The sequence below is a fragment of the Myotis nattereri genome, assembly GCF_964212035.1.
Source record: "Myotis nattereri genome assembly, chromosome: 11".
Taxonomy (NCBI): Eukaryota; Metazoa; Chordata; class Mammalia; order Chiroptera; family Vespertilionidae; genus Myotis; species Myotis nattereri.
Window position 1 is genome coordinate 32,601,497 of NC_138086.1, and position 142,181 is coordinate 32,743,677.

General features: G+C 46.3%; 6 protein-coding genes and 1 pseudogene across 9 annotated transcripts; 5 read left to right on the forward strand and 2 right to left on the reverse strand.

Moving 5' to 3' along the window:
* Window positions 1-3,181: 3,181 nt before the first annotated feature.
* CLCN1 (chloride voltage-gated channel 1) lies at window positions 3,182-30,741 on the forward strand (the record flags this gene model as incomplete). The annotated part of the gene is made up of 23 exons (XM_081102496.1): window positions 3,182-3,493; window positions 5,014-5,134; window positions 5,527-5,658; window positions 6,214-6,342; window positions 6,595-6,728; window positions 8,116-8,193; window positions 9,236-9,314; window positions 14,828-14,953; window positions 15,260-15,344; window positions 15,562-15,663; window positions 15,976-16,060; window positions 16,311-16,460; window positions 21,043-21,112; window positions 21,286-21,396; window positions 22,838-23,051; window positions 23,293-23,426; window positions 25,332-25,576; window positions 25,879-25,990; window positions 26,263-26,342; window positions 26,548-26,586; window positions 29,475-29,579; window positions 29,669-29,755; window positions 30,370-30,741. 23 exons carry the CDS (start codon window positions 3,182-3,184, stop codon window positions 30,739-30,741), a joined length of 3,102 nt encoding a protein of 1,033 aa, XP_080958622.1.
* FAM131B (family with sequence similarity 131 member B) lies at window positions 27,368-40,974 on the reverse strand. Of its 2 annotated transcripts, XM_081102502.1 has the most exons (8): window positions 40,841-40,950; window positions 38,278-38,387; window positions 37,901-37,936; window positions 37,521-37,614; window positions 37,031-37,228; window positions 35,407-35,550; window positions 34,788-35,194; window positions 27,368-28,634 (listed from the first exon to the last, which is right to left on the reverse strand). In XM_081102502.1, the coding sequence occupies exons 1-8, from the start codon at window positions 40,866-40,868 to the stop codon at window positions 28,584-28,586; spliced, it is 1,068 nt and encodes a 355-aa protein (XP_080958628.1). In that variant the 5' UTR covers window positions 40,869-40,950; the 3' UTR covers window positions 27,368-28,583. The 2 variants fall into 2 exon arrangements, with proteins under 2 accessions (XP_080958628.1, XP_080958627.1); XM_081102501.1 differs by lacking the exon at window positions 27,368-28,634 and having other exon boundaries at window positions 31,743-35,194; window positions 40,841-40,974.
* A 15,757-nt stretch (window positions 40,975-56,731) lies between these two features.
* Window positions 56,732-65,288, forward strand: ZYX (zyxin). Of its 2 annotated transcripts, XM_081102498.1 has the most exons (10): window positions 56,737-57,343; window positions 57,775-57,974; window positions 58,123-58,215; window positions 58,314-58,389; window positions 58,735-58,838; window positions 62,241-62,361; window positions 62,492-62,661; window positions 62,794-62,972; window positions 64,042-64,162; window positions 64,675-65,288. In XM_081102498.1, the coding sequence occupies exons 1-10, from the start codon at window positions 57,136-57,138 to the stop codon at window positions 64,777-64,779; spliced, it is 1,377 nt and encodes a 458-aa protein (XP_080958624.1). In that variant the 5' UTR covers window positions 56,737-57,135; the 3' UTR covers window positions 64,780-65,288. The 2 variants fall into 2 exon arrangements, with proteins under 2 accessions (XP_080958623.1, XP_080958624.1); XM_081102497.1 differs by having other exon boundaries at window positions 56,732-57,343; window positions 58,314-58,838.
* Window positions 65,289-65,358: 70 nt separating this feature from the next.
* EPHA1 (EPH receptor A1) lies at window positions 65,359-80,793 on the reverse strand (the record flags this gene model as incomplete). Its single annotated transcript, XM_081102665.1, has 18 exons — window positions 65,359-65,697; window positions 65,779-65,934; window positions 67,348-67,541; window positions 67,803-67,952; window positions 68,127-68,333; window positions 68,455-68,516; window positions 68,685-68,870; window positions 69,703-69,840; window positions 70,694-70,752; window positions 70,972-71,068; window positions 71,704-71,854; window positions 72,069-72,196; window positions 72,329-72,673; window positions 72,954-73,109; window positions 73,333-73,723; window positions 74,525-74,803; window positions 79,689-79,753; window positions 80,709-80,793. The coding sequence occupies 18 exons, from the start codon at window positions 80,791-80,793 to the stop codon at window positions 65,619-65,621; spliced, it is 2,928 nt and encodes a 975-aa protein (XP_080958791.1). The 3' UTR covers window positions 65,359-65,618.
* Window positions 80,794-107,923: 27,130 nt separating this feature from the next.
* TAS2R60 (taste 2 receptor member 60) lies at window positions 107,924-108,770 on the forward strand (the record flags this gene model as incomplete). The annotated part of the gene is given in 10 exon segments (XM_081101986.1): window positions 107,924-108,049; window positions 108,053-108,068; window positions 108,071-108,093; window positions 108,097-108,120; window positions 108,122-108,305; window positions 108,308-108,480; window positions 108,484-108,511; window positions 108,514-108,717; window positions 108,720-108,736; window positions 108,738-108,770. Coding segments are annotated over 10 exon segments (828 nt in total).
* A 9,650-nt stretch (window positions 108,771-118,420) lies between these two features.
* LOC308527159 (large ribosomal subunit protein uL6-like) lies at window positions 118,421-118,909 on the forward strand (annotated as a pseudogene). The gene has a single exon. The product of its transcript is annotated as a large ribosomal subunit protein uL6-like (transcript).
* A 17,919-nt stretch (window positions 118,910-136,828) lies between these two features.
* TAS2R41 (taste 2 receptor member 41) lies at window positions 136,829-137,755 on the forward strand (the record flags this gene model as incomplete). Its single annotated transcript, XM_081102510.1, has 1 exon — window positions 136,829-137,755. The coding sequence occupies one exon, from the start codon at window positions 136,829-136,831 to the stop codon at window positions 137,753-137,755; it is 927 nt and encodes a 308-aa protein (XP_080958636.1).
* Between the last annotated feature and the right edge of the window lie 4,426 nt (window positions 137,756-142,181).

Sequence of the window (142,181 nt, forward strand, 5' to 3'; positions counted from 1 at the left end):
TTATACAAAACAAGTAATGGAACCTGAAGGGCATGGGCTTGGAATCAAGTAGATTTGAATGCTGGCTCAGTCTTTTAAGATACTAGAGACCTTGGCTAAGGTGCCTAATCTCACAGAACGTCAGTCTCCCATATCTAAAAATAAGAAAAATTATTTCTACCTTCAAAGGTCTCTTTGAGGATTAAATGTGATGATGTAGGGAAAATTGCATGGTGTTAATGCATTAACTCTCACAAAATAAAGCTTCAGTTTAATGAGAGTTCACATTCAGTGCTTACTAGGGAGCAAACACTATGGTAGCTTTTTTTTTTTTTTTTTAATCCTCACCCATGGATATGTTTTAATTGATTTTAGAGAGAGAGAGTGAAACATTGATGTGAGAGAGAAACATCAATTGGTTGCCTCCCATAGGCACCCTGTCCAGGGACCAAACCTGGAATGTAGGTATGTGCCCTGACAAGGAATTGAACCCCCAACCTTTTGGTGCGTGGGATGATGCTCCAACCAACTGAGCCACCATAGCAGGGCCACAATGGTAACTTTTGCATGCATTCTTTTATCTCCCTATAAGTCACTGCCTTTCTGAGGACACTGAAGCTAGCATGTGAAATATTGTCACCGTGTGTGCACCTTAACTAACAATATTGCATCTGTGACTGTTTTCCTAGCATGAGATTTCCTCACTGTGGGGAGCTCTAGATTTTTTCTCACCTGAGACTAATGACGACGTTATCGTTCCATCTCGGCCCTAGTTAGGTAGAGGACAGGGGGAAAGTGTATCATACTTGAAAAACCAGAAGAGGGAGGAAGAGATCTGTCCAGTGCTATCTGGAGGGCCTCGTGGAGTGCTAGGGAAGGAACCAAGGATTTTTAAAGAGTCTGGGAGGCAAAGTCCAATGATTACAGGAGAAATTACTGCCATTTGGTCACTTCTGACAACCTTCCTTCAAATAGCAATTCCTTAAACCTATAGGTTTTAATCTTTTAGTATCACGGACCTTAAGAAAATCTATTTAAAACCTCAGAAGAATATATATCTTACACAGTATACATACCTTTTTTTAAATAAAATTTTTAAATGTTTTTATTGATTTTAGAGAGAGAAGAAGGGAGAGAAAGAGAGGGATGGGAACACTGATGAGAGAGAAACATCAACATGCCCCTGCACGCCCCGCTGGGGATGGAGCCTCAAACCAGGCATGTGCCCTGACCAGGAATCAAACCAGGGACTCCTAGTGATGGGTTGATGCTCAACCACTGAGCAATACTGGCTGGGCCAGTATACATACACTAGAGAACACTTGCATGCTTATGAATTTGTTTCCAAATTAAGAGCTTTTCACAGAACTCTCTAGAAGTCCATCTCTGGCCGTCCAAATAAGAACCTAAGCACTGTACCCATGAGGAGGTCGGGTGGGGGATGGGTATAGTCTACATTTTATTCTCTTGCAGGTGATAACCCATGAGACCTTAACTATTTATAACCTCAAACTCAAGGAATTTCTCTCACATTCTGCACTGGCAGCTGTAGATTTCCTTGGCCCTCCTCATTTCAGAATCCGGGTTTCAACATTGCAGCAGGTGCTTCTGCTTGGCTTGGTCAAGTGTGAGGGCTTCCCCAGTCCCACCAATCTCTGCCTCCAAATCTCAGAGTCCATAACCAGACCTTGACTTTCTCCGGAATAGTGAAGAAATAGGAATTGTCTTAGATATTTGTTTCTTGGGATTATCAAGATCCTACAGAAACTGGCTACCTTCAGGAGAGCCATACTCCACAGGTTTTTTTTTTTTACTTGGGCACTGTATTTTCTTTAAGACAGTATTCCTTTCATCTCACACCAACCCCTTAGAACTCCTTCCTTATTTTCTGATGTGGAGATGGTGGGTATCACAGACCCTTCAGTCCCTCAAATGGACACATGTTTACCTTTGTGGGTGGGTAGATTATTCGCCTTCGAGCTTGGAGGATTTGTTAGAAAAGGTACATTTGATGGTATCCATCGTCCCACATGGCTTGGACAGATCCATTTAGCCTAGATCCAAATTTACTTGTAGACTGGATGTTTAGTGTCCCTCCCTATCATGCCTGAACTTGGACTGTCCTGGCACAGGCCTCACTTGGTGATGGATCCTAAACTACACATTGACTCATGTTTGCAACTTTTCTTCTATAGTAAGGAGTTCACAGGAGAAAGAATGTCCTAGGAAAATTGGTTAAAAAAAGAGAGAGAGAGAAAGAAAGAAAAAGAAAAAAGAGTGATGCCAGATAGAATAATTTGTCCTTGGCCAAAAATGATTTATTGACCTGAAAAAGGGAAGAATAGCAGAGTACTTCCCCATCATCATTCATATTTGTGGGTTCTCATGAGAAATACTCCCTTCCCTCCTCTGCATCCCCCTGCCCCTGGCCCACTTCCCCCTGTTATCTAACCCACTGGGTAGACAGGCGGGCACCGCTCAGTCCACACGGAAGCTGAGTCCCTCCCCATAAATTCATGATGCTTGTGCACTGACACTTCTCAGTCTGGGAAGTGGTAGAAATGCCAGAAGTCAAGGCTATCACTCTGCTTCCCACAGCGTCCCACACCCAGTGGGTGACAGATAAGGTGGGGTCAAGGGATGGCACCAAAGCATTATTAGCAGCCCCTGGCAGACAGAAAGGCAAACCAGGAGGAGAAAACTGAACACTGATGGTTTGGGAGAGGTGGTCTGACAGATGAGAACTAAACCTTGGGAAGACACAGAACAGGGAACAACTCAGCAGGGAAAGATGGGAGAGAAGCATCAGTTACTCCCCCAGGTGAGTTACTCTCCAGTGTTTCCAGACCTTGAAATCACTCCGTCCATGTCCAGCACCGCAGCCTGGTCTTCCACATGCTGGGGAACAGAGGGGCGGCACTGGTTGGTGTAGGTTTATCACGCTCTGGACGCACACAGGTTGGAGAGCATGCTGAGCAGTTTTTCATCCTGGTCTGGGCGATATTTATAGAGGGACCAGTGGCTTGGGGCTGGCAGCCTCCTGGTGGCTAAGGAGGAGGACAGTGCTGCTGCCCTGCTGAGGGAATTCCCTGCGGGGCTGTCCCTCAGGTTCTCACCCCAGCCCCTCCCCCACACTGCTCTCACACCTGCTTCGACCCCAAGCAGATCAGATGTGGCAGTGGGGGGGTCATGTGATGGAGAGATGGCTATATATAGCTGGGGGTGGGCATGCTGCCCCAGACGCCTTGGGGACAGGCAAGAGGACAGGCTTAAGGAGCTGTACTGGGGGTTGGACAGGGGCAAGCAGGCCAAGGCCTGGCGGGGGGGAGGGAGCATGAAGCCATCTGAGTCCCCGCGGCGTGGGCGCGAACAAAGCTGGTGGGGTAGTGCCCCCCAGTACCAGTACATGCCCTTCGAACACTGCACCAGCTACGGACTGCCCTCGGAGAATGGGGGCCTTCAGCACAGGCCCCGGAGGGATGCAGGCTCCCGTCCCAACGCCCACCCCACACAGGTAAAGCCCTGAGGGGAGGGGTGGTGGGTTGGAGGAGCTGGCGGTGTGATGGACTGAGGGAAATTAGGGGTTGGGTGAAAAGAAAGAGCAGTGTTATTTTTTTTTAACTTAAAAAGTACATGGCAGTGTATTCAAAATATGACAATCCTGCCGAGGGCTGGACCTAGCTCAGTAGACACAAGTCCTTTTATATGACCTTTCCCAGCAATCTCATGAATCCTATGGGACGGCAAAGCCACACATGCATGAGGAGATCATGCTTACATAAGCTACATGAGTGACTGGCTGAGGAGTCCATGCCACTGCGTGTGTGAGCTCCCTCATACCCTCACCCACATGCAGTATTCTCCCCCACCCCCCCAAAACACACACACACACACACACACAGGCATTCTTGCTAACCAAGCCTAGATGCCACCCCCCTTTCAGATTGGACGCCTCCCTTCCCTCCCCAGCCCTGCTCTGCTATGGTACTTAGTCCTGAACCAGCCAGCACTGACCTGGCTCCTTCAGTGTTCCCCAGTTCTGGTCTAGAGCACCCCTCTTCCTCATCTCCACCAGCCTGGGACCCAAGGGAATGAGACAGCCTGTGGAAGGGCCTGTACTGAGCACCATTGGTAGGTAGTGTCTTCTTGCTGTGTCCTGGATGGGGTGTGGACAGAAACACTACCTCCCTCATCACTAACCTCATTCCAGAAGACGGAACAGCCATGAGCCTGTACCTGCCCACTACTCCAGCTCCCACTCTACTGCTCATATTGTGAAATCAGATCTCTTCCACTCAGGCTCTCCCAGAACCAGCAACATGGCCTGGCCTGACCCTGGCCCCAGAGGAGGGAGTTAGTGCAGTGGGGCAGGCCAGGCTACCTGGGGATGAGAGTGGAGGGCTACCAAATCCGAGGGGGGCCCCTCTGTCCTCTTCACATTTTGGGGGAGCATCTAATTACCCTGCTCTGACAGGAAGTGAATTGACTTGCCTTCTCAATACTCGTTCCTGTTGGTGCACACGAGTCCAGGGAGTGAGGGATGGGCTTTATCTTATCTTGGCCAGCATCTCAGAGGCCTCCAGTATGGCTAGACACACCAAGGCACAGTGCAGCCAAGAGTCACCTTCTGGTCTGTCCTCATCCCATCATGTCAGGATTCCAGGAGAGAAGTCAGGGTAGGAGGGGTCTGGAGATATTAGAGAGACAGGCTGAGATACACTAAGCAGAGTGACACAGAAAACTTTTCATTGACACAGATGCACAGTTCTAACTCTACTTAGAGTAGAAATTGGCCTCCTTGATGAAGGTTGCCATGGACCAAGATGAGTACAGATGGAGAGGGACATGTATGAATGGAGAGTGGGGAGCTGAGGGCAGGAGGACCACAAAGTGGCGCTGCCTGAGGCCCTCAACACCCAGGATTTTAAAAGATTGTCTGTTTGTTTGTGTATTTCTGTGGGTCTATGTGCTTCCCTCTGTCTATTCCTTTTGACTTTTCTGCAAGACAGGCATTCCCATTCTCCCTCTGTCCAGATTTATGGCCATCACAAGGAGCAATTCTCAGACAAGGAGCAGGGCATGGGGATGCCCAGGAAGATGGGCTCCAGTGCCACCATGGACAGCACAGATGAGGACCACTATTCCAAATGCCAAGGTGATGGGGACTGCAGAATAAAGTGATCTGGGATAGAGGAGGGGCAGGGCTTAGGAGAATAACTTGGACATCCTATTACATAATCCCTCCCTCCCACTCCCCACAGACACCCCAGAGCCCTCCTCCCAGTATTAAGGAGAGGCAGCTCTCCCCACTTCTTTCTCACTTGCCTTGTTCCCCTCTTTCCCTCCTGCTCAGCCCCGAGAAATGAGTTTTAGAAAGAAATTCAAGAATCCAGTAGGGAACTGAACTTTAGTGCCTTTGGAAGGGGCCAGGCAGCACCTGGCAGAGAAATGAAGAATGAGACGTGAGACGAGACATCCGCTCCAGCCCTCAGTCATAGGCCTGAGCAGTGACTGGTTACCGCTCTCCTTTACCCCTTTCTCTTATAGATTGTACCTACCGCCTGGGACGTGTGGTGAGAAGGAAGTTAGGGGAAGACTGGATCTTTCTGGTGCTTCTGGGGCTGCTTATGGCTCTGGTCAGCTGGAGCATGGATTATGTTAGTGCCAAAACCCTCCAGGGTAGGTTTCACCTGGCCCTGTCCCCTCGGCCTCTCCCCATAACCTGACTGTGTCTAGAGTTTCTACTGAGGATAAGCTGGGTGTGTTTTGGGAGGGAGACACTGCACAGAGGAGATCAGGCCCAGACCAAACCTAGATCTATGTCTCCTGTCCCTGCCACCTGCCACCAGCCAAGCTATGGATGTCCCTCTAATACTCACCCCGGTTTTCCCAGGACTTTCTCTGGTTTGAGCACCAAACATCCTACGATCCAGGAGCATCTCAGTTCCTGGCAAACCGGGGTGGCTGGGCTGCAGGCCCAGCTCCAGTGTGGTGTGTAGCAAGGGCTCCACCTCCTACTAGTGGTGGGAACTGGAAGGAACAGGGCATCTCCAGCAACTCAGGTCTCCCACGCACACATCCAATGAGAATAGTACCATCTTGCGAGATTTTGTGGGATAGTCTTGGTGGGATGATTCTCCTAGCACGCTGACCTGTGTGGCAGAGGGTGGGGTGGGGTGGGGGGGCGGTGTCCTCCCATCCACGCAGGACTGAGCCCAGCGTGTGTCTCCACAGTCTACAAGTGGACCTACTCCCAGGTGCAGCCCAGCCTTCCTCTGCAGTTCCTGGTGTGGGTGTCCTTCCCACTTATCCTCATCCTCTTCAGCGCCCACTTCTGCCACCTCATCTCTCCCCAGGCTGTTGGTGAGAACTCCCCCTTGGACCCTCCCACGTCAGGTCATCAGTATAATCGCATTGTCCTTCCTGTTGACCCTTCCACCCCTCTCCCTCCCTCACCCAGCCCTATTGACAGCCCTTGCCCCTGCTTTGTCACTGTCCTCCCCAGCACAGCCCTGGCCCTTCCCCACCCCCATCTCCATGTCCACTGTCTGGATGTTCATCTCCCTTTGAACCTCCAACTTGAACCTGCACACAATCATTTTGCAACCCTTTTAGGCTCTGGGATCCCTGAGATGAAGACAATACTTCGTGGGGTTATCCTGAAGGAATATCTCACCCTCAAGGCCTTCGTGGCCAAGGTTGTGGCCCTGACTGCAGGGCTGGGCAGTGGCATTCCTGTGGGGAAGGAGGTAGGTGGCAGTCCCTGAGGTGTGAGCTGGGCAGATGGTGGCTCTGGGAACAGACATGAGCATGGGCATGAGGACAAGTGTCAGAGCCAAGGGAGCAAGGGGAACAGGGGGGAAGAGGAGGGAATCATGGGAAGGCTCTCCTCCTGGGGCAGAATAACAGAAGCATCAGAGCTGGAAGGGCCTCAGAGCAGTCTCCCAACCTGGGCTCTGTTGACATTTGGGGCTGGATAATATTGGTCCTGGGGGGTCATCCTAGGCATGATAGGATGTTCAGCAGCATCCATGGCCTCTACTCCCTCGATGCCAATAGCACCCCAAGTTGTGACAACCAGAATGTCTCCAGACATGGTCAAATGTTCCCTTGGGGGGGGGGGGGTCTTCCCCAGTTGCAGACCTCTGCCTTAGAGACACTCCAGACCCATGCCCTTGTTTTAATATGCAAAAACTGAGAGCTAGAGAGAAGCTATGCTTTCTTCAAGGTTATGCTCCTGGGCGTTCTTGTCCTGCTACAGTCCATAACCTACACCACAGCCAGAGTCATATTTTCAAAGTGGAATCAGGAATGTCTGACCTCTGCTCAAGAACTTCCAGTGCCTTTCCATTCTTAAAATAAAACCCAAAGTTCTCACTGGGCCTCGAAGGCCCGTGGTGACCCGGCCCCTTGCTGTCCCTCTTCGGTCCTCCCAGGCTGCTCCTCACGTACTGTTTTTGGGTAACAATGCCGTCTTCCTGTCCTTCAACCTTGTAAGCTTGTTCCCCTCTCAGGGCTCCTGTGCTTGCTGTGCCCTCAGCCTGGAACACTCTTCCTTCTGGCGCCCACGTGACGCACACCCTCATTTCAATAAGGCACTACTCATTGGTGACCATCCCTGAGCACCTTCTCTAGACACCCCCCCATCACACCTCATCTGTCCCATCTATCTCTGTCCCCTTGCCCTCCCTCGATTTCTTCCTAGACCTTAGAACAGCGGTTCTCAACCTGTGGGTCGCGACCCCTTTGGTGGTCGAACTACCCTTTCACAGGGGTCGCCTAAGACCATCCTACATATCAGATATTTACATCACTATTCATATCAGTAGCAACATTACAGTTATGAAGTAGCAACGAAAATAATTTTATGGTTGGCTCACAACATGAGGAACTGTATTTAAAGGGCCAGAAGGTTGAGAGCCACTGCCTTAGAAGTTTCTGCTTTAATAAAATGCTGGTGTATCATCTCCCTTCCTCTCTGGGATGAAGCTCCATGAGGGCAGAACTTCTGTGTTACTCACGTCTGTTTTCAGCAGATAGTACGGTGCCTGGAGCAATAAATGTTCGTGCGTGGAATGACACAGAGCCTCCCACCTGGATCCCTGCTCCTAACCCCTCCCCTCGTCTCTCTCCCAGGGCCCTTTTGTTCACATTGCCAGCATCTGTGCCGCTGTCCTCAGCAAGTTTATGTCTGTGTTCTCTGGGGTGTATGAGGTAAGGTGGAGAAAGTCAAATGAAGTGGGGCTGTGTGTGTTCAGGGTGTCAGGAGGGCTGCCTTTGCTCCGGGCTGGCCTGGATGCTAAAACAGGGCATGGCGCTAATCCATGCTCCCCTGTTCTCCACACACACATATGCCGCCTGCCCTCGCCACCCGACGCCTCTGTTCAGCCTGTGTCTGTCCAGTAATGTCCCCTCCTTCTTGCTCTGCACCCCTGCATTGGAGCCTGCACACGGCTCGCTCCTCTGTTAACCTGCCAGTCCACACCCCTGCCCCATGTCGGTTCCCCTCCCTGATTCCCTCCTGTGCTACCCTGTCCCTTCCTCATTCCTGGTTCCCCACCCCATCCTCTGACACTGCCCCCTTACCTCAGCCCTCTGCCCTCCTTGTCCCGCGTGCTTCTCTGTTGCAGACCGTGCCTGGGCAGCTTGACCTCGTGGTGTCGGCCTGCGCAGTGGGCGTGGGATGCTGCTTTGCAGCCCCTGTCGGAGGCAAGTCCCACTTCCTCCCACCCATTTCCTGAGCATGACTTGGAAGGGGGGTCTGGGTGGCTGCCACAGCTTTGGGGTGGAAGGGGGTGCTCACTGAAGGGACTGGTGGGTGGGCCTTCAGCCCCTGGTCTTCAGACACCCACACTTTTCTACCAAAGAACTGCATGTTCTTTTGAGGCCGACGGCTGTTTCCTGCAGGCTGGATTGGTAGTGCTGTTTGTCTGAAGTCCTTTCCCTCTCTCTTGCTACTGACACTCCTCTCCCTGACTGTCCCCACCTCCTGCCTCACTCTGGTGATCATTTATTGGCTTGCCTGCCCACCATACATTGAACTAACTTTTATTTCATTTTCTATGTTTGGCCTTGCACTGGGAGGTCACGTCCTGTCTTGGCTTGGGAATTGCAGGGGCAATGGGACCACTATGATTCCCTGTGACTTAAGCCTTTCCTTTTGCCTTATTCCTCACCCTTGTTTGTTCTCCTTTCTTCTCTCTGCCCCTCTTTCTCACCCCTCCCTTTTCTCTCTTGGTCTGTCTCTCCCTAGTAGCAGCCATACTATTATACTGATATGCTGACGGTGGGCTGTGCTGTGGGAGTCGGCTGTTGCTTTGGGACCCCACTTGGAGGCAAGTGATTTACCCCTCCTACACCAGTCCACTTGCCTGACTTTGCCCCCCAAGCAGCTGTCAGCATCCCCAAGTATGAGTATTGCCAGTTAAAACCAGGGTATAACAAAAGCAGCTAACTTTCAGTGAGCATTTACTGCGTGCAGGCAACATTCTAAGCACTTTACATGTATTCCTGCCAAAAGCTGCACGCGACTGAGATTAGAAAGGAGAGAACAGGTTACTTTCCTTGTCCTGGATGACTAACAAGCAGACATGGTCAGAGAAAGCAGTTGTATGTGTTTATTTACTCATCCATGTTCTTTGTAACCAGACCCACAGAACAGGGATTATTTCAACCAGTCATTGGATTCATCAAATGACAGAAAGAACACCAAGTTGACAATTGGAGAAACAAAATTACAGGAATAGCATATGCTCCCTAAATGCACCAGCTGTTAGAGGTATCTTCTCAATTATGAGAATGTGATCAGTCCTTTTGTGGAGGAGGTAGCTAAAGTGGCTTGGCCTGAGGATGATATATGGATAAGCGCTCAGAGTTAATGAAAACGTATCATGTTTCCTTGTCCTGACACTGTGCCAGTGTGCGCCGCGCCGCGTAAGGAGGTGAGGTCAGCAAATGCTGCAGCTGGCAACCCGCTTGCCCTTCTGTTGTCAGCTCTTGACATTAGAGCCACTGGTCCCCATCCATGAAGGGTAGTGTGCTGGAATTTCTACACACGTTGAATTTCACACTTAATGTTTATAACCACTTTCACTTTTTTTTTCTTTTTTTAAATTTTTTTTCTTTTTGGGGTGGTGGTGGTGGGTGGTGGGTGGTGGTGGGTGGTGGCGGGGGGGCGGCACTTTCACTTTTATTTACTCTCTCACCTCACAAATCCAAAAGATCTAAGGAACGTTTTTAGACAGGTAAAACCATTTTTTAAATTAGATTCTTTTAAAGTGAAAAGAACCTGAATTTTCTGCATAAAATTGGAATTTCTGGGATGAAGGAGGAAAGTTTGTCTTGGCCTTGTGTAGAGTATGGGAAAGACCATAGGAAAGTTACAGATAAAACATGGTGCTGAAGCCCGCAGAAACAAACAAAATGTGGCTCTTGACACAAGAAAATGTTAAGCATTGAAAAGTGAAGATGCCGTTTTTTTTGTTTGTTTTTTTTTTTAGTTAAATTGATTGGGGTGACATTGGTCAACATGAACATATAGGTTTCAGGTGTGGGTTTCTATGTTATAAGATCTGTATATATTGCACTGTCTGCCCACCACCCAAAGTCAAATCTTCTTTTGTCACCACATATTGAGACCTCCTTCACCCCCTACCCCTTCCCTCTGGCAACCACCCCACTGCTGTGTGTTAATGAGTCTCAGTTTTATATCCCACATATGAGTGAAATCATATGGTTCTTAGCTTTTTCAGACTGATTTATTTCACTTAGCATAATGTTCTCAGGATCTATACATGTCGTTGCAAATGGCAATATTTCGTCCTTTCTTATGGCTGAGTAGAATTCCATTGTGTATATGCACCACATCATCTTTATCCAGTCCTCTATTGTGGGACACTTTGGTTGTTTCCATGTCTTGGCCACTATAAATAATGCTGCCATGAACATAGGGGTGCATATATCTTTATGAATACACTAGTGGCCCTACACATGAATCTGTGTGCGAGTAGCTCCCTGCTGCACCGCCCCACCCACCGCTGCTCATAGCTCTCTCTGCTACACATAGCTTGCTGCCCACCCTCCTGTAGCTCTCCGCTGCTTGTAGCTCACTGCTCTGCCCTCCTGCTGTTCGGTCATTCTGTGACGGCATAACGGACCAATTTGCATATTACCCTATTATAAGTACAGATTATTTTGAGGTTTTGAATATATACCCAGGAGAGGAATTGCTGGGTCGTATGATAGCTCTATTCTCAATTTTTTTAAAAAATATATATTTTATTGATTTTTTACAGAGAGGAAAAGAGAGGGATAGAGAGTTAGAAACATCGATGAGAGAGAAACATCCATCAGCTGCCTCCTGCACAACCCCTACTGGGGATGTGCCCGCAACCAAGGTACATGCCCTTGACTGTAATCGAACCTGAGACCTTTCAGTCTGCAGGCCGACGCTCTATCCACTGAGCCAAATGGGTCAGGGCTCTATTCTCAATTTTTTGAGGAATCGCCAGACTGCTTTTCATAGTGGTTGTACCAGTCTACATTCCCACCAGCAGTGGATGAGGGTTCCCTTTTTTCCACGATCTCTCCAACACTTGTTATTTCTTGTTTTGTTGAAAATGGCCACTCTAACAGGTGTAAGGTGGTATCTCATTGCAGTTTTGATTTGCATTTCCCTAATTGTCAGTGATATTGAACATCTTTTCAAATATCCATTGGCTGTTTATGTCGTCTTGGAAGAGGTGTATTTTCAGGTTCTCTGCCCACTTTTTGATTGGGTTGTTTGTTTGGTATTGAATTTTATGAGTTCTTTATATATTTTGGAAATTTAACCTTTGTTGGAACTACTGTTTGCAAATATCTCCCATCTGGTTGGCTGCCTTTTTGTTTTGTTATCAGTTTCTTTTTCTGTGCAGAGCTTTTTAGTTTTATATAGTCCGATGCATTTATTTTTGCCTTTACTTTCCTTGCCTTTGGGGTCAAGTTCATAAAATATTCTCTATTACCAAGGTCCATAAGATTGGTACCTATATTTTCTTCTATGTAACTTATTGTTTCGGCTCTTATATTTAGGTCTTTGATCCATTTTGAATTATTTTTTGTACATGGGGACAAACTGTAACCCAGTTTCGTTCATTTGCAAGTGGCTTTCCAGTTTTCCCAGCACCATGAAGATGTCATTTTTAGAATGTTTGTACTAAGTGGCAAATATTACATGGACTTGCAGGTAACATTACTTGACTGGTTTCATTTTATGAACATAGACTAACTCTGAAAGAAAAAAATACTATTAAGATCATTTATTCACTATTTAGTCAACTGTTAATTCCTTGCAGGCTTATACTGATGAAAGAAATAGACTTCAGCATCCTACCAAAATGACAAACACATTTTTGCTTCTGTTACATGTGCTCTGTGCTGCCCTCTGGGCTCTGGGCTGGACCCTGTGCTCTCAAGGAGTTCACCTTGAAAGGGTAGACAGGCAGGCAAGGAGACCATCACTCACAGAAGTGTCTCCTTGGCAGCCTGGGCAAGTGCAATGGGAACCTTCTGCTAAGCTGCCTGGGTGGGGGTTGGGGGCTTGTCAATTGAACTTTATAAGCGATGATGCTTGATCTGACACTTAGGGAAGACAGCCAGAACAGGGTATTCTGGGCAGAAGAAACAACATTAAAACTCTGGAGGCTATAATGACAGTCAAAGAATATTGCAGGTAAATGGGGGCTAACTCATGAAGGTCCCCATAAGCCTTGCACAAGAAAGTTGATTTTATTTATTCTCTAGGCTAGAATTTGCCCAAATATGTTTTCACAGAGCACAGTATTCATGGTGTTAATAGATGGAATGTGTAAAAGGGATTCTGAGGTCAAATAAGTTGGAAAATCCTGTGTTTTTTAAACTGGAAAAGTTACCAGAATGTTTGATATGCTGACATGTAGTGTAAATATACAAAATGTGGCTCAAGTTCAGCATTTCCCACAGAATCCTTTTTTTTTTTAATTTACTTTTTAAAAACTTTTTAATTTATTTTTTAATATTTTTTATTGATTTCAGAGAGGGAGAGAGAGATAGAAACATCAGTGATGGGAGAGAATCATTGATCAGCTGCCTCCTGCACTCCCCCACTGGGGATTGAGCCCACAACCCAGGCAAGTGCCCTGATAGGGAATCGAACTGTGACCTCCTGGTTCATAGGTTGACACTCAACCACTGAGCCACGCCAGCTGGGCAGTACACTCTTGTTGAATAAAATAACATATGACTATTTTTACTTGCCCCCCCTCTACTCCCACCTGGCAACCCCACAGAATCCATTTTGCAAGTACCTTCTCAAGGGCCTCATAGCATCTCATGGACCTGACTTTGGTAAATGCTGTCACAGCGAAGGGGAGCCCTTGAAGAATTTTGAACAAGGAAGTGCCATGGCCAGCTTTATAGGGTGATCCAATCCCATTGACAGGAGTGTGCAGGATAGAGCTTGCTTGTGGATTAACAGGTTTAATCCAAGATGAACAAGAAGACTACTGTCATTGTCATGATGCCAGATGACAAGAGACTGAACTAGCCAGAGGCAGAAGAGACAGAGATGAGGATGATATATATGGGCAATAGAAAGTAAAACTGATGCAACCTGGTGATTGATTTTATGTGAGGATGTGCAGAATAAGACAGAAGGAGGAATCTAGGCTAACTCTCACATTTATAGTAAGGATATTTGGGTGGTTAGTGGTAGTAACCAAGCTAGGGAATATATGAAGTAAACAGGTGTGGGGAGTTGATAATTTTCACTTTGCATATGTGGAATATAAAGTTCCTGTGGCATATCCAAGTGATATCAAATGGGCAACTGGGTTGGTAAGTCTGAAGTTCACGAACTGGGGCTAAAACCATAGTTTTGTTAATCAGTAGCTTATAGGTACTGGTTGAATCTATGGGCATAAATGAACTTGAGAGACAAAGTGCATCTCTGAGTAACAAGAATAGGAGACCAAGGCCAAGGCCTTGGGTGGGACAGAGGCAAGGGAGGCAGAGGAGAAACAAGAAGAGCATCCAGGGTGGGAGAAGAGAGCGATGTTACAGAACTGAAGAGATCAGAGCACTTCCAGAGGCTGTTTGTGTTTTTACTGCCTTGTTTCCTAGCACATTTTCTGTTTGGCTCAGGCTAATATTAAAATTAGTTCTCATTCCTGAGTATAAAGTGACAGACGGTTAGAGGAAGTGTCCCAGAACCTCATTGTGGGAAAGAAAATCTAGCCTAGAATTTCAATAAATGGTTGTAAAATATTCATAAGTTGGATAGTTTATACCCAGGCAAATCAAAGCTGGCTGTGGTTCTGTTACTGGTAAAGAAGAGAGACTTTCTCCACCTGATTCTTTACTGTGTCGAATCCTCCTTTTAGGGATAGAAGGTGCAGGGGCAGAAGGGTGGTTGGCAAAGCTCTGTCTGCCCCAGATTCCCCATTCCCTCACTCAGTTTTCTGAAATTCCACCCATCCTATTCTCTTCTGTTCTCTTTCTTCCTTCCTTCTCTCTCATGACTTTTCTGCAGAAAATTTTTAGTGACTTTAAATCCTTGTGGATATCTGACTTCGTGAATCTCACCCAACCCTACTTTCTAAGGGATGGAGAGAGCATGACCACCTGATCCTCATCTGTTGTCCTCTCTGTATCTTGTTGAACCACATCCCTGGCCTACACAATGCTGCTACCATGACTAGGTATATGGTTTAGAGCATGGACTCCAAGAGAAAAGGATTAAGCACAGACTCCAACAGGTCTACAGGGTGGGAGTGTGGGAAGGAGCCTTTCACACTTGCCTGCACCTGACCCTACATTCGTGCCCCTACAGGAGTGTTGTTCAGCATTGAGGTCACTTCTACCTACTTTGCTGTGCACAACTACTGGCGAGGGTTCTTTGCAGCCACGTTCAGTGCCTTTGTTTTCCGTGTGCTGGCCGTGTGGAACAAGGATGCTGGTAATGGGGCCCTGGGGTGGAGGCACCTGAACAGGGAGGCTTGTAATGGGGCACGGAGGGAAGCTCCATGAGGCAGTGCAGAAAAGGAATGGATGACTTTATTTGGGAAGTGGGACCAAGACCCAAGGATATAGGACAAGGAATAATGGAGTACTGGTTGTGCATAGAAAAAAGAAATTAAGTAGAAGAGTAAATGTTGGGCTTGGAGGAAGAAGGAGTTGATCCTTAAAGCTGATGACTTCTGGTTCCCTCTCAGTGGGTTTTTGTGACACTCCCACCATAATCCTTGGCCTTTCCATCCTTTAGATACCATCACTGCTCTCTTCAGAACAAATTTCCGAATGGATTTCCCCTTTGACCTGCAGGAGCTGCCAGCTTTTGCCGTCATTGGGTCAGTGGGGTCACCTCCTCAGGAAGTGGCGAGATGGGGGTGGGTGTATCTTAGGATTAGAAGGGACCCAAGCTGGGAAGAAGGTGGGGCTCACATAGGAGAAGCATAAATTGTTGGGGAGAGGTGGGTAGAAAGGGAAGGCAGATGCCTGGTATTTGTTCCCCATGGGTAGGTCTTAGGGATGGGGACTTCATTTCTGTATAATTTACACCCTCAGGATTTGCTGTGGGTTCCTGGGAGCTGTATTTGTGTATTTGCATCGCCAAGTCATGCTCGGTGTCCGAAAGCACAAGGCCCTCAGCCAGTTTCTTGCTAAGCAGTGAGTCACTGCCCTTACTCAGTCCTTCCCACTTACTTTCTGGTTTCTCCATGAGTTCCTCTTTGTAAATCTATGTGGAAGGTGTTAATGCCTTTCGGTGCCTGGTGATAAAATGCAGAAGCCCTGATACCATATAAAGGAGGTGAGTGGTGTGGTGTCCCCTTTAAAAATGGTATTTTGGTGGAAAGATACTCTGTTTAAAGAACTGAGACTACAGGAGACCACAGAAAACTTCAGCTTCCCAGAATTCAGTGTGGCATCCACTATGAGTTGACTAAATTCAGGGGACCATGCATTCTATTTCTTTTTCAGCCGCCTGCTGTACCCTGGAATTGTCACCTTTGTCATCGCCTCGTGCACGTTTCCACCAGGAATGGGTCAATTCATGGCTGGAGAGGTCAGCCGCAAGGGAGTCTGAGGGTGGAGTCAGGTCACTGAGCTTATGATAGGGACTAAGCCAGGACTGGGCCACACGGAAAAAGGGAAACAATACAGATGTCCCTCAGGCTTTTGGCCAAGTATAAAATCTATCCATGAGAGAAGAGCAGAAGGGACCCTTGAAAAGTAAGACTGGAAGTCAGTTCTCTAAAAAGAGGAAGGACTGAGCATCCCTGAAGAACTACCCCCTTTTGTTCCCCCTTTTACAGTTGATGCCTCGTGAAGCAATCAGTACCCTGTTTGACAACAACACGTGGGCAAAACACCTGGGTGACCCTGAAAGCCTGGGCCGGTCAGCTGTGTGGATCCACCCACAGGTCAACGTTGTCATCATTGTTTTCCTCTTCTTTATCATGAAGGTACCTCTCCCTACACTCCTGACTCCCTAAGCTTCTGTTTGTTTTCAACCTAGGAATCCGGGGTTTGCATAGGGTAAGAAAGGGTGAAACTGCATCTGGTGTTCATCCAACTTAAAAAGAATTAGCTTGGAAACCATAGCACAAGTTGCTCATTTTTGTAGGTGAACCTAGAACAATGATCTAGGTTAATTGTTCCATTCATGTCAACTTAGTGATATTACCATAATTATTATAACCTTTCCAAATGTTCCACTCACTAAATTATTAAGACATCACAGCAGCCAAATAAACAAGGGCAAGATAGAGTTCAGCAAAATAGATAACTGTGTAAAAAGCTCATGTAAATGAACCAAAGCCCCCCACATATTAGAAAATTAGGCACTTCATTCTCCTTGTATCCGATTCTCCATTTCTAGCTGATTTACATATCCATTTCCCCCAGTCTAGTGGGTAATCTGTTTTCTAGACTTGCAAAGGAGATAAAATATTTCAATCAATTTTATTAGTGACTATAAACAATTTTTATAAATGTTATTATTCCCTGTTAGGTAGTGAGGCCATGAGGGTTTTGCCATTCTCAAACCACTTTCTTCTAACTCCAGTTAGGAAACAAAAGCCGATCTCTTTTTATGTCAATTCTTTTTCATATCTGCATGTCAAGTATGATGTCAAGTATAAATATATAGACTTCTCAATTATTACCTATACAAAGATATTTTAATTTCCACCCCTGGTTGTCACATCTGTTACTATTGCTGATTGCATTTGTTTTCTTTTTTGATGATTGCCTTATTACTAATAGTAAGTCTTGCGTGAATAATCCAACATTTTCCTCTGTGTATTAGGGCTCTCATTTAAAAGTCTGTCCACACTGAAGTTTCATGCTTTTGAATACCCTGCTATTAACTTATTCATGATACTTTTTTTTTAAATTTTTTTTTTTTTTAATATATTTTATTGATTTTTCACAGAGAGGAAGGGAGAGAGATAGAGAGAGTTAGAAACATCGATGAGAGAGAAACATCGATCAGCTGCCTCTTGCACATCCCCCATCGGGGATGTGCCCGCAACCCAGGTACATGCCCTTGACCGGAATCGAACCTGGGACCCCTCAGTCCGCAGGCCGACGCTCTATCCACTGAGCCAAACCGGTTTCGGCTATGATACTTTTTATGAATCTGTATTTCACCAGAATATGAGTCACTAAATAACTTTTATATTGTAATAGCTATAGTGGGTTCACTTACTCATTTATTCAATAAATGTTATATACCTTCTATGTGCCAAGTACTTGATTGCTGATCTTTGGCAAATCTTATGTTTGAAAAAATGTTTTTTTAGTTTTTTCTTTTTGTTGCTGCTCATTTAATGCACTTGTCGATGATTTAGAGATATCAGGCACTTTGACACACCAGGTTCCAACTTTGTAACTTGCATTCCCAGGATTTGCTGTGGGTTTCTAGAAGCTGTAATTGTGTATGTTTTTCCCTATTTCACTCCACATGGGTTAACTGGATCTATAGCTTCCACATTTTGCATACCTGCTTTATTAAATTTTTGTTTCTTCCTTCAAAATATTTGATATTTTTATCATAAAGAAGTTCAAAGTATCTTGTTAAGGATTTTTTTTGGGGGGGGGGGGTTGGGAGGGGCTTTCTTTATAGACTTCATCTTCTCTAATTTATAAATCTCAACTTCCTGTAATTGTTGTTGAGTATACAAACCCATCAGCTGTAACCAAGTCTAAGTTTTGATGGCATTTCAGAATTTATTATTCAATGATGATAATTGTGATTTCTGGTATTCCTCTAGACTGAACTATATGGTAAAGTTGGGGACATATGTACTTTTAAAGTGTCAAGCTTTTGAAATATTTTAGAGAAACAAAATAACGTATATTTTTCAGCATTTCCCCCACACCTCACCTCACCTCCCAGGATTCCCATGTATATATCTGGAAACCTACCACTTTACCGATTAAAATTTATTCTGAGAAATTTACTGGATGACATAGAAAAACTCAACTGTATGTCACTACTATTAATTTTTCACTGAATTATATCCTTGAAAATTTGTATATCATTAGTACATCAGGAAAAGGAATTCACACACTTTCTGGGCTATATTTCAAGCCCAATAGTTTGCATTAGGCCTATTATTTTCTATAATATTTATAAACATAAAATCATCATGGCTATAAATCCATATTACTTAGTTGTCACTATTTTCCACTGTCCTATCATTGGACACATAAACATACCTTTAGTTTTTCCAGAGTGTGGGCCATCGGCTACATCGCTGAATCAAAATATAACAGTGACTAGAACTGCTTTCCCACAGTCTGATTTAAAATTCATATGGTCTTCTGGCTACATAAGTGCAGGCTGATAAAAGTCTTCGTTCAGGTCTTTAATAATATTGAGGAAGGGAACCTCCAACTTCCTCAATCTTAAGACATGGAAAGTGTCATTATGTTGTAAGTCAGGAGGTTTCACAATGCGTTTGAAATATAATTACAACTTCTCAGTTTCCCTTTCAATAAGTCTAACATGATTACCCGGTGTCACGAAGTTCTCAGCACAGCCTGAGGCTCCGGAGAATTCATTTTTGCCTAATCTTCAAATCACTCCTTCTTGTGAAGGGTCTAAATAAAGTAGAATCTGTGATCTTGGCTCTCTAGTTTCCCATCTCCCTAATTTAAAATCTTGGGAGTTAATTGTGTTCCAATCACTTGCATTGCATCCTGACTTTCCCTTTCATGTGCTAATAGCTCAAAATTTTGGCTGACTAGTCTTATGTGCTATTCTTCGTGCTATAGGAGTTGATACTCCTATGTCCTCTATGTTCTTCCTCATATCTGGGAGGCTAATCTAAAGTTCATCCTCAGAAATCAGACCTGCCTGCCACCTGTTATCTGTAATACTGAAGCTTTCAGATTGCTTTGAGCCTACAAATCCCTATGGCTTTGCAAAATCCCTTAGGTACTTATTCCAAAGATATGGTACAGAATAGTTCTAGGGGTCTCAAACTAGCATAGGTCAAAGGCACTTAAGAAGCTTAAACTGCAAGTTGCCTAGAACTCTGTCTCCAGAAAGTCGGAAATGGTGGCCTCCAGTTATATCTGATCACCTGCAGTTTAACCTCACATTCCCCGTGAATAATACTGTTGGGTATTTTAGCAAATATTAGCTGTCAGAAGTGTTTTCTGTTTTGCATGAATACTATTTGACCAAGCTCTCTTGTTTCTTTCATTCTTTCCTTCCTTCTACTCACCTACTCACCTACCTATCTACATCCTACCTACATTTCCTGAGCACTATGCCAGTACAGAGAGAAAGCAAAGATAACGATACACTCAAGACTTCTCAGTCTATATTCTCTTTGTGTATTCAACTTTTCCATTTCAGCTATTTAAAAACAGATATTCTGCCGTGAAGTACAATGTGTTTTGCCTCATTCCAGAGTTTCTGGGATGAAACCTTCTCAGAGCCTTTGTCATGTCCTCTGGAGGTCAGCCCTGGATCAAGGGAATTCTTTCTAAGGTTCAGGAAATCGAGAAATTTACTTCTCATTAGTATTCAATGCAATTGGTGCAGTTTTTTAATTGTAAATATTTTGTTCCTGGCAATTCGTTCTGATCTTAGTTTGAGATCCTTTTTCCAAGATTGGCTTGCTTATTTTGAAATGATATGTAAATCTATTAATGAATTTATATACTATGTCTCATTAAAGTTCAAGCACTTCTCCTTTTTCCACTCTGTTTTTCAATTCTTTGTATTCTTTGCCACAAAATGCACATATTGCTTTTTCTAAAATTATCCCAGTTTCTATTGGGATACTACCTGACGAGGTGGGCCTTGAAGATCCTTTCTATTACACTGGCTGACTCACCTGGCTTTCTCAAGATGCCCTTCCTGTATGGCTAGGGTGGGGTCAGATTTTTTGATCCTTTTGTTTAAAGTCATTTGATGTCACAGGAAATGGCTCAGACAGGACAGTTGCTCCAGTTTCCCCTGTGAGGTTCACCATATAAATGGCTTTGTAAATAACTACATTAAAGCTCAATTAGTCACACAGTAAGTCACTAAGACTTTAAGGTGTCTGCCATTTCCAACTGGGGATCTTTTTCAGAAACAATCTGACTCGGAAAAGATATCTTTCAGCTTCAAGAGTTTCAATCTCTTCTATTGAGGTGACTGTTCAAATCAAAGAGGCTGCATGGGCTAGGGCCCTTTGAGGGCAGTGACAGAGAACCTCTGAGGTCCCACTCCTTGTTCTAGATTGAATAAAGGCAAACATAGTCACTCCAAGTAGGAGGGTTTGGGGTTAACCATCTGGAGGAACTTTCTTATAGTGTTGTGATCTCTTAGCCTGAGAACTCCATGTTTCTTGCTGCTGGAGGAAGCGGGGTAGACATGATAGCTTTCAGAAGGATGAGCCATTCCAGCATTTCTGCGGCTCTTAAAGCAGGCAGGAGGAGGATAGCGGGAAAGGGGTTGAGTGTGTGTGTGTGTGTGTGTGTGTGTGTGTGTGTGTGTTGGGCAGAGTTGAGAGGGTATCCTGATGCCTCTTTTTACCCCAGTTCTGGATGTCCATCGTGGCCACCACTATGCCCATACCCTGCGGAGGCTTCATGCCTGTGTTTGTGCTAGGTGAGTTCTGATGGGGAGCCTGGGATTGTACTGATAGCTGCAATCTAGGGTACTGGGAAAATAAGGAAAGGCCTGGAGTTCTGGGGGCCTGTATTTGGTCTTAGTGCCCGAGGAGGGGATACAGAGGATAAGCAGTTTGGACCTCTCAGCACTTTCCTTTTGTCTCTGTCTAGGAGCTGCATTTGGAAGGCTGGTAGGAGAGATCATGGCCATGATATTTCCTGATGGTATCTTATTTGATGGCATCATCTACAAGATCCTACCTGGGGGCTACGCAGTAATTGGTGAGACACATTTCACCCTCTTGAAACTAAATATTTGAGTCCCTCAAATACCCACACTCCAACTCTCCCTTGACATCGTCATTCCAGGCTATACAATATGGTTTTAATTTAATGCTGTTTAATTCAACTTGTATTCAAAGAATCAACCCTTGATTCTGACTGTCATTGAATGTCTGTCTATGAGATTTAGTTTCTTCATGTAAAAGAGGGATTATGGGGATTAAATAAGACAATAGGGATAAAAGTACCTAGGATTGTGTCTGAATATTTGGTAAGGGCTTTTTTTTTCTTCCAAAGAATCATGGAAACAACAATGCATGTGACTGGCTCGACTACGTTCACCTTGCAGATAGGCCAGTATTGACGGGACTTAAAAGCACATGACTAAGAGCTAAGGAACATGGGCTCTGGACCCATAGCTGGCCCGTGTCACCTGGATGGTCATGGACAAGTTAGCTGCCCTTCTGAGCCTTAGTTTCTTCAGAAGTGACTTCTGAGATATTTTACAGCCATAAAACTCTGTGAATCTCTGATGTTTTTTTCATTAAATCTATTAGCCCATCCAACCAAAACCTATGTCTAACACAGTGACCAATACAAATCCCCAGAACTGCTACACCTCCTCCCTCCTCTTTCTTTTTACCGAAATCCCATAACAAATAAGGCCATGCTCCCCTAGATAGAGGAGCACTAACCAGTTTTATTGCCATACGGTGATTTTACTCTCCCATAAGTTGTTGGCTCAAAACCTGAGGTCCAAAGTAGAATGTCATAACTGGGTTTTAAAATGGTCAGTTAAGACTGATACAAACTTTTGCCTGGCCGGTTTGGCTAGTGGTTAAGCATTGACCCATGAACCAGGAAATCATGGTTTTAAGTCCTGGTCAGGGCACATGCCTGGGTTGTGGGCTGGTGGGGAACATGCAGGAGGCAGACAATCAATGATTCTTTCTCATCATTGATGTTTCTGTCTCTCTCCCCCTCTCCCTTCCTCTCTCTGAAATTAATAATTTAAAAATATATTGAAAAGAATGATACAAACTTTCAAACACCAGGAATGGATAAGACATCACTATCTTTGTTTTAGAAATGACAATATGGGCACACACAATGATTTCATAACTTGTCAAAGGTCATGGAATGAGATCAAAATGATGATTTTCTAATAGTCCAGCATTCTAGCCCCTACTTCCCCCCACCCCCCGCACACTTATTTGTTAAGTAAGTAGCAATGTGTCAAACAGTGTTCTAGGCACTAGCAAACATATCAGAGAAGCGATTAGACAAAATTTCTACCTTTGTGAAGCTCCTACTATTGACAAATGGTTATCTTGGAGTGTTGGCACTGACCCACTCTGTCACTCTCGTCACATCCCCATGTGTCCTGCATGCCAAGAACTGCAGCTCTAACCCACCAGTACATTCCTGTGTCTCATTCTAGGAGCAGCCGCACTGACGGGTGCAGTGTCCCACACAGTCTCCACAGCTGTGATTTGCTTCGAATTAACGGGTCAGATTGCCCACATCCTTCCCATGATGGTGGCTGTTATCTTGGCCAATATGGTGGCTCAGAGCCTGCAGCCCTCCCTCTATGACAGCATCATCCAGGTCAAGAAGCTACCCTACTTGCCTGACCTTGGTTGGAACCAGCTCAGGTCAGGGGCACCAGCTGGAATTAGTTCAGCCTTGATGCGGTGGGGGTGGGAGATGCTGAGGTTGAGATTGCAGATAGGGTCAATGTTTGCAAGCACTGCTTTTGACTTATTTTTATATCCCCATGTACTTAATAAATATTGTGAATGACGAAATGGCAACCCTCACAGAAGGAGCGGAAAGGCCAGCAAAGGGATGGGCATATGGTGGGGGACTAACCCCCTATGCTTTCTCCTTCTGTAGCAAATTTACAATCTTTGTTGAAGACATCATGGTACGTGACGTGAAGTTTGTTTCAGCTTCTTGCACATATGGGGAGTTGCAAACCCTGCTTCAGACCACCACCGTCAAGACTTTACCACTGGTTGATTCAAAAGGTCAGTGGGAAGGAAGGAAGACAACCCTTGAATTAGTGACCTGAACCTGGGCTCCATAGAGGTCAGAGAGGAGGCGTTGTGGTGTGGGGTTTGTCTGTAGGGGCTATTCGGTCTGCTATAGGAGACCCAGCCTGTGCTCCTTAGGGAAGATCATCCTGAGAAAGGTAAAATACACCCATAGCACAGGCACAACACAGCTAAAAACCAACTAAAGAAATACAGTCCATTCTCTTATTCATTGTAGTTATGTTCTATAAAGTCACCACAAACACTGAATTAGGGATACTACACTGAGCCATTGCTCCTAGAAGACATACAGGGTTAAGTTCCTGCAAGCCCCTGGTCACACCATTCTCTTCCACTAATCGATTCATAAATTTGTTTTGTGAATGTTCCTCTTTAAAGACACCTTATTGAGTATATATTGTTGATTCATTCAAATTGAATTTACAGCCAGCAGAATGATAGCTCATGCCTCGACAAAGCTTACATAACTCACTTATTTTCTCCATAAGGCACATCACAGCCTTTATGCTTGGGGGCAATTTGAAACAGCAAAAGAAAAACACAAAACACAAAATATGTGAAAAACGTGGCAGTAAGTGGACCACAAAAAGAACACTTGTTTGCAATATAAAAGCTGGGAAGGAAAAAGGTATAGCATCACTTCGTTTAACCTCAGCTCAAGAATATGTGCATGGGCAACCCATATTTTTTTGCTGCTCTGTGCACATCTGTGAATGACGGGAAGCATCATGAGTATTGGTTTTGGGTTACAAATGGGTGAATTCACAAATGGGGAATCCATGAATGATGAGGCCCAGTTGTAAGTCTTACAGGCCCTTATGTGGTTCTCTTTGCTACTAGCTAAATAAGCACCGTTCTTTAATGTCCAACTGGAAGAGCAGATAAAGCTTTCATATGAAGGAGTGAATGGTTTTAGTAAGCTGGGTCTTCAGACTTCCCTTCCTTCATTCACCATCCTTTCCACCCACCGCTGGCACTTAATCTTGCTCTGTGTTATTTCTTACTGTGATTTATATCTCTGTATCTGATCTTCCTCACTAGACTGGGTATTCCTTGAGGGTGGAGACTATAACGTCCATCTCCGTCAGACTGCCTCCTTGTAGACTTTTACTAAATATTAAATAAATACTTGCCTGATGTTTGAATTACTGTAACTGAGAAGAACTGTGGCAGGCCATTTTGAGCATTAAAATAGTTCTGATTTCAGATAATCAGAGTATTCAAATTGCTCAAGTTAGGTCAGTTTTAATTTTTTCCAAATCCCCAATACCTCTAAGTGGCTTGTACACTAGGGGCTCTTCACTGGAGCAGTGGTACAGCCACCATGATAATGACTAAGACTTAATGGTAAGATTTATCTCCAATAACATTGCTGCAACTGTATGGCCTTAAAACTTAACGAAAATGTTAATTACAGTTGCAGAATGTTGACCTTCCCGGAAAAAGTAGGTATGTTGTTTATATCCTAGAAGCACTCAGACGCTAAAGAATTAAATAACCTTGTAGACTTATTTCAAAGTATATTCACATCTCAGCCTACATGAATGCCCTTTAATATTTCTTGTTTGGAGACAGGGTTGATTAGCCTATTTTAATATCAAGTTCACCTATTTGCAAACAGACTATATCAAAATAAGCACAAATTAGCACCAATTAGTGTACTATCAATTGGGTCTCTGTACGTACTAGGTGATGAAATAAAAAGGATTGAGTCAGGTCAACCATGCAAGATTTGTGAAATGAGTTTTTAGGAAGAAAGGGAAAAAAAAAAAATGGAAGCATGGGTGCTGGTTTTCTGTCCCGGCTGAGTGGGGTGGAGGTGGCGAGTAGGGGGCTGGTAATCAGCAGGCCCTCGGGCTAAGCTTGGATCGCCCCCAGAGTCAATGATCCTGCTGGGCTCCGTGGAGCGGTCAGAGCTACAGGCCCTCCTGCAGCGCCACCTGTGTCCTGAGCGGAGGCTGCGGGAAGCCCGGGACCTGGCCAGGAAGCTGTCAGAGCTGCCTTTTGACGGGAAGGCGCGGCAGGCTGGGGAGGGGCAACAGGGCTCCTCGCCCCGAGGCCGACCGGAGTCCTTCGCCTTTGTGGATGAGGACGAAGATGAAGATCTGTCTGGGAAATCCGAGGTGACCAGGCTGGGAAGGGCCGGGGGAGCAGGAGAGATTGAGACAAAGGGAAAGTAGGAAGAGGGAATGGAGATGCTGGTCATTTAGAAAGTCAAAGAGAGCAGTGCCCCTCGGTCTGAAGGACTGAAGGAGGTAAAGTTGTGGATGATGGTACGGATGAGAATTCAGAGGGATACAGGAATTCTGAAATGGGGAGGAAGAATGGAATTAGATGGATTTCTCAGGACACCCGCTGGTAAAGGCAGGAAAGCCCAAGTCACTGAGAATTCTCCGGGACTGAGAATTTTTACTGCTCCTTACAGCTGCCTCCACTTCCTCCTCCTCACCCCATTCCTACTGTTCCACTGCCTCCCGAAGAGCCCAATGGGCCCCTGCCAGGACTCAAACAGCAGCCAGAAGCACCGGAGCCTGCAGGTGAAGATTCTCCCATTGTGCACGTTCATTGAGCCGAAGGGCTGCTACTCTGAGGAGGGGGAGGCTAGGGTGGTGGGAGAGGGTGCCTGTTCACTGAGCCTCCATATTGCTGCCCCAAGGAGAGGGGCCAGGGCTTATTTAGGAGGATACAAGAGAGGGTGTCTATGGTGGCGGTATAGTGTCAGGGAACCACTTGGGAGCCCCTGGCTATTTCCTCCCAGGAAGGGTAGAAATTGCTTTGTTTCCATTTCCATCTGCTCCCCACTCCTCAGGTCAAAGGCGCTCCATCTTTCAGTCTCTGCTGTGCTGCTTGCTGGGCAAAAGTCGCCCCACAAAGAAGGAAACAAGACAGGTGAGAGATGGATGGAGGTGGGGGTGGGTGGGGGCACGACAGGGGAAAGGGAACTTGCCTGGTCCTTAGATCAGGAGGGAAGGGGTCCCACCAAGGAGACATGGAAGGGATGGTGAATTGAAAGCAGACCTCTGTGGCCCTGGCCAGAGTGTCATGACTATAATTCCATTAGGAAAGAACTTGGACCTATATCTTTCTTCTCTAGGATTCAACGGATTTAGTGGATAACATGTCACCTGAAGAGGTAAGTAAGGGAAACAGCAACCTGGGGTGGGCTGTTCTGTCAAATGAAGATATCGCTCATCTTTTTCTGTCTTCTTCTTTGTGTTGGTGTAAGAATAAAATGCGAGTCTGGGTGGGAAAGCATTTGAGAGGTGGGAAAGGAGGCATGACTATGGCGATGGGGATGGGCACACTGCGCAGAGGTGGGGAGCCCTGATAGTATCCTCAGAAGGACCACTGTCATTTGAAAAGAGGGATGTTTTGAGGCTCCGTGCATCGATGAGCCCATGCTGCTAAGATGAACCTCAGATCTTGTAGGCATCAGGGACATTCTGGACAGGCAGAGAGTGTGCAGGGAGGCGGAGCACCGGGACCAGCACTTACACATCCCAATGTGGAGAAACAGCACTGAGGCTGTGAAGGTGAAATCAGCACCTGGTGGAGGTTCCTGTACTGATGCACCAGGGCCCTGAGACAGTGGACAACTAGGGAAGGCCAGGAAGCAGGACTGAGAAGAAACACAACCTGAGGACAAGTATTCACAGTGCTGCCTCTTGGGACAAATGCCTATTTCCCAAGAAAACTAGTTATCAAGTCCATGAGCAAGAAAGTCGAGCACACTGAATGGCCTTCACCTGTCTCCATGGTTATGCCTCCTTTCCAACCTCTGAGCGGTAAAAGAATATAGAGCAGTAATTGGGAGCAGTGCTAATGGGGACACACCCGAGAGGGTGTGCAGACACAACAGTGTCCATCAGTGGCCATTCCATTTAGTGAATGAGACTGCAGACTCATGCTTTGTAGCTGACAAAACCATAATGCATATTATTTTAGGATAAATATCTTATTGGACGTCCGGAATAAATAAGTGCTGAAAAGTAAAAGTACTCCAGGGTTGGAGGAAGGGGTGGGGAGTGACAAGAGAGAAAGGAAACTTCTTTCTCCCCTTGCCACCTCTCAAAACACAGACACTTCTGATAAATGACTTACGGAAAAGTCAAACAGATGATCACAAAGGAAAAAGAAAAATCATTCCTCGGTCCATAAGCAGGAATCAGATGTGTCATATCTGCAATTAAGAAGTAGGGTGCTAACCCTAGCCGGTTTGGCTGAGTGGATAGAGCGTCGGCCTGCAGACTCAAGGGTCCCAGGTTTGATTCCGGCCGAGGGCATGTACCTTGGTTGTGGGCACATCCCCAGTAGGGAGTGTGCAGGAGGCCGCTGATCGATGTTTCTCTCTCATCGATGTTTCTAACTCTCTGTCCCTCTCCCTTCCTCTCTGTAAAAAATCAATAAAATATATTAAAAAAAAAAAAAGAAGTAGGGTGCTAAACCCAATAATAATGCTTTTTGTTGCTGTTAACACACCAAAGAGAGAACGCCAGCTAGTTGATCAATGAGGCTACTTAATAACTGCTGAAAATAAAGTGCTGCCAGGGACAAAAAGATGACAGGTCTACCTTTTTAGTTTATCTTTCCCAAAGGAGACTTTACGCAGCTCCCAGCTCCCATGTGACTCGCTGATATTTTGGAGGAATAAGATCCAATTGGAGTCAGACTTCAGATGATTTTGAACATGGTTTTCAGACTAGATCAAGGTGACACCCTTGGCAATATCAAGATGATACCCACGGGAATATTGAAAGAATTCAATTATAGGTCTCCAGAAGCCCCTGCTATGACTTAATACATTGTTAGTACACACAGTTAGAGCTCCCGTTTGTAACTGAGGCTTAGCTTTTTCAAGTTTAGACTCAAGAACAGACATACTCGTCCCCTTGGACAAGAGCTGGGGGTACCTAGAACACTACCAGCAGTCAAGGTCAGAAGCCCAGCTCCACCTCTGTGCAGCTGGAGTAATGTCCAGCACAGAGGAAGTGCTTGATACAGGTCCTGTTATTGTTGTTCCTTAAGGGAAGGCAGAAATGGAACTAGGGGAGGCCAGAAACGATCATGGAAAGGTCCGGGGTTGGCAAGGTGGCTGCCTGTCATGAATAAATCCGCTCCATGACATACCTGCTAAGTGGTCACCATCCTGTGCTGTGAGAGCCGGTCAGTCCCCATGTGAACCTTCAGTAAGAGAAGAGGAGAGTTTCAGAAAATTTTAGGTTCGTTTATAAAAGCCAGAGCCATCCTGGATTCTTTAGAAGCTTGAGGACTGGAGCATCGTGTCTAAATCAAGAGAGTTGTCCTTCCTGTTTTAATGCTCTGTCACAAACAAAACAAACAAAAAAGATGGCTTTGCTCAAGTCCACTAAGCACCATGTGCCCCAGCACAGCTCTTCAAACCCAACAAATATCTGGCACACTCTACTGTGTCAAAGGAAAATGTGCCAGTGTCTTCACAACAGGCACCCATCCATACCAGTAACACTCTCCAGGAGTTCGTGTCCGGTGGGCAGAGGTGAGACAAATGCCAATACAAGAGTGAGCACAGGCCATGCCTTTTCCGAAAAGGAGAGAACAGCAGAGTGCTGCAGGAATTGAAAAAGGGGCAAAACACATTGGCCTGGGAGTGGCAAGAGTACAGAGTGGGTGCAGGGTGGGCAGGTAAGGGAAATGTAGCTCGACCAGCACAGAAGCCAGAAGACCTGTGTGAGGAATGGCAAGCAGTCAGGTTTCACGGGTGGAGGGGAAAGACTGAAAAGATAGCTTGAAAATAACAGGTGTTTGGGGCACTTGGGTGGTGGTGGTGAAGGAGAAAGTGGGGTGCTAGTGCTTGAGGCTGAAGGTTGATTTGGAGCCTGGCCTTGTACCCTGGGGAGAAGGGAGGGTTTAGTGATCTGGAATGTCTGTGCTAGTTTGCTGCATATTTCAGTTGCATATTTCAGGATTCCCAGCTAGTAGGGTTGCTTGGGCTCCAAGCCTTTTACCTGAGGTATTGGGTGACTACTTTGCTCTACTCCACAGATTGAGGCCTGGGAGCAGGAGCAGTTGAGCCAGCCTGTCTGCTTTGATTGCTGCTGTATTGACCAGTCCCCTTTCCAGCTGGTGGAACAGACGTCCCTGCACAAGGCTAGTCCTTGCCCACCACTCAGGGCTGCTGGGAGGGCAGGGGAGGTGTGGGGCTCACTGTGCGCTGACCTGCTGCTTTTTCTATGCAGATTCACACACTGTTCTCGCTTCTTGGCCTCCACCTTGCCTATGTGACCAGTATGGGGAAGCTCCGGGGTGTGCTGGCATTGGAAGAGGTAACAGCAAGGCGTCCTATTTGAGCAGCAGGAGGAATGGGTGGGTGCAGGATGTGGGGTTGGGGGAGGGATGATTTTAACCCCCCATTTCCCTCTCTATTTCTCATGCAGAGATTGGAGGAGGGAGAGAGGTTTCAGCAATCAAGGGGTACAGGTAGAGAGGACTGTAAGAATCTGAAGGGGACATAGTTGTTGACCCCAGATATAGCCCTTGTGATCTTCCATAGCTGGCATGGGTTTGGGATTGGGGTTCAGGGCACAAGACATGGTTTCATAGGGGCGCTCTATGGGGAGGGCCATGGAAAGAAGGAAGGGATAGGATGTAGTTGAAGGGAGCCTGAAGGTCACTAGGAAGGAGCCAAAGGACATCTTGGTTAGGGGCTTCAGATTCACTGCTCTGCAGGGGGTCTGCTGGCCATACCCCTTTCTCTTCCTTTTTTCTGTCTTCTTTGATCTTTCCATGTGTTCTTTCTTGCCACTCTACCACTTTCCCATTCCTTCTTCCTTTTATTGTATCTATTCTTCTGTTGTGTCTGTTCCACTCACACTTCCCCATCTTCTTTCTCTTCCCAATTCTGTACCCTCTTTCCCTTTCCCTTTCGCCCTGCTCCCAGCTGCAGAAGGCCATTGAGGGGCACACCAAGTCAGGGGTGCACCTCCGCCCTCCCTTGGCCAGCTTCCGGAGCACAACTTCAACTCGAATGACTCCTGGGGGGCAGCTCCTTCCCTCGGAGGCCTGGAACCTGCCTGAGGATGGAACTGGGGCCACTGAGCCAAAGGATGTGATCCCTACTTCCCCAGACACCCCTGACCTGCCTCCCTCCCCAGAGCCCCCAGTTTCCCTGGCTCCAGCCAAGGCGGAAGGTGAGCTGGAGGAGCTAGAGCTGGTGGACAGTCCTGGGCTGGAAGAGGAGCTGGCTGACATCTTGCAGGGCCCCAGCCTGCGATCCACTGATGAGGAGGATGAGGATGAACTGATCCTTTGACCACACCCCAGGACTGCCTCATCAGTCTGCCTGTCAGGAGCCCAGGCCTGAGGGTGGACTTGTGTGGGAGACCGTATGTCCTTAAGTTGGGGAGATCAGGCCAATATCCTGACCCTCCTGGGAATTTTGAAATGTGACAATGATAGTCTAGAGGAGGAGTCAGAATTTGGACAGTGACTAGCATTCAGACCGTCCACAGTTCCTTCTTTCAAGTTCCCCACCCCATGGTCTCCCCACTCCCTGAGATTTGCCTCCAGACTCCATCTGACTGCCACTCTCTGTCCCCACACAAGGCCAGTACTGGGACAGTGAAAGGCCAATCCCATCCCCCCTTCTTTTCCTGGATTTACACAGTGAAATATGGATAAAGAGACTATCAGGGGGAGAAGCCTGGAAGAGAAAATGTCACAAAACGCTCTGTGTGGAAGGGGCAGGCACCTTCAGCCAAATGGTCATGCTGCCCCATCAAACACCCTCCACCAGGAATCCTCCCTATCTCACATCACAGCTTCCTTACCCCATTTCCAGGTTGCTTCCTAGAGAAATCCATCCCCTTTCTTCCCACTGTGGTCATTGATATGTCCTTCCTAAGGGTGAGCTCTGCCCTCGAACTGCTCTGGCTGGGACCTCTCCTGCCAAGAACCCTTCAGTTGGTCACTCAGACACCAGCCCTTAGACGAGTTCTCTGTGTTCTTCTTGGGGTGGAGAGCTGGGGTTTCAATGTCAAGATGGCCGACCTCTTCAGTGCTTCCACACTTGGAGGATCAGAACCATATCCTCCCCAAATCGGCAACAGGGAGCTTGCCATGAGCCTGCCTTTTCTGCCAGTGGTCCCCGGGGCTCTGAGCATCCAAAAACCCTTGCACCCACACTCCAAGCTTTCCCCCTCCCCCCCTTGATGCCCTAGAGTTGTGAACCCTTTCCAATGTGACATTCTCCTCCTTCACCTCCCCTGGCCCAGTCTCCTTCATCCCCCAAATAAGACACTCATAGTCAGAGGATGCCACCACATTCTGTTTAGTGCCATTGAACACAGCCTGGAGCCCTCTCCAGCGTTACATCCCTTCCCCCTCCCCAGGCCAAGAGAGAGGCTGTAGTGTAGCCTGGGGAGGGGGCTGGCAGTGGGCACTGGAGCCCAATGCCCATGTGTATATAATCTATAATATTCATATATATTTATATATAATTCTCTCTGTAATATATGTCATAGAATCTCTCTTAGGCCTGGGGGGAGGGGTGTCACATTAAGAAAACATGCTAAGACTGACCACAAAAATGGATACTCCCCAGACCTGGAAGACGAGCATGGGCTGTATAGGTGGGCAGGGAAAAGATCATAAACACATTCACCAAGATCCCCTCCTTAACACAAGGATAAGAAGGAAGGGGAGGAGGGGGGAGGTAGAAGGGGAGGAATGGAAGATTTGGGTTTCCCAGAAACTGAAAATAAAAGTGCACCCCCACCAAAAGAAAATCATTTAGCAAGAGCAGTTTCATTCACAATAATATAAAAACAGCCCTGTTCCAGGACTGTTGTAAATCGTGCTGCACAGCCTTGAACCCCGGAGGAAAAGCAACCCTCCCTCACCCCCAATAGCCTCTTCCAGCACATGCCCCTCCCCTCCCCCCAAATAGGCTATAAGCAAACCCCATGCACCCTGCCCCCAGCACCAAAGAGGCAGTTCCTCCTTCCAGAAGAGTCCTAAGAGGGTCCAAGGCCAGCTCCCTGGGTCTTCTCCTTCAAAGTGGTAGGGAAGCTTCTTGCAAATGCAGACTCCCAGCTGACCCCTGGTCTGCCTGCGCATGTGCCAGCTGCCAGCACAGGGGATGTGGAGCCCTGCTGGAGTCAAATAGGCTAGATTCCTCAACCATTCAGTCATCTTTCAGCAGGGACCAAAAGAAGGCGTCCTAAGGTAGGGAGGGAGGAAAGAGTGCTGCTTTCCTCTACCTTCCCTAACTCCCCAGGGCCCTGAGCAAAAAGGAACTGTAATGAATGAACCCACTCACTGGAGTGGATGCCCACTGCAGTCTGGGGGCAGAACAGGGGGCAAGAAGAGGATGAAACTAAGAGAAAAAGATGATTCATCCAGAGAGCAGGTTGCACAAGGTGAGGTAATAAGGGCCCCCTGAAAGGAGGGAACCTCAAGCATGCAAACCCAAAGACCTGTGACAGGAGTGCAGGGTGAGGCCACAATATTACTGCCCAAAGCCCCCGGACAGGAGGTCCTGGTGCCTTCGGAGTTAGGTCACATGATCAGACACAAGCCACAGCTTTAGATGAGGTAAATAACTCTTCACCCATCTGCGCTCACCAGGCCTACTTATGTTTCTTCCAAGAATTGACCTCCCCTCCCCTGAAGACATGGGACCCCAGCCTTGGTTGCATTGCAGGACCATTATGCCTATGAAAGTGTGAACTTGATGGGGGGCGGGGTCATAGATGGACACAAACTCTTAACCTCCTCATTCCAAAGAAATAGACATCTGGGGATGGGGGGGGTGGGCTCGTTTGTGCCCAGGGTCTGTGAGAGTGACCGAACCCCCTTCCTAGTAGAGGACAGAAGTAATAGGACCTCTGACAAAGTAGGACACAGGCCTTGGAGCTGGAGTCTTAGAAGAGGAGACAAAAGGTAGGCAATGGCCATCTTAACTTTTCCCTCTGCCAGGGGCTAGGGAATGGGGTCCCATGGTGTGCTCCTCAGCTGCCATGCCTTTACTCTAGCCTGGCCCTGCTAATCAGGATCGCATACAGAAGTGTGGGGCTTTGTGTGCTGTGGACAGAAGTCCCCACCAGAATGGGAACTGGGTGTGGAAGGACTAGCCAGTTCAGGGGCTTCTGTCTTACTATAAACCCGTCCTAAAAGGAAGAAGACTCTGATTCCACTCTCCGCAGGAGGCCTGGGAAGGGAGGCTGCCTGGGAGGAACTGAAGAAGGAAAAAAGGAGCCGAGTGCCCACACTGATTCTCAGCCAACAACACACTGGGCGGGGGCCTGACAGCACCAGACTCCTCCCTCCACCCCACTCAACCTGAGTCCCCAAGAAGTTATAAAAATGTAGAAAAGGCAAAGAGAAAAGTGTAAACAGCTCCAGAGAATTTGGGGGTGGAGGGAGGGAGGCACAGCCCTCATGCTTCCCCACCTGGCAGGACACCTGCATTCTGTCACCCCCTCTGGGCAGGGCTCCTGGAGCAGGGGATGGAAGAAGGCAGACAAAGGAAGCAAGAGCTGGAGCAGCCAGCTCACTGGGTCCTTTCCTAGACCCTTAGGACCCACCTTTCAGTCACGGGATATTCAAGATCCCAGAATAGGTGGCCATGTTTGTTGTTGGTCCCATCAATGACTCTCTGGTCTCTGGGTGGGCCTTATATAAAGAATCCTGTTTGTGCCCTGTGCACCCCAGCTGCTATGTCCACTTCCCCCGTGACTCCTGGTCTCAGAAGCCAAGCTACCCACTGAGGGCAGCTTCTCCATTCTCTAAGGAGATATGGCTTCCCCTACACTCATTGAGTCACGTCCAGCAGGTCTGTTCTTCAAAGTAGGGTCAAGCTGGGACCACAGCCAGAGAAAACACAGAGTCGGAAAAAGCAAAAGTGACATGAGAAAGGAGGCATTCAGACAGCCACTGTCAAGGCTTCTGAATGACGAAGTCAGGGAGTGAAAAGCAGAGATCTAGTTGATGGCTCCTGTCTCCAGGATACAAACTGGAGCTTCATCATCACAGACCCAGAAGCCCGCAGCAAAACCAAGTTCACAGCCATCTAGTTGCCTGGGCCTCAGTCCCCAGACCTGTGGTTTCTACAGCACAAGCCTGGATGGAATCCCATCCTGGCCCTCCATTTTCCTGGCGAGAACTGACAGCTCCTGGGTTCCTCCTGGTCTTCTGCCCGGGTTTCAGCTGTACTGCTGGGGGAAGGGAGGGTTTTGTTGCAGCCAGGCCCCTCGGGTGGGAGTGGAAGATAGTGTGTAGAGTGGGAAGAAGCTAGTTGTTGGCCTCACCCTCCTCCTCATCAAAGGACTGCACACCTGAGGATGTGACGTCAGATACCTTTCGGCTGAGAGCAGTGGCCATCTCGGGGTCTTCTCGTGGGGAAAGTGATTCCAGGTCCCTACATCCCGCATCTTCTTCCTCCTCGGGGGCCAAGGGCCTCTTCTCCTCCTCAGCAGGGCCCCTTGCCAGGTCCACCCCACCTATACCTGGAGCCCAGTCAGTTTCTCCCCCCAGCAAAGGTGGAGGCTCCTGAGCAGAGTATCCGGAAGCAGGTTGGGAAGGCCCCATTTCATGTAAGCTTGGCTGTGAGTCATCAAATGCAGGGCCAAGATAAGATCCTGTGGCTGGAGAGGCAATGAGGGACTGGTCGCTTGCTTCCCAGGCATCCGATGATCCCAGACAGTACATGCCCTGGGACACATAGGAGTGAGGCCATCCATCCATGGGGGCTTGAGTGAGGGCATCTGTAAAGAGAATCATGGAGGTCGATGGGGGCATAGACTATCAAAGGCAGTAACAACAGCACAGACAATTGAGGGTGAGACATTGGCGAAGGAGGGGAAAGAAAGCTAGGATGAACAGAGAGTATTAGAAGCACAGAGATGTACAGAAGTGGCATAGATAGTTGGGGAGGCCCCTTAAGCCTCAGGGGTTGGATTCTGAAACCATCCCTCACCTTGACTCTCCATCAGCTCCTGGTAGTTGTCACTGTAGTTGCAGCCCAATGGCTCCTGGGCAGAGTTGACACTCATGTCCTCACCATCCATGGAAGACCAGGCCATGAGTGTGGCCTCAGAAATGGCAAACTGTTCCATGACGCCTGGGAGAAGAAATGTGGTTAGCACAAGATATTTCTGAGAACCCTTAGACACATGCATGGGGAAGGGGACATTAGAGCAGCACTGTTCAATAGAAATACAATGCAAGCCATTTGCATGGTTTGAAATTTTCTAGTAGCCCTATTAAAGTGAAAGAAACAGGTGAAATTAATTTTACTACTATATGTTAGGTAACCTAATATGTATGAAAGATGATCATTTCAACATCTAATCCATATAAAAATTAGTGAGATATTTTACATTCTTTTATTCATAGAAAGTCTTTGAAATCCAGTTGGTATTTTACACTTTCAGCATTTTCCACTTGGACTAGCCACATTTCAAGTTCTCAATAGCCACATGTGGCCAGTGGCTACTATATTGGACAGCACAGCCTTTGTACATGCCCTGAAACAAAGCAAAATCATGGGGGACTTCCCAAAAGGTCAGTTTTAGGATTCCTAAGGGAAAGAGTTGGGGGTCTTCTGGTGAGATATCCTAAGGGATTGAAATTTGGGATTTCCAGAAGTTTATCTTTTGGACGTTTTTAGGAGTGGTAGTTGGTATTAGGCAGTCAAGGACAGAGGAATCTAGATATCCAGGTTGGGGGTGGGGTGGGGTGGTGCCTCAAGGTTAACAGAGAATCCCCAAGAGAGCACCATGGGATTATAGGGTGATAGTTGATAGTTCAAGGAATTGGAAGGAGAAGGGAGGGAGGATAGAATAGTGAAGATGGATAGACTTGGGAGTCCCTATTCTAGTCAAAGCCATGAGTAAGTTGAAGCCTACATTGCTAGCTGCTCTACACCATGCCCTGTCCCTTACATGTTTGCCTCTCCCCTCACTGATATTTCTTCCACCACACCCACACCCACACCAATACAAAGATACACCCCTTCTCTTCCAGATCTATCATTCTCCCTAGGGATCTTACTGAGACCTGCCACTAGGGCTCGGCATTGTAGATGCACTACAGGCTTGTCTCATACCTACACTACTTTCCTGGAAGGAAACTTCTTCTGTAAACCACTCTCTCCTCACCCAGGTCTCTGGAACTTCTAGTGGTTGTCACAAGTAATGAGCCACATATGTGACTCCATGACTGCAATGTGCTGATGGACTAAGGCTAGTAAAGATCTCCAAGGTTTTCCTTTCTTTTTCAAGAAACAGGAGAACAGAGTTTTTTGAAGCCAACAGCCCCTGCCTTTCCCCCCCTGTACTGAGGAAGTCCAGGGGTTGGAGTCCCACCATGAAGGAGAGATGGCATCAGAACCCACAGTCCCACGTTAATTCTCCTCAACTTCTGAGATGATAATAAAAATAAGTTTGAGGGCACTTATCAGAGTTAACAACTCAAAGTACTTGAAATTAAGTCTGATGGTCATCCTATGGATAAAATCAATCTTGTCACAGGGGTGGGTTGAAGGGTCAGTCTCTGGCCATCACAAGATATACCTCTTGAGGGTTTGGGGGAACAAGTACCTGCAAGGAAACGTGCCTCCTTCTCGCCATCGCTGAGGTCAGAGTAGGCATCGGCATCTCTGCGCACCGCCTCGTGGCTGTGTTGTGGCTGAATGACTGGTGCCTTCCCCCAGCCCTGCCACTCAATCATGTGGGCCACCCGGCCTTGCCCCATGGCTGTGGGCTTCGTCACATGGTCCTTCATGCTTCTTGAAATCCCTAAGGGGCCAGACATTCCCCCCATCCTCCAGAATATCACATAATACCCATAACAGGGCCTCCCCATTATCCTCACCCCAGTCTCAGGGGGTTACATCCCATGGGGGACAGGCTCCCCTAGATCCCCATATATGAGGGCAGTCTAGAGGATAGGAGAGGTTTGACAGAAAGGACAAATAGGTCAGAGATAGGAAGATGAGGGTGCCAGTCAGGCCAGAAGGAGCAGGGAGACTGACACCAGGAGCCTGTGAGTATCTGCTGTCTGAATGCATCCCTAGGTAGGGAATCTCACCTGAGAATGATGACTTGGCCAGGGCCCCAATGCCATAGGCGTTAGAGTTTCGCTTAAGCTTCGGAAGAATGGAAGTGGTGTCCTCCATGGAGAGCTGGAATGGGGAATGTGGGAGGAGGGGAGGAGGAATGAGAGGGCCTGGGGGTGCTCTATATGCAGGGGAAAGTTCCTGGATGAAGGATTTGAGCTAGGGCAGATGATTGGGAAAACCATGAGACCCAGGAGTCCCAAGGGGGTATATCTTTCAACCACCCTTGAAAAGTTGGGGTGTAGGCAGAGCATGGGAGGGCTTGCTGGAGTGAGGGAGCACTGTGTTATAGGAGAATAGAAGGAAGACCAGTTAGGTGGGGCTGGGGGAGGCTGGGGGTAGCTGCACTCACATTGATGCCATCCCAGGAGAAATCAGTTCGGGTTTGCTGTGAGGAGAGAGAAAAGGGAGTGGGTATCACAAGCACTTCCATGAATGCAAGGAACCCCACCCCTTTCCTCCGAGGGACTTCCAGAAGTGTGTGAAAAAGGGAGGGCTTTCCTGAGATTAGCATAGGAAATTAGGGTGTTGGTGTGGAACATTTGGCTTGTATTTTGAGGACTTTGCAGAAATGTTCTTCCCAAGTGTCAGTTTGAAGGAGTGTTTGGGATGTTCACTTGGACTTGAGGAGTGGATTTCAGAGGTCAGGCAACTGGGAGGCTTTGTTAGGGACGGTTCGGGGGTCTTTTAGAGGTTCTTTGGTGAGGGGCAGCTGGGCACGGGCCTCACCTCTGTGGATGGCCGGTGGAGGCTGCTTCCGTGCAGTGAGCTGGTGCTGTCCATGTTGATTTGGTCCACATCCTTCAGTCCCTTCCAATCCACTGCAATCACCTCATTCCCTGAAGTGGCCAGAGGGTTAGTTGCTGTACCTCATTCCCCTGCGCCCAACCCAAAAGCCCCTCCTGGTCTCGGATGCCGAAGCCACACATTGAGGCTGCCTCTCCAGACCCATCCAGACCCTTAGCTACCACTCCTTCTTCCCATTGCCCATCCCTTTTAAATCCCTACGCTGCCCACATTTTTGGTAGAAGAAATCACAATACTGAGCCAAAATATTCAGTTTAACCTCAACGAAGAATAGCAAACTCAGAAAAACTGGTGTATGGCCTCACTTATTGTTGTTGTTTAAATGGAAGGGTCAGTGGTTGGGTTTTAGCAGGAAAACTGGCGTCCATCCTGTCCTGAGGGATCATCGAGGGTTTCTATGCAGGAGTACACTGGGAGCTGCGCTTTTCACCTATTACGCTTCTACAAATAAGGGTGGGGCTTTTCTAGGGGTTAGCGTCTCTATGTGCGGGCTTTATTATTTGGGAGGTGTTAGGAATGTAAGGGACCCTCTGAACTTATCCCACAGGAAGGATTTGGAGGGGGAGAGGAGGGAGTTGGGTGTGTTCACCCAGAAACAGGGAGAGCAAGGAAAGCAAAGCCTGGGATGGAATAATGTTACCTGACTGTTACCTGACTGTTGGGAGATAAGTGATGGATTAAAGAGGAGTGGAGGGGACCACCAGAGGAGCGAAGGGGACTTTTAAAAATGGGAACTAAAAGAACACGAATTCAAGTCAAAGAGAAGACAGAAGATGCTGGGAAGGGTTTGAGGCTTTGTGGGGAGAAGAATGGTAATTGCTAAAATGAGGCCAGAGCTCATAGTGAAGGGAGATTGAGATTGAGGGCAGGGTGGTGGCGTGGGGAAGAACTACTTGGATAGTTGTAGACTAAAGTCGGATGGCTGTAAACCATCTGACCTTATAGGATCCTTGCTGTACATGAAGTTTTGTGATTCTGAATTTCAGGTTAGGGGTCCACTCTTGAGAAGGGATAAATTGTATAGGGTCTTGGGGCTGAGGAGGCATTCAGCATGCAACAACATAGCTGATACAAAAGGCAAGGCTCCTGGTTAAGGGTTCCAAGCGAGGTAGGACCCCTCCAAAGTGTGCTGCTGTTCCTTGGGGCTGCAGGGAAGTGGTGAGATGGGTCAGACCAGAGGCTGTGGCTTGGGGGGAAGAGGAAAGATGGACTTCTGATTGGAGAGAGCTGGAATGGGGCAGACAGAAAACAATCTCCGAGGAGGAAGATAGGGCAGGAAAAGTGGGAGAGAGGGGAGGGGAGAGGTGGCCTTTGTAAAAGAGGGAGAGCTGAGTCAGAGCGTGGGGGGCAGGGAGGGGGAGGGAGAGAACCCAGAGAAGAGGTGAAGGCAGAGGAGGAGGAGGGTATCCATGGAAATAAACCAGGTCTCAGAGAAATCAGGCTTTTGGAGGGTGAGTTTGTTTGTAATAATAATACAAATTATTCTCTCAGCCTGAGGTCACTGGGGCGTGTAGGCGGGAGAAATGGGGAGTTGAAATGTGAAAAATTGGAGGGTTAGGGAGAGGTAAGTGGAGTGTGCAGGGGGTGGGGGAACAGGGGTTGGTAGCAAGGCAAAGGTTGACGGGGGTAAACAAATTAGGAGGCGCCTCCCTCGGTCAAAGGTAAATAAAGCGCCGGCCCCGCCCCCCACCCACCCCCAGCTGACAGGTGCTGTCCAGTCCCGGGGATCCTCCCAGGGCCGGCCCCACCCAGCTGGGAGCTGGCTCCTGACCCCTCGCGATCCATTCAGACCTCCACCTCCTCCCCGCGTCCACTGGCTCTAACACCCCAACCTTCAAGAGCCGACCCGTCCCCATTCCCTCCAGGCGAGGAACCCATTCCCTCCCCGAGGCGCATCCCGCCCCCGCCCCAGAGGGAAAATGCACGTGAACAAAGCAAACCGTGGGAGGCACGAATGACAGAAAAAGGCAACAGCGAGGGAAAGAGATGGGGGCAAAACACCCAAGCCGGATGGAGGCGGGGGGGGGGGGTGCGTGCGGAGAAAGACTGGGGACTGAGGCTGCTGAGGATTCTTAGAAGAGAGCTGCTCCACAAATGGAGACAGGGGCGCGGGGGCGCAGAAGAAGGCAGAGTGAGGCGGATGGCCTGGAGGTGGCGGGTGAGGGACTGGAGAGGAGGGGAGAGCGACGGGGGAGAGAGAGAGGCTGATGGAGAGATGATGGAGAGGGACCGCGCCTGGGGAGGTTATGGAAGGAAGCCGTGGGGAGACGGAGGGAAGAACGCCGAGAGCCCAGAGGGATGCTAGCCCTGGGGGCGCGCGAGAGGAGCGGGGAGGAGAGGAGCGGAGGGAAAGTAAGGTAGCCAGGCCGGGCTGGGCAGCATGGAGCGAGGTACCCGGAGGGGCGCGGAGAGGGTGGGGGAGGGGCCGGAGGACCGGACCGGAGAGCCCAACCTACGCCCGCGCCCGCCCCGCCGGGGTACCCACCCACGGTCCGGGAGCCGATGCAGCCCATGGCGCGGGGCCTCCGGGGCCGGACCCTCGCCGACGCGGGGCGGGCGCGGGGGGAGTACCGGGAGCCGCGCCGCCGCCCCAGCCTCTCTGCAGCGCCGCGGCTGTCTCCGCTCGGCTCCGCTCCCCCCGCCCCTCTCCATCCCTCCCCGCGGCAGCCGCCGTCGCCGCCGCCGCCGCCGCCGCCTGGCTCCCCCGCCCCGGCTCTGCTGGCGGCCGCGGAGGGGGTGGCCCGGGGATTGGCTGCGCCGGGCGCCTCCCTCAGCCCCGGACCCGCCGCTGCGCTCCCCGAGCACCTCGCTGCGCTCCCTGGGGGACCGGGCTGTCGGCGGGCCTCGCGCCGCCCCCTCTTCCTGCCCTCCCTCTGCCCCACCTGGGGCTCCCACGGGTCCCGGCTGAGCTCGCGCCCGGGGACCGGTGGAGTCCCGGAGAATGCCCGCTTGGGGTCCCAGGAACCGGGTAAAGTGCCCCGGTCCCACCAGTTAGGTTCTGGTGGATTCATTGTCAGGGTCGGGGTTGGGGATGCTCAGAGAGAAAGTGGGGTGGGGGTGAGAATAAAGCCTGGATGAAGGGCCTTGGACGCCAAATTCAGCAAACACTTGCTTTCTTCCTGGGGTGGCGTGATTGGATGCAGTTTAGGATGCTCTCTGCGTTTCCTGTGCACGGTTTGCCCATCCAAACAGATCGCGAAATATTTGCAAGTGGATCGTGTATTAGACTTCCCTGGGCTCGGTGGTCGCCAGAAATTCGGGGATGGGTGTGGGGATGGATGTACGGTGCAGATAATCTAACTCCGGGCCTGATTGGGCATGGGGGATCGGAATGAAGCTAATTCAATCCCACCCGGAGTGAAATGAAAATGCCAGGGCCGGAGGCTGGCTAGAAGACATGGGACATAGTTTGAAATCCGATTTAACTTTTCTGAGCCTTGGTCTTCTCTGACAATTGGATGTCAGGAAGCAGTCAAAATCAAGAGAGGAAGGATTACCCTCTGGCTAGTGGGGAAGGGAGGGTAGGTACAAGGGTCTCTCCTGGGTAAGAGATTGAAATCTAAGTGGCAAGGGTCAAGTGGGCAGACATTTATTTACAGCAGGCAAGAAGTGGAATCCAGAAAAATCACTTGAGAAAGGGCAACGAGACTTGTCTAAGCAGTACCCAGAAAACCCAAAGTTCTAGAAGGCAGGGTTTTAGCACCAATGACCTAACCTGGGGTCTGTTTGCTCCCCACCTTCTTTCATGTCCCTCCTCAGGTTGAAAAGGGAGCAGGGCAGTGGGCTAGGGGTCCCTGGTGTGGGCATGTAACAGGGCAAGAGACCAGGTCTGCCTTATGAATGTAACTTTTAACCTTTAGGTTACTGATGGAGAGCTACACTTTGGGGTGATAACTATTACATTTGGTGGAACCCCCACATGAGAGAGATGGGAGATGATGCTAATAATCTAATCTCAGATCTGGGAGATGGGATTATGGAGAGAAAACTTATCTTTGGTCTTTGCGCATGAAGAAATGAGCCACATCTGCCTTAGCTGGTTTGGCTCAGTGGATAGAGCATTGGCCTGTGGGTTTGATTCTGGTCAAGGCCACATGCCCAGGTTGTGGGCTTGATCCCTAGTAAGGGGCATGCAGGAGGCAGCCAATCATCGATTCTCTCTCATCACTGATGTTTCTATGTCTCTCTCCCTCTCCCTTCCTCTCTGATTACATATATATCCAAATCTACATTTATAAAACCTTGTCTAGTATAATTTGTGGCAGGATCTGCTACCCTCTTTTGACAGTGGAGAGAATTAGAAAGTATTTCCCCATATGTACTATTATTGGTTATACAAAAGAAGTATCAGGATTCTGCCTTCCTGGAATACATTGTCTAGCTGCAACGGAAAGATGGTAAAAAGAAAAGAAACAGCCTCTGTTACTACAGTAGCACCACCCAAACCCTTATGGTTGGAGCAGAGAAAGCCCTGCCTGGGAGTTTCCAGGTCTGGGGTAATGGGCCAAATGGCCAGTTCTGCTCAAGCCTTCCCACCTAACATTGCTCTCCCCGGTTTCCACTGTTACTCTGGTCCAAACATCTGATGAAAACCCCTCCCACAGTCCCCTTAGCACAGTGGTTCTCAACCTTCTGGCCCTTTAAATACAGTTCCTCATGTTGTGACCCAACCATAAAATTATTTTCGTTGCTACTTCATAACTGTAATGTTGCTACTGTTATGAATCGTCATGTAAATATCTGATATGCGGGATGGTCTTAGGCGACCCCTGTGAAAGGGTCATTCGACCGCCAAAGGGGTCGCGACCCACAGGTTGAGAACTGCTGCCTTAGCACAACTATATGAGGCTGGATTTATCCAAATGATTTAAATCAAGGTCAACACAAGGGACTCAGGTCTGAGGCCTCAGTCCCATCCCACATTCTGTCTTACAGTGTATTTTTGCACCACAGAAAAGTAGACTATCACAGGCACAACCTTGGCCAGCTTCCTTCCTGCTTCTTGTGTAGGGCCCCCTTACTCCTCACTATTTGGAGGAATTCTCCCAGTCTCTTTGCCATTTTCTGAGTCAAGGTCAAAGATTCCAGTTCTGACATGAACAGGAATAACCTTTCTGGAGGACAATTTGACAGTAGTGATGAAAAAAATCTTTAAAATATGCATCATTGTTGTTGTTGTGACTAAGTTGTGACACAGCTGTTCCATTTATAGAAATATTCTAAGGGGATAAAAATAATGTGGGCAAAGATTTCATCTACAGCATCCATCAGAGCACTAATTGCATAATAAGGAAAGATTGTATACAAGCCACATTAAACCTGGGGATTAATTAAATAAATTATAGTACATGTCTGTATTAGAATTCTATGGGGCCATTAATAGTATTTTATAACTGTATTTGTTGACGGAAAATTATTCATGGTGTACTGTGACATATTTTAAAAGCATGTTATAATATAAGAATTATAGTATATTGATTTTTTGTTTAAAAATCTCACACACACACACACACACACACACACACACACGTTCTAGCAGAAAGAAGGATGAAGCAGATGCCAGTAGGTTGCACATTTGGTGTCAGGAAGATGGGATTCCTGTCTGATGGTATCTATTTTCTTTGAGAAGTAGGAAGTGAGATCATCTAAGAGTCTGGGACTAGGGAAGATAGAGAATAAAATAATAGTAAATAATATGCCAATATCACTTTACAGTTGGCAGAGAGTTCTCAGTCTCTTCTTACAACAACCCAATAAGGAAGTCATTATCTTTGCATTACAGTCGAGAAAACCTGGGTTTGAGGCCAGTTAACTTTCCTCCCCACAAATTACCCAGCTGGAGACAGAAGAAGCTAGAACAGGGGTCCTCAAACTACAGCCCTCCGGCCCGCCGGGTGTTTTTGCCGCCGCTGTCTGTTGCTTAGCATCTGACTAGTTTTTTTTTTTAAACTACAGTCCGGCCCTCCAACGTCTGAGGGACAGTGAACTGGTAACCTGTTTAAAAAGTTTGAGGACCCCTGAGCTAGAACTTCAACTCAGCCCCTCACATGGAAAGTTCATCCTGCTGTTGGAAGAAGCATTATTTATGTGTTTTTTCATTTGTTTTTAAATATTAGGGTCATTTGGTTTAGGAAATTTTATTTAATGCACATTCTTTCACTCTGGCCTTTCTTTTAGGGTGGGGCCATAAGCTGAAGAGAGAGATGACTCTATCTACATTCCTAAATTTTGAAATGGAAAAGTGATGATTTTTCCTCAGGGTGACTTCTAGTCCTGCTATAGGTCTTGGGTGCAGTTATAAGCTACTGATGACAGAAGTGTCTCAGTTCCTACTTGTCAAAGTCTAGGCATTGCATCAGAATCTCTGTGTCTGGGGGTGACAGGGAGGTGGCTCAGGCTGCTCCCAAGTTCAGTCAGCTTGGGGGCAGCTCTTCAGAGTTCAAAAAGGCACTATTTGCTTAAGCAGCCAGAAATTGGTATGCTGATACTGGAGAACCTTGGGAAAGGGTTGGAGGCATACATGGAATATAGCATGGGGTCTGGGCAGAAATCAGAAGAGTCTGAGAACAAGTAGTGATGGAAGTCTGTATTTCTTCCGTGGGATACTTTCCTTAACTGCCAGTAAACAAGAAGATAAAGAATGGAGCTTTGCCGAAACTGGTTTGGCTCAGTGGATAGAGCGTCGGCCTGCGGACTGAGGGGTCCCAGGTTCGATTCCGGTCAGGGGCATGTGCCTGGGTTGCGGGCACATCCCTAGTAGATGTGCATGAGGCAGCTGATCGATGTTTCTCTCTCATCGATGTTTCTGACTCTCTGTCTCTCTCCCTTCCTCTCTGTAAAAAATCAATAAAATATATTTTAAAAAAAAGAAAGAATGGAGCTTGGGGGGCTGGGTTATTAACACGTGGGGGCAGACTGAGAGCTAAGTCATGGATGGGTGGGAAGTTGGTAGTGTGTAAATTGTATTTCCACAGAGGAAGTACCACAGAATCTGTGCAGGTCTATGGAGTTCGCTTCCTCATTCTGTCCCTCACCCCCACCTTCCCTGGATTCCCTCAGTAATCAATAGATGTGGGTTCTAGCCATCATGCTGAGGCAGGGCCTTTCCTGGGCACAGCAAGTTTGCTGAGGAAGAAAGAACATCTCAGGACAGCTAGTTGTAAAGGAAGACACGTTCCATAGCAGAAGTTCTCTGGTTCCAGGGTTGGTGGTGAGGACAAAAGGCCTTATTTGACCAATCTCTGATCTGTTGGGCTCTGTGGAAGATAACAGTTTTTAGACCAACATAGGTCAACGCTCATTTGACTTTTAGATGAAGTTTGAAACCTTTGCAAAATATTAGGGATCTAAGGTGAGCTTATTGCAATGCGTAGTGAGATAAAGAAGCTTGGCAGCATGGGCAATAGTGGTGACCCCTCTTCTCCACCCACCCCCTGTGGTGCACTCCCCAGAGACACACAGGCAGGTCAGCATCACTGAATGCATACTTCCCAGGATCCTGTGGCTCTATTCAACAGAGGAGAGAGCCCAAATAAATGTTTGCCGGTGACTCTAATCAAGTCTATTGTTTAGATTATCAAGGGAATGCATTTGTCTTTTCTTTGAAAAGCAGGTCTGTAGGCAAGTCTGGAAGAGAGTCACTTCAGATTTGGGGGTTCCACCCAAACATCTGATGCGGAAGTCCAGGCCAGAGGTTCTGGGCTAATGGGATCCCACATCCTTCTCAGAGAAGGGGAGAGTTGGGTCCAGAGGGCCTGGAACAACGTCCTTGTCAGGCCCCAAAGCATAGTCAGGGCCTCGAGGTGCCATCATCAGGTCACAGGCAGCAGCAGACCAGGCAGGATGCCAGGACCAAGGAAGCAGGCCCTGGCAACCATGAGTCGGAGGCCAGGTAAGCAATAAAAACGGAGTTCATCAATCCCGGAGAGCAGGAGCAGATGGGATCATCAGAGGTCAAGCGAGTACTCAGCGCTCACAAATCCCAGAGCCACTGATGGAGAAAGGGAAAAATCAAATAGGTAATACCAGACAATTGCTTCTTCCAGACTCAATGACCCTGTCAATTTTATACTCGCCAGGACTAGTGACAACATGGACTTGGGAGGCTTGTTTTTGAGCATCCAGATAGCTGCCTGGCTAGTGTTTAGGAACTCAGAGTTGAGGGGCAGTTGATGTCACATCATGGTTCTAGAGCAGGGGTGGGCAAACTTTTTGACTCGAGGGCCACAATGGGTTCTTAAACTGGACCGGAGGGCCAGAACAAAAGCATGGATGGAGTGTTTGTGTGAACTAATATAAATTCAAAGTAAACATCATTACATAAAAGGGTACGGTCTTTTTTTTTTTTTTAGTTTTATTCATTTCAAACAGGCCAGATCTGGCCCGCGGGCCGTAGTTTGCCCACGGCTGTTCTAGAGTCTTCTTTTTTTAAAAAATATTTTTTTATTGATGTCAGAGAGGAAGAAAGAGATAGAAACATCAATGGTGAGAAAGAATCATTGATCAGCTGCCCTCTGCATGCCCCCCACTGGGGATTGAGCCCACAACCCGGGCACGTGCTCCTAACCGGAATCGAACCCGGGACCCTTCAGTCAGCAGACTGACACTCTATGCATTGAGCCAAACCAACTAGGGCTCTGGAGTCTTCTTACCTCCTGTGTTGAGGCCCCTATACTCCACCTTTATGGCCAGTTCCTCCAAGAGAGAGACCCTGCCTTGTGCGTGCATATAAGGCATCCTCCCCTGGTCCTGCTTCTGAATCACAGCCTGGTGGCTGATGCTCTGTTACTACCTGCCAGACTTTCCTGTCACTGGGTGCTAGCTGACAGCCTACCTCTCAAATTCCTGACTATACCTCAATGTTGGGGTCCCCATCCCTGTGTCTTTCCTCGCTTGGATTCCTCTTACAAATGCCTTCTTGGATGAGGATCTGTTTTTCCTGCAAAGTCTTTTCTGCTTTCCTGCAACTGGTCCTCATCCGAAATAGTGTTCAATGCATACTGGGTTCGTGGAGCTCCAGGTTTCAGCCCTTGCCATTCTGCCATCATTCCACAAGCCAACCAAGTCCAGAGAGGGCAGCAGAGGCATTTTCCTGACAATGTAAGGGCAAAGGTTATACAGGGCACTAAGTATAGATCACCGAGTATTAGGACTGGAGGAAAACTTAGAAGTTGAGTTCATTGCTGTACTTTCACAGACAAGGAACATTATTCGTCTCTCGTGTTTTTATAGTCACATGGCTAGTAAATGGCTTTACTGCAACCCAAATTCAGGTCTTCTCTTTCTAGCATTCTTTCCCCTACCCTAGCAGGCTTCCCTAAATCTATGTTGGATTATTTTTCTGAGTTTTATTATAATACTAAATACTGTTGAAATATGCTCATCACAAAGCCTGTCAAACTTGCAGGCCACATGCATGCCCTAACTGGTTTGGCTCGGTGGATAGAGCTTCGGCCTGCAGACTCAAGGGTCCCCGGTTCGATTCCAGTCAAGGGCATGTACCTTGGTTTCGGGCACATACCCAGTAGGGAGTGGGCAGGAGGCAGCTGATTGATGTTTCTCTCTCACTGATGTTTCTCTCTATCCCTCTCCCTTTCTCTCTGTAAAAAAATCAATAAAATATATTTTAAAATCCTATATAATAAAGAGGGAATATGCAGATTGACTGTCACCCCATCACAAAGCTGGTGGCACCCACAGCAGAAGGGGGGAGGGGTCCGTAATACAAGATGGTTGCACGCACAGCAGAGGCTGAGTTCCCGTAATGAGCCTTAATGAGCAATCAGCAGGGACCTGAGGCTGCAACCCCCCTCCTCGTGGGGCTTGACAGGGGACCTCAGGTTGTGCCCCCCAACCTGGTGCCAGGCCAGAAACCTCAGGTCATGCCCCCTGCCCTGGTGCCAGGCTGGGGGACCTCAGGCCGCACCCCCCCCCCCACCTGACAGGGCTTGACAAGTGAGGCCGCGCCTCCCCACCCAGCGGGGCTTGATGGGGGACCTCAAGGTGAGCCCCCTGCCCCAGCACCAGGCCGAGGGCCTCAGGCTGCACCCCTCATCCGGCAGGGCTTGACAAGTGTGGGACCGGTCGGGTCTGGATCTAGCCCAATGGGGGTGGAGCCTGCTGGATCTGGGTCTCGTGCAATTTCAAGGCACACGTGGGTGGGTGAGGACTTGATTCTGGGTCCTGTGGTGTTCCCCAGACTCTGACAGGAGGAAGATTTTAATATACATTTTACTAATTTTCTTTCATCTCTGACACTTCCATTATAGAGAAAGGGCAAATAGCAATATTAAAATATTTCCTCTAATTCCCTTTTAATGTGCACGAATTTTGTGCATTGGACCACTAGTGTGTATGTGTATGTATGTGTGTGTGTGTGTGTGTGTGTGTGTATATAAAATAAATGAGGCATGCAGTGTTTGACAAGCTTGAGATGAATCAGTTCCTTTTGGATAAAATGAGGCAAAAAGAACTTTATTCTACATGGGTACACTGCATGCTAGGTGTTGTTACAGCAATAAAATGAAAAAGAAAGGAACATTATCCAATTTAGGCATTCTAGAGATAACTGTTCATTTGCTCTTTGTGTTTAAGGATGGGTGGGTGTGTAATGCTAATCATCGTGTATATGTTCAGGCCATTCTTTGGTGAAGGTATTTTCACAGTGATAAGCTGACAGGGACGAAGCTTTTATGCTGCTGGGTGCTGGTCAGCCAACCACTTGAGGGCTGTTGGCTCACTGAGTCAATCATGATTGTTTTGCCAGTGGGCAGCAGACCCATCCAGATGGCAAAGTCCAAAAGAAACTGGAAATTTTGACCTTCAGGTGGTGTGTACATGTTGCTCTCAAGTAAAAAAACCCATTTTAGTTTGGCTGGTGTGGTTCAGTGGTTGAGCGCTGATCTGGGAAACAAGAGGTCACAGGTTCGATGCCCTGTCAGGGCACATGCCTGGGTTGCAGGTTGATCCCCAGTAGCAGGTGTGCAGGAGGGAGCTGATCCATGATTCTCTCTCATCATTGATGATTCTATCTCTCATCATTGATGGTTTATCAGTCACCTTAAGAAGCCTGACAAATTTAAAACTGCAGACAATCAAAAATTCAGATATAGATAATGTGATGGCTATAGGTAGCAGAGTTAAATTTTATTACTGATGAGGGAAAGCTGTGTTGAGCGAGGGGGCGCAAGCAATTTCTGCATTCTCTGATGGGGGTTAGAATTTGGCATTTGATCTTTCAAAATATTGATTACATGTTGACATGATAATATTTTGGATATGGTAGGTTAACATATATTATTAAAATTAATGGCACCTGTTTCTTTTTTAGTTTCTTTTGAAATCAGATAAGTGGCTTACATCATATCTCCTTTGTCAGTGTTGGTTTAGGCCCTAAACTGCGGCCCCTTGAGTGTGGCTCTTACACAAAATACCACGTGTGGGTGCGCACATACAGTGCAATTAAAACTTCATGGTCACACTCAAGGGGCCGCATGTGACTTGCGAGCCGCAGTTTGCCGACCACTGGTTTAGGGTATCATCATGGGGATAGTGGCTGAAGTCGAGCAAAATCCTGGGAAGTGAGAAGTTCAAGGAACAGAGAGGTAGGTGGGGGAGGAAGGATCATCTTATTGAAATCACTAAGAATTAAGCAAAGTCACTTGGGAGAGAGGGCCAGTGAGCTAGGACATACAATGTTCTGAAAATGAGGGTGGGTGACTCAGGGCAATAGATGGTGATCCATGGACAGGCAGCAGCTGGTATAGTTTGATGACGGGCTGCTCAAAGCTGGAGATTTTAGGGAGTAGAGGAGACTAGCGTGGAAGTAGTAACACGGATTAGAAAGGATATCTGTTCCGCCTCCAGGGCTGTGGGAGGAAAATGTACTGCCACTTGAGAAGACTATAAGGGAGGCGTATCCTCAGAGGTGATCCGTGTGAGAGCAGCAGGAGAGAGATGCTGGAGGAAGAGGAATGTTTGATGACAGTGGTCTATGAGCTCCGGAGAACACCTGCACTGGTTTCAGGAGTTGGACAAGATGTGGCGGGAGCTGGGAATCTGAGGCTTCATAAGGTGACTGACATCTGGGGTTAGAGGGCTTCATGCAATCAGTGCTGGTGGTCTGCAGGCAGAGCAAATGCAGGCAAGATGGTGAGTGTAGGAGGTTTCGGGGGGAGGAGGTGTCCTTGCTTCACTCCTGTTGGGAGGAGACTTGGAGGCCTGGGGTCTCCTTATTCCGAGAGTCCCGCCTCCCTCTTCCACCTGTCCATCAAATGCTGTAAACCATTAAAGCCCATCTCGGCTCTTTTAACTTCCCATGCAATAATGGATAGGTGATTTTTTTCAGCCAACTCAAATTCATACTCCAAGGCAGATAACTCACACATGCAGATCTTCAGCACAGTTCTTCTCTGCTCCAAACCCAGATAGCTCACTGTCTCCCATACACTCTCTCATTCTTGGCACGTTCAAAACAAAGCACTGCCTTACTCCCAAACCTGCAACCTCTCAGTCTAGCGCGCCGTACTCCAGGTAGGTAGCAGCTGGGGGCTGAGCTGAGTGCATGATGTCTCCCCTACAGCCCCCACTCCCACTCTGAATTCAACTCGTCACTAGATTCTGTTGATGATTCCATGTCCTAAACACCCTAAAATCTATCCACTTTTGTCCCTCTCCATCACCTCCCCCTTCGCATCTAAAGCTCTACAATAGCCTCTTAATAGGTCTGTCTGCATCTGAACTGAACCCTACCGTTATTCTCCATATTGCCCCTAGGGTGAGACTTTTCAAAACTCCCAAGTATTTTCATGCCACTCTTTTCAACCTAAAACTCTGCCATGGCTCCCCACTGCTCTCAGGACAAAGTCAAGACTTTACACATGGTCGGCATCTCTGCACAGCCCCCTCCCCAGCTCTCTGGCAGCCCGGGCTTGCACCTCCCTCTCGGTCACCCAGGTCATGCTTGCCTTCCTTTTTGCTTACATGTGATTATGGCTGTGCTCACAGCCATCACACGGCTTTGCACATGCTGTTCTCTCTACATGGAATGCTTTCCCCTCCCACTTTGCCCAGTTAATGCCTACGCATCTTTCAGATCCTTTCCTTGAGCTCCACTAGGTCCCATCCCAATATGCACTTCATCACATGCATTGTGTATCTTCACCTGAGGTGCTTGTAATAGGCAGTTTTACATTTGTTTATGACTGATTCATATTTATGTCCCTTTGTAGGCTCCCTAAGGTCATAGACCCTCCCTGAGGGCTGGGATCATTTCTGTTTTTGCTCAATATTATTATCCCTCGCACCAGAAAAAGTATCCTGTACATAGTAGGTGCTCAATAAATGCTTAGTGAATAAACTAATGATGCAAGCTGACTCAAAAGCCATTTAACTTTACAGAACACAGGGCCTCCTTTGATCTAGAATGAGAGTTCAATGATTCTGGGACTCAGCTGCACTCAGCGAATATGTACAGGCCCTGGCTGTGTGGCAGGCGCTGTGCTCGGCCTCCTGTGCTATGCCACTACTGAGCACACAACAGTAACTCTGCTGGAACTGGGTAGGTTGCTCTGTGGCATTAATGTCCTCTGGTAGCATCACACTTGGGTATAAGGCCTGTCTCCCAGCTGCTCAAGCATGTTGAGAAGTTAAGTAGAAAGACATGTGGTCTTCTGGGTAGATCCTCATCCCTCTTTCTGAGACCCGGTACCCATTTGCCACATCCATCACACCTCTGGGTGGCAGGAAGGGGTGCCTGAGTTCTGAGGTTTGCTCAGGAGCACCCACTTCCTGTGTTAGGTGATTCTTATTAAAGGGAGTGGAAGTGGCAGGAGCCACTAGAGAAACATACTTCTAATTTCAAGCAGCTAGATTATCTGAAGATCTTTACCACCATCACCCTCCCTCCTTGAAATGTTTACTTCCCCTAGTGACTTGGCTATTTTCAGTGACAAACACAGGAGCTCCTAAGCCAGGCACTCTCTAATTTTGGCTTCCCCTGGGTTCAGGAGAAAGAAGGCAAAAGGTAGCAGATGCTTTGCTAGTGGCTGCCTCAGTGCCAGCAACCTGCCTGTGCTACGGCTGGTGCCCTGGGTCTCTGTTCCTGTCTGCCCTTCCCCACTCCCTCCGCTGCTAACTCTCGGCCATCTGACCATCTGCCTTGCTCTGCTCCCTGCAGTCACCACACATTGCTACCTTGCTGACACTTGCAGTGCTTTTGGGTGCCCATCTGGCTCAGACCTTGGGAGGTATGGACCCCTCCCTTCTACCGCTCCTCTGATGCCCCGTGCAGGCTCTGCCCACTGCTGCCTGGACTTGGTGGGACAATAATAATGATTTCTAAATGGCGAGAAGGCCACCAGCTATTGTAATTGGTGTAGCCACACCGAGCCAGCACTATTGGGTGCGTGGAAGTTTTTTTCTAATCTTAACATCTTATTATATTAAAATATCTATGTAAGTGTTTTTTGACTCTAAATGGAGGTTTCTCAAAAGGCATATTAATTATACCCAGAGTGCCTAAAATACGAAGTTATTGGTAAGTCCTGGTTGAACTGAGGCTGGGGAGTGGAGTGGAAAAGGGCACAGAAGATGATGTGCTGACGTCAGCCCACCTGGAAGAAAGGAGGAAAAAAGGCCATTTGTGGTTATCAGTCCATCCCCTCCCTCGGGGCTGGGGCTGGGGTGGCCCAGGGGCAGAGCAGGAAGCTGCTCTTCCTTGGCTTTGCCACAAAGATTCCTGGGTATCTCGCTGGGTGGCTCCCCCTCCACTGTGTGTGTAGCCCCACCCGTGAGAGAGCCTTTTGTCCTGACAAGCAATGCAAGTGGTGCTAGGTAGGGAGTAAATTTGGGAGAAAGTGGAAAAGAAAAAGCTCTGATATTAGGAAAAAAGAGACGATGGCTCTGTCATTTTTCTTTCTTTTCCTTTTTATAAATTATAAAAGTTTACATGTTCATGGGGAAAAGTCAACAGTTATAAATAAAAGCTTCCTGCCTTCTCCAATTCTATACCCCACACCAACCACTTTCATTTATTTTTATTTATGTTTGTTAATCCTCACCCAAGGATAATTTTTTCCATTTCAGAGAGAGTGGGAGGGTGGGGGCAGGAGAGAGAAACATCTACTTGAGAGAGACACATTGATTGGTTGCCTCCTGCACATGCCCCTACCACCGTGGTGTATCCAACCTGCAACCCATGTACTGTACATGCCCTTGACCAGGAATTGAACCCTTGACCCTTAGGTGTGCGGGCTGATGCTCTAACCATTGAACACACCAGCCATGGCACCAACCATTTTTAACAATACTTGGAGAAGCCTTCTGGAAAACTTATACTATACAAAACTCTCTCTCTCTCTTTCTCTCCCCTCTATCTTTTCTCTATATAAACACACACACACACACACACAGGTAAAGAGACAGACAGAATTTGATGTTGTCATGTAATGGAAGAAGAAAATGGTGGTTGAAGGACTTAGAGTTGGGAATGGACTTGAAGCTGAACTGAAGAGGTTGTTGATGATATACCAGACTGGGGCTCCTGAAGGGAAGAAGTGAAGACTGGCAAGGATGTAAGTGGGGAGCAGGGGTGTCTTCAAATAAAATATTTGCATTACAAAAATTTTCTTCTGCAGTTTCAGAGGTGAAAAATGCAATAGCTAATTGGTCTCAAGTTCCTTAACTGAAAAATGGGATCATAATGTACATTCCTTATAGGTTTGTTGTGAGGATTAAATGGGGCCTTTTTGCTTACAGTGTTTAGTATTGTGCCTAGGGCCATGTGCTAAGCTTTATTACAATGAGTGCTATTATTGCTGATGTTATGGTGGTTGCTGTTGCTAGAGTGCCTAGCACAGTGCCTGCACAAAATTGACCCTCTGGCCATCTGCAGCCAGTATACAGAAAGAACCTGATAGCATCTCTCTTCATTTTAGAAAATTCTTTTTTCCCCACTGCCTTTGTTCCTTTTCTTTTTTTTTTCTTGGCTGCTTCTAATTGCTTACTTTATGTTGTATGACCCTTGAAGAAAACTTTCTGGTACCTGGTGGACATAAATTCTCAGAGGCCTGTAGGGATGTTTTAGGTAGCAAAGGTTCCTGCACATGTTTTTACTTCCTCTTCTTGCTTGGCCCAAGCTGTTAGAAATGATTAGGTGGGAACATCTGTGTACTTGCTATCCTTTATACATTCTACCTGAGGTCAATTAGAATTGTTTACTTAAGAAAAATTCCTAAGAATCATTAGGGCCACTCCCTGATTGCCAGGTGCCTTTTAATAGCATTGACCCTGCAGCTCCGCTAGAGACATTCTGGCCTAGCAAACCTGTGCGGGGATACTCTGTGTGTTTCTACTTGTATTTAGAATGGCTGGCTGGAAACTCAGCTTTAATATTCTGCATCCCAAATGTGTTTTTTTTTAAATTGTCAGTACAAATAAGACTGCCTACGCACTCTTCTATTCTTGATTTATAAATAGGTTCAGCTGCCTAGCAATTAAACATACTATATTTTTGCACATGCACATTCCTTAAGGAGACATTTAGACTGTAAATGGCTTTTCCTCTTGTGACACTATCTGGAAACCATCTTCCTAACTTTTCCCCAACAAGTGGGTATATTTTGAAGGATTGGCAAGGAGACTTTTGGTCTGTAAAGCCCAAGTCACCATTTCCAATCTGCACAGAAATCCGGCATCAAATTTCTAGCCTATCTTCATAGGGACAAGCCCAGGACCAGCTGATACCTGCACGACGTGCTTTACATCATACGTGGCCACACATGCTTATGGCAGTGTGAAACACCTGTGACCAAGACAATGAGACACCAGAGAAAAGACCGATCAGTGGGTTCTGAGAAGGAGACGAAGATGTAGTGTTAGGCGTAATTAAGTATTTGATAAGGTTGAAGGAAGAGGCAGGCATTGGACACCCTAAGGCCCAGGAGACTGGCTTGGCAACTCAGAAGAGAACATACGGAATAACGCTCTTAGGTTAACCTGTCAGAATTTCCATTCTGGGCAGAACTGGGACTTGAATAATAATACCAAGTATTATATAACACTTCAGATATTGAATTTCATTTATTTCTCCACTTAATGCAATAAAGTAAGTAGATTAAATATCACCACTCTTTTACACACGGAGAAAATGAAGCGGAGAGGATGGACACTCAAGCTAGTCTCTGCACCCGACCTCACTCTGCGTTCCTGTCTCCAGTGATGCTTCACCTGACACCAGGGTGTAGGGAAGTGAGCTCTGCTGACATTAGAGCCTTCGAGGCAGCAGTTCTGGCCTAGACTTTCCTTGGGACTGGCCGGGTGTGACCGCGGGCCCCTCTCTAGAGCTCCCAGCCTGATTCCTTCTGGTAAATGTCAGGGGTGGGTCTGGACGATCTCTCCAGCAGAGCCCAGATGCTCCTTGACAATAGGCTGTAGCCGGTTTGAAGGGCCAAGGAACTGGAAACAGAGTAGGGCATGCGCAAGGGAACTGCCTTAGAAGGCAGAGAAAAGGCAGCACCCGGGGGTGATATATTGGATTTACAAGCTGAGAGGCCAAATGACTCCATAGTTTGTAAGTAGTGAGTGTGCAAGAATTCAAGCGGCAGTTTGGTTAGTTTCAGTGTTCAATGAACCCAGGTCTGTCTTTTTTTCGTAGCCTGGAGCTCAGTCCAAGGCAGAGGAATCCGGTCGGACCAGTGGGGGGCTCCACCGAGCGAAGTCTCCGAATCTCCCCAGGGCCACCCGGCTGCCCAAAGGCTCCTCGAGGGGTCACTGCGGGCGCTGAAAAACTGTCGAAGACGTTTCACCCGCGTCCACGCTCTTCCTTCCTGGCTGGCCGCCCCCGCCTCCGCTCCCCCCAACCCCCATTCCCGGGGTCCTAGGTCCCCGCCTCTCCCTCCTGCAAATCTTAACAGAGAGATCTGCAGGCGGGGACGCGGGGATGCGAATTCCTAGAAGCCTCAAGGGGCTGCCCAGGAGGTGCGTGCACACACACACTCCCACCCACCCAGGTCACAGAAGGGCCTGGGTGGAGGGTGTGGGAAGGGAGAACGCCCACTCACCATCTCCGTCCACCCTGGAGCCCAGTTTTATCCTAGTCTTGCCAATCCCCGGAGAGGATTTGGGGCGCGGGGCTGGCAGCGGTGTGGGGAGGTAGCGGGCGCAGGTAGCCGGGGCCGGGAGAGGAGGCGGCTGAGTCGGGGTGGAGCGCAAAGGGGCTGCTTCGGCACCTCGGAGACACCCGACTGACCTCGCCGGCATATCCCGGAGTGGGGACGGTGAGTCAGACCTCGGGCACCGCGGGTCGGGCCTGGAGGGGGGCAAGTCAGGAAATGACATCAGAGGCTTGTGCTCGGGGAGGGGTGGTCCTCGGCGGGCCGAGCGGCGGGGGCGGGGGCCGGCGCGGGAGGACCTTGACGGAGGCTGTGGCCCGGGGGCAAGACCTGGGCCCCTTCCTGGGGGAGTTTCCTGCCGCGTCGGCCCTCCCGCTCTCCCCGCCCCCCTCTCCGGGCCGCTCCTTGTATGGTCTGGGCGCCGCGCTCTCCCCGCCCCTCTCTCCTCCCCCTGCTCCGCGTCCCTCCCCCGCCAGGATAGAGGCGGCTCGGGACCAGGACGCAGAGTCCGCGGACCCGGCTTCCCAGGCGGCCACGGAGACGCGGCGCGCACGCTCCGGCCCGCGGTGAGGAGCGGGGAGCCGCACGCGGGGAGGGCACGCGGGGACGCCCTCCGCCCGGCTTGGCGCCGCAGAACCCGGCCCCCCACGCCCAGCAGCCCGGCCTGGCCATGGCGGCCCCCCGCCCGTCTCCCGCGATCTCGGTCTCGGTCTCGGCTCCGGCTTTTTACGCCCCGCAGAAGAAGTTCGCCCCGGTGGTGGCCCCGAAGCCCAAAGTGAATCCTTTCCGGCCCGGGGACAGCGAGCCACTGCCGGCCGCCGGGGCCCAGCGCGCACAGATGGGCCGGGTGGGCGAGATTCCGCCGCCGCCCCCGGAAGGTATGCGGCCGGGCTGGGGGCTGGTCTAGGGCGGGCGCCGCGCTGGGGGCAGTGGCGTCGGGGTTGGGGGTGTTTGGAAAGGTTGCCGCGGAGGGGGCTGGGCGCAGCCACCCTGTCCCGAGCAGATGTTCTTACCTCATCGCGGAGCTCGTGGCTGGGAGCCAGGGCTCCTGGGACCGGTCCAAGTCCCCGCCTGGGGGTGGGAGGTGGGAATGTGGGGCACGAATCTTGCCTCCGGGTCCGTTTTCCGAAGTGTAACGGGAGCTGCACCACTCCTGCGCGGAGCCCCCATGCTCCCCCGTTTCCTTCCCGCGCGCCCCGGGACCCTTGAGAGTTCTTGGCTGAGGGGTTAGGGCTGTGGAAGGAGGGGAACTTAGGGAATGGGGTAGAGGGGCGCCTGCTGACTGCCCTCTTTCTCCTTCCTACCCCAGACCTTCCCTTACCACCTCCTCCCCTCCTTGGGGATGGCGAGGACACGGAGGGCACCCTGGGAGGTGCCTTCCCGCCTCCCCCGCCCCCGATCGAGGAGCCTTTTCCCCCTGCACCTCTGGAGGAGGAGATCTTCCCCTCCCCACCGCCTCCACTGGAGGAGGAGGGGGGCCCTGAAGCTCCCATCCCGCTCCCACCACAGGTACGGGGTCTGGGAGGGGCAGCTAAACCGGGACCTCCTCCCCAACCCCCCAGGAAGGAGAGGAGGGTCCTTTCTGACCTCCTCCGCACCTCCCCCCTGATGGGGGAAAGGAGGACTGGGATGGGTGTTCTGACCCTTGACCTTCTAGCCCAGGGAGAAGGTGAGCAGTATTGATCTGGAGATAGACTCTTTGTCCTCACTGCTGGATGACATGACCAGGAATGATCCCTTCAAAGCCCGGGTAAGGAACTGGAGAGGAGGAAAGGAGTGGGGACCGAACTGGGGAGGGCTGCACCCTCCTCCAACCACACTTCTCTCCCTCTCCCCCTCCCCTTGCAGGTATCATCTGGATATGTACCCCCACCCGTCTCCACTCCATTCATTTCCAAGACCAGTACTAAGCCTGCAGCTGCAGGCACAGCACCCCTGCCTCCTTGGAAGGCCCCTTCTAGTTCCCAGCCTGTGTCCCAGGCTCAGCCTCAGCCTCCGAGCCAGGCACAGTTCCATGTGCAGCCCCAACCCCAGCCCCAGGCCAAGCCTCAGGTCCAGCTCCATGTCCAGCCCCAGCCCCAGCCTGTGCCTTTGGCTAACAGTCAGCCTCGAGGTCCCCCAGCCCCACCTCCAGCCCCTAAGTTTTCTCCAGTGGCTCCCAAGTTTACTCCTGTGGCTTCCAAGTTCAGCCCTGGAGCCCCAGGTGGACCTGGGCCACAGCCCAATCAAAAGTTAGGGCCCCCTCAAGCTCCCTCTTCCACTGGCACAGGCTCCCCTCAGCCCCCCAGCTTCACCTATGCTCAGCAACGGGAGAAGCCCCGTGTGCAGGAGAAGCAGCACCCAGTGCCCACACCGGCTCAAAATCAAAACCAGGTGAGGCAGGATGGGAGGACCAGGCTGAGACATGGGAGCTGGGGACAGGGGATACGTCAGGAGCCAGAGAATGAGGGCAAAGATGAGTGGGTGGGGATGATGGGATAGGAATTTCCAGCCTCTAGGGTTGGACTGGTGGGGGGGCTGGGTGTGGCCTGATTGGGAGTGGGAGCAGCACAGGCTCTGAATTAGGTGGAGGGTTTGGTGGACCATCCCTTCCCCATTCCCCAGGATGTTAGAGGGGAGGATGACCTCATCACCAGTCCAACCCTGGTTCTTCCCCCTTCTTGGATTCTTGAGTTAATCTCTCTTTCTCTGAGCACTCTCACTGCCTGGGGGTGATAAGAGTGGCTGCACTGGCTGAGCCAGCATCTGCTGTGTGCCAGGCACTGTGCTCTGTGCTCAGGATGGAAGAGATCTCTCAAAGAGGTTAAGCCTGAGGGAGTCAGCTGGACCTGGGATAGAATTCCCAGCTCCCATCTCACAAAATCCTAGGCTAGTGAGGTGAACTTTGAGCCTGTTTCTGTCCTTGAAATAACATTATCCACCCCATACAATGGTTGTAAAGATCAAGGGGGCTAACGCATAGAAAGTGCTGAGGGTCTTTGTCTAGCACATGAGTGCCCCAAATTGAAAAATTCGCATTCCCACCTTTTAGTTCAGGAGACAAGAGCGTCTGAGTTGAAGGGACCCTGATGGCCATCTAGTCCAACCAGCGACAGAGTAAATGGACAGCAGGAGTGTCTGTCTCTGTGTGTGCAGGCACGGGTAGTGCAGGAGGAGATGCCAAGGACCCATAAGTTGTGCAGAATTCTGTGTTACAGAAGCTCCAAACAGGGAGTCAACATGGGGTGGCCAGTTAGGAAAGGCGTCCTGGTGCTGGTGTGCTCTGAGGGATGGTCGGACTTAAGAATCCAGAGAGGAGAGTGAAGGACACTGGGGTGGGAATAGCATGAGCAAAACTCAAGGGCACAAATACACCAGAGTGTTTGGAGACTAGAAAGTAGAAGGTTCCTCTGTGAAGTTATAGAGCCACAGAGAGGTAGGTGGGAGCTCGAGGCAGCCAGTCAGATCTGGCAAGTGTGTGAGTGGGTTGGAGGACCTGTGACAGCCATGCTTTTGGAAGCTTTTGGGATAGTGTTTACAGCAGAGGTGTGTACTAGAGGTAGGAGATTAGTGACTTACGGGGTAAGAGCTGTCAAAGCAAATGCCTCTAGGACCTGGTAACTGATAAGCAGTTGGGAGGGGTAAAAAATGCCTGGGTGTGTGTGGGGGGGGAATGAATGACAGTAATGCTGACAAAATAGAGAAGTCCAGAAGGGGAAATGCTTTGGACGGGAAGAGGAGGGGTCCAGCTGTCAACATATTGAGCAACAGGCTCCAGGAGGACTTTCCTTCAGCTGGAACTGTCAGTCAGTCAGAAATGGAGGGCCGGGTTTTAGCAGAGGCCCGGGACTCAAGGTTGTCACGGGGCAGTGGTACTGAAGCAGCCCAGGGTGCTTGCACAGCAGGAGCTGCGGGCCTGAGAGGAACCTGGGTGATGCGCCCGCTGGTCAGGTGGGCGGGGAACAATGGCAGAAAAGGAGGAGCACCATGTCGGGGTGGGATCTTGGGGGACAGATGTGATGGCTGAGGAGCCCTTCGGTAGGTTTGAGGAGGATGAGGACCACAGGAAGGTCACAGATTTGACTGTTTGGAAGTCACCGAAGGCTGTGGGGTGGTCCATTTGTGCCCTTTGGTGGGGACAGTGAAAGGAGTTGTGGACTGCATGGGCACTGAGGAAACAGAGTTTCCAGAGTGGCCTGCTCTGGAGGGTTGGCAGAGATGGACTAGGGCAGGGCATGTGTGTGTGTGTGTGTGTGTGTGTGTGTGTGTGTGTGGTTTTTCATGTTAGGGGACGGGCTCAGGTATGTGTGTGAACCAAGAGGAAGAAGCTGGTGCAGGGGGGTTAGAGGTGCCTGAGAGCAGGGGCTGCTGCTCCATGGAGTCTGGAGGAGAGGGGGTGACAGCCCCCCTGCCGTGGCATCCCGGAGAGCAAGGACAGTCACCACAGTGTTTCTGTGGAGAAGAGGAACACTGCGGGAGCTGGAGCTGGCCAGCTTCCATCTTCTCAGTCATGTAGGAGGTGAGGTAATTGGTGAGAGCGAGGGGCTCGAGGGGATGGAAAGGTTTGAAACAGCTGCTGTGGGGAAGGAAGGCCACTGGGAACCCGCAGGAGCCAAAAGCCAGACAGCCGAGCTGCGGGTGACTGGGGCTGAGGTCACCAAGGGTCCTGCTGTGTTTTGTGTTTTGTGAACTCACTCTGCAGCCTCTATGCCTACTTCTGTAGCCTGAAGGCAGAAACAGGAAGCGGGTGGTGTGGCCTGGGCTAAGATTGGGCCAGATAAGTGAGGTGGCCCGGGTGGCTAGAGGGGCTGGGAAAGCCTTGTAGAAATAAGATGGTCATGGGGCCTTCTGTGTGTCTGCATCTCCAGGCAGGCACAGCTCCGGATGCAGAGGGGTGAGGGTGGTGGGGCCCAGGCTGAGGGGGGGAAGGTGGCTGTGGGAGGAGGTAGCTGGGAGACTGAGGCTCCAGGTGTTATGGGAATGAAGGCATGGGCAGGCAGAACCTTCAGTGACCACAGTCCTACATGGACTTCCCCAGTAACAGAAGACCAACCAGCGTTCCTATTGAAGCGTCTCATGGTAATGCTGGTGGAGTCAGACAGTGCCTGTGGCGCTTCCTCCTGGTACTTGTCGGGGTCCCTGCAGTGCCCCCTAACCTCATCCCACCCCCCTCCCTAAGCTCTCTCAGGATCCCCTAAATAGTGGGATCCCCAGTTGTAGGCTGGCCCTTCTCTGAGGCCTCCAGGGGAGGAAGTGAGGTCAGGAGGGACCCTGGACCTCTGTGTGGAGGGCTGGGGGCTGGGCGGCCACAGGTGGGTCTGGGGGTTTAACCTGTGATTCCTGCCTGTGTTGTATCCTCACGCTGACAGGGCTGCTCAGCAGCAGGCGGGACGGGTAGGTGTGTGCGTACCTGGGTGCACAGCCCATCGCGCCGACCTCTCCTGTGGGGGGCCATGTCCGAGCATGCTCTGTGGAGTTGATGCGTGGCCTGGTGTGTTCGGTGCTTCAGTAACCTGAGCTGCTGTGTGCGTGGCCTTCGTCCGCTCAGTCATTCTGGCCTGTCTGTGGCTGCCCAGGGGTGTTTGGGCAAAGGGGGTGGAAGGTCATCCCCTCCCCCTTATTCAAGTGGTACCAGGGTCTGGGAGGGGTCGTGAGGAGCTTTCAGGGTCAAATCTGAGCACCTGGGAAATGGGAGGGGAGTTAGTCCTTCCTGGAAGGAAGTGGGTAAGCTGGTTGGGGAATGTGCTTGGAGGGGGTGACCCTTTAGAGGGTTTAAAGAGAGTGTTGGGGTTTCAGGTGCGCTCCTCTGGGGCCCCAGGACCTCTGACTCTGAAGGAGGTGGAGGAGCTGGAGCAGCTGACCCAGCAGCTCATGCAGGACATGGAGCATCCTCAGAGGCAGAACGTGGCCGTCAGTGGTGAGCCCACCGCCCTCTTGCTGGGATGTCTGTCCCCCCCTTCATCACTGTGCTGGCCACTCCTGTGGCTCCACTCCCTGTTCGAGGGATCAGCTGACTCCTATTTATTTATCTTCTTTGGCCTACCCAGAATCCTGTGGCCGGTGTCAACAGCCCCTGGCACGTGCGCAGCCCGCAGTTCGAGCTCTGGGACAGCTGTTCCATATCACCTGCTTTACCTGCCACCAATGTGAGCAGCAGCTGCAAGGACAGCAGTTCTACAGCGTGGAGGGAGCACCATATTGTGAGGGCTGCTACACTGTGAGTCGGGTTTGGGGCTGAGGGCCACTCCGGGGCTCAGCGAGGGGTTGGGGTGTGGACATGTGGAGACCTGCCTTGGCAGCTGGCTGTTGGGTACAGTTCCCTGCCAATCTCCTGCTGCTCCCTCCTCAGGACACCCTGGAGAAGTGCAACACCTGTGGGCAGCCCATCACTGACCGCATGCTGAGGGCCACGGGCAAAGCCTACCACCCTCAGTGCTTCACCTGCGTGGTCTGCGCCTGCCCCCTGGAGGGCACCTCCTTCATTGTGGACCAGGCCAACCGGCCCCACTGCGTCCCTGACTACCACAAGTGAGGACCCACCACTACCTCTGGGCGCTTCTCTGGGGCCAACCATGGTTTGTCTGGGAGCCAGGCTGCCCCTCTGATCCCAAGACAGCTCCAAACCCCTGGTTTTCTGGCAACCATGTTCTATCTGTAGATGGCAGGGACGAATTCATGTGGACTAAGCCAGCGGTTCTCAACCTGTGGGTCGCGACCCCTTTGGCGGTCGAACGACCCTTTCACAGGGGTCGCCTAAGACCATCCTGCATGTCATATATTTACATTGCGATTCATAACGGTAGCAACATTACAGTTATGAAGTAGCAACGAAAATAATTTTATGGTTGGGTCACTACATGAGGAACTGTACTTTTTTTAAAGGGCCAGAAGGTTGAGAACCACTGGAGTCATTAAGCTATCCAGGAGCCTTAGACCTAGGTAGCAAGTCTTGCTCCTGGCCAGTCCCCTGGCCCGTGGCTCACTGAAGCTTCTTCTGGGTTCAGCGACATCTGCTGGACTGACTTCATTTCACACAGGCCAGGTTGTAGATGTTCCTTTGGAGGTCAGTTGTGAGGAACTCTGGTTCCCTAGAAAGTATTTACAAGGTGGCTACTTTCTCAGGCCAGCAGCAAAATCCTGTAAGGTAGCTAGAGGGCGGTACAGGGACCCCACAGAATCTGGCTCCCACCTCTGTTTGAGGTGTGCATTTTTTAGGATTGCACCTTGGGTGGCCAGGGCTTTGTGTCCCTCTGTACCTCCCAGCAGTCGGGCAGAGACACCTGCGTGGTGAGGGGTGGACTAGGGTCAGGGGTCCAGGGATGGGACCAGCAGGGCTCCGCTGGGTGTGCTTTCTGCAGGATGAATGTGACAGGGTGAGGACCTGGTGGCAGTGGGTTTGGGGCGGGTGGGGTTTTGGGAGAGGCAGGTGGCTGGTCTTAGGCCTTTCTGTTGGGCTTCCTCTACCTTGAGATGTGGGAAAGATGGGCAGAGAAGTCTGCCTGTTGCCATGCCACCGCTGTCTGCTCTCCCTGTGCTCTGGTGAGAGCGCGGGTGCCTCTTCCCACATCCTGACTTGTACCGCCTTGCTGCCCTCCAGGCAATACGCACCCAGGTGCTCTGTCTGTGCAGAGCCCATCATGCCTGAGCCTGGCAGGGAGGAGACTGTGCGAGTGGTCGCTCTGGACAAGAACTTCCACATGAAGTGCTACAAGTGTGAGGTCAGTGTCCCTGGGGCCTGAGGGCTGGGAGGTGTGGAGACATTATTCATTGGTCAGGTGGTGAGCAGTGCCAGCCTGCGGTTTTGAGGGTGGTCAGTGGCAGTGCCCAGGCCCACCCAGCCCAGATGCTCGGTCACTGCAGGAAGGGGGTTGTGGGGTTTCAGATAAACCAAGATAGGAGACTGCGCAGTGGTAGGGAAGGGTGCTATGCTTTGTGGTGACCAGGCTGGGGTCTCACTGAGACTCAGAAGAAAGGCGAGTCAGATGGAGTTGAGACATGTGAGAATGGCCCCATATCCTTTATTGGGATGGGTGCAGCTCTATCCACTGCCCATCCTCGTACTGGATGCCTAGGGGACAAAAGTGAAAGTGGGGGATGAATGGGGGTGGGGAGGCACAATGAGGATATCAGTTCAGAGCTATGAAGCACTTGGCCTTGCTAATGTAAAAGTGGGGGGGTGTGGGGTGCACAGGGGCCCTTCCCATCAGGGAGTTCTTCCACTTTCTCCTAGGACTGTGGGAAGGCTCTATCCATTGAGGCGGACGACAATGGCTGCTTCCCCCTGGATGGCCATGTGCTCTGCCGGAAGTGCCACACTGCCAGAACCCAGACCTGAGTGAGGACTGGCCCCTTCTTCACTGGGAGTTAATTCCCCATCAGCGGACCACCCACACTGAGACCACCCTGCTCCTCCACTGGCCCCGCCCCTGGGTTATTTTTTGTCTAGCCCCTCCCTCCATTCCAGACCCCACCCAGTATCCCAAGGTCCCTGACCCAGGGCCCCAACAGAACCCAAGATGCAGAGTCCGGGTTCTGGGTTTCTAGTCCCCTCTCCCATCCTGCAGGGACCTCTCACCACCCTTCAGATACCCCACCTGTGGGTCGCCAGGTTGAGCGCTGCTGCTTTCACTGCTGCACAAATGCCTCAGCTACCACCCCAACCCCCACCCCCACCCCCACTCACAGCAGCCTCTACTCTGCTTGCTGAGGGCCAAGTCCCCTGAGCCCCGGGGAGGCTGGGCTGGGCTGGGCTGGGCTGACTAGCCTGGACCTGGACGTTCCTACCTGCTACCGTGCTGCCAGGTTGTGGCTACAGCTACAAATAAAAAACCTTGTTTTCCAGAATTCTTAGCAGTTGACTCTTGTGCTACAGATGGAGGAGACTGAGGGATAAAAAAGAACCAGGGGTCCAGGTGAAAATTCAGCTCCTGTTTACTTATAAAAATATATATGTGTGTACCTATATATATATTAAACCCCTCCTCCCAGCACGATGACTTTACTTATACCCCAACCTCCCTTTTGAAAACAAAGAGGCTCCCAGGCTCCAAAGGCAAGTTCCTCAGGGAAGCGTGGGCCGGAGCAGCACCAAGGCCTGGTAGGCTGAGGGAAAGGACTTGAGTGACCCTGGCCCCATCCTTGCTTCCTGAGGACAGGATGCGGGGAGGGGAGGGCTCAGTCCTTGAATCCCTGAATACTGCAAAGAATGCGCTTCTGGTGTCCTGGCAGCGTGATCCCCATCTGCACCAGGTCCCTGTGGTCAAGGAAAGGGGTTTGTGAGTATGCGGGCTCAAACCCCAGCAACCCTCCCCTGCCGGGTCCCCAGGGTCCTCACTCGGCCGTCAGGTCCAGTACACACTCCATGGTGTCCAGCCCAGCTGAGCGGAAGTTCAGAATGTAGCGTTTCATGCGAATGGACTCCAGCCACTCGGGGACGCTTCGATAGGGGATCCCGTCTGAGCCGCTAAAGCTGGGGAGGCGAAGGGTTACCCTGTGGGATGGGATGGGGACTACCTTAGTCATGTGAGGGGAGGGGAGGGGAGGGCTGTCTTCTGCTTTCCTGAAACCTGGGCCTAGCCTGTGAGCATCTGGGGCCAGCATTCAAATTGGTGTCTGGGCACAGAGATTATCTAGACTTTGCGGATTAGCCAGGCCATTGTCTGTGAACCCATTTCCTGGCCTGTTTCCTGGTGCACGCACAGCAGAGGGCAGGCTGACAGTAATGGGGGAGGTGGCAGCCCCGAAAAGTTCCAACACAAGGTTACCATCAGTCCATCTCCACTGGAGTGGCCAGTTCTGGGAATGTATCACCTATCCCAGCTGAGAAGGAGCAGAGGCCTGGACCCGGGTGTGGTCCTGCCTCCAGGGTGGTCCCCTGAGTTCTGGGAGCAGCCCTGATTGCCACCTCCAACCTTGGCTGTTACTCTTGCACTCTGACACCCACAATACAATGAGTGTTCCTGTACAAAAGCCAGCCAGAGCCAAAAACCATTAGCAAAGTAAATCTACTGGGGGAAACATATCCAACATTCCAGAAAGATTAGCACATGTGGTCGGTCTCCAGTGTACGAGGGAGTTGTGCTCCAAAAGATAGTTGCAAAAGTTGGAACTTGGAGCACATTTTCTCCCAGAAACAAGGTTATATATGGTGGTTTGATACAGAGGCCAGTACGCCAAGGCTGGTTTACCCGATAAAGCATGTGAAGTCCGGCCTTGCCCGTCTCCCCCACCTTCCCTGGCCCCACCAGTTCCTTCTCTACATCCTGCCAATGTTTTTAGTAAAATGCAATTCTGACCATGTTCCTCTCGGGCAGTTTTTTAAAAACTGGTCAGTAGTTCTCTGTGCTCAGGATAAAGTCCAAACTTCTTAGTGGAGCTTGTACTGACCTTCCTTGTATTGACCCTCCTACCTCTCCAGCTTCATCTCTGACCACTATTCCTGAACTGGGTGCTGTTGTCACCCTACATTATTTGCAATCAGCCCACCCACAGCTCCCCAAACCCATGCTTGGCACATGATCTGGGACTCTTTCCAGACCCCACAAGGCTGCCCTTCGCAGTCAGGAAACTCAGTCTACTGTCCATCACTTAACATCACTTCTGTCTTCCCCACCCCAATCTAAGTGACCAAGCTCCCTGGGGCAGGTGTCAGGTGTAAGCCCTGCTTATATTTGCTTCCCATCTCACTGTTTGCTTCCTGTCTTCTATCAAACTACAGCTGTCAAGGGTGGGACCAAATCTTCATCAAGGTGGCCACTCCCCCGGGTTGCACACTGCGGTTATGCCTCCTATGCTGGACTCTGTCTGGAGGTTTGCAGGCCCAGCACTTGGTGGATGTGGCTGAATGCCCATTTTCATTCTAGATCTGCCCTCTAAATCCCTTTGTCCTCCCCAGCGTGGTTACTTGGGATCAAAGTTGGCCATGGTCCGCAGGGTGTGGGGGGTGTTCAGCAATCGCTCCAACTGTGTCTTTAGCTGGTGGAAGTGAGGCCGATGGTCACGGTTGTAGGCCCAGCAGTTCTTCATTAGTTCATAGAGAGCAGCAGGGCAATCCACAGGAGGGGGCAGCCGGTACCCATCCTTAATGCTCTTCATTACCTACGGCAAGGGAGGCCCGAGGTAGGAAGCTAACCTGACAGCCCTTAAGAAATCTCTGTTCATGCAAGATCATTGCAAAGGAGCCTCTAACCTCCCTCATCCTCACCCCTGAGCACTATTAAGAACAGGGTGTGAGGCAAAGGGGACCAGAGGGGACAGAAGTGCAGAAAAACTGGGGGTGAAGAAGAAGAAATAAGGATATGTGCAGGAAGATCCATAGGAGGATTTGGAGAGACCACTGTGAGGAGTACCCGGGCTCACCTCCTGATTGCTCATCTCCCCATAGGGCTTGTCCCCAAAGCTCAGCACCTCCCACATCACAATCCCAAAGCTCCACACGTCACTGGCTGTGGAGAAGATCCGATCAGCAATGGCTTCAGGTGCTGTCCAACGGATGGGGATCTTTCCTCCCTAATAGGGCATGTAGGACAGAAAAGTGATATGTTTCAGGGCATGGAGGACAGCCACCATGAAGTCATTGTGTCCACAGGAGCATGCGTCCTGTATTTGTTGTAGAGGAGTGCCTGTATGCATGGCATAAAATAGTGTGTGCAAATGTGTATACGGTGAATAAAGGGCTCTCACCTGAGTTTCATAGGTACCATCTTTGTTGTCCAGGAGACGGGTAAGGCCAAAGTCAGACACCTTGCAGCACAGGTTCTGACTCACTAAGATGTTCCTGGCTGCCAGGTCCCGGTGGACATAATTGTGGTCACTGAGGTAGGTCATACCAGATGCAATGCCCAGCAGCATGGCCACCAACTGTGCAGGGACCAGCTGGTCCTCCCGCTCCTGCAGCAGGGTGAAGGGGAGGGTTAGGGAATGGGCAGGGTTGCCTCTTCCCAGACCAGGAGTCAATACCCAGGGCTTCATGGTGCACCCCCCTTCCCAGCTGGTCCTCTGCCCTCCTCACCCTCAGGAAGGCATCCAGGGCTCCGTTCTCCATAAACTCCGTGATGATCATGATGGGTTTTCCTGAGACACAAAGCAGGTCACCATGGAAGCCTGCATCCCCATCTCCACCCAAAACCACCAGAACCAGATTTTCTACCCTTGGCAAAACAGCTTCCCTCCACTTCCTATGATCTCACCCCCCCCCTTTCCCTCCCCCCAATCCCCACTCCTGGAGACGAATCCTCATACTCTTTGTCACAACGCCTTCAAGGTGCAGAATGTGCGGGTGGTTAAATTGGCCCATGATTGTTGCCTCTCGAAGGAAGTTCCACCACTGGCCATCTGGAGACGTGTTCTTCAAGGTCTTAATGGCCACAGTCTTACAGTCCTGGCTGGGGATTCTCAGGGTCCCTTGATACACTTCCCCAAACTCTCCTGGGTGGAGAAAGAAACAGGATCATGGCCCAGTGCACTATCAGAGGGATGGATGACATCCTCTAGTCCCCCAGCTCTCTTTTCTTCTCTGGATCAGAAACCTGGTATGCCCTTTCTGGGACAAGGGCTAGGCTATACTTCCTGGGGAAGGAGACAGGAGTCCAGGAGAGAAGTACATTTCTATAACCTGTTCAGCTAACCCACTGTCTCCTGGGTTAGCATGGTTCTTGGAGAACAGTAGATGCTCTGTAAATGCTGGGTCAGTGGGCGCTGTGCTGTGGTACTGGGGTGTGTTCATCAAGGGCAGAGCACTAGTGACCAGAGAGGCTGCCCATTGCCACTCTCTTCCACAAGTTCCTCTGGACAAGCTTGGCTGGCGTGGCCACACAATCAGCAAGGACACTGCCAAGCTTTGTTCTCTGCTCAGTTCCATTTCCCCTGGTGACTCAAGGGATCAGGGCAGCCCAAGGACACTGGGCCTTGTTGGGGTAGAATGTGGGGTGAGGGAGGTGCTGAACCTCTCCCACGTTTGGGAACCATCTGAGAAGAGTCTGATCCTGGACACAGTGACTCCCCTATCGACAAGGATGATTTGTCTAATGATCTTTATCAAAAGCTCCATAACCACAGAGGCAGGCTGTGTATGAGGTGGGGCTATTCCAGGACACTCAATAAGGGGGCTGTACGTGACCACAGCAGTTCAAGAAGACAGGGTCGGGCAGAGAGGAATTCATCTGGGAGCTCTGGGGCCAGAGAGGCCAGTGGGGCTCTGCAGGGAAGGCCAGAAGGAAGTGGCTCTGTGCTGCCACCCAGAGGAAACAGCAGAGCTCACCTCCCCCTATGACAGTGTCCACGATCAGCCAGGCTGGATCCAGCTCCTGGGTGAAGTCCAGGGCCCCCCGGGCAGGGTCCTCATACGTCATGGGTTCCGCCAGGAGGTCCACGTAAGGCTTCAGCCTCTGCTTGTCCCCTGCGGGGAGAACAGGGAAGGCTCGGCCACAGGAGCACCAACTGCAGGGCTCAGGAGTAATGGGGGGAGGGGCTGGCAGCAGACCTCGGACTTCTCATTCTTCTTGTTCCCTGAGGAGTCCTGTTTTGGCTGAAGTGGGAGAAAGTCTCTATCCTCAGCAAGGAAGCCTCCACAGCCAGCTTTTCTTCCTCCTGTCTATGCGCAAAGCTCCTGTGTCCTCGCCCTCTGAGGCCCAGAGCAGCGGGCCAGAACCCAGACCCAAGAGTGTTCACGACCTCAAGTGCCCCAGCCTTCCCCTGGCTCGTTGACCCAGGCTTCACATGCCTTCCTCCTCGCCCCGGCTTGGCCTCTGCTTGCCATGCTCCTGCAATCACTCACGCCTCGTTCACATTCCCAGGCAGACCTCACTCCCGCCCACTACTTGGATGGACTGCTGACCCCCCTATTTGGGGCCACCTAATGAGGTGACCAGCAGGAAGCCCATATGCCTTGGAGGACTTCAGGGAGCCTGTCAAGCAATCCCATTTCTGCCCAGCCTCAGCCCAGACCAGGGTGGGGGAGGCTGCCTAGAGCCCGGGTATTGGTACAGTGGCACCAACAGCTAACAGGTAATTGCACAGAGCCTCTGGGGCACCGTCAGTACAAAGTTAATTAACCAAAGTTAATTAGGTAGCAAAACACAAGAAACCTAAAGACAATAGAGCTCACTTGTGCCCCCAGAATTGGGTTCCTCGGTTCTATCCCAGGGGCACCTCCCAACGTATATGCAAGTGCGCACACACACACACGCACACGCTCACACACACACACACACACACACACACACACGTGCGCGCAGCTGCTCCTAGCTCACCTCTGTTCACACTGGTGACACAATCAAGCTGCCTCTGCTGATGTCGTTGTCGACGTTTCCTGTGGGTGAGGGTGGGGGTGTGGACAGTTTATTCAGGGTCGTGGTCCTGCATCAGGGACCCAATGGCCTTGGCTGAGTTTTCCCCAGGGTGCAGGGTGAAGGTGGGGGCACAGTGGAGCTTTGGTATTAGGGGGTGGGAGGGTCGTTGGGGCTGCATTCAAGGCCTTCTGCCAGACAAGGGACCCAGGATGGTGGCTGGGGAGGGGCAGGAGTAGCACCTGGAACGGAAGACAAAGATCCCGACCAGCAGTCCCACGCCCAGCAGCATCCCGAAGATGATGGCCACGATCTCGCCTCCAGTCAGGCCCCTGGGAACTGTGGCACACAGGTGAGGAAGTCTGGGGGTCAGAGTCCACGGGGATGAAGGAGGCCAGAGGGGCAAGCCCGGGGAGACAGGTGTGTGAGAGAGAGAGCGCGAGCGTGGAAAGGGCTGCCCTCAGGGGTCTGGCTTGGGCTGCCTGCAGCTGGGTACTCACTGAGCCTTTAGGACAGCGGTTCTCAACCTGTGGGTCGCGACCTCTTTGGGGGGTCAAACGACCCTTTCACAGGGGTCGCCTAAGACCATTGGAAAACACATATATAATTACATATTGTTTTTGTGATTCATCACTATGCTTTAATTATGTTCAATTTGTAACAATGAAATTGGGGGCCACCACAACATGAGGAACTATATTAAAGGGTCGCGGCATTAGGAAGGTTGAGAACCACTGCTCTAGGAGATCTGAGGGTGCTGTGTCAGAAGTATCCAGAGTCAGAAGGTGTGTGTGCGATCACCATGGGAGGGGGCTGGTGTGAGTCTCCCCTGAAGCAGCTTCTGCGTGAGTGTGGAGCTTGTGTGCACGCGCGTGTGCATGGAGAGAGAGGAAGGGTCACTGACTGGAACAGGGTCCCAGAAGCCTCCCTGGGACAACAGGTGTTTGGAGCAGAACAAAGGATGAGCCACCCACCTGGTGGGCTGGTCCGAAACTCATGGTCAGGAGAGAAAGGGCCAGGGCCCAGCGGGGTCAACATTCGGACCCTGACGATGTACGTGGTATCTGGCTGCAGTTCAGTCAGCAGGACCCTGGGTTCTAGTACCATCTGGTACCATTCTTCACCCTGTGGGTGAGGGACTCCTGTTGACTGGGCCGGGCAGAGCCAGACATGGTGGAGGTGAGGGGCGGTCTTGGGAGCAAATAGGGAGGGGGGGTTGGCAAATAGTCATGGCAGGGCTCTGTGTGGGCTTTTGTCCCAAGAGAGCCATCCTGCACCCCAGGGTAGAGTGTTGGGGTGTGCAGGGCATGGACATGGAGACTCTCAGCTGTGTCCTCACCTGGTTCAGCACATGTAGTTCATAGGTCAGGTTCCCGCTAGGGCTTCGGGGTCGGGACCCCGCCCAGGTCAGCTCCAGCTGCCTGGGCTCCTTCCTCACCAGCCTCAGGGACAGGCCTGGTGGTGACTCTGTAAGTCCAGAGGGTGCCAGCGCATTTGGAAGGAAAGAGGAAATAACTCGAGGAGCTGTTCAATGGCTTCCTGCCCCCCAATGTGCTCTTGCGGTTTCCTCTGGGGCCAACCCCTCCCCGGGCCCCTCACCTGTGTGCCCCATGTGGACGCTGAGCCAGGCGCTGGCGGGCTTGGAGCTGTCCAACCCTGACACTCCATTGTGGGCTTCAACGTGAAAGGTGTAGTTGGCGTAGGGTTCAAGGCCCTCGACGCGCACAGCAGGCATGGTGAGCTCGCTGGCCCCGGGGGAGAAGCGCACATTTCCCGCACAGGGCTGGCAGGGGGCTTCGCCTTGCACTGCTCCCCGACACTGAGAACACCCCACGCTGTATCTCACATCCTGGCGCCCCCCCATATCTGCTGGGGGTGCCCAATGCAGGGAGAGCTGAGTCTCCGAAACAGAGAAGCTCAGGTTTTGAGGGACTGAGGGGGGACCTGTGGGAGAAGAGGGGCCATCAGTAGGAGCCCAGGCTGCTGGCTCCCCACCACCCCAATTCTTGAAGTCCTCCAAAGGCCACCACGAAATTTTACTACTGTTGAGGAAATTTTACTCTGGCTCTGCTTTCTTCCAGAAGGAGCAGGGGCAGGGGAGAGTCTTGCAGTGACTGGTTCAGTGCCCAGTACCTGATCAGCTCTGGGCAATTCCAGCCTAACCCGGGCTGAGCAAGGGTCTCACACCTCCTCACAGATGGCCAGGCCCTGCGCCAGGACTCACGTGTGCACGCCGCCTGTGGGCCCTCCCCGGGGGCTCGGTAATGGCCGCTCTCACAGGTACAGAAGGTGGCCCCCTCAGACTCAGCCATGCTGTGTTGGGGGCACTTGAGACAATGGGGTGAGTCCACATTTGCCCGGTAGGAGCCACTTGGGCAGGCTGGAGAGAGAATGCACAGAGCTGCGGTTGTCCCATGTTTTACAGGTAGAATCGCACCCTTCCCCCATCCCTGTAGTGGAAACACCCCTGCATGTGTCTCTTTGGGGCCCTCAGACACTCACTCAGTTAAATAATCTCTTACCCTCCCTCCTTTGGCAACTTGGACAGTGTCTCCCTCCTCCAAGTCCCTGCAGGTTGTCACCACCTCCTTGAGTCTCCTTACCATGGCATCCCTCTCCGCCTTCCTCATAGCCAGGCTCACAGTGGCACCTCCCCACTGGCACCAACCACTCGCCTTCAGAGCTGCAGTGCATGCGGGGTGCTCCTGAGGGGCTGGCCTGGGCGTGGGGCAAGCAGGTCCCCGCCACTTCTACCAACTTGGCAGGTCTAGGCAGAGTGTCAGGGAACTGGGCTAAGCCATGCACAGCCTCGGGGCAGCGCAGGTAGAACACCCGTACGGACACCAGGGTCATGCAGGCCCCCGGGTTTTGGAAAGCGAGGTAGAGGCCGCGGCCGGTCAGGAGGCCCAGGGAGCAGCGCTCCGTGTTCATTTTCACCAAGCGTGACGCAAGGTCTCGGATGGTGAAGCTCTCGTCTGCAGCCACCGTGGTGACCTGGGAAAAGGTGGGGGCAGAGGGGAACAATCTCACAACAATGATCCTCTGAGGTGGGATGAATAGCCATCCCCGTCTAACCGCTGAGGAGACCAAGGCTAGGAGAGGTTCGAGACCCACACAGCTGGGTTTGGAATCTAGGCAGTGGGGCTACAGCTCATATCACTTCCGCTATTTGAAGTTGTGGCCCCACCTCAGTGGCAAAGGGGTGATCAGGTATAAAGTGTGTCAGGACTAATTTAGTACTAATAACAAACTTTACAGCATCATCTCTTTGGGAAACAAATGTGAGCACATCCTATAACCATATGCTCCTAACCCTTCCGCACCTCAGCATATTTCTTGAGTAGGAAAGGAAGGGGTGACACGAGAGAGAGCCTGCAGAGGACTGTCTTCCTACACCACTCTAACAATACTCATGGGGATGGGGCGTGCAAGGACGTCGTGGATACTAACAGAAGAAGCTGAAACACCTCTCCCCTGCCTCCACCATGCTGTTATCTTAGCGGATGCCTGCAAAGCCTCTGCAATCGACGAGGCTGGCACTATGATCATTATGTTAAGACAAGGAAACCAAAGCTCAGAGAAGTTAAGTAATGCACCCCAAATCGGGACACAGCAGAAAAGGCACTCAAATCCAGTTCCTCCAAACTCTAGTCCCACCGTCTTTTCAATTATCTGACACCTAGACCCTCTTCCTGTTTCTGGCACCTTCTCTTTTTCTTAGCTGAGTGGGCACATGGAAAGGAGTGAGGCAGGGAGCAGGGTCAGGACCGAAATGGCACTGAGGAGTGAAAGTACCTTCTGGAACATGGACCTTCGGAGCTGAACGCCAACGTCCTGGTCACTCTGCATGTACAGAAGGTTGAAGGTCTCCTTGCAGCCTAGAGGCCCGGCTTCCCCGAAACTCTTACAGTCCCGCATGGTGAACTGAAGCTCCACAAAGACTTGAAAATCCTCCTCCCCCCGGTAGATCCAATTGGAACGAAGCCAGTGGTCAGTGTCTCCTCCTTCTTGTACTGCGCAGTCTTGGAACATGTAGAGGGGTGTCCCATTCAGCATCTGCTGCATCTTGCTCCACTGCCAGAGGCAAGTCAAAGTCACATTCCCAGTCATCATCTGCTCCCCAAACCCCCATTTTCTAGAGCTGACGGTGGGGAGGTCAGTGTCAAAGTCCCCCAGGTTCATGCTATTTGTCCTGCCTGCTCCCCACCCCTCATCCCCAGGATAGTAGGTTAAGTATTAGGGTCGTGGATTTATTTGGATATAGGACAGGCAATACAATACCCCTTTTACCTGCCTAGCCAGCCATTGTCCCTTCTGTTAGCTCACCCCAGGTGCAAGTGTCTGAACACTAATTTTGACCTATTTCATCAGTAGAGCTGTAAAGTACCGCAAGGACAGACTTTCATAGCAAAAGCTTATTCAGAAAGCCTTTCTGCCTACTTAGAGAGCAAGAGGCAGCAAAGAACTCTTCTGTCGCCCTAGCTGGTTTGGCTCAGTGGATGGAGCGTCGGCCTGTGGACTGGAGGGTCCCAGGTTCGATTCCGATCAAGGGCATGTACCTTGGTTGCAGGCACATCCCAGTAGGGGGTGTGCAGGAGGCAGCTGATCGATGTTTCTCTTTCATTGCTGTTTCTAACTCTCTATATCTCTCTCCCTTTCTCTCTGTAAAAATCAATAAAATATATTTTTTAAAAAAGAACTCTTCTGTATAAGGGAATCTCTGCCCTCACTGGTGTGGCTCAGTTGGTTGATGTACTGAAGAGTCACCAGTTCAATTCCCAGTCAGGGCACATGCCCAGGTGGCAGCTTGATCCCCGCTGGGGAACGTGCAGGAGGCAGGTGATTTGTTTCTCTCTCACATCGATGTCTCTCTCTCCCTTTCTCTCTCTCTAAAGAAAAAAAATCAAAAACATATTTTAAAAAACAATAATAATAAGGGAATCTCACCCCTTCCAACATGTGTTCCAGGAATGGCCACCATTGAAATCAGCAACTAAGACATCCTCCCCCCTTAATTTCTTTTTTTTTTTTTTAATATATTTTATTGATTTTTTACAGAGAGGAAGAGAGAGAGATAGAGAGTTAGAAACATCGATGAGAGAGAAACATCGATCAGCTGCCTCCTGCACACCTCCCACTGGGGACGTGCCCGCAACCCAGGCACATGCCCTTGACCGGAATCGAACCTGGGACCCTTCAGTCCACAGGCCGACGCTCCATCCACTGAGCCAAACCGGTTTCGGCCCCCTTAATTTCTTTTACATTAAAAGAATTTTAAACTTTGTTAATAATGGCTAGTTCTAATATCATGCTTCCCATGGGTTAGTCACAGTTGTAAGCACTTCCAATGAGGAAACTGAGTCACAGCCAAGTTAAATGACTTGCCCAAGGCATTCAGCTATTATGAGGCAGAGCTGGGATGTGGAACCAGGCCCTCTAGGCTTCTGAGTTATGCTATTAATTATTATGTCTTTATGTGATTATTATAAAAAGTCAAAGGACGAAAATTAGCATATATTAAAAAGTGAAAGTTCTACCATCTATTCACCCCACTGCCAGAGGAAGCCACTCTTAACAATTTGGAGTAAAACTTCACAATTTTCAGTACCTCACAAGCATGTGAACTCTCGGCAGCGGGTTTGAATGCTTGTGTCTGAATGTTTTACTATGTGTGTACGTGTTCAACATAAATGTGGGTTTTTTTAAACATACATGTGTTATTCTGTAAGCTGCTTTTTGTTTTTTGAAAAATGTTCACATGAGTATATATAGATCTACCTAATTCTTTTTAGCAATCCATAAAATAATTGTCCATTGTATAGATGTACCAGAATTTATTTAACCATTCGCCTATGGTTGCACATTTAAGTAGCTTCTAGGGTTTTGTTTTGTTTTTTAGTAACCATGTACAGATTTCTATCAAAACTCTATAGAACTGCTGAAACCGGTTTGGCTCAGTGGATAGAGCATCGGCCTGCGGACTGAAAGGTTCCAGGTTCGATTCCGGTCGGGGGCATGTACCTGGGTTGCGGGCATATCCCCAGTGGGAGATGTGCAGGAGGCAGCTGATCGATGTTTCTCTCTCATCGATGTTTCTGACTCTCTATCTCTCTCCCTTCCTCTCTGTAAAAAATCAATAAAATATATTAAAAAAAAAAAAACTCTATAGAACTGCTGTATCAAAGGGTAAACACATTTCATAAGGTAGTGCCAAACTGTCCTCCAAAAAGACTTTATCAGTTTATACTTCCACCAACAATGCCTGAGGGCTCATTTCTCCAAAGCTCATCAACACTAGATATTAATAATTTTCTTACTTTTGGCCAATCTTATGGACAGGACACAGCTTCTTGCCATTTTAATTTACATTTCTTTGAGAGGTTATACATTTCTCTTTTATTCACTGGCTATTTGTATTTTTAAGCAATTATCTGTTGTCTGATATTCTCCTGTTTTATTTATGTATTTATAATGAAATTAATTGGGGTGATCTATTATTATCTTTTGATTGTTCATTTGGATGAATTTTTAAAAAATATTATAGGCATTAATCATTTTCTTGAAATGCATGTTTCAAATAGTTTCTCCCTGTCTGTCACACCACTTTACTTTGCTAATAGTATCTTTGATGTTGACATTATTTAACATTTTACTATAATAACATCTATAATCTTTCCCTTTATGATTTTGGAGATGTGTTTGTTTGGGAAGCTCTCCTATTCCAAACTTATAAAGATATTCTATATTTTCTCCTAATAATTTTGTAGGTTTGGTTTTTAGGTCTAGATTTTAATCTCCCTAGAATCTATTATTTTTTGTGTATAGTGTGAAGTGGAGATGTAATTTTGCCTTCTTTATTTTAACTATAGACAAACAATTGTCATTTTATTGATGATTTTATACTTTCCACATTGATTTGCAATTCCAATGTTATCATACTAAAATCTCATATACGTGGACTTGTTTTTTGAAGTTTCTATTCTGTTCCATTGACCTGAGTATTCTTGTGCAATGACACATGCTTTCATTACAGTTGCTGTATAGTATGTTCTGGTGTTTAGGCAAGTCTCCCATTTCATTATTCTTTCTTTAAAATATTAGCTATTTGTAAGTATCCCCCCTGCTGTATGAATGTAAGAAATAAACTCCAAAAATCTGTATTTTGGTTGAAACCCCTTATTTTATAGGGAAGAGACTACGAGACCCTTACCTGAGAGAGTTCACTTTCCCAAGGGCTTTCACTCCATTATAAAGCCGGGGCATTCATGGCTACTCTCAGCTCTGGGAAAAGGCAAGAAACTAGGAATTTGGGATGCGTGGGGCAGAAGCAGAGTTTTGCATTATGCTAGGTAATTCACAGATTGGGCAAGGGGTGTCGAAGCACTGAAGCTGGGCCGATAGAAGGCACCAGGAGCCTGTTTGTAAGAGGCAGCTGTGATGAGGAAGCCAAGTGTAAGGCATGCATGTGGTGGAGGGCAGGTGGGAGGGCGGTGGGTGGTTAATGCGCAGCTCATTAGCTCGCCTGCAGCTGGAGCCAGGAGAAGCAGATGTTCCCAGCTGTAACTTGCCTCTCCCAGTTCCAGCGGTGAGCTGAGCAAGAGGGAGAAACAGCTGCCCAGGATCAGCCACAAGGATCCTTTCACTTATCACTCAGGCACTGCTGGCTGCTACGTGGGTACATTCTGGGGAGCCTGGACCTCAGTGTGTGTTTTGAAAAGATGAGAAGGAGGACAGAGGACAAGCAAGACAGTGGGAGTGTGTAACCGCTGCTGTCTTCTTGCCCTCCTGGTGCTGTTTAGCCTGAGCTTCCAAAGGCACCTGGCTTCCCTCTGGCCCAATTAGGGAAGAGTTATTTGGGTGAAGGTGGCAGGGGCACAGCGAAGGCCCTAGTGGGAGCCAGCAGGTGGACCTGTAGCCCTCATTGTGGGGTGATTAGCTGGTTTATGAGATGAGGCGCCTATTAGGGTTGGCCTAATCCAGGATTTTCCAAGCAGCCCCTCCTGTAGGATACATTATGGTTTAGACTATTAATTCTAATTACAGGCTACTCTGTGGGAGAGCTGAGATTGAGCCAGGACCCTAGGACCCAGAGGGAAAGAATGCAAGTCACACCAACCCCAGAAACAGAGGCCGATTCCTACTGGACTAGGAAAGGGAAAAGGGGGTACCCAGAGAACAGGGTTTAGGACCAGAGGGAAGAGAGACCTAAGGCGAGAGTCCGGGAAGCTGAGGCACCTGGGCTGGCTTCCCACAGTTCCTGGACAGGTTTGCAGAGAGGCCAAAAGGTGTTCTGTGGGACTCATAAGATCCTACCTCTGCTCACTGGGTTTTAGGAATATCCAAGGGACTTGGAGCAGACTTAAACAGCTGGAATGCATGGTGTGCCGGCACTGGGGAGGATGGAGGAAGTACCACAGACTCTGGGACTTTTACTGAGGCAGCTTCTAATTTTGGGGAGTCACAGACCCATTGAAGAATGTGATGAAAACTCTGGTTCTCCTCTCCAGAAAAAAACGTCCACACACATACACAATTTTACCCCTTGGAACCTATCAGTGCAACTCCATAGGGATGAATGGACCTCAGTTGAGGATACTTCTCTGTTTTGTCTTAAACTTCAGCCATCCCCAGGATGGTCCTGTTTCTCCCCAGACGGTCCTCAGAGGTATTCAGCCCCCTGCCCCCCCCCCCCCACACACACACACATACACCCCCCACTGGGGCAGGGAGGGGAGGAGCCAGGCATTGAAGCATTCTCCATGGGGTGAAGCCCGATGGCCCCCCCACCCCCCTTTTCCCATTCAAAAGGCTCTCTGAGTCATCTTCCCTCCCCCTCCCAGAGGAGACACTTCCAGTTTTTCCTGCTCTTTTCTCTGTTCCTCCACCCACCTCTCCACCCCATTTCCCACTGGCCCTCAGCCTTGAGACATCCTAAGGCCTTCCCTCCCCTGACACTTACCCCATCCTCGGGATCCAGCAGCCAGCCCAACTCTCCCTGTGCGGTGCTCGTGTCCATCAGAGTGACTGAAGGTGGGGAGGAAAGAGGCCTGTCACCACGGGAGGAGGCCCCCCAAGTGCAGCACACATTCCTCATTCTGGGCCCCCAGCCCCGCAGGCTCCCACACCCTGTTTCTGACAGTTTGGACTTCCTGAGGCTTAGGGGAGTGAAGAGCCCCAAGGAGAACAGCCCGTTGTCCTTGAGAGTGTGACAGGAGGAAGGCAAAGTGGGACAAGGGTTGGAGGGCTGGATCTTTGACCCAAGTCAAGGCAGGCAGCATTGGGAAGAACTGCTACAGGCGGCTTGCACCCTCTCACTCCGCGGGGGAGCCATGGCTGCAGATGGAAGGGTGCATGGGTGAGACAGTTGCTCAGCCCCTGGGGGGGTCATGAGTAGGGAAAGGGAACCTCAGAGGTGGTTCCTGGGTAGGAGGCTCCCACCACTGGCAAAGGGTCTGCTCTGCTTGTGACTGGGGTTGTGGAGTGGGGTACAAGGCGCAGCTCTGAGTCTAGGAAGTTGGGGTAGCAGGGCTGGAAGGCTTGACCCCCCTACACCCCGAATTCCAACCCTTCCCCCAGCCGCAGGTCTCTCTGTCGCCCGGCTGAGGTTGACAATAAGGCGACTTCCCACCTCGGACTTCAGAGGGTACCGATCTCTGGGTTGGGCAACTGAGGCTGTGACTGCCTGGACACAAGCGCCCCCCCTTCCCCCCGCATTGCTGGGGTGGGGGTCTGGACGCTGCTCCTCGCACCCCACCCCCAGGCGCAAACTGCTGCCCAGCCGGGGGCGGGGATGACTGGCCCGTGAAAGCAGCTGTTTGGGGTCAAAGACCAAAGATCGGCCTGGCCAGTCGATGCCCTGGCGGCCGATAAAACGGGAGCGCTGGAGAGGGGCGCGCGGAGAGGCCTCCTGAGGAATGCCGGCTCCGGGAGGAGGGTGCCAGCCGGGCCAGGGGAGGGGGGACCGGGGCGGGGTCTGTACCTTCCTTGGCGCGCGCCCCCGGGGGCAGCGGGGTGCAGAGCAGCAGCAGCAGCAGCCCGAGCCCCAGGGGCCAGCGCCACTCCATGGCGCGGGGCCGGGACCCGGGACAGTGGCCCGCACGGCTGGCCCAGGTCGCGAGGACTGAGAGCCAAACAGGCCCGGGGGGGCGGGGGCGGGGGGCGGGGGCGGCGCTGGGGGCGGGGCCCCGGCCTCACCTGGATCACCTTCTTAAAGGGACAGTAGGGCAGGAAGGAAACTTGTTAGACAGGTAATAAACTTTGAAAACCGGAGGCGTCTTGACTGGAATGAGACCGCCGGCGCCGCCTAGTGGGTGGGATTAGGCATGGACTAACCCAGGCCTGATTAAATCTAACCCTACCACCCCAGCCTGGATCCAGCCTTTACCCCGATTCCACCTCGGACCTGAACTGCATTCACCCTGGTAACCCTCCCTCTCCCTTTCTTCAGGGCCCAGCACTGCCATCGACTCCGAGGAAGGCAGGGAAGGCTTAGACAACCACAGTGCAGGGCGGGGTCCGCCCTCAGAGAAGCACCTGGGAGTTTGGAGGAGGGCACCTTACCTGAGTCTTCAGGAAGTGGGGGTTGTGACTTGGGTTTTACGTGGCAGAGATTGGGAAAGGCATGAGCAAGGGCCCGAAGGCAGGGAGCCTCAAGGTGCGTTCTGGGAGTGGTGAAGGGACCAGTTTGACTGCTGGGGCACAGGATTTGTCTCGGGAGCCAGGCAGAAAGGCAGGTGTGGGCCAGAGCCGGGAAGGGCTTGGTAAACACGTTGAGGAGTTTGAACTTACCTTGCGCTTTACCGAGCAGACCAGAGGAGCGCCTGCTTTAGCCCTGCCTACTGGTGTCAACCCATAGACCTCCCAACTGCACGGAGAGAGCCTTATATTATATATAATAGCTGCTTATTCAGTTTCTACTTTCCATGCATTAAGCCTGAAAACATCAAAGAAGAGTGCGATAGTCCCTGCCTTGCCCTAAACAAGTAATTAGTCTGAGGAGTGTTGGGGGCTAGGGCAAAAGCAAGCACACTCAGTGATTAAAATGTCATGCAGGAGTGGACCCCAGTGGAGGTGCAAAACAGGGGTGACAGTTGCTCAAAGCTGAGTGCTGCATTCACTGAGAATGGGCAGCGGCCTCCACTCTCGGGGGCCCTAGCTTTCTACACCCCTCCCTGGCTCCATCTCATTTGGGTGAATCATTCATAGTTCTTCTGTTATTTAAGTTGTTGCATGTTTCAGTCACTGTGGAGGAAGGGAGGAGCACTCTAGGTGCTTACTTCATTTTTGAAAGTTAATACTTTTCAGAGATTCTTTTACAATTTTATTTTAAATACAGATAAATATAAGAAGAAAAGGGCTCATAATGACCCAACCCAGACTATCCTCACTGGCATAAAAAATTAAATGTAATGCGTGTATATTGGTTGGAAAATTTACATGGAACAGAAAAGAAACAGACGGGAAAGTCAAATTCTCCCTCTTCCCGTCCTCCAATTCCTGTCCCCAGAGTTTACCCCCATCAACTGTTCCTGTGATTCTCCCAGGACTTTCCCCCTTATATGCCCACCATCATGTTTCTCCCACACATACACACAGACAGGCCATGGGATCCAACGCTCTGCACCAGAGGCCTCCTAACAGAGAGCTTTGGGGGAGAAGGCGGAGGCCCCTGCAGGCTCACTGGGGTCAGAGCTCTGTGATTTCAGCGGGGAGGAATGGGTGAAGGGTGCACAGCCAACACGAGGGGGGAAATGGAGCAAGCTTTGGACAATTGCTGCTAGGAAAGCAGCCAGACTGTGGTGAGGTAATGCATGTGTGCATTGCTGTAGTTGTTAGTTACAAGACTCTGGGGACTCAAGGGGGTGGGGTGGGGGCTGCTCCTGGCAGGCAGAGGTGGAGTCAGAGGAGCCTAGCTTTTGTTTAAGATTGCTTCTCTGTCCCGGTCAGGGAGTATTGCTGGAGGGGAGTGAACGGTGAAAGCCCACCTCCTAACATCTAGCTGCTTTCAGCCAGATCCCAGTCGACAATTCCTCATTCCGGTTGTTGTGGGAGGAGGCACGCCTTTGATTTGGCCTCTGTCCTTAACTAGCAGTACAGCTTTTGTCAAGTTATTAACATGCTCTGGACCTGAGTTCCCTTAGGCATGGGTGATCTCTGAAGCCACTTCCAGGAAAGATGGTCGGATTCGGAGTCAGAAGACTTGGGCCGGCTCTTTCAGCCAGGAGGTGCCTCTGTTGCCTTAGCTGTAAAATGGGATTCATTGTGCCCACCTCCTTGGGTTCGTGTGATGATTCAAAGAGGAGAAAGTGCTTTGCTAACTGCAAGTACTGGACAGATGTTAATGTGCTGGGAGAAGAATGGGGCTGAGGGGCACCAGCGTTTCACCGCCCTAAAATATGCCTTTTGGGAATTTGATTTTAAGCTGGTTATTAAGAAGCAAAAGACTCAGAAAGTATCTTTGAGCCCTGGCCGGTTTTTCTCAGTGGTTAGGCAGGGGTGGGCAAACTTTTTGACTCGAGGGCCACAATGGGTTCTTAAACTGGACCGGAGGGCCGGAACAAAAGCATGGATGGAGTGTTTGTGCGAACTAATATAAATTCAAAGTAAACATCATTACATAAAAGGGTACGGTCTTTTTTTTTTTTTTTTTTAGTTTTATTCATTTCAAACGGGCTGGATCCAGCCTGCGGGCCGTAGTTTGCCCACGGCTGGGTTAGAGTGTCGGCCTGCGGACTGAAGAGTCCCGGGTTCAATTCCAGTCAAGGGCATATGCCCAGGTTGCAGGCTTAATTCCCAGTAAGGGGTGTGCAGGAAGCAGCTGATCAATGATTCTCATCATTGATGCTACTATCTCTCTCCCTCTCCCTTCCTCTCTGAAATTAATACAAATATATATATATATATATGTATATTTTTTTTTAAAAAAAGAAAGTATCTTTGATCTTCCTTTCTTACCTACCTCAAGGACTTCGGATAGAAAACTTGCGTAAAGGAAGAGAGCATCATGTTAGCCTCACAGTCCGTGTAAACTTACTGTGGCCGACGGGGGAAGTCTGGCCAAGACTGCTTGTTGAGCCCCCTGTGCCCCTCTGATTTTGGGTTGTCCTGTAAGAATTTTTTATTGCCACGTTTGCTCTTTCTCATCTACCTGTGAATTGCTTGCTACCCTTTAAAATCTCTGCCACCCCCCACCTTTGTCCAAGATTGCATATACTAGTAAACCTCAACTGCCCAGTGGGTCTTGGGTCTCATATCTTATGGCACTCCCCCCCCGCCAGCATCCCCCCCCCCCCCTCCAGTGTGCATTTGTAATAAATTTTGGACATTTTCTCCTGTTAATCTGTCTCGTGGTGATTTGATTTTTAGCCCAGCTAGAACTTAGAAGGTGGGAGAAGAGTTATTTTCTGTGCCCCCACAAGGCTACAGACGACTTACTGAGTTGCTCTTTACTGAGGCCTCCCAGGTCACTCCCAAAGTGACACAACCTCTGTGACTAAGGCATCCATTTTTTTTTCTTTTAAAAGCAATTATATTACAGGATAATTTGCATAAAATAAATTGTACCCATTCCAAGTGTACAGTTGAATGGGTTCTGACAAGTGCACATGCCCTGATAACCACCACCTCCATCAAGTTACAGAACACTTTCATCACCCAGAAAGTTCCCTCCTACTCTTTGCAGTCATCCCCACCTCTGGCCCCAGGCTTCCTGTCAGGCTAGATACCTTTTTCCTTGGTCCAGAATTTGACTGGCTTTGTCCCTTCAGCATGAGCCCTAAGGCCCAGCCACATTGTGGGCATCAGCAGTTCGCTCCCTCTGCTTGTTGACCAGTATTCCCTCTGTGGGTGCCCTAGACACCCTGGCTCCTTGCTGACCTGGGCTAAGGTAGATTCCATCCCGCCTGGGTCAAGGCCTTGTATGTCCATAAGCTCTGGTTAAAACCCTGCTTAGTCAGGAGGGTAAATCCAGTAAGCTGCCGGCAACCAGGAGGAGAGCATCAGTACAAATTAGTTTATCAGACTAGTGTCATGATAAACTAAAGGGCCTGCATGAATGGGACCCAAACGACTTTGTTGGGATTTCACGGGGGCTGGCCTGCACTTGTAGGCAACGGGATTCAGGAGACCTTGTGGGCGGTGGGGAGTGGAGAAACAGCCCTCTCCGTATAGCATTCGGTGGACTCTGCATATCTCTGATCATCAGGCTAGTTTGGTCCTCCCGTTTGCTTCTGCCTCACTCTTTCCTTTCTGTTCTCTGACCCTGCTCTGCCATGGGCAGCAAGGGAGGGATGCTCACAACTACCATTTATTACAGCGCCTACACAGGCTGCTGGGCGCTTCACATGCATGTTTCATTGACTTCTCACACCAACACTTTAAGGAAGGTATCATTAGCCTCATTTTATAAGTGGAAAAACCCGAGGCATAAGGAGTTGAAGCTACTTGTTCAAAATCACTCAGTTGCAAAACCAAGGTTTGAACCCAGTTCTGTCTGACGCTGAGGCCTGGGGCCCCCACTCAGGGTCTCCAGAGTCCCAGAAGGTAGTGAATGCCTCGCTTTTGTCTAACTCCCTGTTTCTGCCCCCCCACCCGCCCCACCCAAGGTAGCCAGTATTTTGCTTTAAAACACCATGAACAGAATAATAATAATAATAAAAAAAGTAAAACACCATGGATTGGGTTTCCCCATTTTTGAACGTTATAAAATGCAATCATCTGATATGTGTCCCTGGTGTCTGAGTTCTTTAATTTACTTAAGTTTGGGAGATTTACTCATGTGGTTGGTGCTGATTCATTCTCATTGCTGTATGCCCTTCCATTGTATAACGAACACCTTATTTTTTTAAAGACCTCTTGACTTGTGGTTAAGCATTCTACACTTGAATTGCTGCACTGGGCAGCTCCCTCCGTTTATCCGGCTAGTCTGGGTGTCTCCAAAGGAGGCTTAATCTTCCCAGAAGGCACTTCCATTTTTAAAGGAGACTTTTTGTTAGCCCCATGGCTCCTTAATGGCTAAATATATGAAGAGCTGGCTGTGAGCAATGCCACGGGGCCACAGTGACCCCCCTCCACCTCCGTCTCTTCCTCCACGTAGTCCCTTTGCCAAGGGGAAAACAGCCGATATTGTTAGGCAGCTGCAACTCTTCATTGCAGGCATAGGGATATTTTGAGATAGAGGCAGTTTGAAATTTTCTCTGGGATGTCAAGAGCAAAGGTCCTGATGTTGTCACTTCATAGCGTGCAATCCTTGGGCAAATCATCTAACTCTTTTGAGCTTCAGCCTCCTCATCTACTAAACAGGGGAAATGGTGATAAGTACCTACCTCACAGTATATAAGGCAATTATGAAAATGAAAAGGTTTCGAGCAAAAGCTCCGAGTACTGCCGTACAATCTGTGTCCTCTTGCACAGGGTTATTTGTAAACTAGGTCTGAAGGATAAAAGCAAGTGTTTGCTGAAGAAGGAGACTGAGTAGCATCAGCCCCTGAGTTAAAAGAGATGTTTGGTTGAAGCTTGGATCTCAGGAAGAGGCAAAAGAAGAATGAAGAAAGAGCGCAGAGAAATCACTCAGAGATGATGAGGCACTGTGGGGATAAATGCCACTCCAACACTTTGGAGCATATTGTAACTCTTCCTGCATTTGCTCTTTAAAAATTTTGTGTCTATATTTGCCATATTAAAATCCTCCACAGCATTCTGTTTGTTTTAGGAGAAAGAAGGCAGTGGAGAAGCTGTGAGCCTGCATTGCATTCCAGCATGGACCACAGTGTAGGGGAGACCCAAGTTGAAGAATGGGTAGTAGTAGCCACAAAGGAGGAGATGGGATGGTTCCTGGTGCTGATGGGAGGGATAAGAGGGCAACATGGGAATTTGCTTGGAATTATGCATTACGTCCAAGTGTGTATTTAGGTACCTCAACACCTTCTGCACCCCCGTTCTTAACTGATCTTACTCTAAAGTAAAAATAGCCGAAACTGGTTTGGTTCAGTGGATAGAGCGTCGGCCTACGGACTGAAAGGTCCCAGGTTCGATTCTGGTCAAGGGCATGTACCTGGCGGCTGGTTGATGTTTCTCTCTCATTGATGTTTCTGACTCTCTATCTCTCTCTCTTCCTCTCTGTAAAAAATCAATAAAATATATTTTTTAAAAAATAAAAAATAAAACCAACTCACGATCCTATGATTTCATTTGATTTCTGGAGTGGGGACATGAAAACATGGAGGGTGTCAGTTACATGAAGGGGCCGGGACTCAAAATTCCTCATATTAATACTTGTGTGTGTCTCAGCAGAAGCCATTGTGTTTCTACCTTAACTTGTTTTCTTAACTGCCTGAGAAGTGAATGTGGCTAACCCGAGAAATTAAAACGCTGCCTTAAAGCTTGGGCAGGTAGGAGGGAGGCAGAGAAAGGACGAGAACAAATGTGGCTCAGTAAACTGGGCACGTCAGAAATTTAATAAGAACAAGTTGAGACAAGTGTTAAACACCAGATCCTCTGGGAGAAGAGCATTAGCTTGGTCCTTGTCAAAATGTTTACTGGTTAGACAGAAGGAAGAGAAAAACTGGAAAACCAGCCATGTCCTAACGTCCATTTCAGTTGGGCTAGTATGAGAGAGGAGAGGGCTTTGCCTTCCGGACTAGGCTAACTTGGTTTATTTGAAAAATGTACAATTTTATTGCTAGTCTAGGCTGGGAGTTCTGGGAAACTAATCTTTAGAGAGGACGGGGATGTAGACTGGCATAACCCACACTTACAGTTTTAAGTTACTGGTCCCATGGCCTGGAGGTAATATTACATTGTTGTCTTATGAAAGGAGTATTTGATAAGTATGAGCCCTCTTAATTGAGCATACATTTGATTCCCTTTATATTTTGCTTAGAAGAAGTGTTCTTATGAAAGGATTCTATTAGGGCCATCTGTAATTTCCCCTAACAAGTTCTAGTTAGAAAGTTATTGTTATAAATGCAGACACACAGACACATCCACATTTGAAGATACTAACCACCTCTTTTAAGAAATTAATGTATATTTCTCCAAATACCAGTATATTCTTGAGTTTGGAAGGGATCCAGGCCCTGGGTCATAAATCTTTGCGCCACCTGGTGAGGAAAGTAGGTAACTGCACCTTGTAACTTCAAATTCCAGGTGTGCTTTCCAACAGGTATAATTACTGTTTATAAAATCTTAGAATAGCATGAGACTATTTATCCACATGATATGAAAGTGGCAGCCATTATCATATGTTCTCATTGTTATGAAAATGGGGAGGCTTTAGGCTAGAAAGAAACTTTCTTGGTTAGCTATGCATCCCAGTAATGGTGGCCTCTGACTGGAGAGAAGGGAAGGTCCAGGTGGGAATTGGGAGGGGTGGGGGTGGGGGGGGGAGGGGCTTGCAATGGCGTGATGAAGGGCTTCTCCTACTTTCAGTCTTCAGGACCAGACACACACACACAAAAGCAGACACCAAGTCATGTAGGAGGGGCTGTCTGAGAGGAAAGGGGGAGCATTATTTGTAATGTATCTCTTAGGTACGAGCTAGAGAGAGATGTTTCCACTCCGATTAACCCTTCTGCCGAAGTTGCCTTGTCATCTGGGCAGAGCACGGACTAAGAAAGTGGCGGCATTGTTTCTTTTTCTTTATTCCTTGCTCCCAAGCCTCCCTCCCTTCTTTCTTTTAAAATGATTATTGGAAAGTGCTCTTTCTTAGACCAAAATTAAGACACTTGAGGCACCAAGGTTAGTGGAAAGTGTGAGAAATGCTCACTGTCCGAATTCAAGTAACAGACTTGGAGACAGAAGTATGGAGAAAACAAGACTTTTAATACGTCCTTGCAAGAGCGCGTGTCCGGTTGTACAGGCCCACGTGGAGTGATGAGCACATGCTATTTAGGTGTGAGAGTCCCTCTTCCGGGTTCCTCATTGGCTGAGTATTATGGGGTTAATAGTTTCCTCAAATGTCTCGTAGGTCTTACTGTCTCTCTTTGGGTTATTTTAAAAAAAAATGGGCTGAGGCCTTTTCTCGTTGTTGCCACCTCCCCCAGAGCCAGGTAAGAAATAATAAGGGCTCAGGCTCCGGCAGTGGGTGAAAGGAATAGATGAGTAGAGTCATATTTGTGATTAAAAACCAACACACATTTCTCAGTGTGAAAGTAAGGGTGCTGGAATGAATGACTGGCCCCTGGGAAATGCTTTAGAGATAAAGGTGACAAATCAGTGTGATATTATGAATTACAAGAAGAAATATATATTTGGTCTTAGTACCCATTTCTGGCACCTGTGATGAGATGAGTTGAGGAGGCAGGACGTATTTCTTCCTGGGTACCTCGGGGTGTTTCCACCGTGATGCTGGCTCACGTACACAGTTCTTTGTTCTTATATCCTCGTCCCTCCTCCCTACATTCTGTTTGCCCTGGGGAAATTCAGCAACCGTTTCCATGAAAAGTTACTATGCTGAAGAGGATCAGAGAGGCCTATTTCCAACAGACAGGACATCCAGTAGTCTCAGGAATAAGACTGACTTGCAGTAGAATTTGGGGTTTCTGCCTCCAGGTGTAAGACTGTGGGCATTTTTCTTAACCTCTCTGAGACTCAGTTTCCTATATGCAATGGTTCCTTCACCTTCTAGAGCAGCCGTGGGCAAACTACGTCCCACGGGCAGGATCCAGCCCGTTTGAAATGAATAAAACTAAAAAAAAAAAAGACCGTACCCTTTTATGTAATGATGTTTACTTTGAATTTATATTAGTTCACACAAACACTCCATCCATGCTTTTGTTCCGGCCCTCCGGTCCAGTTTAAGAACCCATTGTGGCCCTCGAGTCAAAAAGTTTGCCCACCCCTGTTCTAGAAGCGTGTGTGTGTGTGTGTGTGTGTGTGTGTGTGTGTGTGTGTGTGTAGAGGTGTCCCCAAGTGGAAGGCAGCTCTGGGAAGCCCTAAAGTAGAGGCAGAAACAAACAGCCATGAAAGCACAGGCAGCTGATTTGGACAGGAACAGTGTAGGAAAAAATGGCCTTTGCTTGGGGTCTGGTAGGTAGAATAATTTCAATAGAGCAGTTTATTCATTCATTCAGCAAAAATGGATTGAGGCCCTATTATCAGCTAAACACTGTTTTAGGTGCTGGGGATACAAGAGTAAATAAAAAAAAAAAAATAGAAAAGGATAAAACCTCACCTCACTGGTTTACAACATTCTAGGGAGAGGAGCCAGACAGTACACAAATAAACAACAAAATATGTTTTTCAGATGGTGAGAAATACTGGGAGAAAAATTAAAACAGGGTCAGGGAAGGGATTCTCTGAAGAGGCCCCTCTTATATATGGGTAGGGAGTTTGGGCAGAGATTGTACCAGCAGATTGGAGGGATCAACAAACCAGGGGGGTTAGGAGGGAGGAATGAGACAGGCTCAGGAAGGTAAGTGGGGGTTGGTAACCAGCTTGCAGAATTTGAATTTCCTTCTCTATGTAACTAGGAGACAGCCAAAGGTTTGAACATGGGAACCATGTGAACAAATGGTGGTTTGTTTGTTTGTTTGTTTACTGAGTTGAGACAGAGAAACATTTATTTGTTGTTCCACTTATTTATGCATTCATTGGTTGATTCTTGTTCATGCAATGAAACCACAACCTTGGCATATCAGTATATGCTGTTCTAACCAACTAAACTACTAGGCCAGGGGCCAGATGGTGGTTTTGAGCTCTGATCGCCAGCAGAGGAAAGACTGCAGAGGGAGGGGAGAACCTGAGAGACAGTGGTCCAGGTAAGAAATAATAGGGCTCAGACTCTGGCAGTGGATGAGAGAAATAGATGAGTAGAGTCGTATTTGTGATTAAAAACAAACAAACATTTCTCAGTGTGGAAGTAAGTATGCTGGAATGACTGACTGCCCCCTGGGAAATGCTTTAGAGATAAAGGTGACAAATCAGCGTGATATTGTGATTTACAAGAAGAAATATGTATTTGGTCTTAGTACCCTTTTCTGGCACGGAGCTCCTAAAACCATTGGAATTTCCTGTGATTGAGAGTGACTAGTTAGTGTCTTTTGTTGTGTTAATGAGCGACTTTTGGAGATCCCTAGGGATGGGGGCTGGTTGCCAGGGAACTCAGCCACCTGATTGAAGGGTTAGAACTTTCAGTCCCACCCCCTGACCTTTGGGGAAGGGAGAGGAGAGGGGTTGGAGGATGAATTAATCATTCGTTGGTTTAAACAAATATGACTACCTGATGAAGCTCTGGCTAAACCCAGAAGGACAAGGCTCGGAGGACATTCAGGTTGGTGAACACATGGAGAGATATGGGAGAGTGGCTCCTCTGGAGAGCCTGGAAGCTAGGAGCCCTTTCCCTATACCTTGCCCCTTTGCATCTCTTCATCTGGCTGTTTCTGAGTTCTATCCTTTAGCATAAACTGATAATCTAGTAAGTAAACTCTTCCTGAGTTCTGTGAGCTGCTCTAGCTAATTGATTGAACCCTGGGGAGGGGGATTTTGGGAACCTCTGATTTGTAGCTAGTTGGCCAGAAGCACAGGTGACCATTTGGACTTGCAACTGGCATCTCAAGTGGTTTTGTGCATATATGTTTAGATAATTGATATCAGCTATATATGCTGTATAAATTTCTCTGAGACAGCTTTGTTCACTTAACTATGTATCTTAAAGATTATTTTATAACAGTATATTAGGTTTAGCTAATCCCCCAAACTGTTGCAGAGTACTTCATAGTGTAATGTATCATATTTTATTTAATTACAAATACTCTGGACCAATGCCCCTTTTTATAAAAATATTAGGGACTATCCCCCCCGTACTATTCTGACATAAAATTCATAAATAAAACAACTTACTTAAAATATGATTAAAAATCAATATAATATTGTAACTATAATATGAAGACATAAGAAAAAGCAATTAGCCGAAACCGGTTTGGCTCAGTGGATAGAGCGTCGGCGTGCGGACTGGAGGGTCCCGGGTTCGATTCCGGCCAAGGGCATGTACCTGGGTTGCGGGCACATCCCCAGTAGGAGATGTGCAGGAGGCAGCTGATCGATGTTTCTCTCTCATCGATGTTTCTGGCTCTCTATCTCTCTCCCTTTCTCTCTGTAAAAAATCAATAAAATATATTTAAAAAAAAAAAAAAGAAAAAGCAATTATAATAAACTAATATGTATTTTGATATAGAAATAGCTTGGGCACACTGAGGCAGATGACATCAAAAGGTAGACAGATGCTTGTCCCTACATGTAGACTGGAGTACCACAGCCCCAAATGCAGACAGATTTAGCTGTGTTTTGTTGTTGATTTAAATACCTTGGGTGATATTGACATTAATTTCATGATTTTTCTGAGATGATGAACAACTGGTAAAGATTCAAATCAAACAGAATTCCACAATGTCTCAATTTATTCATTGGTCCCATTCTTAGAGAAGTCATTGTACTATATTGAAATTGTGCAAAAACTACTTCGTGTTTATATATAGTGGAGTTCAGTTCCTGGCTCAGATGTTTTTACTACATAAGTAATGTCAGGCAGGACACCTGAAGTCCTTGCTGAAGGGGGAAAATTCTTCATTGTGTGGGATACATCGTGGCCCCCAAGCAATAAATGCCAGTAATAACCCCAGAGATGGTGACATAAAAAACAACCACGTAAATTTCCTAAATATCTATTTGGGGGGGGGGGAGGGGAAGGGTGGCAGTAATTAATGATGGCATTTGTGCTCCCCCCTAGATTTTTGCTATTATAAATAAAGTAGCACGATGTATCCTTATAGCTGCCTTTTTATGCACATGTCAGAACAACTCTTCAGGGACAGGTAAATCCCCAAGTCATTTAAACTAAGGTGCCCTCACTGGGGAGGTGGGGCACCAGTGTGACTTCTCCCGAGGAGGGCTCTTTCTATGTCACTGTTTTTCTCTTGTCCAGGTGGCTCTGGTCAGAGCCCGCTCAGGTTCACTTGGAAAACCCAGAGCCTTGTCCTCCCTTCCCCCTCCAGGAATGCAGCCTCCTGGGGGCAGACCACTCTTACCTGCCCTTCGAAGAGGGGTAGCACCATAATTTCTACGATAGGGTGCCATCCCTGGTGGGGACACCCCCTCCGTGGGGATGCCACTACTGGCCCAAATGTCAGATTAGGAGCTATTATTATTAGATTGAAAGTTTTGATTAATGAGGTATCTTAATTGTGCATATTAAACATTATGAGTAGCTTGGCGAGGTGGTGAAGTTGGACTTTTTCCCAGAGACACTGATGAAAAAAGAAAGAGGTAAAAATTCTCAGGCAGTGACTGACTGGGAAAGAGAGGGAAGCGTCAGAAACAGGTAATCTGGGCTGGCAGGAAACTTGGAGGACATTTAGTTCAAGGTCTTTGAGGCCCATTCCACAAGAGAAACCAACCTTTAGGAAGCCGTAGGCGAAGCAGGAATGTTCCGAGAGAAAGAGCAAGGTTTCAAAACAGTACAAAGAAGCTGTTACAGCCTTAGCCGGTTTGGCTCAGTGGATAGAGCATCGGCCTGTGGACTGAAGGGGCCCAGGTTCGATTCCGGTCAAGGGCATGTACCTTGGTTGCAGGCACATCCCCAGTTAGGGGGTGTGCAGGAAGCAGCTGATCGATGTTTCTCTCTCATCGATGTTTCTAACTCTCTATCCCTCTCCCTTCCTCTCTGTAAAAAATCAATAAAATATATTTTTAAAAAAAGAAGCTGTTACAAGATTTGAGATTTGTTCATTAGCAAGAGATAGAAAAGGCATTTTTTTAAAAAAAAAAAAACAAAAAACGAGGAATGAGTTAAGAGCAGGAATATTATGGGAGTAAGTTTCCCTTCAGAAAAGGAAAACAATAGGTAATTTAAGGAGTTTGCATTTTGTTTCTTTTGCTTTGTCTACATTCTTTTCTGGGTTGTGCCTGTTTTTACTAAATAATTAACATATAGGGTGTAGCAATGGGCAAAAATATTTACATATGTATTTCCTTGTCTAACATTCACAAACTAGCCAAGTATTTATGATGACAATTGTACACACGGTGGGTGAGAAAGAGAGACTTAATCTCAGGTTACATGTTGAGAAAGTGACAGAAATAAAATTCAAGCCCAAGTCTTCTGAACTTAATTATATGCCCTTGAAGGCAAAGTAGCTTGAAGTTAATTTAAATGTGTAGAACGTTAAGCTGAGCATTTTGCTTTTGTAACTCCCTTTGGAATATCATGATATTTTCTGATTCTCTCTAATGTTTGCATGCTTAGGTGTATTTACTCATTGCCAACTGGTGGTAAATAAATATTATGGGAAAGAGGAGAAACAAGGGATGCGAAAACACCTGTTACTCAGAACAGCATTCCTGGTTCAGAAATTTGAAATGTAGTCATTGAAAAGTGGCAAGTGGATCAAGCTGGTTTCTTTTGGCCCCACCAGGCGATGGAAAACACTGAAGCTATGTGCTGCCCTGATCTCCCATTCAGGCCAAAGCAGAGCTGTAGCAAATTCACTATATTTTCCTGATGGGGAAAAAAGAAAAACAAACAAACATCAGAGGCATAGACAGTGTATCTAATAATAAAGAGCAAACTCTGAAGCACATACGACATCCTTAAATCAGATTAAATGTGAAAACGATGTATGCAAGCATGCTGAGCAGGATGCCAGCCACAGATTAGGTTTTCAATGAATGTTACTTCAATTTGAGAACTCCCTACTTAATACCTTGTGATTAAAATATTTTTTTCCCTTCTCTTTTATTAACATGGCCTGATGGGGAGATACTAACTAATCCAACTAACCTACCCACCTGGGAGCCTAGTGTGTAGTGTTCCTAAAGGCATTCTACAACCCTTAGGTTTGCCCAGTTGGAAACTGCTGTGCAGCCTCACTGAAATACCTCTGTTTCCCTCTTTTCTGCACATGCAGACAAAATTATGGGACTTTTCTGTGGGGATTGTCAGGAGGAGCTGGATGATTGGGAATGTCTTTCTTTCTTTTCTTTTCTTTTTTTTTGTTAATCCTCACTGGAGGATATTTTTCCCCCCATTGATTTTTAGAGACAATGGAAGGGAAAGGGAGAGACACACAGAGAGTAGCATTGATTGATTGCCTCCCACACCGGGGATTGAGCCTGCAACAGAGGTACGTGCCCTTGACCGGAATCAAACCCGTGATCCTTCAGTCCATGAGGTCCACGCTCTATCCACTGAGCCAACCCGGCTAGGGTGGGAATGCCTTTTAAACTCCTCCACTGAGTTTATGAGGGAATGTGTGAGTGTGTGAGTGTCCACATCCTTTTGAGAACAGAGTGGATGCTATGCTATGCTATGCTCTTTGCCTCTTTATTTTATCCCAAATTCCAAGCACCATCATACAATTCCTACTATATATGGCTCAGCACATTTTGGCCTCGTGCTAAAAAGTCTCTCATTATCTGATGCCATCAGTGCTCCCATCATACCTTATGCCTCCAGAAAGGTGTATGGTGGTGAATGGTAGGTGGAGACTGATCAAGGATCTGAGGAGGGACAAGATGAAGGGAGATAGGGAAGGGAAAAAATTCAAGAAAAAAAAGTGATTTAAAAAATTGAAATCTTAGATTATGACTTTTTTTTGCGGGGGGGGGGAGGGGGAGGGGGAATGATTAAGCCCATTGTAGAAACATGACTCATATACTGACTTCTACCCTTTCTTCCTTCAAATGGTTATGAAAAACACATACTTGGAAGGCTTTAATAAAATTACGAGTAATATTAGATCATTATATTTCTGTTTACGGAGGACAGCAGTCCAAGAGTTAATTGCAAGAGGAAAATGAATGCATGCTTTAAGGAGGCACTGCCATATCAAAAAGCTAAGGAAGAATAATTTGGCTGTTTTTGCTTGTAGCCCTCTCCTTGTTGGCTTTTCTCATTTCTTTCTTAAGGTTTCATCAAAGTTATATATGCATTTAGTGTTTTTATTTTAATGGGGATGTGCCCGAAACCAAGGTACATACCCTTGACCGGAATCGAACCTGGGACTCTTCAGTCCATAGACCGACACTCTAGCCACTGAGCCAAACTGGTCAGGGCTCTTAAGTCGTTTTTAATTTATGGGTTCCCCTTTTCCGGTTTGTCCTGTGGTTTCTTACAGCCCCTGCTGCCTGTATCCTGTGGCATCCTTCAGCTCTCCTCCATCCTCTCTATTCTCTGTAAATTGGTAATTGGATTTAGAGGCCCGGGGCTAGTTTTAGGAGGCTAAAGATATCCACCTCCACTGGCCAGCCCAACTGGACCCGAAAAGGCAAAGCTAAGTCACCAGCCAAGTTGCTTGGAGTGACAAAGACACTCTTTACACGCCTGCCTAGGTCCGTCACTGCTGAGGTGGAGATGGAGGGAAAGAGGCTGGGAGGGACTATGGGAAAAGCCCTTTGTCTGCTTTCCACCCAGAAAAAGTACCGAAATAAACCAGCGGGGTGGGGCCTTTGGCAGGAAGGCTGCATCTAGTTTAAAGAGCCAGGTATTTGTACCAGTTTGTTTCGGAAAAACACTGGTTCTTGCTTTCGTCCTTTTTCCTACCCCTCTTTCCCCATACTAATTTTATTTCCATTAGCTAATGTGTTTATGTATGTGTGTGTATATGCCTTTGTATCTAAATTGTATGCTTGTGTTTTTACATTTAAAAAAATGTTTTTATTGATTATAGAGAGAGGGAGAGAGAGAGAGGAAAGGAGAGGGAGGGAGAGAAAGAGAGGGAGAGGGAGAGGGAGAGAGAGAAACATCAATAAGACAGAAACATCAACATCGATTGGCTGCCTCCTGCACACCCCACACTGGGGACTGAGTCTGGAACCCCAGCATGTGCCCTGATCGGGAATTGGACCGTGGACCCCTTGGTGCGTGGGTAGACTCTCAACCACTGAGCCACACGGGCTGGACTGTGTATTTTTTATTTTTCAGTTTGGGGCACACTTTTCAGTCTTCCTCACCCCATTCCCATGGCAGCCCCTTTCTGTATCACTTTTCTTTCTTTTAAATATATTTTATTGATTTTTCACAGAGAGGATGGGAGAGGGACAGAGAGCCAGAAACATCGATGAGAGAGAAACATCTACCAGCTGCCTCCTGCACACCCCGCACTGGGGATGTGCCCGCAACCAAGGCACACGCCCCGGCCTGAACCGAACCCGGGACCCTTCAGTCCGCAGGCCGACGCTCCACCCACTGAGCCAAACCGGTTAGGGCTCCGTAACACTTTTCGATATAGTTTTATTGTGATGGCTTAATCAATATTCACAGTTTAATATATTATGATTGTGATATAAGATATATGCAGTTGGTCTCTGCCTCTGGTTCCTGACTCAGAACTCCTAAAAACCCTTGCAATTCCTGTGTGAAAGGAGCATCTTTTATTCTATTACAGTTCATGGTTGAACATCGCAGGGGTTGGCGGTTTCACAATAGTTGAAAATTCCCATATAACTTTTGACTCCCCCAAAACGTAACTATAGCCGGCCCTTAGCTTTCGAGGATTCAACCAGGCAAGGGATTGAAAATTCGGTGATGGTGGTGGGGGCGAGGGTGAGGGTGGTGGGTAACTTGCGGTCGGGAATCTGCGGTTGCGAACGCGAACATACTGTTTTCGATCTGCGGTTGGGAGTCCGCAGCCGGGAGACCGCGGCTGGGAATCTGCGGTTGCGGATGCGAACATACTGTGTTCTACCGGCGGTTGGTTGAGTCCCCGGATGTGAAACCTCGCGGATGCGAATTGCTGACAGTATTTATTGGAAACAACAACAACAAAACCAAACTGTACACGGGGACCTGAGCAGTCCAAACCCGTGTTGTTCAGGGGTCCAGTTCCCGACACAAGAACTTAAAGTCCTCGGAGTCCCCAGAGTGCAGGAGTGTCCTTTTGTTTGCTACGAAGATGACAGGCTGCTGGGGCCTCGAGTTGCCCGAAGGGCCGAGGCGGGAAGCTCGGAGAGGGGCCTGGAGATGGAGGTTACCCGTGGCCAATGACTGAACCATTTATACCCACGTCATGGAGCCTCCACAAGATCCCCGAACCAAGGGGTTCAGAGAGGTGAACACGTGTTCCGGGTCGCTGAACACGTCCGTATTCCAGAGAGGGGGGGACCCCGATGTCGAGACAGACTCCCCCGGGCGGAACCTTCCTGACCTCGCCCTGGCACCTCTCCGTTCTGAATGGACGTAAGTAGTGCGGCTCTAAGTTCTGTGAGCTTGTCCCGAACGATGGAACCCGAGGAGGGCGTGTGGGAACCCATGGGAATGGGGCGAGAGGAAGGACAGTGGCAGGCTGGGCCGGGGCCGCCTGTGGGTCTGAGCCCCGATGTGCTGTCCGCGCCGAGGTGGCCGGTCCGCGTTCGGGCTGAGCGGCAGGGCGTCCAGCGGCGTTGAGCGCGGAGGATTGCTGGTGTGAGAAAACCCGCGGCCCGCACGTGCGGTGGCAGAAATGCGGAGGTGAGCACAGAAACTACTTTTCTTTTACTGACAATGTAAATACTATTCTTGGTGGAACTATGTAATTAAACAATTATTTTTTTTCTTTCCTGTACCCCCCCCCCCCCCCCCCGGTTTAATAATTGCCTTGCTTTGGTTTGCTTTTGCTCTCAAACGCTTCATCAATGGTCTAAAAATCTTTCTCAACAACATTTTGGGAGACATCGGCATCCGAGAAGGTTTCCCCTGGAGCCTCTCGTCCCCCTGGACTCTGGACTTGTCCCCTTGCTCGGTGCGCCTCCCTTCATACCGAGATCTGTCTTCACTGTCACCCTTGGTCTTTGCCGCTCTCTCATTTCGGGTCCTGCATCGGCTGTAGCCCATGTCGTCCTTTACCACGGGATACTCTCTAGCTTTGGAGGAATGTGTTCTCCAGTAGCTCCAAAGAAATAGTACATAAAAAGTGAAGTTTTTTTTCGAGACTTGGCTTGTCTGAAAAGTTTTTATTTTGCCCTTGCCCCTGAGTGTCCAGATAGAGAATTCTAGGTTAGAGATAATTATTCCATTGCCTTCTAGCTTCCAAAATTACCTTTGAAAGGTGTAAAATCCCTCTATTTCTTTTAAACAATATAATTATTTATTGTTGAAAGTATTACATATGTCCCTCGTTTTTCCCCCTTGACCCCATCCAGCCCACCCCTGCCCACCGCTCCATTGTCTGTGTCCACGGCCAGGCATTGATGTATACAAGGTTGTTGGTTGATTACCTCTCCCCGCCCTCGACGACCCCCCCCCCCCCCCCCCTCCAAGATTCCGCACTCTGTTCCGTGATTCCATGTCTCTGGATTCACTCCCATCTGTTTATTTTGTTACTTAGATTCCACATATGAGTGAGATCATGTAACACTTGTTTTTCTCCGACTGACTTATTTCACTTAGAACAGCGGTTCTCAACCTGTGGGTCGCGACCCCTTTGGGGGTCGAACGACTCTTTCACAGGGGTTGCCTAAGATGATTGGAAGACATATATAATTACATATTGTTTTTATGATTAATCACTGTGCTTTAATTATGTTCAATTTGTAACAATGAAATTGGGGGGCACCACAACATGAGGAACTGTATTGAAGGGTCGTGGCATTAGGAAGGTTGAGAACCACTGACTTAGAATGATACTCTCCAGGTCCCTTCATGCTGTCTCAAAGGGTAAGAGATTCTTCTTTTTTACTGCTGCATAGGAGTCCATGGTATAAATGTACCACAGTTTTTTTATCCACTCATGTGCTGCTATGAACATAGAGGTGCATACATTCTTTCTGATGTATATTTTAGGTTTCTTAGGATATATTCCTAGAAGTGGGATCCCTGGGTAAAAGGCAGTTCCATATTTAATTTTTTGAGGAAACACCATACTGTTTTCCTTAATGGTTGCACTAGTCTGCATTCCCACCAGCAGTGTGCTAGGGTTCCCTTTTCTCCACATTCTCGCCAGCACTTGTCATTTGTTGATTTGTTGATGGTAGCCATTCTGACAGGTGTGAGGTGATAACGTCATTTTAATTCGCATCTCTCTGATGATCAGTGACTTTGAACATTTTTTCGTATGTCTCTTGGCCATCTGTATGTCCACTTTCAAGAAGTGTCTATTTAGTCCTTTGCCCACTTTTTAATTGGATTGTTTGTCCTCCTTCTGTTAAGTTGTATGAATTCCTTACATATTTCAGGTATTAACCCTTTATCAGATATATGGTTGCCAAATAGGTTCTCCCATATAGTGGGCTCCCTTTTTGTTTTATTGATGGTTTCTTTTGCTGTGCAGAAGCTTTTTATTTTGATGTCCCATGTGTTTATTTTCTCCATAGTTTCCTTTGCCTTAGGAGATTTATCTGTAAACATGTTGCTATGAGAGATATCTGTAAAATCACTGTATTTCTTAACATTTTGAATTTGGTTTCCCCCCTCTCCTAGAAACTTCTTCTTTATGCTCAGTATTCTGAATTTTTATGATGAAGAGCTGATATTTGGAGGGCCCTTTAATATGAAAACCTATGTACTTTAGTTCTGGGAGTTTTTCTTAAGTCATTCGTTGAAGTTTTTCTGCCCTCCATTTATTCTCCTTTTAGAATCCCTATCATTTGAATATTGGATATTCTGGATTAGCCTCCTCTTATTTTTCACCTACTTTTTAATTTTTATTAATTGAATTTATTGGGGTGACATTGGTTAATAATACCATACAGGCTTCAAGTGTACAATTCTATAATATGTCATTAGCATAATGCGTTGAGTGTTCACCACCCAAAGTCAACTCTCTGCCACCATTTATCCCCCCTTTGCTCTCTTCCACCTACCCCCAGCCTCCCTTCCCCTTTGGCAGTCACCATACTGTTGCCTGTGTCTGTTTTTATTTCTTCTTAATCCTTTTGCCCTTTTCACTCAGCCTCCAAACCCCATCCCCTGTGACAGCTGTCAGTCTGTTTTTAGTATCTATGAATCGATATCTGTTTGGTTTGTTAGTTTATCTTGTTCATTAGATTCCACATATAAGTGAGATGATATGGTATGTGTTTTCTCTGACTGGCTTTTATCACTTAGCATAACACTCTCCAAGTCCATCCATGCTGTCGCAAAAGGTAAGATTTTCTTCTTTTTTTAAATGGCCGATAATATTCCATTGTGTAAATGTACTATAGCTTTTTTATTCATTCATCTACTGATGGGCACTTGGGCTGCTTCCAAATCTTGGCTATTGTAAATAACACTGCAATGAACATAGGGGTGCATAGGGGTGCATCATAGGGGTTGGTCAGATATATTCCCAGAAGTGGAATCACTGGATCATAAGGTAGTTCCATTTTTAATTTTTTTAGGAAACTCCATACTGTTTTCCACAGTAGCTGCACCAATCTGCATTCCCACCAAACAGTACATGAGGGTTCCCTTTTCTCCACATCCTCACCAACACTTGTCATTTGTGGATTTATTGATGATAGCCATTCTGACAGGTATGAGATGGTATCTTATTATGTTTTTTTAAAAAATATTTTTATTGATTTCAGAGAGGAAGGGAGAGGGATAGAGAGATAGAAACATCAATTATAAGAGAGAATCATTGATCAGCTGCCTCCTGCACACCTCTTAGCTGGGGATGGAGCCCACAACTCAGGCATGTGTCCTGACCTGGAATCGAACTGTGACCTCCTATTCGTAGGTTGATGCTTAACCATTGAACATGCCGGCCAGGCTCATTATGGTTTTAATTTGCATTTCTCTGATGATTAGTGACATTAGCATCTTTTCAAATGTCTTTTGGCCATCTGTATTTCCTCTTTGGAGAAGTGTTTATTCACTTCCTTTGACCATTTAAAAAATGTTTTTATTGATTTTAGAGAGGAGAGGGAGGGCGAGAGAGAAACATTGATCAGCCATCTCCTGCATGCCCTCTACTGGGGATCTAGCCTGAAACCATGGCATGTGCCATGATTGGGAATCGAACTGGTGACCTCTTGGTGCATGGGATGACGCTCACCCATCAGAGCCACACCGGCCAGGGCTTGCCCATTTTTTAATTGGATTGTTTCTTTTTTGGTGAGTTGTTTGACTTCTTTATAAATTTTGGATATTAACCCCTATCACATGTATCATTGGCAAATATGTCCTCCCATTCAGTGAGTTGTCTTTTCATTTTGTTGATGATTTTCTTTGCTGTGCAAAAGCTTTTTAGTTGATGTAGTCCCATTTGTTTAATTTTTCCTTTGTTTCCCTTGTCTGAGGAGATATATCAGAAAAAATATTGCTTGAGAAATGTCTGCTCTTTTACTGCCTGTTTCCTTCTAGGGTTTTTATGGTTTCATGACTTACATTTAAATTTAATTTATTTTGAGTTTATTCCTGTGTATGGTGTAAGGAGGTGGTCTAATTTCATTTTTTTGCATGCATCTATCCAATTTTTCCAACACCGTTTATTGAATAGGCTGACTTCACCCCATTGTATGTTCTTGCCTCCTTTATCAACTATTAATTGACTATAAAGTTGTGGGTTTATTTCTGGGTTCTATATTTTGCTTCATTCATCTATATATCCGTTTTTATGCCAGTACCATGTTGTTTGGATTACTATAGCCTTGTAGTATAGTTTGATGTCAGGTAGGGTGATAATTCCAACTTTGTTCTTCTTCCTCAAGATTGATGAGGTTATTCAGGGTTTTCTGTGGTTCCATATACATTTTGGAATATTTTTTCTAGTTTTGTGAGCTATACCATTGGTATTTTAATAGGAATTGCATTGAATCTGTAGATTGCTTTGGATAGTATGGACGTTTTAATGATGTTAATTCTTCCTATCCATGATCATGGTATATGCTTCCACTTATTTGTATCTTCCTCAGTTTCTTTTTTCAGTGTACTATAATTTTCCAAGTACAGGCCTTTTACCTCCTTAATTAAATTTACACTTAGGTAACTTATTACTATTTCTTTCTTCGATGCAATTGTAAATGGGATTATTTTTTTAGTTTTTGATAGTTCATTATAAAAATGTAACCAATTTCTGGATATTTATTTTGGATCCTGCTACTTGACTGAATTCATTTATCTGTTCTAGTATTTTTTTTGGTGAAATCTTTAGTGTTTTCTGTATACAGTGTTATGTCATCTGCAAATAATCAGTTTTACTTCTTCCTTTCCATTTTGGATGCCTTTTATTTCTTTTTCTTGTCTGATTATTGTGGCTAGAACTTGTAGTACTATGTTGAATAAGAGTTCACCTACTTTCCCCCCTCTATTTTCTCAGATATTTCACAAATTTTATACTTCAACTCTTCTATTGAGTTTTAAGTTGCAGATATGTTTTTAATTCCTAAGAGCTCCTCTTTAAAATTTTTTGAGGGTTCCTTTTAAACAACCTCCTATTATTTAATGTAGTTTTGTTATTTTCTGAGACTTTTTTTTTTTTTTTGCAGGGGGTGGTTTCTGCTTCTTGCATTGTTTTTTCCCTCCAAGTAGCTATTTTTTTTTTTTGTTTTGTTTTGTTTTGGTCTTATTGCCTATCTTTTCTCAGATATACTTAACTCCTTGTTTTCTGCCCAGGTTGAGAAAGAGATGGAAAGGCTGATTGGCTTATCTGAACTCACCAGATGGGACTTGTTAACCATAGATTTCACTGTAGAGTGATTGGCTGGGCCAATTATTTGAGGAATCACTGATACCAGTTTTTTTAGATCTTTCTCTTGGAATGCTCAGATTCTTGGAAAAGACTATACTCATCTTTTACCTGGCAAGTGAAGGCCTAGGTGCCAGTATTCTGGAAGCCAAGTGAGGGAAATGATTTGTTCACCAAATTTCCCTGTTTTCAGTAAACCTTGGCCTCAAATGTGTTTGATATACACCCAGCTCAGAGATCCTGTTCTATCCGCTCTAGAAATAAAGACACCTTTCCTAGAAAAAGACACTCCTGGTCTTTTCTTAGGGAGGGGCCAGGGGTGGTTGCCCAGTTATACAAAAGAGGACAAATGATCCTGGAATTTGTATCTTAAACTGAATTTTAACCAGTTTTTCTCCACAGGTACCTGGTACTATAAATCCAGAATAAAAGTTAGGTTAGTTCTTGACTTTTCCTGCTGCTTGCATAGGATTCAGTGTTCTCAGCCCTGCTATATTTTTGACCATTACTTTTATTTTCCAAATATTTTTTTCTCTCATTTTCTTTGTTATTGTGGATTGATGCCTTGAAGAGTTTTGAGGACAGAGTGAAAAAAGATGCATTGATTCAATCTGTCTTTTTTCCTTCTTTTGATGATTTTTGATCTAGGACAGCAGTTAAAATTTTTTTTTTTTTTTGGTTTATTTTTGTTTTTGCAGTCGAGTCCTGTCTGTAAGTGAAATGTTATGCAGAAGCTCAGTATATAAAGTACCTTATATGTAATCAAACCTGCTCTGTCTGAAGAGGGGATGATTTGTAAACTGCTGATTTAGAAGTTGGACATGATTTATCCCTCCAGTGGATATTAGATATTTGAGTGAAGATTATGGCATTATGGGAGGAACATTGATTTATTCCATTTGAGATTTAGTTCATTGTTTCTAATTGCTCAAATGGTGCAAGACAGAAAGGAAAAACTGTTCTAAAACTTTTTGAATGGAAATAAAGTTGGACTCTAAACTTCCTTGCAGTCTAGCTTTAAAATGCTATTTTTTATTTGAAAAGAAAGTACATAAACCTACCTGAGTATTGAACAATATTTAACTGTGCTTTCACATTTTGATAATTGAGAATGTTGGAAACTCTCAGATTCACTTTCCAAAAGCTAAAATTCTGTTTTATACTGGATTGCTAGTTGATCCAATATTTTACCCAAAATTACTTACCTGAGTATTTGACTGAAAGGAGGTCTGTAAGACCAGAAAAAAATATTTTACATGAAAATAAATTTGTGCATGATTTTATATTTAGGCACAGTCTAGACATTAAAAACGTTATTACCTTCTTCCTCTACTTTTTTTCTGGCAGACCATCAGTTACCTGATGAAACCATGAAAACAGGTAGAAATAGCAGTCGCCTCTTATCTACAGGTCATACATTCCAAGACCTCGAGTAGATGCCTAAAACCATGGGTAGTACCAAACCCTGTGTATACTATGATTTTTGTATACATAGCATATCCCTATTTCTAGCATCACTACTCTTACACTTTGCGGTCATTTGAACACAAGCACTATGCTATTGTGACAATTGATCTGATACCCAGAGAGCTACTAAGTGACTATGAGCAGGTACTAGAGATGCTGGACAAAGGGATAGTTCATGTCCAAGGCGGGATGGAGAGAACAGCATAAGATTTCATCGTGCTGCTCAAATGGCCTGCAGTTTAAAACTTATGGATTTATTTTTGGAATTTTCCATTTAATATTTTAAGATCACCATTGACTATGGGTAATGAACTGCACAAAAGCGAAACTGAGGATAAGGGGGTACTAAGTATTCACACACTGCATGCCGCTCTACAGTCCAGTAAAGAATGGGCACCAAGATTTATAAAAGCTGTCAAATGACATATATATTTTAACATGTTTGTAAGATGACAAAATTTATTTTTAAATGTAATAAGAAAAAATAAAACAAAAACTCATAAACGGAAACCAAAAAGATCCTTTACTAGTATAAGAACCAAGTGTAAGTAGGTCTTTTCAGAATCATCCACTTGGAATCTTTCACACAGAGACCTCTCACTTGTGGAATCTTGAGTGAGACCATTTGTGTAGTGGTCTTCGGGGAGGACTGACTCCAGGATTTTTGACATCTGAAGAGGGGACTCCCCTCTCCACCCACACCCTGTGTTCTCTCCTCTCTCTCTTCCCTGTCTCCCCTTTTGCTCTTCCATTTTTAATGTTTACAGACATTCCTGCCTTTTACAATGCACCTTAGCTGGGTCTTTCCTCATGGCTCCCTGAGCTGGGTTGGCTGATGTGAACCAGGATCACTTTGTGTGGTTGGGGTGGAGACAAAATGTAACGTGTGAAATCACTTCATAAATGGCAAGGTGTTCTAACAGGTTGGTTGTTGTTATCTTAAGCATTGTTATAGGATGTGGCTCATCCTACATAAGGCAGCCTCTCCCTGTGGGCTTGTTCTGAGCTCTATTCTGAGTTCCTCTTGTCATACCACTCACTCTTGCTTCCCCGACTCCTACTATGATGTCCATTGGAGATCTGATGGCCCTGTTTCCTTGTTCCTTCTTTTCATTATGACTTGTTTACTTTTCTCATTTCCTCAGAGCCTTTTAGGAAAGGATTAATTTTGGTTTGCTAAGCACATTGAAGTTAAGTTGTTAATAACTAACAGACTTGATGGTAACATGTCAGTCAGGGAAATACACATTTTAACTGGAGACTCCTGAACTCCAATATGGCACCTGCCAGTGACATTTTAGGCAGTGTGAGAGGTCATTGGAGGAAAAAAGCGAGTTTTTCGTAGTGCTTTCAAGACTTATGCATATGGATGACTCCACCCATTCAGAAGGTGGGCTTTAATATAATGTATTAAGGCTACTGAATAAAATATTAACCCAGGACATGAAGGGTCAGGGAAAGTTTGTGGTTAGGAAACAAGAATAAAAGCATCTTTCAAGGAAAAGTTAGGAAAGAAATAGTAAGGTAAGAAATGAAGAACAAAATATGGGTATTTTCAATCACCCCTGGAACCTCTATTTTGTTCACATTTTCTTGTGTCTGGCTCAAAAAAGACCAGGCAAATACAAGTTATGCAAATAGAGTTATGGTGTGATTGAGCTGGGAGTGATTTGCTTGCCAAGGGAAATCACATGGATTCTTTTTTCAAATCCTAGAGAACTGGGGGTATTTGCTGGTACCTAAGCTTTTGCATGAATCCAAGGAGATGGCTTTCTAGGTCTCTGCTCTCAAGAGAGTGGCTTGGCCAGAGAGGCTGGTTTTCAATGTGGATGTGTCCCAGAACTCTCAGGTAGAAGCTGAGTCTGAGCAGAATCTTCCTGGAGAAGATGCCCTCCTCACTCTCATTGATCTCCATGGTTATCTTCTTCCTGAGTCGTTGGCTGCAGTGTTGCAGAATGGCTTCATGGTCGCTATGCTTGGTAGGGAGTGAGTGCGATGCCAGACACTGCGCGCAGGTGACATGATTGTGGCCTGCCTGGTTGCCTCCAGTTCTGCCTACATGAGATGGCCCTCCTACCAGACATTGAATAACAGCTCAAATTAATAAGTGTAATGCAAGTAAACCTATTTTTCTTGTTCTTCAAAAGTGAAATATTTCCTGTTGCGCACACCAAACAAGTCAGTACAACACTAAAGACGTGGCAATTGGCTGCTAAAATATTTGCTGCTACTATTAGTGGAGAGAAATAGTGCGCCGGCACATAAGGTGCGTAAGGAAAATAAATGCAACATGATTATAGTAATCAGTCATTAGCAAACGTTGTAGTTCATTATTAATAATTATGTATAACAGGATATTGTAAAAATTAAGTTATGAAATTTATATTAAAATGTTTCTTACATACCGTTGTATTGGCTGGCCACAAAAATATTTGTTATGGGCCATATGCGGCTCTTGGGCCACAAGTTTGACATGCTTGCTGTAGGTCAGTAGTTCTCAACCTTCCTAATGCCGCGACCCTTTAATACAGTTCCTCATGTTGTGGTGACCCCCAATTTCATTGTTACAAATTGAACATAATTAAAGCATAGTGATTAATCACAAAAACAATATGTAATTATATATGTGTTTTCTGATCGTCTTAGGCGACTCCTGTGAAGTTCGACCCCCAAAGGGGTTGCGACCCACAGGTTGAGAACCGCTGCTGTAGGGGCTGCATCCTGTGGATTTCCTCACCAGCTGCCTGCAGATATATGGTCATCTTCTTAGGTGTCAGCTTTAAGAAGTATCAATTGCTGTGTAAGAAATGTTGCTAGTAAATGCAAGGCCTGATATATTATCCACACCAATGTTGATACAGGTAGACAACAGGCAGAGAAAGAGTAGGCAAATAGGGCAAGCAGGAGGACCTTCGAAACTAAGCCTTAACAATATTTGCGTCTGTTTTGGGAAGAAGAACCTCTTTATCCTCTTCGGATTGCTCACATCCTCTATTCTTTCCTCTGCATTTGGGGCTACTGGAGGGACAACCATCATCCAGGACCTTTCGGAGTAACCCTATAGGAATAGACCTTGAAGTCTTGGCACCCACCTTTTCCACAGGAGAGCTGAATAGGTAGGGGTGGCATGGTTTCAGGACTTCCGGTGATGGATAAGAGAGCCATCACCTTGGATATCATTTTATTCATTTTGTGTCTGATAGCTGTGGTGAAGAATGGCTTAATTACTGCAGAACTAGGCATGCAGTGGTTGCTGTGGAGAATATTGTCACCTTGAGATAAATTATTGATCAGCCTGGAGCCTCTTGGTTCTGTCTGTAATGGGTGTTGATCAGTGAGAGAATTTGTGGTTTTTCTGTATCCAAAGTCCTTCCTGTACAATCCTGTACTCCAGCTCCTCGCCTTTCACTGGGACTTCTTGAATGATGCTACCTTATGGTTTTCCTACTGGCACAGTGTTTTCTGTCATGTGAAAATTGCAATCCTCACTCACCCTGTCTTCCTCTGCCTAAAGCAGAAAGTGTTTGGGTTGGGTTGCTCAGCTCTGTGGGGTTCTTCAGCTTGAATGCCATCTTAGTTTTCATAAGCAATGAAAGCATATATAGGAATTATTTAAGGAGAGGTCTGCAATCTTGGAATGCCACTGGAAATACTATCAGGAGAATATTTGAGAAATTCTATTTCTTCCCTCTAAAAATTATTACTTGAGCAGTCCCTACCATTGTCTTCTTCACTGGCATGTTTTGCTCATCACATCTTTGGGAAGACACGGCAAAAAGACCTTCCTATATATCTTGGGTTCTCATGCCCCAGTGCTCATGCACACATCAAGGCTCTCACTGGTGCTCAACACTTCATGTATTTTCCCATCTCAGGAATTTAAATGGAAGGTAGTGATTTATCTGTCCACAGTGGTCCACCCCATCATTCTACTGGTGAGCAACCCCGGCTGAGAGCTGGAGAGGGGATGCTCCTTAAGGTGTGGGGCATCTTGAGTTAAAAACCCTAGAGACGCTAATGCAGAAGGCATGGGGACACTGCTTCTTTTAGTCTCTTTGCCACATTGAATGCTCTTTTCCTCTTTGCCACATTTCATGATGAGGAGAATAACTTTAATGACTAGGATTTCAAGGTGAGATTGTAGGTTCTGAAATAGGGACTGGCACCAGTGATTTACACACTGAGCAAGCATGTAGCTAATACAGCTATGTTCCCTATGGGACTTGATGTGGCCAAGAATCAGGAAACTTTTACTTTCCTTGTGATCTAGCGCTTGATGTTTAAAATTATCCTTCTGACAAACCAGATGCAAGGATCCTGACACAGCATGCAATTTTTATCTGTTGTCAGACTAGAGAAGATTTTGGAACCTCAGTTGTCCTTTGGCTCCATACTTCAAACCACCTTTCTTTTTATCACTTAACTGTCTTCCAACCATCTCCTTCAGTGAAGTTCTCTGTCCTCCTGTGCAAGAACTCCTGATGTCTGCATTCTCCCAGAGCAAGGCAGGGGTGGGGTGGGGAGGAGGACTTTATGTGTATGTGTGGCAGTGAGTGTTACCTGGGATTGTATATTTGCAGATAACCTTCTGAGTTCCTTCTGAATGCGAGGGCTTTATTATTTATATACTAGAGGCCCGGTGCATGAAAATTTGTGCACTTGTGTGTGTGTGTGGGGGGGGGTGTCCCTCAGCCCAGCCTATACCCTCTTCCAGTCTAGGACTCCTTGGGAGATGTCCACCTGCCAACTTAGGCCTGTTCCCCGGGAGGATCGGACCTAAGCTGGCAGTCAGACATCCCTCTGGCAGCCTGGGAGCCCTTAGCACTGCCACGGAGGCGGGAGAGGCTTGTGGCTGAGCGGAGCTCCCCTTGTGGAAGAGCACTGACCACCAGGGGGCAGCTCCTGCATTGAGCATCTGCCCCCTGGTGGTCAGTGCGCATCATAGTGACCGGTCCTTACCCTTTTATTATTAGTATATAGGATTGTTTATGTTCTCCATAATAGTCCAATCTGTTAGTCGGTTTCCTAAATGTTAAGGTCCATGACCCAGATGTGATTTATTTTATGTTGACTTTGGGACCTACTGAAATGACATGGATAGTTTCCTCTACATCTATCTGATCCTTCAGATTTAAGAAGAAAAAACGTCCTGGCATGTTTTGGTGAAAAATGTAGCCTGCTTTTCTGCTTGTCACATATCTTCTCAAACTTTTCTTAAGCTCAGTTACTTCATGAACCATTCAAACAAAAATCCCTAAACTTCTCTCTTTTGATTCCTCTCCTGGCTCTTGTGATGCTGACTGGGCTCTTCCCCACCTGCTATACTTTTGTGTCTTTGTGTTTCCCTCTTCTCCTGCCCTTGGTTCTTTCCTTAGCCAGTCCTCTTTTTTTCTTTGAGGTTAATCTGCTCCTATTCCTTGGTGTTTACATTTACCCACCTACCTTCAGTTATGAGCTTCACATAAATAACTACCAAAACCTTGACTTTCCTCAACATACTAAACCTAGATTTTCTTCCTGTTGCTCCAACTCAGCAGGTGCATAACATCTGTCCTCCTCCCCCCTCTCCTCTTTCTTTCTCCCCACCAGCTCTTCCACTGCTCAGTCGAATGTACTTTTTTCTATTATTTAAAAAATATATGTTTTAATTTTTTTTGAGAGAGAGAAGAGAGAAGAAGAAGAAGAAAGAGAGAGAGAGAGAGAGAGAGAGAGAGAGAGAGAGAGAAAGAGAGAGAGAGATTGAGATTCAATGTGAGAGAGAAACATCAATTGATTGCCTCCTGCACGGGGGTCAAACCAAAAACTTGTGCTTGTGCCCTGACTGGGACTCTAACCAGCAACCTTTTGGTGTACGTCGAACCAACTGAGCCACACCAGCCAGGGCTATTCTTGATATGCAGTGAGTCAGGCTTATAACCTCTGAGTTAGTTTTTACTCCCCACTCTCTGAGCCCTTTTACCTAATCAGGAACTTGTTTTCAATTTCAACCTTTGCTATGTCTCTGTTATCTGTCCCTTTCTTCCCATTTCTGTGGATCCTATTTTAGATCAGACTGTCCTCCTCTCTCACCTGGCTACTTAAATCTCTTCTTCACCACTTGCTTCATGATACTCTCCCCTCCCTATACCCCATCAAAACTACCATTACCAGATTAATCTCCTGAAGGCATGACTGAGCATTTCTTCTTTTTTAATTTTTTTTTTATTGATTTCAGAGAAAGGAAGGGACAGGGAAAAAGAGATAGAAACATCAACAATAAAAGAGAACATCAATCAGCTGCCTCCTGCATGCCCCTTACTGGGGATTGGATTAAGCCTGCAACCGGGCATGTGCTTTGACTAGGAATCGGACCGTGACCTCCTAGTTTGTGGGTTGACACTCAGTCACTGAACCACATTGGCCAGGTTATGACTGAGCATTCCACCCACAGCCTCCCCACTTCTCAGTGCTTATCAAATAAAGTACAGGCCCTCAACTTGGCATTCAAGGCCTTCAACATACGCCAGTAATTGTGTCTTTCACTGCTCCCATTCTAGTAGAACCCTATTTTGTAACAAAATTTGGATTATTATTATTCTAGACATATTTGGAGTTTTCTCCCTGACATGTTGAAGTGTGCTCTTACCCTTTTTCATATTTAACCCCCTATTTAACTTTTAGAGGTAATTTAAAGGGCTCTTCTTCAGGGCACTTTACTGGATACCCCTCTCCATAAACGTTAATGTCTCCCACCTTTGAGGACATATACATGGGTATTGCTCAGGTGTGACATGAATTCTGCCTGTGGAATGACCTGTGCACTGGTTTTATTCTCCCCAGTAGATTTTAAAGCTCCTGAAGGCATGGGCTGCCTCCTAGCCTTTCATGTGCCCCTGGAAGCACTTACAAATACTTGCTACATTGAACAGCATGGTTCTATTGCACCTGGAACCCAGATGTAAGCACATGTCATTTTGTCTGTATATTTTTCTACCTACTACATTTTAATGCTTATGTTTGATTTGTATTCCCCTCACTGTCTGGCTGGCTTATTTTTTGGAGGTCAAACTTATATTTTTGTTTCTCTCTGCTTTATGTATAATGTAGAAATAATAAATGGATAAGTGAGAGTAAAATTTGCCTGATTTTGCTATGCCTGGACTTTTGTTCTTTCTTGAGCTTTTACATGTTGCTAAGCAACTATGAACCACAAGCTTTTAGTTCCTTCATGTGGGAATCTAAGTGAAGCCTGTTTTTTTCCTCTTTGTTACTAACCCCGGCTCCTTTTCTGAAGAACCTTCTATAAGCTTCTCGGCTCCTTCCACTCTTCACATCATTAGCCTAGGACAGTGGTCGGCAAACTCATTAGTCAACAGAGCCAAATATCAACAGTACAATGATTGAAATTTCTTTTGAGAGCCAAATATTTTAAACTTAAACTATATAGGTAGGTACATTGTTATTAATTTAATTAGGGTACTCCTAAGCTGGCCTTTGCTAAAAATGTCCTCAATCTGATTGAGGTACATTCGCTGAGGTCTACCCCTTCCAACTCTCCCATCCACACTCGTCATATATACTTGTTTTGTCTATCTCCTTTCGTTCATCCCCTCTATATGTCCAAACCATCTCAACATACCTTTATGAATCCTCGACACTACATCTTCTTTCCACAACGTTCCCTAAAATTAACTTAATAAACTTTACTTGAAGTTTTAAGTCTTAGTTAAACTATAGGTACGTTGAATAAAACTTGATATCATACTTAATAACGATATTATTTATTGATAAAATTAAATTCCTTACAATTTACCCTACAGTATCCATAAAATTAAATCATGACAATGACTGACAAACACGAATGCGAACAATGGCCTTGGAAAGTTTGGGTAAGTCAGGTTTGTATGTTGTTTTTAATTTTAGGCACGATTCCAGGTTCTCATCAATAAGACGACTTCTCAATTTACTCTTCATAAGGTTCATGCTTGAAAATGTTCACATAAATATGTAGACTCGAATAAAGAAAGAACAGCAAACGCTAGTTTTTTCAGTTGATTATATGAGTCAGGAATACTATTCCAGGTGTTAAAAATCAACATATCTTCCTTCTCCAGGTCTTTCAAAGCAGACCACTTGTGCTGTGAACTAAGTTCACATTTGCTTTTCTCCGATATTTCTATATCAGCACAAAGATGTTCAAATTCCGAGCTCCACAGTTCTTTGTTTTTTAAATCCAGCAATTGCATTTCAAAGTTGCCAATGTCAATATTAAAGGGAGAAAATTTAATTCTGTTACAGTAGTATTGAGAGGTTTTTTAACAAAGGCTAACGTTGCTTTGCTGTTTCTGAATTCCTGAAACCTGTTGAGAAAAGCTTCCCTCATATTTAAAAGTGTTTTGAAATAGCAAATGTCAATATCAGAATTATTTTCTTGGCGATGTTTCAACAGGCTTGGAAAGTGAATCAAAGTTTCTCTTTCAAAATCTTGAGCAAAAAGAGATAATTTGTTTTCAAATGAAATAACTTCTTCTAACATCGAAAAAACTGTGTTTCCTTTCCCCTGTAATTTACGATTAAGCTGATTTTTAAAAAATAATATATATTTTATTGACCTACCACAGAGAGGAAGGGAGAGGGCCAGAGGGCCAGAAACATCTACGAGAGAGAAACATCGACCAGCTGCCTCCTGCACACCCCCCACTGGGGATGTGCCCACAACCAAGGCACATGCCCCCGACCGGAATCGAACCTTGGACCCCCCCAGTCCGCAGGCTGACACCATCCACTGAGCCAAACCAGTCAGGGCACGATTAAGCTGATTTAGATGAGATGTAATGTCTACCATGAAATAAAATTTTTGGATCCACTCATCGTTAGTTAGTTCTGGATAGTGAACACCCTTCTCAAGGAGAAATGCTTTAATTTCTGTTAATAAGGAAGCGAAACGTTTCAAAATGTTTCCTCTTGATAACCAACATACCTTTTTGTGTAGCAGAAGATCTGCGTACTCACTCTCCATTTCAACTAAAAATTCTTTAAATTGGCGATGAGTAAGAGCTTTAGCTATAATGGAGCTGATAATCTTAATCACCAATTCCATAACTTTGCAACTTTCTTCTGGAAATGTCTGCACACAAAGCGCTTCTTGATGAATGATGCAGTGGTAAGTAAGTATCTCGTGATTAATTTTTTCTTTCAAAATAGCAACAAACCTGTTTGTTACGCCGGCCATACTTTTCGACCCATCTGTTGAAAACGAGACAATTTTATCGAGTGGAATATGATGTTTTCAATGCACTCAATTACAGCATTTGCTATATCCTCTCCACGTGTTTGACCTTTGAGTGGCAATAATCCTAAAAGTTCTTCTTTAGGACCTGCAGATGAAATAAATCATACAAAAAGTGAAACTTGCGCTGTATCATTTATGTCACAAGACTCGTCAGCTGCTATTGATAAAGCTGAAACCAATTTAAGATCGTCGACTTGCTGGTTGGTTATATTAGAAGACATTTTGACTGTTCTATCTTTCACTGTTTTAGCAGACAATGGTAAATCTTTAATTTTTTTTTTAGAATATCTGCTTTGTTCTTAAAATCCCAAAATAGCTCTACGGATGCATTTATAAAACAACTTTTTATGTATTCACCGTCTGTATATGGTCTTCCTCTCTTAGCAATCTTTTGACTAACCACAAAACTTGCAATGTTAACATTGTTGGAAGATTGCATCCAGTAATTAAATACAGAACTTGATTTTTCTTGACTCTTCTGAAGTTCCTCAACTGCTTTCTTCCTTGCATCACTGACAGGATATTTAGTACTAAATGACATGTGTTTAGTTCTAAATCAAATCTCCAAATTTGATTTCTTGTTATGCGCCAATTTTTCCTGACAAATAAGACAGGTCGGAAGGCCATTTAAGTTTTGAATAAACGCAAAAGTCTCGGTCCATTCAACTTTAAATTCACGATTTTCGTCTTCCGTTTTTCTTTGCTTCTTCTTTGTAGCCATGTCAAACAGGGCACCTAAAAAAATGTTTCATTTTATAATAATAAAGCCACCAACACAAAATAATTACAATTCTTAAATTGATGACAAAAATACCTGTAGGATTTGCAGCGGGTTGGAAAAATACAGGTAACTTTATGCTTCGAGTAGCTACTTTTGTCACCCGCGCACGGTTTGCAGATGCAACTAGCACTAACCACTGCACAATGAGACTGCTGACTGACTGGCTCACTCAACTCGTGCATGAATCGCACGCACCTCACCCGCGCTGCGTAGCGCCTCCCTGCGTAGTGTCTCCTGTCGCCTGACCGACCAACACCCCCCCACTTCTTCTAACGCCACTTCTTCAAAATAGACTCGCCCAGGACAAAAACCGACTTCCACGCATGGGCCACGAAATTTCAATCGCACTATACGTGCGTGCCCGCACGTATTTTGTGGAAGAGCCACACTCAAGGGGCCAAAGAGCAGCATGTGGCTTGCAAGCCGTGGTTTGCCGACCACTGGCCTAGGAGAACAGAACTTCTGCCATACTCTGAATGACTTCCCCACATGTCCCCTTGGAGCTTGTACACATCTACACTAATAAAAGAGAAACATGGTAATTGGCGTACGACCGCTACCCTTCCATTTGGCTAATCCCCTAGTCACTCACAGAGTAGGGCTGAGATATGCAAATTAACTGGCAGCCAAGATGGCGGCCGGCAGCCAGGCAGCTGATGCGAACAGGGAGGCTTGCTTGCTTCAGTGACGGAGGACTCCAACTTTCCCCGCCTGACTTGCCGGCCTCTCAGCTGCAACTCTCAGCAACTATGTTGCGAATATAAAAGCTAAAAAAACCCCCAGAAACCTGCTTTACTCAGCGGAGCTTCAGCCAGCCGGACCGCAACATTGTATCAAATACAGACGGTAAACAAAGGCCAGAAACCTGTTTTCAGCAGCCGAGGCCTCAGAACTAAAGCTGGCCCAGAATAAAAAAAGAAAAAAAAAAAAAGGAGCGGTTGGGAGCTTCAGTCCCAGCCTGAAAACAGCCCTCAGCCCCTCAGCCAGACTGGCCAGGCACCCCAGTGGGGACCCCCACCCTGAAAGGTGTGTGACCAGCTGCAAACAGCCATCATCCCCTCACCCAGACTAGCCAGGCACCCCAGTGGGGACCCCCACCCTGAAGGGTGTGTGACCAGCTGCAAACAGCCATCATTCCCTCATCCAGGCTGGCCAGGCACCCCAGTGGGGACCCCCACCCTGATCCAGGACACCCTTCAGTGCAAACCAGCCAGCACCCACCCATGCACCAGGCCTCTATTCTATATAGTAAAAGGGTAATATGCCTCCCAGCACCGGGATCAGCGGAGCCGCAAGGCCTCCTGGCACTGGGATCAGCGTGACAGGGGCCAGCGCCCAAACCCCCTGATCGCCCTGCAGCTCTGTGTGTGACAGGGGGTGGGGCCCCAACCCCCTGCCCCCCACGGGCCCTGCTCTGTGTGTGACGGGGTAGAGCCATAACCTCCCCATTGGCCCTGCCCTGAGTATGAGAGTGGCGGCACCCCAACCACCTGATAGGCCCTGCTCTGTGGGTGTTAGAGGGTGGCGCCCCAATGCCCCCCCCCCCCCACGGGCCCTGCTCTGTGTGTAATGGGGTAGAGTCATAACCTCCCCATCTGCCCTGTCCTGAGTATGACAGTGGCGGTGCCCCAACCCCCTGATCGGCCCTGCTCTGTGGGTGATAGAGGGTGGTGCCCCAACCCCCTGATCTGCCCTGCCCTGAGTGTGACGGGGCGGTGCCCCAACTCCCCTATCGGCCCTACTCTTTGAGTGACGGGGGGGGGGAGCTCCTCAACCCCCTGATCGGCCCTGCTCTGTACATGACAGGGGGGAGCTCCCCAACCCCCTAATTGACCCTGCTCTGTGCATGACAGGGTATGGAGCCCCAACCCCCCTGATGGGCCCTGCTCTGTGCGTGACAGGGGGTGGCGCCTCAACCTCCCCATCGACCCTGCCTTGAGTGTGACAGGGGGCAGTGCCCCAACCCCCCCAATCAGCCCTACCCTGAGCGTGACTGAGGGTGGCATCGCAACCTCCCAATCTGCCCTGCTCTGTGCATGACAGGGGAAGGTGCCCCAACTCCCCAATCGGCCCTGCTCTGAGCCTGACCAGGGGCTGCACCTAGGGATTGGGCCTGCCCTCTGCCACCCAGGAGCAGGCCTAAGCTAGCAGGTTGTTATCTCCCAAGGGGTCCCAGACTGCGAGAGGGCACAGGCCGGTCTGAGGGACCCCCCCCCCCCCCGAGTGCACAAATTTTTGTGCACCGGGCCTCTAGTTATTATATAGGATATACTGCCTTTAAGTTTTACAGGAATGTTGACTGCTTTTACCCCATCTTTTAGTATGTAATTGTAAAGTATGTACATACTCTCAGCTCCTACAAACCAGAGAAGCCCTGTTTTCTTAGGCCTTCTTAAGCATGACTTGAAATATCAGCTCATAATGGAAATAATTGGCTAATTTGACTACAAAAAGCTTAAACTGATTTTTATAATTAAAAGATACTATAAATGTAGGAACCACTGAAGTCCTCTTCAATTTTAAAGTACAAGTAACAGGCTCAGAAAATATTTACAAACTTTATTAATAGATAAAAGTTAGTATCTTTAATATACAAAGAGCTTCCTCAAGTCAATAAGAAAAATACAGCGAACTAATAGACTGGTGGTAATATGAGAAAAATAGATAATAGATTAGATATCACCAAGTAAAATGTGAAAAGGCACTTGTCACCCGTGTTGATTATGGAAGTACACATTAAAAAACAATGACTTTTGCTATAAGCACAACTGCATAAATCCCCTTCTTTCCATGGATATTACGCGAAAGCAACAAGAAAGTTGGAAAGGACTCTAAAAACTCCATTTTCAGTGAAGGTAAGAGATAGATAATCCACAAATTTCAGATGATGTGAAATCACTGCCAATCACAGATGAGATCAGGTAGAATCCAAAGAGAAAATGAAAGAAGTAGTATGGAGAGGAGTCAGGGGCACAAAGCTAAAATTCCAGTGAAATATACTTTCTGCAGAAAAAAAGTCTCACTCTGAAATGCAAAAGAGCCCCTGGTATGCATGTATTACAGTTACTGTTGCTGTATTACAGATTATCCTAACAGTGGCTTAAAACAACCTTTACTATTAACTCATTGCCAACTTTCCTCTCTCTCTTAACTTATAAAAATAAAACTAACATATTCTAAGGTTATTATGGAAATTGAAAGAAGCCAAAAAAAAAAAGAAAATGATGAAGGTAGACAAGTTCTATCATACCTCAAAATTTAAAAAGTGTGTGTGACTATACCCCAGTAGAATAGACAGTCCAGAAAGTGAATACCTATAATATGGGAATTTGGTGTAAATTCAGTATAGGTAAAAATATTTCAAATCAGAAAAAGTAAACCCTTTAATAACTGGTATTGAGATCACAGGATGGCCACCTGAAAAAACAAATGAAGGTGCTGCCATACTTCAAACTCTATACCAGTATAAAGTCCAAATCAAATACAGTATTTTAAAGTTAAAAAAGAAAAAGTACAATTACTGGAAAAAAATGGGAGGATGAGGATTCTCTTAAAACCTTGGGGTGTAGCTCTTTGCCGCATCTACTGCGAGGATGAAGACCATTCTCAGCAATCGTACTGTGGACAGCCCAGAAAATGTGGACATCACTCTGAAGAGATGCACTGTTATTGTGAAGGGCCCCAGAGGCACCCTGTGGAGGGACTTGAACCACATCAATGTAGAGCTCAGTCTCCTTGGAAAGAAAAAGAGGCGGCTCTGGGTTGACAAATGGTGGGGAAATAGAAAGGAACTGGCTACAGTTCACACTATCTGCAGTCATGTACAGAACCTGATCAAGGGTGTTACACTGAGCTTCCGTTACAAGATGAGGTCTATGTATGCTCACTTCCCCATCAATGTCATTATTAAGGAGAATGGTTCTCTTGTTGAAATTAGAAATTTCTTGGGCGAAAAATAAATCTGCAGAGTTCGGATGAGGTCAGGCATTGCTTGTTCAGTATCTCAAGCCCAGAAAGATGAGTTGATTCTTGAAAGAAATGACATTGAACTTGTATCAAATTCAGCAAGCCACAGCAGTTAAAAACAGGATGTCAGAAAATTTTTGGATGGTATCTATGTTTCTGAAAAAGGAATAGTTCAGCAGGCTGATGAAAAAGATCTCAGTTGTCCAGCTATGGAAACATCAAGATGCCAAATGATTTGTCACAGTTGTTTGTGAAACTATAAAAATGTACAATAAAAGCCTTGTATTGAAATAAAACAAAAACAAAAAACAAACAAAAACCTTGGGGTGTAGAAAATCTTTAAACTCAGAAAAGATTAATCAATGAAAGTAAAAAAATTCTGCATAATAAAAATTCATAAGAAACTTACAAAAGATGTAATAAGCTGAGAAAATATCTTCATAATGAAAGTTTAATCTCTATCAAGAGCTTTTAGAAATGATAGGAAAAAGAGCAACCACCCAAAAGTAGAAGAGGAAGAGCAAATAATGCAAATATATAATTCACAGAAAAGGAAATGTAAATGGTCCTTAAACATGCGAAAGACAATCAACCTAATTTATAATAAGAAAAATGAAAATTAAAACCATACTGAGATGCCATTTTTAACTACCCATTTGGCAAAGCTATTTTAAAAATATATATTTTTATTGATTTCAGAGAGGAAGAGAGAGAGAGAGATAGAAACATCAATGATGAGAATCATTGATTGGTTGCCTCGTGCACACCTCACACTGGGGATCGAGCCCACAACCTGGGCATGTGCCTTGACCAGGAATCGAATTGTGACTTCCTGGTGTGTAGGTCGACACTCAGCCACTGAGCCACGCCGGTCAGGCCCATTTGGCAAAACTTCTAAACTTTGATAACACTTTGCCAGATTATTGGGGAAATATTTCTAATGGGAGTATACAATAATACAGTCTCTATGAAAGGCAATTTGGCAGTACCCATCAAATTTACTAATGTATGCACCCTTTGATCCAGCAGTCCTCCTCTAGGATTTTGTGTATCAGACCTACTCACGGGTCACAGTTTGTGTCGTGTCCTCTTGGGTCTGCTGGGACTTGAGTCTGGTTAGAGGTGTAGAAGCAATGAGAGGAGGTGGGTGGGTCATTAGTAGGATCAGCAATGCCTTACAATGAGTCTGTTACAGGCTCTGTAGGGAAGGGATGACCAACTTCCTCAGATAAGGGAGGAAGAGTTGTCTCTATTGGTAAAGATTTGACAGAATTTAGGGGTTCAGGTTTTTAGCAATCTACATTCCAGATCTCCCACAGTATCAAACTGAATCTGGATTAATCCCCAAACCACTTCTCTCTCTCTCTCTCTCTCTCTCTCTCTCTCTCTCTCTCTCTCTCTCTCTCTCTCTTTGGTCTAGCTTCTTTTCTACAGGTTCCTCCTAAAAGCAGTTCCTTAAAAATTCACTTGCAATAAGAACCTCCATCACAGGCTCCATTTCTAGAGAACTTGATCTAAGTGGTCAATCTTCAGACTGTATTTCTCTGATTTACACTTGTATATCCCTTCTTGAAACATCCACATGGATGTCTAAGAGGCATTTCAAATTTGTATCCAAAACTGAACTCCTGATAGTTTTCTACTCTAACATTCTTCTCTCACTGTTCTTCCTGTTTCAGTGTGACAACTCTATTCTTCCAATTGCTCAGGACAAAACTTTTTACATCCCACATTCAATCACTCAGCAACTTGGTGCTAAATCATTTGTAGATAACCTGCTTCTTTTGGGTGGCGGTTTGTACGTAGCAGGCAATTCCTTCAGTGCAATCTATTGAAAGTCAACCTTTGACATGAGGGCTTGAAACAATGAGGGTTAGACTTATTAACTCTACTTTCAAAATGAACCTGTAATTCTCCCAGTCATTACCACCACCATTGCTACTACGTACTCTGGTGCCCGCCACTATTAGCTCTGGCTTGGATTGTTGCAATGTCCTCCTAACTGGTTTTTCAGCTTCCGCTCTCATTTGCCTTTGTTCTATTTTCAACACGTTAGCTAGCAGGATCCTTTAAAAATGTGTCATATCATGTCACATCTCTGTCATAATTCTCCATTGCTTTTCAACCTAGGTAAAAGCCTCAGTTTCCATAATGAACTACAACGCCCTCTATGATTTTGTCCTCCATCCCATATCTCTGAAGTCGTCTCCTGCTATTCCATCCTTCTTTCACATGTTCCTGCCAGTTTGGCTTCCTCGAGCCTTTGCATTTGGTGGTCTCTCTGGTTGGAATGGTCTTTCCCAGATATTGGCATGGTTCACTCCCTCACTTCTTTCAGGTGTTGTCATTGCCAGTCTAAATTGCAGTTCTTCATATTGCTATTCTCTGTCCTGGTTTTCTTCTTAGCACCATCATGCTCTATTTTACTTATTTATATTTTGTATCATTTGTTCCCCTCACTCTAATATAAACTTAAAGAGTTCAGGGATTTGTGTCTGTTTTGTTCCCTACTGGCAAGTGGAAGAGAACTCAATGAATATTTGTTGAGTGCATGAATGCATTATTTTATTTATAATTAACTAGATTATTAATCCAAAATTCATTGTATACATACCTGTAGAAGTAACTATGGCTGCTAGAAGCTGAATCATCAATTAACAGTCTCATAAATTCAAACACTCCAGAGATGTGGGCTGGCTCACTTATATAACAACCAGCTTTCACAGTTTCTACAGTTGTGATTAGACAGAAGGAATTGCTGCCATTTATTTTACATTTATCAGAAATTTATTGAAGATATAGACATGGAAGTCTAAGTACATGTCTTCCTGCTAAGTACAGTGGGGATATAAAAGTAGCATCTAAACATTCAAGAAATCTGGCATGTAATGTACATAAACCAGTTAGAGGAATAGAAAACAGTGATGAGTAGACGTGACCATGAATCAAGTATAATCATTCATCGTTGACTTTGGTACTGAGATAATTCTAAAATGGAAATTAGACACAGTTGTCTAGCATTAGCTGTGTATAATGTTTGGCTGTAAATTTGATATATCTCACATTTGTGATACTGGGAATTTCCACCTATTTTTCACAACACTGTTTGCTTCACAAATCTGTTTCAACATTTCTTAATGTTACCAATGGCCTCCTTTTCTGAATTCCTGTAGATTTTTGGCCTGTATCTATGGCCACTCTTGAGTAATTCATATAAGTGAAGGGGGATAATCTTGAGATCTAAAAAAAGTCACAAGAACAAAGGCTTGCATGGGAGGAGACTTGTGAGGGGAACTGAACCTTCAAAATCAGGTCAGAATTGTGAAGCAGGGAGAGTGCCAGGAAGTGGCTTCTGGTTGCTGCTCTTGGGGTTGATTCGGTCACAGGATTATAATGAACCCAAGTTCAAATTGTTTGGATGGTTGGCCTTGGTAACAGATAACAGCTTTTTAAACTGGGCTTTAGCAGTGGGCAGCCAAATGCATTTTGAACTTTAGAAAGCTGAGCTAACTGACATGTCTTTTAACTATAAATAATTCTTGTCCTGCACTATAGCTGTGGAAACCCAAGGCTGGGATGGCAGAGAACTATGGCTTATAGCAATTTTTTTGAGGACTTTCGTTTTCTTTCAGCAAAATTACACTTTTTTAAATCAAGAGGTTGAATAAACTAAGATACAATGTTTACATAATACTATTTATTCTCTATTTTGCTGAAGGTGATTTTTTGAAACATGAAATTACTCCATTGTCATCAGATTATTATCTCTCAAGTGCAGAATTTGTGGAACATGGATTTCTGCCTCCAGGGGGCACTATCATTTTCATAAAATAAGGAATTAGACTTGATTTTTTGATGTTGGTGGCTTCTTACCCTATGGAGAGAGAGACTCTTTGGGAGCACTGTCATTTGAGTGAACACCAAAAGTAGAATCCATTCAATCTAGTAGAGATCAGATTTAAGGTGACTCTTGTCTTTATTGCTGGAAAGTTTCAAATGGAGGAGGACAATAGCTGGCCCAAAGATTTAGAATTAGGAAGGATTTAGAGTCTAACTCCTCTGTATTGTAATAGAGAAATCTATTATGAAGTTGGGGGAAAGCTGAATTTCTCAAGTTAAAGCCAATGACTGTATTATGTGAGTAAAAAATATTATATTTTACTTTATATATGTCTGACATTTTTTGTTACATGTATTATTGTTGTTGAGTTTTTACTAGTTTGTCATTTTTGGGAAAAATCAGCATCAACCTTTAGTATCAAGACCAGATTTATCAGGGCTTCATCCAGTAAGAATGCAAGCATCTTTGTATGCACAAAGGCTTGTTTTCTCTCAGCATTTCTGAACTAGACACAAACGTTCCTGCTTCTGTTATCATAGTATTTATGTAAAATCTTGCTAACTCAGTTCCCTCAAATAGCCAAATACTGAAAGCATCTGTAGCAAAATATGTCAGTAATGCAGTTTGTAGAAGGGTGACACGTAGAAATTATTTTAAAAAGGAAAAGCATCCAAGCTCATTCATTCAACAAATATTTGTTGAGCACCCTTTATGTGGGAGGTGTGGGGGCTGAAAAGACACTGTCTTTGCACTGTAAAATAACAACATTTCTGCCCTAACCGGTTTGGCTCAGTGGATAGAGCATCGGCCTGTGGACAGAAGGGTCCCGGATTCGATTCTGGTCAAGGGCATGTACCTTGGTTGCGGGCACATCTCCAGTAGGGGGTGTGCAGGAGGCAGCTAATCGATGTTTCTCTCTCATCGATGTTTCTAACTCTCTATCCCTCTCCCTTCCTCTCTGTAAAATATCAATAAAATATATTAAAAAAATAACATTTCTAGTAGACTAAGAACGATGTCTGAAATTGAAGCATGTTATTAAAAGATTAAGACTTCATACTGTGTCAAGAAAATATTCTTTGAGATGATTTTTTTAATTGTGATAAAACACATATAACATAAAATTACAATTTTAACCATGTTTAATTGTATACTCCTGTGGCATTAAGTACATTCCCATTGGTATGCAGCCATAACCACCATCCATCTCCAGAATGTTTTAATCCTCCCTGACTAAGACTGCATTAAACAACTCATTTCCCCTGCCTCTCCCAGCCCCTGGCAACCATCAATCCACTTCCTGTCTCTGAACTTGACTATTCTAGGTACCTCCCGTAAGGAGAGCCATACAATATTTGTCCTTTTGTGACTGGCTTAATTCACTTAGTATAATGTCTTCATATTTCATCTATGTTGTAGCATATGTCAAAATTGTCTTCTTTATTAAGGCTAAATAATACTCCATTGTATGTATATGCCATATGTTGTCCACCCATTTATTTGTTGGTGGATACTGGGTTGCTTCCACCTTTTGGCTATTCAACAGTCACTTTGTGGAACAACGTTTCAGAACTCTGGAGTCTCCCCAGAGGGGAGCCATGTTGCTTTGTTGCAGTGACAGGCACAGGCACCCACAAGCCCTGCTTCTTTCTGGATTGGAACATGCCAGAAGGAAGGACTTTAACATCATAGAGATCTGGGCAGTCAGTCCTTGTCCTAGATCAGTAGCATACCCACTGGGGTAAAACTAAATTAAACTTTGAGATGTTTTCCTTTGCTTCACTATGCTGTTTAGACACATTTCTTTGCTTAGTTTAAACTTTGGATTCCAACTTCTGTTTAGGTTGTTCTGTCTTGTAGAGACATCTGGAAAGGGAATTGGTTTCCCAAGGAGGACTCAGCTGGTCCTCCTGTGGTTGCTGTCTTGGACTCTCTTTGACTTGCAATACTGGCAAATTTTGGGTCTGTTACTTGCATTTGAAAGCATCACACTTTATAGACCAACATGGTTTCCATCCTAGTTTTTCCTGTCCAGCCCAGTCCTGCAGCAAACATTAATCCAACCTTAGAAGTGAAATTGCTAAGGCCTCAAGAAGATTCTTTTCTTTTGCTTTGACCATTGGTTTTATAACTTTAATGTTCTTTTTTGCTTTGACTTGAAATTTGTGGTTGGTTTCCATGGACTTAGGAAATCCTGTCAGATCCTGGGTATTTAGAATGGGCTAGCCAAGAGTCCTAATGACAGTTAGTAGTCTTCTAATGACTAATAAGGAGGACCCAATACTATAACTAACTAACTAACTAACTAACTGCTAACTAATACAAATACTAATAACTACTTTGATGCACTGTACTTGTATTCTGTAGATACTCCCCCCTTCCTCATACAGCAGTAGAGATTTGGGTAGTAGAGAATATTAGATTTTCTATTTTGGTCATGACCATGGCAATTAAAGGGCTTCAAGGCAGGAAACTGGTAATGATGAGAAGAACTAAACCAAATGACATAAAGGCTCTTGGAAAGTATGATACAGACTTGGGAGAGTCAGTTACCCGTACAGGGTCTCAGTTTTCTTGTTTGTAGGATGGGAGTGGAGGTTGAAATCCTCAGGTTTTGACGATATGGTAGTGCTAGTATTGATGGCAGTGGTATGGGTTTGTAGGGAGGAGTGGACAGAGAGATGTGCTGAAAATTTCAGTTGGACCAATTAGTTAAATGCTCACTATTTATATAGAAGATTTGCAGGAAAGCAGTGATAAGTTAGTCTTTGGAAGATTAAAATACAACTTGAATTACTGGTTCTCTCCTGCTCTTCTTCACCCCACCTTCCCCTGCCCCATGCCAGATAAATTAATTCTTCCTAGCCTCAAATCACAGAATCTTACTGGTTAATGTTGGAGATGAGGTATTTATTCTCCCTTAAGTATATCAAAATGGTTTATTGGTTTTATAACTTTAATGTTCTTTTTTGATAATACATGATTATTTCAGGAAACTTGGAAATATAGAGTATTATAAAGAAGTTTATCTTTTTTTTTAAAAATATATTTTATTGATTTTTTGCAGAAAGGAAGGGAGAGAGATAGAGAGTTAGAAACATCGATGAGAGAGAAACATCGATCAGCTGCCTCCTGCACATCTCCTACTGGGGATGTGCCCGCAACCAACGTACATGCCCCCGACCGGAATCGAACCCGGGACCCCTCAGTCCGCAGGCCGACGCTCCATCCACTGAGCCAAACCGGTTTCGGCTATCTTTTTTTTTTTTTTTTTTTAAAGGAAACCTTATTTACTTATTTATTGTTAATCCTCACCTAAGGATATTTTTCCATTGATTTTTAGAAAGAGTGGAAGAGAGAGGAAAAGACAGAGAGAAACATCGATGTGAGAGAAATTCATTGGTTGGTTGCCTCCTGCAACCAAGGTATGTGTTCTTGACCGGAATTGAACCTGGGATCCTTTGGTCCACAGGCTGAAGCTGTATCCACTGAGCAAACCGGATAGAGCTATAAAGAAGCTTAATCACTCAAACTTTCATTGTCTAAAGATGATCACCATTAACATTCATTATTCTTTCCAGACATTTTTTATCCCATAAAATTGTATTTATATATATGCATGCACAAAAATAATGCTGACATTTCAGAGATATACACAATTTTTATAAAATTAGGAGAATAAATTTATATTTTTTCCATGTATTATGAATATTTATCTTTTCTGCAGTAATAAACATTAGGAAGCCTTTCAAATACTATTGAAAGAGACTTTGAGAAATATATAAGTGAAAAAGAATGAAAAATATAAAATGATGAAAAATGAGTGAAATAACTCTTAATTTCACATATGAAATCTTCATTTGTTTCCACAGATTGCAGTTTTGTAGATCACCTAAATATTTTGTGGACAGTATGGCATAAAACATGAAAAGAATATATAGAGCTTGGAGAAAAAATATTTGATTCAATAAATTTGCTGAATAAGTAGGATTTTATTATAAAATTTTCACAGTAATTTTAAATGGAACCAGGATGCAATAAAATTGGTGATATTGTTTCAGAATTATTCCACCACAGTGGTGCTCTCCCCTCCCAACACCCAGCAGGACAGTTTGGAAAGGGACAGATTCTGAACAGTTTATTGTAGGCAATGCTTTTATCTTGGCTCATTGTTTTACAATCTACATTGTGATGGCTGTCTTCTTAAATATTCCATTTCCTCTCTTCAAAGAGGGAATCATGTGCCAGTATCACCCAAATTCTCAGCCACTGTTATTCTGCATTTTTATATTATGTTCCAAGGAACATATTTTCATGTATATTGACTTTACTATTTTTTTAACCACTATAGACAAATGATATATTAGCTAAGACTGTCCCAGGGGCTATATTTACTGACACTCTGCCACTTTGGGAATATTTATTATGACTCTTTTATTTTGCATCAAAAGTGTCAGTGGTTCTCTTTCTCTCTCTCTCTCATCGAATAATCATGTTTATTTACCCTTGTTTCCATTCATCCTGTCATGGAAATACATGTTTGAACACTATTATAGTAAACACATGCCCTAACCGGTTTGACTCAGTAGATAGAGCATCGGCCTGCAGACTGAAAGGTCCCAGGTTCGATTCCGGTCAAGGGCATGTACCTTGGTTGTGGGCACATCCCCAGTAGGAGGTGTGCAGGAGGCAGCTGATCGATGTTTCTCTCTCATCGATGTTTCTAACTCTCTATCCCTCTCCCTTCCTCTCTGTAAAAAAATCAATAAAATATATTAAAAAAAAAATAAACACACATCATATTATATTCTACATTTTCAGTTAAGATATTCATACTTTTTTATTGATTTCAGTCTTTTTTTTTTTTAGCTTTATTAAAGTATAATTGAGAAATGGAATTGTAATATATATGAAGTATACAATGTGATGATTTGGCATATGTATCTATTGTGAAAGGATTCCCACACTCAATTTAACACACCCATTACTTTTGGTGAGAGCACAAGTTCTATTCTCTTAGCAAATTTAATTGTATAATATAGTGTTATCAACTAGAGTCATGATACATATTAGATCCTCCGACCTTATTAATCTTATAACTGAAAGTTTGTATTCTTTTCCAACCTCTCCCCATTTGAACCATCCACTAGCCTCTGGCAACTACCATTCAAGTTCCTGTTTTTTATGAATTTGACTTTTTTTTCTTGTTCTGTACGTAAGTGATATCTTACATATTTGTCTTCCTCTGTCTAGCTTATTTCTCTTGTATAATGCTGTCCAGTTTCCTCCATCTTGTGGCAAATGGCAGGGTTTCTTTTTTTTAAAGGCTGAATAATATTCCTTTGTGTATATATACCACATTTCTTTATTCACTCACCCATCAATAAATACTTAAGTTATTTCCATACCCTGGCTATTGTCAGTAGCCTACAATGAACATGGGAGTTCAGATATCTTTTCAAGATAATGATTTCACTTTCTTTGGATGGATTTTTACCCAGAAGTAGAATTGCTGGATCATATGGTAGTCCTGTTTTTAAATTCTTGAGGCACTTACATATTGTTTTCCAAATGGCTATACCAAGTCCCACCAACAGTGTACAAGGGTTTCCTTTTCTCCACATCTTCAGCAATACTTGTTATCTCTTGTCTCTTTGATAATAGCCATTCTAATATGTGCGAGGTGATATCTCATTGTGATTTTGATTTGTATTTCCCTGATGATTAGTGATATTGAGCACTTTTTCATATACCTGTTGGCCATTTGTATGTCTTCTTTGGAAAAATGTGTATTCAGGTCTTCTGGCCATTTAAAATGGGATTATTTGTGTGTCTCCTCCTCCTCCTCCTCCTCCTCCTCCTCCTCCTCCTCCTCCTCCTCCTCCTCCTCTTCCTCCTCCTCCTCCTCCCTCCCTCCCTCCCCCAAACCCCTTCCCCTCCTTCCCCTCCCTTCCCTCCCTCTCCCCTCCCCATCCCCCTTCCCCACCCCTCCCTCTTCTCCTTCTTGCTACTGCGTTGTGTCAATTCTTTGAATATTTTGGGTATTAACCCCTTATGGAATATTTTTCCCCATTTCATAGGTTGATGATGGATTTGGATTCATTTTGATATGGGTTCTTTGCTGTGCAGAAACATTTTAGTTTGAGGTAGTCCTAATTACTTATTTTTGCTTTTGTTGTCAGATCCCAAAAACTATTGCCAAACCAATGTCAAGGATCTTATTCCCTTAGTTTTCTTGTAGGGTTTTTACAGATTCAAGTCTTACTTCAAGTTGTTAATCTATTTTGAGTTGATTTTTGCATATGGTATAAGATAGGGATCCAAGTTTAATTCTTTTGCATGTGGAAAGTCAGTTTTTATAATACCATGACTTTTCCCCATTGCATATTCTTGGCACATTTGTCAAAAATTAATTGCATGGGTTTCTTTCTGGGCTTTCAATTCTCTTCCACTAATTGGACAATTTTTATACCAATACCACACTGTTTTGATTACTATAGCTTTGTAAAATGAGGAAATGTGATGCCTCCAGCTTTGTTCTTTTTCAAGATTGCTTTGTCTAATCATGGTCTTTTGTGGTTCCATATGCATTTTTAGGATTCTATTTCTGTAAAATATGTCTTTGGAATTTTGATAGGGATTGCATTGAATATGTAGATAATTTTGGATGTGGTATGGACATTTAAAATATTTTTTAAACATTTATTTTTCGAGAGAGGGGAAAGGAGAGAGAGAGAGAGAGAGAGAGAGAGAGAGAGAGAGAGAGAGAGAGAGAAAGAGAGAGAGAGAGGGGAGAGAGAGAGAGAGAGAGAGAGAGAGAGAGACAGAGACAGAGACATTGATGTGAGAACAAAACATCAGTTGTCTGGCTCCTGCATGCCCTCTACCAGGGATCGAGCCTGCAACCTGGACATGTGCCCTGCTCCTGAATCAGACTGGCATCCTTTGGGTGCATGGAACCAACTGAACCACTTTAACCAGGCAGTGTGGATATTTTAATTCACCCAATCCATAATCATTGACTAGATCTTTTCATTTATTTGTGTCTTCAATTTCTTTCATCAGTGTTTTGTAGTTTGCAGTGTCAGATCCTTTACATCCTTGAGTAAATTTATTTCTAAATGTTTTATTGTTTTTGATGCTATTGTAAATAGCATTATCTTAATTTCTCTTTCAGATATTTCATTATTAGTGATTTTTGTATATTGATTTTGTATTCTGTAACTTTACTGAATTTGTTTTTAGTCTTTTGGTGGTGTCTTTAGGGTTTTCTATAGAAAATGTGTTATCTGTAAACACAGACAATATTACTTCTTCCTTCCCAATTTGTATGGTCTTTCCTTTTCCTTTTCCTTTTCCTTTTCCCTTTTCCCTTTCCCCTTTCCCCTTTCCCCTTTCCCCTTTCCTTTCCTTTCCTTTCCTTTCCTTTCCTTTCCTTTCCTTTCCTTCCTCTCTTTCTTCCTCCCTCCCCCTCCCTCTCCCTCTCCCTCTCCCTCTCCCTCTCCCTCTCCCTCTCCCTCTCTCCCTCCCCCTCCCCCTCCCCCTCCCCGTCCCCCTAGAACAGGGGTGGGCAAACTTTTTGACTCGAGGGCCACAATGGGTTCTTAAACTGGACTGGAGGGCCGGAACAAAAGCATGGATGGAGTGTTTGTGTGAACTAATATAAATTCAAAGTAAACATCATTACATAAAAGGGTACGGTCTTTTTTTTTTTTAGTTTTATTCATTTCAAACGGGCCGGATCCGGCCCGCGGGCCGTAGTTTGCCCACGGCTGCCCTAGAATATTACTGCTAAATAATATTCTACTTAATTGACATAGCACATTTTGTTTATTCATTCATTAGTTGATATATATTTGAGCTGTTTCCATTTGAGGGCTATCTATATATATAAAAGCCTAAGTGACCGTTATGACCAAATGACCCAAACGACCAGTTGACTGGTTGCTATGATGATCACTGACCACCAGGGGGCAGACACTTAACACAGGAGCTGCCCTCTGGTGGTCAGTGTGCTCCACAGTGGGAGTGCTGCTCAGCCAGAAGCTGGACTCATGGCTGGTGAGCACAACTGCCACGGTGGGAGCCTCTCCAGCCTCCGTGTCAGTGCTATGGGTGGGGGGTGGGGTAGGGGTGGTGGTGGTGGTGGCAGGTGCAGTGGAGTTAGGATGAGTGGCAGTGGAGCTGCGCCTGGCCCCAGCTGGGGCTCCTCCTGGGTTGCCTGCCGCTTCGGCACTGCTACATCTCCTGAGGGGTCCCGGATTGTGAGAGAGTGCTGGCCAGGCTGAGGGACCCCACCTGTGCATGAATCTGTGCACTGGGCCTCTAGTTGTGAATAATGCTGTTACGAACATTTATGTACAAGATTCTGTTTGGACATACATTTTCATTTTTCTTGGGTGTAGAATGGAATTTATGGGTCATATGGTAACTCTGTTTAACATTTTGAGGAACTGCACCCAAGCAATTTTCCAAAGAAGCAGTATCATTTTTTGCAATCCCACCGTAAGGTATGAGGTTTCGGTTTTCCCCTCTCATCAACAGTTGTTATTATCTATTTTTTTTCTTTTCTTTGTGCTTTTAACCACCCTAATGCATGTGAAGTGGTATCTCATGGTTTTGATTTTCATTTTTGTAATGACTAATAATGTGGAACATCTTTTAGTGTGCTTATTGGCCTTTTGCATATCATCTTTGGAGAAATGTCTATTCAAATCCTCCACCTATTTTTAAATTGAATTACTTGTCTTTTTATTGCTGAGTTGTATGTTCTTTGTATATTCTGGATGCAACTTCCTTGTCAGGTATATGATTTGCAAATATTTTCTCTCATTATGTGGCTGCCCTTTGTTTTCTTTCTTTTTAAAAAATGTTTTTGTTAATTTTTAGAGAATGAGGAAAGGAGAGGAATAGAGAGATAGAAATATAGATGAGAGAGAAACATCACTGATCGGGTGCCTCCTGAACACTTCCTCCTGGGGATAGAGCTCACAGCCTGGGCATGTACCCTGACCAGGAATTGAACCAGCGACCTCCTGGTGCATGGGACGATGTCCAGCCAACTGAGCCACACTGACTGGGCTGAAGATTTACTCTTATGTTTATCTTGAAAAGTTTCATAGTTTTAGCTCTTATATTTCGATCTATAATGCACTTTGAGTTCATTTTTGTTTGGTGTGATGAAAGGTTCAATTTTATTCTTTTGTATGTGGATATCTAGTTGTCCCAGCATCATATTTGAAACTCATTGAGTTTTTATAAGTATAAAATATTATTATATGTAAAGCACTTAGAATAGTACATGAGGATGCATAGCAGCACTGAGTAAATATTATTTATTATTTTATTTATTGTACTGAATTGTCATTATATGTTTACTTGTCTATCTCTCTCAAAAGATTATATTAATGTTTGTACCTATGTGCCTGGTCTAGTGCCCAACGAACAGCACATGCTGGATAGATTTTGTTGAATGGATAAATTGTAAATAGGGTTTCTCTGCTCAGGGTAAGGAACAGGACAGATGCCAGTTTCAACACCAACATTCTACTGTGTTAGACTTGAGTTCCAACCAAAGGGTCTCTCAAAGTTAGAACATGTTAACAGTGGTTGCCCTAAGGCATCTCCCCAGAGAGCATAGCGTACAATCCCTGGGTGCAGATCACTTCAGCACATTTATCTTTCTCATGTCTCTCTCCCCACTGCTTATTTCTTCTTCCCCTTGTCCCTGAGCAGGAGCTCCTGGAATAGAACCCCCCTCTAATGTTAGTCTCTGCCAAATCTTCTTTGCTGCAACCTTTGACTTTCAATCCCTAAAAGCTGAAGGTGCATGACTTACAGTCCCTTAACAGACTCCATCTACTTTCCCCTATCTCCCCTCCCCCCCCCCCCCCCCCCTGCATGATCTCATCTAGTTTAATGGCTTTAAATACCATGTTAGTGTTGAAGACTCCCAAACCTGTTACTCCAGCCTTAACTCTTTACTGAGATCCAGACTTAAATTTCAATTGTCTGCTTCATGTCTCATCTTAGATATCTAACAGGCTTCTCAAACTTAACATATCCAAAATAGTTTCTCCCACAAACATTTTTCTCTTAGTCTTTCTCATCTAAGTGAATGACTCCATAAAATTCTCCTAATTACTGAGATAAAATACTTAGGATTTATCCTTGATTTCCCTTTTTTAAAACGTCATATCAGGCCAGTCTTTTTAATCTGCCTTCAAAATATGCCAGCAACTTATCACTGCTCACCACCTCCAGTGTTTTCTCTTGAGAACAAACACCATCTGCTTGTACATGATCTATTGCAGTAGCCTATGACTAATCTCTTCCACCCTTGCCTCTCCCAATTCCATTCTCTACATCAACAGTTGCTGAAAGGTTGGCGACCACTGCTCTACACAATAGCCCCCAAAATCTGTTTAAAACCACAGATCACGCTACTTCTAGTTTAAAACCTCTAATGGCTTCCAGTTACATTAGGATAATATCCAAATTTCTTAGCATGACCAACAAGACTTTCTTGACCTTGCCCCTTAAATAACACAATGTTCAAATTTGAAATTTCTATCAGGTACAAAAATTTAATGATAGGAGATTTCAGAGTGAGTTGCCAATTCATGATATGCAGGTTTTCAAAGGAAATGTTACAAACCTGTTCCATACTCTTGAAATCCTTTGATAAAATAAAAGGGTTGAGACAGTAAAAGAGAGAGGATGTCTGAGGAGTAAATGTTTAGAAACAGCTGGGTATGAGTCCTGTTTTGTTTTTGGCAGAGGAGGACTAGGAATGTCTCCCCTCCCCCCCAACCTGGTGGTGGTCCAGATCTTCCATGGGGCCACCACAAAGCTCACTGTTATTTCTTTAGCAGGGAAGCATAGTGGATCAGGGGCTTGTTTCTGCCTGGGGGACTAAGAGAATGAGATATAGACCAGTGGTTCCCAAACTTATTTGGCCTACCGCCCCCTTTCCAGAAAAAATATTACTCAGCGCCCCCTGGAAATTAATTTTTTTTTAATTTTTAATAGCAATTAAACAGAAAGATATATGTATTAATATTTCTACCTTTTTCGTAAAATATAGTAAAGAAAGGTGTAAATTAGAAACATTGAAGTTTGAAATTATGAAACTATTTATTGAACTCAGAATAGAAAGGTAATACAAAAAAAGTTAAAACAAATGCACCTGTGGCCATCACTGCCCCCCTGGATCGCTGCAGCGCCCACTAGGGGGCGGTAGCGCCCACTTTGGGAATCACTGATATAGACTGACTGGCTAACTTTGGAGTGGAGTCAGGAAAATGTGGCCCCATTAGGGTTTGGGAGCAGGGTGTAACTATGAGAAGTTAAAAGGTTATGGAGCAGGGTTAGGGGGTCAGCTGTGAGTCACACAGAAGAGAGCTTGTGTGTGAGAGTGTCCTGAGATCTCACTAATAGGGCTGCCTACTGGAGTGTGGAAACTCCAGTAGCAGCAATTTGGTGATAAATGAGTGGGGGTTACAAAGGAATCCTGAGGGTCACTCAAAATAAAGATGCCATCTCCCCATTGAAGGAGATTAGGCCCAGTGGAGACTGGGAACTTCGAGATCCCTGAAAAGGTCCCATGAGGGAGAGAATCAGCATAAACACTTGCCAGGCCTACAGAGTACAAAGTCAGATTACTTTGGTTCTAGTCCAAGTGGAAGCCTTCCTGCCCTTTTTCCATTCCCCCTCTGCATAGCCCACACTACATGGGTTGAAGCTGCAGTTATCTAGTTATGTAATATTCATATATTGTACAGCAATGTCCAGCTTCTGGTTTGAGTATGTTTTGTGATTTGAAGTGATCTTGGGACAACCTATTTGATAAGAATAAAGGGAAAACTCATATGGTCTGCTGGAGTTCTTATTTTCTGGCAGGAGATTCCCTGCCAAATAAAGTTAAAAAGAATGGTGAAAGAGAATGATATAAAATTATAGTTTGTGGTATTATGAATATGTCCAGTTATACATGGAAAAGCTCTAGTCGTTCAGGCTTCTCAGGCTAGGTTACCCCCTGAGAAAACCACTTTTTCCTCTCCTGCCATTCTCCAGCAAGCCTACTCTTCTATTTTCTTCAAAGCACCAATTATTATGTGAAAGTGTCTTGTTCCTGTGTTTTCTTATTGTCTGTTACCTTCCATTGGACTGCAGATTCCATAAAAACAGGAATCCCACCTCTTTAGTTTGCTGTTGTCCCCAGTGAATAGGTGCCCTGTGTGTATAAGTGCTCAGTAAATATGGGTTGAGTGAATGAATGAATGTGAAAACTGTATAAGGAACAGATATCTGAGAGTGAGAAAAATGCATATTCACCCAATTTCAATGGGCCCTCTCTTTTTATTGTGAATTATTTTTACTACAATTATACATTCATGCTGTGGTGGTAATAACTTTTATATTATTTCTATGACTAATTGTCTTAGCTGACTTTTTTATGGCACACAAACATAAAAATGTTTTAAACAAATGTGGAAGAAGCACAAATTTGATATATTAAACAGAAAACATTTGAGTATGGATTGACTTGAATCTATTTTAATTTCTTTTTTTTTGTTTAAAATATTACATGTGTCTCCTTTTCTCCCCATTGACCCCTCCCTGGCCACTCCCCCCCCCCCCCAGGACAAGCCCCCATCGCCCCAGTGTCCACATCCATTGGTTATTCTAATATGCATGCAAACAAGTCCTGTGATTTCTTACAGGCCCCCCCCCCTCCCCCCCCCCATTGCCCTCCCTTGCTTCCCTCTGAGGTTTGATGGTTCATTTGGTGTTTCTCTGTCTCTGGATCTATTTTTGTTCATTAGTTTATGTTGTTCATTTTATTCCACAAATGAGTGAGATTATGTGATATTTATCTTTCTCTGACTGGCTTATTTAGCTTAGCATAATGCTCTTCAGGTCCATCCTATTTTTATTTTTAACATGGTCTCATAGGGATCTCTCTTTTAAAATAATTTTTATTGATTTTAGAGAGAGAGGAAGCAGGGCGGGGGTGGGAGGAAGAGGTCAATTTGTTGTTCCATTTATTTATGCATTCATTGGTTGATTCTTGTATGTGCCCTCACCAGAGATCTAGCCTGCAACCTTGGCATATTTGGACGACGCCAACTAAGCTACCCAGTTAGGGCTGGGATCTCTTTTTAATTTTGGTGTTGGAGGACAGTATTCACACATGCCTTGTAAGCTTTAGTATCTCAGTGTGGTAGACAGACTCTAAGTTGGCCCCTCATGTCCCCCACCCCTGGTATCCTCACCATTGTATAACCCCCTCTGTTTGAGTGTCTGTGGGGAATGTGACTTGCATCTAGCCAATAGAATATAACGAAGGTGATAGGATGTCACACCTGTGATTACATTTTGATATTTAAGACTCTCTCTAGAGACTCACTTTGCTGGCTTGAGCCTCCATGTTGAAACAGTCCATTTGGTAAAGACTTCAGGCAGCCACTACGACATGAGGTTGACCTTCAGCTGACATCCAGCAAGAAGCAGACGCTCTCAGTCTCATAACCATGAGGAAATGAGTTCTCTCACTGGAAGCATAAAGCTAGTTTAAACATTGTCAATCATTTATACCTCAGGGGCCAAGAAGGATTTAAGAAGAGGTTTGCTACAAAGGTATCTGAGCTTGAAGGGGGTGACTACTCCTAGGTAAGGATGGACGTGTAACAGGAAAGCTTGGCTAGATACAGACTTAACTTAGCTTTAGTATTTGCTTAGGTCTTGGCCATATGAATGTCTCTCTGTACTTCTTGCTTATATACTTAATATCTTGAGAATGACCTGATGGGGAGGTGTGTGTTTACAGGGCCCAAGGATGACATAATAAGGATGAAACTCAGTCACAGACTCCCTGAGAAGCCCTCTATATTGATGTTAACCACGGCAACATGTAGGCAAAACCAGAAAAACCAAATCAGGGGCAGTTGGTAGCATAATGGTAACTGAGCCTGGGAGAAATTTGCATCCTGAGAGGAAAGGTGAGCCAAGTTCACCTTTCCTCCATAGCCATAGCCAAGCATCTTCCTTTTAAGTGAGCTCTGGCTCAGAGGCAGAGCCTGAGCATTCTTTTCACATCCCCTGAGGAAAAATCAAAAGAAGGACTGTGAGTTGGGGTAATAAGGAGGCCAAGGACCAAGGCGCAGGGGTGGTGACCAGAGGAGGGGCCAAAATGCAGCCAGCATTCACAGTCCTCTTCATGCTGCTCTTTGTCCTGCTGTGTCTCCTGGGAATCCTGGCCAATGGCTTCATTGTGCTGGTGCTGAGCAGAGAATGGAGGCGGCTTGGGAGGCTGCTCCCTTCTGACATGATCCTCATTAGCTTGGGTGCCTCCCGTTTCTGCCTACAGTGGGTTGGAATGGTGCACAACTTTTACGCCTTCTTCCACCTGGAGGAGTTCAACAAGAGTCTTGCAGGGCAGCTCGTTAGACTCCAATGGGACTTCCTGAATTCAGCCACCTTCTGGTTTGGTACCTGGCTCAGTGACCTCTTCTGCATGAAGATTGCTAACCTCACCCACCCTACCTTCCTCTGGCTGAAGTGGAGGTTCCCAGGGTCAGTGCCCTGGCTTCTGCTGGGCTCTCTCCTGACCTCCACCATTGTCACCCTGTTCTTCTTTTGGGGAGACTATGCTTTGAATCAAGGTCTCTTTATTAGAGAAGCTTATGAGAATATGACCTACATGGAGAGGGTCATGAGCATGGATATTCACTATTTCCTACCCCTCAAATTTGCCTTGTTTTCAATTCCTTGCTCTGTTTTTCTGGTCGCGACTGCATTGTTGATTCATTCTTTGAGGAGACACGCTCGGACAATGCGGCAAAGTGCCCACAGCCTGCAAGACGCCAGCACCCAGGCTCACACCAGAGCTCTGAAGTCACTCATCTTCTTCCTCATTCTTTACATTCTGTCTTTCATGTCCCTGATCATTGATACTGTAGGTTTCTTTTCCTCAGAGAATGACTGGTTCTGGCCATGGCAAATTGTAACCTACCTGTGCACCTCTGTCCATCCCTTTATCCTCATCCTCAGCAGCCCCAGGCTTCGAGCGGTGTTCAGGCAGCTACTTCTGTTGGCCAGGGGCTTCTGGCTGGTCTAGGTGCCATGGTCTCCTTATTCTGATCCTCAGAAGAGACTCAAGTGAGGATGACAGAACCACGGCCCATTACATGGAAATATCTTCATAGGTAGATGTCTACTAGATCAGTGTGTGGGCTCCTCCTTTGAAAGGAGAGAAGGAGAACAAAATCCGGGAACACTCTGAGCATGATACCTCTATTGGGACACTATTAAAATAGGGCCCCATGGATCCCAGAGAGCCAATACTGTCCAGAAGGTCAGAATAGAAAATTTTGTGCTATTCTCTATGTTTGTATACTCTGTGTTGAGAGGAAGCCTTAAAACAAAATAATGTTCTTCAGTTAAATGTCTTGATTAAGTATACTATCTTATCTTGAAAACCTAATGGGAAATTAAGGAAAAATATTGTCCACAGCTGAATTAGGGTGTAGATGGGGAAGGAGCAACCTTCGCGAGGATAATGTCAAGGTTACTACTAAGGGACAGTTGTGGTAGACAGTGGCTGGGCTGTGAGGTCTAAATGCTCTTCCTTTTGTGGAGATTCTTTGCCTCACACCAAAGCTTGGGTAATTTGGCTTTAATTTTGTTAAAGCCGCTGAAAGGTTTCTTTACACTACCCCCATCTCTTTTTTAATTGATATTTCCGTTGTTCTATTTCTTATTTTCTCCTCTCTGAAGTCTAAGTGGCAGCCAGACTTTTTCCAGATTTATTCTTCCCCCTCAAGCAAATGTCACCAAGTCACATGTGAATAGAATAAACATGTACTTTTGTTCTGAAAAACAAACATTCAAGAATTTCACTTAGTTTGTGTCAAAAAACTATTGAAACTCTTTTTTTTTTTTAAAAAAAGTAAAATAATGGTCTTATTAAATCTTTGTTTAAATGTTTTAAAATAGTTTGCTTCAATTACTGTGCAGTTAGTTGTTTTTATTTTGATTTATTTATTTATTTTTATTTTTTTGATTGTTGTCTTTTAAAAAAAATTTTGTTTTATTGCTTAAAGTATTACAAAGAGTATTACATATGTCTCCTTTTTTTTCCCCTTGACCTTCCCCCGGCCTCCCATACCGCCCAGTGTCTTGTGTCCATTGGTTATGCTTATATGCATGCATACAAGTCCTTCGGTTGATCTCTTACCGCCCGCCCCCCCCGCCCACCCCCACCCCCAAACCCTCCCCGGCCTTCCCGCTGTAGTTTGACAGTCTGTTCAAGGCTGCTCTGCCCCTGTATCTATTTTTGTTCATCAGTTTATAATGGTCTTTATTATCCATAAATGAGTGAGATCATGTGGTATTTTTCTTTCATTGACTGGCTTATTTCACTTAGCATAATGTTCTCCAGTTCCATCCATGCTGTGGCAAATGATAAGACTTCCTTCTTTTTCACAGCAGCATAGTATTCCATTGTGTAGATGTACCACAATTTTCTAATTCATTCATCTGCTGATGGGCACTTAGGCTGTTTCCAAATCTTAGCTATGGTAAATTGTGCTGCTATGAACATAGGGATGCATATATCCTTTCTGAGTGGTGTTTCTGTTTTCTTGGGATATATTCCTAGAAGTGGGATCACTGGGTCACATGGGAGTTCCAGTTTTAGTTTTTTGAGGAAACTCCATACTGTCTTCCATAGTGGCTGCACCAGTCTGCATTCCTACCAGCAGTGCACAAGTGTTCCTTTTTCAACGCATCCTCTCCAGCACTGTCGTTTGTTGATTTGTTGATGTTAGCCATTTTGACAGGTATGAGATGGTACCTCATTGTTGTTTAGATTTGTATCTCTCGAATGATTAGTGACTTTGAGCATGTTTTCATATGTCTCTTGGCTTTCTGAATGTCCTCTTTTGAAAAGTGTCTATTTAGGTCCTTTGCCTATTTTTTGATTGGATTGTTTATCTTCCTTTTGTTAAGTTATATGAGTTTCCTATAAATGTTGGAAATTAAACCCTTATCAGTGATAACATTGGCAACTATGTTCTCCCATTGAAATGGGCTTTCTTGTTGTTTTGTTGATGGTTTCTTTTGCTGTGCAGAAGCTTTTTATTTTGATGTAGTCCCATTTGTTTATTTTCTCTTTAGTTTCCAATGCCCTAGGAGCTGTATCGGTGAAGAAATTGCTTCTGCATATGTCTGAGATTTTGTTGCCTTTGGATTCCTCTAGTATTTTTATGGTTTCCCGTCTTACATTTTAAGTCCTTTATCCCTTTTGAGTTTATTTTTGTGTATGGTGTAAGGTGGTGGTCTAGTTTCATTTTTTTGCATGTATCTGCCCAATCTTCCCAACACCATTTATTGAAGAGACTGTCTTGATTCCATTGTATGTTCTTGCCTCCTTTGTCAAATATTAATTGAGCATATTGGTTCAGGTCGATTTCTGGGTTCTCTGTTCTATTTCATTGATCTATATGCCTGTTCTTGTGCCAGTACCAGGCAGTTTTGAGAACATGGCTTTGTAATACATCTTGATATCTGGTATTGAGATCCCACCTACTTTGTTCTTCTTTCTCAGGATCGCTGCAGCTACTCAGGGTCTTTTTTTATTCCAGATGAATTTTTGGAGAGTTCGTTCTAGGTCTGTGAAATATGCCGTTGGTATTTTAATGGGAAGTGCGTTGAATTTATAGATTGCTTTGGGTAGTATGGACATTTTAATGATGTTCTACCAATCCATGAACATGGTATGTTCTTCCATCTGTTTATGTCTTCCTCTATATCTTTTTTCCATGTCCTGTAGTTTTCTGAGTAGAGGTCTTTTACCTCTCTAGTTAAGTTTATTCCTAGGTATCTTAATTTTTTTGGTGTGATGGTAAATGGGATTGCATTTTTAGTTTCTCTTTCTGTGAGTTCACTATTGGTGTATAGAAATGCCATACATTTCTTGGCGTTAATTTTGTATCCTGCTACATTGCTGAATTCATTTATTAAGTCTAATAGTTTTTTGATGGCGTTTTTAGGGTTTTTTATGTACAATATCCTGTCATCTGCAAATAAGGACCGTTTTACTTCTTCTTTTCCAATTTGGATGCCTTTTATTTCTTCTTCCTGTCTAATCACAATGGCTAATACTTCCAGTACTATATTTAATAGGAGTGGTGAGTGTGGGCATCCCTGTCTTGTTCCTGTTCTTAGGGGAAATGATTTTAGTTTTTGCCCATTGAGTAGGATGTTGGCTGTGGGTTTGTCATATATGGCTTTTATTATGTTGAGGTATGATCCTTCTATTCCCACTTTGCCTAGAGTTTTTATCAAAAATGGGTGTTGGATTTTGTCAAATGTTTTTTCTGCATCAATTGATATGACTATGTGGTTTTTTTCTTTCAATTTGTTTATGTGATGTATCACGTTTATTGATTTTCGGATATTGTACCATCCTTGCATCCCTGGGATAAATCCAACTTGGTCATGGTGTATGATCTTTCTGATATACTGCTGGATCCGATTTGCTAGGATTTTGTTGAGGATTTTGGCATCTATGTTCATGAGGGATATTGGCCTGTAATTCTCTTTCATTGTGTTGTCTTTTTCTGGTTTTGTATTAGGGTGATGCTGGCTTCATAGAATGAGCTTGGAAGTGTTCCTTCCTCTTGAATTTCTTTTAAAACAAATTCACATTTTATTTATGTTGAAATAAACTGTACAAAATTGACTTTCTTCACCAAAAATAACAGCAATATTTTCTGTATTATTCCTAGATAAGCTACAAAACACATTTTTGTAGGTTGTCTAGGTTTTGCTTATAAATCAAGATGAGGCAATAGATATAATCATGGGAAAAGACAGAATAAAACAGACCAATCTGTTGTCAGTATCCATAGCCTCTGATCCTGTCTTGACCATGAAACAGAAGTGTTCGACATATACTTGCTAAAAAGCTTATGAAGATATAGGCTCAACAAAGGAATGTAAACAGCAACACCCAGATGTGAAACAATGGCAGGTTCTTCCTTCAATGTTTAACAGTAACTTGTTTAAGATTATCGAATAAAGACAAAATCTACACTGAAATCCTTGTTTGGCAAGCTCACGTTTCTTTCACTATCTGGTAATTTAACTGTTCATTAAAGATTTTTAATAGTAAACTTAAAACTCCTGCTATTCAAAGGTTAGTCATGAGCTTCATTGTAAAATTTTATGAAACATATTCCTCTCACACCTTCTCAAAATTTATTTCTTCAAAGAACTAGTCACTCAATACCCAACAACAGGATCCACAGTGATAATAAATGTTATGTCTAAATTGACTTAACTAAAACAATTCCGAAGTGCCATTAGCAGAGACCACGCAGAAGTGCAGTGTGGCACTTTCAATGCTACCCTCTGGAAGAACAGTTAGTTCTCCAAAGCATGAGAGTTCAAACGGGCCATTTAAACAGTCAGATTATCAATGGCTAATGTACTCAAGATATTCAGTGATTAAGTGGCTTACATATATCTTATAGCTTTTC

Coding starts and splice junctions, on each gene's coding strand:
- FAM131B (XM_081102501.1), bottom strand. CDS start 40,868: ATGGGCTGCATCGGCTCCCGGACCGTGG. Junction 37,937..38,277: donor TCCACCGGCCATCCACAGAG/GTGAGGCCCGTG, acceptor CTCTCCTCACAG/CAAACCCGAACTGATTTCTC. Junction 35,195..35,406: donor GGAGCTGATGGAGAGTCAAG/GTGAGGGATGGT, acceptor TTCTCTTTACAG/ATGCCCTCACTCAAGCCCCC.
- ZYX (XM_081102497.1), top strand. CDS start 57,136: ATGGCGGCCCCCCGCCCGTCTCCCGCGATCTCGGTCTCGGTCTCGGCT. Junction 58,216..58,313: donor ATGATCCCTTCAAAGCCCGG/GTAAGGAACTGG, acceptor CTCCCCTTGCAG/GTATCATCTGGATATGTACC. Junction 62,362..62,491: donor GCAGAACGTGGCCGTCAGTG/GTGAGCCCACCG, acceptor TGGCCTACCCAG/AATCCTGTGGCCGGTGTCAA.